The sequence below is a fragment of the Aquarana catesbeiana genome, linkage group LG12, assembly GCF_042186555.1.
Source record: "Aquarana catesbeiana isolate 2022-GZ linkage group LG12, ASM4218655v1, whole genome shotgun sequence".
In the NCBI taxonomy this organism is placed as follows: domain Eukaryota; kingdom Metazoa; phylum Chordata; class Amphibia; order Anura; family Ranidae; genus Aquarana; species Aquarana catesbeiana.
The window spans coordinates 182329780-182473958 of NC_133335.1; positions in this window are offsets into that span (position 1 = coordinate 182329780).

Sequence of the window (144179 nt, forward strand, 5' to 3'; positions counted from 1 at the left end):
CATTCGCCACGCTGCCTGCCACCAGATGAGGAATGCCATTCGCCACGCTGCCTGCCACCAGATGAGGAATGCCATTCGCCACGCTGCCTGCCACCAGATGAGGAATGCCATTCGCCACGCTGCCTGCCACCAGATGAGGAATGCCATTCGCCACGCTGCCTGCCACCAGATGAGGAATGCCATTCGCCACGCTGCCTGCCACCAGATGAGGAATGCCATTCGCCACGCTGCCTGCCACCAGATGAGGAATGCCATTCGCCACGCTGCCTGCCACCAGATGAGGAATGCCATTCGCCACGCTGCCTGCCACCAGATGAGGAATGCCATTCGCCACGCTGCCTGCCACCAGATGAGGAATGCCATTCGCCACGCTGCCTGCCACCAGATGAGGAATGCCATTCGCCACGCTGCCTGCCACCAGATGAGGAATGCCATTCGCCACGCTGCCTGCCACCAGATGAGGAATGCCATTCGCCACGCTGCCTGCCACCAGATGAGGAATGCCATTCGCCACGCTGCCTGCCACCAGATGAGGAATGCCATTCGCCACGCTGCCTGCCACCAGATGAGGAATGCCATTCGCCACGCTGCCTGCCACCAGATGAGGAATGCCATTCGCCACGCTGCCTGCCACCAGATGAGGAATGCCATTCGCCACGCTGCCTGCCACCAGATGAGGAATGCCATTCGCCACGCTGCCTGCCACCAGATGAGGAATGCCATTCGCCACGCTGCCTGCCACCAGATGAGGAATGCCATTCGCCACGCTGCCTGCCACCAGATGAGGAATGCCATTCGCCACGCTGCCTGCCACCAGATGAGGAATGCCATTCGCCACGCTGCCTGCCACCAGATGAGGAATGCCATTCGCCACGCTGCCTGCCACCAGATGAGGAATGCCATTCGCCACGCTGCCTGCCACCAGATGAGGAATGCCATTCGCCATGCTGCCTGCCACCAGATGAGGAATGCCATTCGCCATGCTGCCTGCCACCAGATGAGGAATGCCATTCGCCATGCTGCCTGCCACCAGATGAGGAAGGCCACTTGCCACTCTGCCTGCCACCAGATGAGGAAGGCCACTTGCCACGCTGCCTGCCACCAGATGAGGAATGCCACTTGCCATGCTGCCTGCCACCAGATGAGGAATGTCACTTGCCATGCTGCTTGCCACCTGATGAGGAATGCTACTTGCCACGTCACCTACCAGTGCTACCAGATGTGGATTGTCACTGCATTGGTGGCACTGGTTCATTTAGCACAGAGGCCTGTCATCTCTGCTCGCCAGCCTGATTCTCTCATCCACCCACCTGCCTCTCTGATCCACCGAGCTCTCTCGCCCGCCCACCTTGCAATGTCACGCCACCCGCTGCGGCCCGGCTGCAGAGACGCTACGGCCCGGGGTTGGAGACCCCTGCTGTAACCCTTTTTTTAATAGCTTTTTTAAAGTTCACATTTCAGTGACACTTCATGCAGTTCTGTTGGGCACAGTGCAGTACGATATGGTGCATTGCGTCGCACCACGCTGCATTTAGACTGCATACCATAGTTTTTTTCTTGCACATTGGTGTGAACTGCCATGATAGGGAACAAAGCTTTTTACCTCATCTATGTGTTGGGACTGCATTGTTGCAAGGCTGCCCAGCCCAATTCAATGTATATGGTGTGAACCAGCCCCAAGACATGTTACAAACTTGTAATGTTGCAGTCTGAACACTGTGGGAGACAGAGCATATAGTTTAGTAACATTGTGTATCTTTAACAATTGACACGTTCCTTTTTAATTGTTAGTAATACTGTTTTCACCATTTGTTCATCCTTCTATAATTTAATGTTGCTGATCTATTCTGGCTTCTTTCCAGCCACTTCCTGTCTACTCTAAGGGGGACGTGCTGAACTGGTATTGGCAGCAATAAACCATGCAAGAGACAGGGATTATCTAGAACAGTCCAAACAGGTTTATCTTTCATTTCCATTCAGCAAGGCACCAAACAAACAGCAGTGTGCATGAGAGCAGAGACTTTGATGCCACTTTAAAGTGATTGTAAAGTCTTTTTTTTTTTTTTTTTTTTAGATAAATATAACAAACAACATGTTATACTTACCTGCTCTGTAAAATGGTTTTGCACAGAGCAGCCTAGATCCTCTTCTCAGGTCCGCCGCCGGTGCTCCTGGCCCCTTCCTCCTCTTGAGTGCCCCCACAGCAAGCAGCTTGCTATGGGGGCACCCGAGCCGAGTCACAGCTCCGTGTGTCCATTCAAACACGGAGCCGTGGCCCGCCCCCCATTCTCTTCTCATTGGCTCACTGACTTTAACTGACAGCAGCAGGAGCCAATGGTGCAGCGCTGCTGTCTCAGCCAATGAGGAGGGGAGTCTAGGGCAGCCGAGACACTGCTGCAAGATGGAGCTCAAGTAAGTATTAGGGGGGCTGCTGCACGCAGAAGGTTTTTTATCTTAATGCATAGAATGCATTAAGAAAAAAAAAAAAAAAAAAAACATTCTGCCTTTACATCCACTTTAAACTTTCTGCCACTCAAGTCGCAAGAAAGTCACTTCAAAGTAGTGCAGGAACCTTTTCTAAGTTGCATAGATTGCTGGTGCCGGTGCTATTGAAATCAATGGACTGTGACTTGTCATGCGACTTTGGACACATAAAGACGCATGACAAGTCAAAATATAAAAAGGAAGTGCAGCGCTAGAAAACAGATAATAGTTGATATTGATTCATGACATACAATATAAATATATATCCCAAAAATGTACGTGGGTATGATTAATAGATATACAAGATTGACATGATTTGCAAATGTTCTTAAGTGACACACTTGTTGGAAATAGAGTCCCAAGGATATCCACTTAAAGTGTATATATCTAAAACAAACAGGTGTAGAAAAATAAGTCCATGAAACATCCGCTGAGGTATGTGTATCTCTAACACCAAAATGTGGAAAGGTAGTATAGTGTTGATAGGAGGTCCACCACCGTATGAAAAAGTGGGGGGCTTACCAGAACGATTGGACACAGGACTCAGTGGTGGGTGGGCTGTCCTCCAGGGTGTCCAGTGCAATGCAGGGCTGTGGACCCTGCTCTGTTCTTGATGCCATCAGTACAATAGACCAGTGGAGTGTGGGGGGTGCAGTCCAGAGAGGAGCAGAGGATCGGCTGAGTAAATCTTTTATTGTTCCTCTAGTCTAAACATAAATGACCAATTATCCCTTGCAGTGCAGGCACAGCCCCATTGCAAGAGATACTGTATATTTTGATTTGGCAGTTGGGATTTAACAAAAGGTGTTTGCACCATGTTTGCTCTTTGGAGCAGCATCTGCTTCATTTTTTAGGTTTACAAGAGTGGTGCAAACTTGTGCTTGTAGTTGCTATAGTTTGTGCTATAGTTTTTAGGTTTGATTTGCCAGAAATTCTGTGAATCTTGTTCAAAATTCACTGAACCTGAGCTTAGAGGCAAATCTCATTGAAGACTATTGGGGTTAAAACGTTCACTTAGGGGTGTACTCACTTTTGTTGCCAGTGGTTTAGACATTAAAAGTGGTTGTAAACCCTCTGAGACAACTTTAGCTCTTCATAGTGTAGATAACACAGGCAGCTGATTGCTGCCTGTGAAAGTGTACTCACTGCTGTAGTTTCCATGTAAATCGTCCTGTAATCAAAAATGATGTAATGCGCAGTAGGGTGTTTCATTAGCGGCACCTAAAGTGTGCCGTTTCTGTATTCCCTGCATGTCGGGACATTTCTATGGATGAGCTTCCCCTCAGAACGGCACAGTGGAGAAGTCTTGCGATGCTGCTCTGATTATCTCCTTCCTGATATGGCGCTATGGCACATGCGCGAGATTTCAACAGGGAAACAGAGTAAGGGCGGAAGTGAGAACAGATTCAGCAAACAGCACAAACAATGGCGCGGCCAATGCCCAGAAATGGAGATTACACTGTTATACAAGCTGTACACTCACTACTTTGTAGCAAAGTGTAATTTCTTCAGTGTTGTCACATGAAAAGATATAATAAAATATTTACAAAAATGTGAGGGGTGTACTTACTTTTGTGAGAGATATATATATAAATAAATGAGGAGAGGAGAGGAGAATACACACACACACAGCTCCAAAAAATTAAAGGAGCACTTTTTATTCAGAGTATAGCATCTAGTCAAATAAACTCCTGGGATATTGATCTGGTCAGTTAAGTAGCAGAAAGGGTTGTTAATCAGTTTCACCTGCTTTGGTGTTAATGAAATTAACAGGTGCACTAGTTGGGCAACAATGGGATGACCTCCAAAACAGGAATGGTTTTACAGGCGGAGGCCCTCCACCATTTTTTTTTTTTCGCCTACTCATCTTTTCTGACTGTTTTTCACTAGTTTTGCATTTGGCTAGAGTCAGTTTCACTACTGGTAGCATGAGGCGATACCTGAACCCTATAGGAGGTTGCACAGGCAGTCCAGCTCCACAAGGATGGCACATAATACGTGCCATTGCCAGAAGGTATTGCTGTGTCTCCCCTCACAGTCAAGAGCATGGAGCAGATTCGAGGAGACAGGCAGTTACTCTAGGAGAGCTGGACAGGTACATAGAAGGTCCTTAACCCATTAGCAGGACCGGTATCTGCTCCTTTGTGCAAGGAGGAACAGGATGAGCACTGCCAGAGCCCTACAAAATGACCTCCATCAGGCCACTGGTGTGAATGTCTCTGACCAAACAATCAGAAACAGACTTCATGAGGGTGGCCTGAGGGCCTGACGTCCTCTAGTGGATCCTTTGCTCACTGCCCGGCATTGTGGAGCTTCATTAGCATTTGCCATCGAACATCAGAATTGGCAGGTCCACCACTGGTGCCCTGTGCTTTTCACAGATGAAAGCAGGTTCACCCTGAGCACATGTAACAGACGTGAAAGGGTCTAGAGAAGGCTGTGGAGAACGTTCAGCTTGACCGGTTTGGTGGTGGGTCAGTGATGGTCTGGGAAGGCATATCCTTGGAGGGATGCACAGACCTCTACAGGCTAGACAATGGCACCCTGACTGCCATTAGGTATCAGGATGAAGTCCTTGGACCCACTGTCAGACCCTACACTGGTGTAGTGGGTCCTGGGTTCCTCTTAGTGCACGATAATGCCCAGCCTTATGTGGCGAGAGTATGCAGCCGGTTCATAGAGGATGAAGGAATTGATTCCATTAAATGGCCCCTACGCTCAGCTGATCCAAATCCAATAGAACACCTCTGTGACTATGTTTCGGGCCTTGCATTGCCGCCAGGTTGCACCTCAGTCTGTTCAATAGCTCAGTGATGGCCTGGTCCAGATCTGGGAGAAAATTCCCTAGAACACCATCCGTCTTCTCATTAGGAGCATGCCCCGACGTTGTCAGGCATACAAGCACATGGGGACATGCAAACTACAATCCAGAAACGCACAATAACGCATCAAAAATGCACCGTAACGCATCAATAACTCGTTAAAAATGTGCATTCAGAAACACATCCAGAGCAGATCTGGAGTGCATTTTTTTGTGATGTGAACCAGCCCTAACTGTGCTTAAAATTCTTTAACGACTTGACCACTGGGCACTTAAACCCCCTTCCTAACCAGACCAAATTTTCAGCTTTCGGTGCGCTCACATTTTGAATGACAAATTACTCAGTCATACAACACTGTACCCATATGAAATTTTTGTCCTTTTTTTCACACAAATAGAGCTTTCTTTTGGTGGTATGTAATCACCGTTGGGTTTTTTTATTTTTTGCACTATAAAAGAAAAAAGACTGAAAATTCTGTAAAAAAATGAATTTTTCTTTGTTTCCATTAGAAAATTTAGCAAATTAGTAATTTTTCTTTATAAATTTTGACCAAAAATTTATACTGCTCCATATCTTTGGTAAAAATAAGTACAAATTGGCGTATATTATTTGGTCTTTGTGAAAGTTATAGAGTCCACAAGCTATGGTGCCAATATCTGAAAATTGATCACACCTGAAGTACCGACGGCCTAATTTCTTGAGACCCCAACATGCCAGAAAAGTACAAATACCCCCCAAATGACTCCTTTTTGGAAAGAACACATTCCGAGGTATTTAGAAAGATGCATGGTGAGTTTTTTGAAGTTTTCATTTTTTCCCACAGTTCTTTGCAAAATCAAGATTTTTTTTTCTCCACAAAATTGTCATATTAGCAGGTTATTTCTCACACACAGCATATGCATACCACAAATTACACCCCAAAACACATTCTGCTATTACTCCCAAGTATTGGGATACCACATGTGTGAGACTTTTACACAGCGTGGCCACATACAGAGGCCCAACATGCAGGAAGCACCTTCAGGTGTTCTGGAGCACCCAGGCCAATTCTGACATTTCTCTCCTACATGTAAAAATCATAATTTATTTGCTAGAAAATTACATAGAACCCCAAAACATTATATATGTTTTTTTGGCAAAGACCCTAGAGAATACAATGGCGGTTGTTGCAACTTTTTATCTCGCACGGTATTTGCGCAGCAATTTTTTGAACGCGTTTTAAAAATAAAACAAAACAAAAACAAAAAAAAAACAGTTTTGTGCTTTAAAAAAAGAAACAAAAAAAAAACAGTAAAGTTAGCCCATTGTTTTTGCATAATGTTAAAGATGAAGTTACGCCGAGTAAATAGATACCTAACATGTCACCCTTCAAAATTGCAAACGCTCGTGGAATGGCGTTAAACTTTGCTACTTAAAAATCCCCATAGGCGACGCTTTAAAATGTTTTACTATTTACATGTTTTGAGTTACAGAGGAGTTCTAGGGCCAAAATTATTGCTTTCGCTCTAACGATCGCAGCGATACCTCACATGTGTGGTTTGAACACCGTTTTCATATGTGGGCGGGACTTAGTTATGCGTTCGCTTCTGCAAGCAAGCACATGGAGACAGGGGCGCTTAAATTTTTTTTTTTTTCTTATTGTTCATTTTACTTTATTTTAGTTCAACACTTTTTTCCAAAAAATAAATGTTTTAACCACTTCAGCCCCGGAAGGATTTACCCCCTTCCTGACCAGAGCACTTTTTACAATTTGGCACTGCGTCACTTTAACTGCTAATTATGCGGTCATGCAATGCTGTACCCAAACTAAATTTGCGTCCTTTTTTTCCCACAAATAGAGCTTTCTTTTGATGGTATTTGATCACCTCTGCCGTTTTTATTTTTTGCGCTATAAACAGAAAAAGACCGAAAATGTTGAAAAAAAAAAATATATATTTTCTACTTTTTGTTATAAAAAAAAAATCCAATAAACACAATTTTAGTCATACATTTAGGCCAAAATTTATTCGGCCACATGTCTTTGGTAAAAAAAAATGTCAATAAGCGTATATTTATTGGTTTGCGCAAAAGTTATAGTGTCTACAAACTAGGGTACATTTTCTGGAATTTACACAGCTTTTAGTTTATGACTGCCTATGTCATTTCTTGAGGTGCTAAAATGGCAGGGCAGTACAAACCCCCCCCCCCCCAATTTACCCCATTTTGGAAAGTAGACACCCCAAGGAAAATCGCTGAGAGGCATGTTGAGCCCATTGAATATTAATTTTTTTTGTCCCAAGTGATTGAATGATGACAAAAAAAAAAATAAATTTACAAAAAGTTGTTACTAAATGATATATTGCTCACACAGGCCATGGGCATATGTGGAATTGCACCGCAAAATACATTTAGCTGCTTCTCCTGAGTATGGGGATACCACATGTGACCCCATTTTGGAAAGTAGACACCCCAAGCTATTTGCTGAGAGGCATGTTGAGTCCATGGAATATTTTATATTTTGACACTAGTTGCGGGAAAGTGACAATTTTTTTTTTTTTTTGTACAAAGTTGTCACTAAATAACATATTGCTCAAACATGCAATGGGCATATGTGGAATTACACCCCAAAATACATTCTGCTGCTTCTCCTGAGTATGGGGATACCACATGTGTGGGACTTTTTGGGAGCCTAGCCGCGTACGGGGCCCCGAAAACCAAGCACCGCCTTCAGGATTTCTAAGGGCGTAAAGTTTTGATTTCACTCCTCACTACCTATCACAGTTTCGAAGGCCATAAAATGCCAAGATAGCACAAAAGCCCCCAAATGACCCCATTTTGGAAAGTAGACACCCCAAGCTATTTGCTGAGAGGCATGGTGAGTATTTTGAAGCTCACATTTGTTTTTGAAAATGAAGAAGAAAGACAAGAAAAAACATTTTTTTTTCTTTTTTCAATTTTCAAAACTTTGTGACAAAAAGCAAGGTCTGCAAAATACTCACCATACCTCTCAGCAAATAGCTTGGAGTGTCTACTTTCCAAAGTAGGGCCATTTGAGGGGGGGGGGGGGTTGTGCCACCTGGGCATTCCATGGCCTCCGAAACCGTGATAAGCAGTGAAGAGTGAAATCAAAAATTTACGCCCTTAGAAAGCCTGAAGGCGGTGCTTGGTTTTCGGGGTCCCGTACGCGGCTAGGCTCCCAAAAAGTCTCACACATGTGGTATCCCCGTACTCAGGAGAAGCAACAGAATGTATTTTTGGGTGTAATTTCACATATTCCCATGGCATGTTTGAGCAATATATCATTTAGTGACAACTTTGTGCAAAAAAAAAAAATTTGTCTTTTTCCCGCAACTTGTGTCACAATATAAAATATTCCATGGACTCTACATGCCTCTCAGCAAATAGCTTGGGGTGTCTACTTTCCAAAATGGGGTCATTTGGGGGGGGGGGGGTTGAACTGTCCTGGCATTTTATGCAAAACATTTATAAGCTTATGTCACACATCACCCACTCTTCTAACCACTTGAAGACAAAGCCCTTTCTGACACTTTTTGTTTACATGAAAAAATATTTTTTTTTGCAAGAAAATTACTTTGAACCCCCAAACATTATATATTTTTTTAAAGCAAATGCCCTACAGATTAAAATGGTGGGTGTTTCATTTTTTTTTTTTTTTCACACAGTATTTGCACAGCGATTTTTCAAACGCATTTTTTTGGGGAAAAAACACACTTTTTTTAAATTGAATGCACTAAAAACACACTATATTGCCCAAATGTTTGATGAGATAAAAAAGATGATCTTAGGCCGAGTACATGGATACCAAACATGACATGCTTTAAAATTGCACACAAACGTGCAGTGGCGACAAACTAAATACATTTTTAAAAGCCTTTACAGGTTACCACTTTAGATCTACAAAGGAGAGGTCTACTGCTAAAATTACTGCCCTCAATCTGACCTTCGCGGTGATACCTCACATGCATGGTGCAATTGCTGTTTACATTTGACGCCAGACCGACGCTTGCGTTCGCCTTTGCGCGAGAGCAGGGGGGGACAGGGGTGCTTTTTTTTTTCTTTATTATTTTTTTGCTTTTTTTCTTATTTTTAAACTGTTCCTTTCATTTATTTTTTTTTACTCATTTTTATCTCAGGGAATGTAAATATCCCCTATGATAGCAATAGGTAGTGACAGGTGCTCTTTTTTTGAAAAAACTGGGGTCTATTAGACCCTAGATCTCTCCTTTGCCCTCAAAGCATCGGACCACACCAAGATCGGTGTGATAAAATGCTTTCCCAATTTCCCAATGGCGCTGTTTACATCCGGCGAAATCTAAGTCATAAAATGCTCGTAGCTTCCAGTTTCTTAGGCCATAGAGATGTTTGGAGCCACTCAGGTCTCTGATCAGCTGGCTGAATCACCGGCTGCATTCTCAGGTTCCCTGTTGGGACAGGAGAGCCAGAGAAAAACATGGAAGACGATGGGGGGGGGGGATTCCCTCCCACTGCTTGTAAAAGCAGTCTAGAGGCTAATTAGCTGCTAGGATTGCTTTTACATGAAAGCCGACCGCTGGCTGAAAAGAATGATACCAAGATGATACCTAAACCTGCAGGCATCATTCTGGTATAACCACTCAAAGTCCAGCAACATACCAGTACGTTGCTGGTCCTTGTTGGGCATATATTGTACATTTTTTTTTCATGCAGCCCGTGCCATTCTGCCAACGTATATCGTCATGAGGTGGTCGGCAAGTGGTTAATCACTTTTATTCCTTGCAATAGTAATATGGCATGACAGGTCCTCTTTACAGTGAGATATGGGGTCAATAAGACCCCACCTCACCTCTAGGCTGGGAAGCCTGAAATAAAAAAAATAAAAAAACTATCCTGGCTTCGATCGCAGCGGTGAGTCGTTAGAAGCATTGGAGGACAGCGGGGGGGACGGACACACGTCCCCTCTCACCTCCCGTAAGAACGATCAAGCAGTGGAACAGCCGCTATTATCATTCTTATGGTGTAGGGAATCACCGTCTGAAAAAGCTGATATCTGAATGATGCCTGTAGCTGCAGGCATCATTCAGATATCCCCGCACAAAGTCAAGGACGTCATATGATGGCCGGCGGGCGGGAAGTGGTTAAAAACGCATTTTTTTTTTTTTTTTTTTTAAACACACAGTTGTCCATTTATACAATATTTCTAACACATAGCATGCACATACCAAAAATGACACCCCAAAATAGATTCTCCTACTCCTCCTGAGTACGGCGATACCACATGTGTGAGAAATCCACAGCCTGGCCACATACAGAGGGCGAGTACAGCAGAGCATGGCTGAGCATGGCACTACAGATCCAGCCCACAGCGCTGCTGCCATCCGATCTCTGTCCTTTCCTCCCACACTGTACCGATCGGTACACAGAGGGGAGACAGGAACATGACATGACGCCGGTTTGTTTACAAGTGATCGCTCCGTAATTTGACGGAGCGATCACGTGGTAAACGGTCACTATCAGCGGCTGTTTACCGTGATCCGCCGGGTCCAGAGGTCATGGATGTTCTCGGGTGCACGCCCCAGGGGGCGCGCGAGAGCGGGATTCCTGGGAGGACATCACTGTACGCCCTTCCAGAGTTATCCAACCGCCCTGCAGCCGTCATTCGGCTATGGGCAGGTTAACTGGTTAAGTATAGCAACTACATACACTATGTTACCAAAAGTATTGGGACGCCTGCCTTTACACGCAGTTGAACTTTAATGGCATCCCAGTCTTAGTCCATAAGGTTCAATATTGAGTTGGCCCACACTTTGCAGTTATAACAGCTTCAACTCTTTTGGGAAGGCTGTCCACAAGGTTTAGGAGTGTGTCTATGGGAATGTTTGACAATTCTTCCAGAAATGTATTTGTGACGTCAGGCACTGATGAGAAAGCCTGGCTCGCAGTCTCCTCTCTAATTCATCACAAAGGTGTTCTATCGGGTTGAGGTCAGGACCCTGTGCAGGCCAGTCAAGTTCCTCCACCCCAAACTCACTCATCCATGTCTTTATGGACCTTGCTTTGTGTGCTGGTCCAAATCATTTGGTGGGGGGGGGGGGGGGGGGGATTATGTTATGGGGTTGTTTTTTTTTCAGGGGTTGGGCTTGGCCTCTTAGTTCCAGTAAAGGAAACTAGTGCGTCAGCATACCAAGACATTTTGGACAGTTTCATGCTCCCAACTTTGTAGGAACACTTTGGGGATGTCCCCTTCCAATGTCCATAAAGACATAGATGAGTGAGCTTGGGGTGGAGGAACTTGACTGGCCTGCACAGAGTCCTGACCCCAACCTGGTAGAACACCTTTTGGATGAATTAGAGCGGGGGCTGCGAGCCAGGCCTTCTCGTCCACATCAGTTCCTGACCTCACAAATGCGCTTCTGGAAGAATTGTCAAACATTCCCATAGATGCACTCCTAAACCTTGTGGAAGGCCGTCCCAGAAGAGTTGTAGCTGTTATAGCTGCAAAGGGTGGGCCAACTCAATATTGAACCCTACAGACTAATGCCGTGTACACACGATCGGACATTGATCGGACATTCCGACTACAAAATCCATGGATTTTTTCCGACCGATGTTGGCTCAAACTTGTCTTGCATACACACGTTCACACAAAGTTGGTCGGAAATTCCGAACGTCAAGAACGTGGTGACGTACAACACGTATGACGAGCCGAGAAAAATGAAGTTCAATAGTCAGTGCTGCTCTTCTGCTTGATTCCGAGCATGCATGGCACTTTGTGCGTCGGAATTCTGTAAACACGACCGGAATTTACAACAACGGATTTTGTTGTCGGAAAATTTGAGAACCAGATCTCAAATTTTGTGCGACGGAAATTCCGATGGAAACTGTCCGATGGAGCCTACACACACGATCGGAATTTCCAACAAGCTCCGATCGCACATTTTACTTCAGAAAGTCCGACCGTGTGTACATGGCATAAGACTGGGACGCCATTAGGCTGCATTCACACCTGTGCATTTTCAGTTTGTAAAACTGCCTTAAAAAAAGTACATGATATTCTTGTTTGGGCAGATTACAGGCGGTTTTCTGCTTTTTACCTGTACAAAAAGGCGCAACTTTCTGCCTGAAAAATGAAACGCCTAGGTGTGAACAGAGCCTTAGGCTTAATAACCTTAGTTTCTGTGAATGCAGCCTAAAAGTTCATGTGTGTGTAAAGGCAGGTGTCCCAATACTTTTGGTAATACAGTGTGAGTCCAATTACATTATGATAAGCAAAACGAGATAAGATAGAAAGTAGCTGAAATATTCCAATTCCACAGAATGTTTTTGTCCTCTAATGTTAGTCACTTACAAGCGTTCCATTGCTAAAAAGTCATTAGATTGACATGGTATTGCATACTTTTAAGGCAATCATAAAAAACATTAACTCTAGGCAGATATAAAAGACAAAAATTATTGCAGCTCTGTAATCCTAATACATCATTACATTTATTTTCTAAATGCAAGCACTGTAAGTACCTGAATTTATACTGGCATCAGCCAGTTCCTGTACAGCAGAGCTTAAACTGAGAAAAGAAGAAGCAGCACAACACACCAACCAGTTCCTGTGCTGACAAAAAGCATGTGTATAGGAAGATTAAGTAGAGTGACAAAGAGATGAGCATATGACTGTGCTGCTTCTCCTTTCACCACGCAGTCACAGGTTGGGATGGGTCCAGGATGACCTGGGATCAGGTGACGTAGGTTAAATGAGGCTAGCCATCATCCAGTGGATATCTAGCTGTAGAAAAAAGTACTATGGGGGAAATCTTGGAACTGGAACTGAAATTTTCAGAAAAAGTGGGTTTTATTATTTTCTTATAACAGTGTATTTTAATTTTTATTTTTGGCTGGTGTTCTGCAAAAAGTCTTTATGTACTGTAATACCTTACCGTTATCGTGAAAAAACACATCTTCTTTCAGCCTTTTATTGTAATGAGTCTTTTCTAAGAGAAGCAGCACAGTGATGAGCTCTTATTTCTATGTATTGGCCTCCACTTCCTGTCAGCAGATTAACTTTTTTGGTTCCTTGCGCTGCTTCTTCCTCTCTCATTGAGCTCTGTTGTACAGGGAGGCTATTGGAGGCTGAAATAAAGTCAAATTCAGGTTGAGCGTAATGCCCCATAAAGTGGAACTATACTCACCTTGGCTGCAGTAATGTGGAGCCCTGGCGCACCCCTCCAGCTGCTGACATCTTTGAACGTCTGGCTTCTGGGTATTGGTTGCTGGACGCCTTTCATTGGCCGGGCCGATACAACGTCACTCTCGTGCATGCATGGGAGTTCAGTTGGCATCACCAAATGTATACAATGAGATACGTGTGCACAGCTCACTGTACTGGGGTGGATAGACAGGTAGGGTAACGTTAATGCAGAAGAGACAAAGCACATCTCTTCTGCATTAAAAATCCTGCCACTGCCTGCCAAAGTTTCACTTTAACTCCTGATGCGTGGATGCAGCTGTGGGCTCCTTTAGCTCTCCCAGCAGCTCAGAGAGACCTCTCCTAATGAGGCAGAGGTGGCTGAGCATGTGATCTGCATCCAGGTGTACAGTTCTCTACTGTTGGTCTTGGCATCCAGGAAGCCAGGCTGGAGCCCAATAGCACACACAGCTTCTACGGAAGATCTAGCCATTGCAGGGAGCACCGATCCAATTGCTACCAGAATACTGTAAGTCAAGTGGGCTGGCTCTGCATTTCCAGATGCCTGCCTGTTGTACCAAGACCTGGGACTCATCCAGCTGCTTGCCTGTGGTGCCAGCCCAGAGATCCCTTCAGCTGCTGACCTGTCTACCCAAACCTACGTTTGACTTTGCTGTGAGGAACGCTGTTGCAAAGGCTAAGCCTAGGTATTGATTTATGTAATTTGCCGTTTACTGAAATAGTAGTTATTTTCTAGTATCTGTGGCTCTAAAAAAGCAGAGCCTATGCTGTACTGCTACCTAGTGTCCTTATTGAGCAGCAGGAACATTGCCCTTAGGAGCTCCTATTTGTACATTTTCAAAATTGGCTTAACAATGTTCTTTATGTCCTGTCTCTTGCCATTTTGACCCTGTTTATATTGTTAACCCTACTCTGCACCTATTTATTAAAGTTCATCCTAAAACTACCCTTTGTCTGATCATTTGGCAATTTTCTATACTTGTTGGATTGGTACTTTTTAGGGTTGCCATCTGTTTGGGATTCACCCGGACAGTTCGGGTTTGGAATCATGCGTCCAGGTTTCAGACTGTCAGACCCGGACACATTATTCAGAGTGGACTAAGTCTCCCCCCTTTCTCTCTCCTGCCTCTAAGTTAATACGCTAAAAGGTAAATCAGGGTCTCAGAGCACTCATTACATCAGAGCTCCCCTTTACACCAGAAGCCACAGCGCTCCCCTTTACATCAGAGTCCTCTTCGTACACCAGAGCATCCCTTATGTTAGAGTCACCAGAGTTCTCCCTTACATCAGGGTCTGCAGAGTCCCCCCCTTACAGTGAAGGGGAACTCTGCGGACCCTGATGTAAGAGGGGAACTCTGCGGACCCTGATGTAAGAGGGGAACTCTGCGGACCCTGATGTAAGAGGGGAACTCTGCGGACCCTGATGTAAGAGGGGAACTCTGCGGACCCTGATGTAAGAGGGGAACTCTGCGGACCCTGATGTAAGAGGGGAACTCTGCGGACCCTGATGTAAGAGGGGAACTCTGCGGACCCTGATGTAAGAGGGGAACTCTGGTGATTAACTTCATATGATTAGAAATGTTATTTAATAGCAACATCTATGCATTGTTTATCTATGCATACTATGAAAAAAAATTGCTGTGCAACGCCGAAGTGTTCGGGTTTGACGTGAAGAAAAGGTGGCAACCCTAGTACTTATACTGCTTGCATTTAAATTAAAATTAATTGAGATATTTTATTTAACACAGAGCATGAATTTGTATCTTTTATATCTGCCAAAAGTTTAACTTTAAGCTTTACTTATAAATATGTAGACATTGTTGGGCACAACTAAAATGCAGTATTTTCTGAACTGAGGTCAACTGTGTGCGTACATCACTTAATGGGTAGTTGTGTAAGCATTACCTGTTTTATCACTATTCACAATCCTAAGCAAGGACTTTAAAGGATACATGTGCTTCCTCCATATTATTGTAAGAACTATTCCACTCTCTCCAGTGATAGCTTACAGACACTAGAGGGAGCAGCGATTTCAGTCATGAAGTACCTGTGTCCTTTTCTATGAGAATAATCCAATCTCTTTGGATGCAGAGTACCATCTACGTGACAGACCACAAGTGGTCCGCAAACCAGTTTCAAAACACTTGATGTAGATGACGAAGTTCCCCCAAAGTTGTTTAAAATGAGATTGTCACTCATCCTGTATTATGCACATAATGTGCATTGTTTCTAGTCCAGCCCAGGGTATCAATAAAAGCTGGTTTGTGACCTTTAACTTGTTACCTCATCATAAATAACACGATTTGGTTCAAGGTGAATGCCTTCTAAATGATATATTTCTTCTAGATTGTAAGCTCTAACGAGCAGGGCCCTCTGATCCCTCCTGTATTGATTTGCATTGTATGTGTTGTATGTGTTGTAAAGCGCTGCGTAAACTGTTGGCGCTATATAAATCCTGTATAATAATTATAATAATAATAAATATAAATTACGTAAATTATTTTGGGAAGGGAGAGCAAGCAAGCTGTCAATGTGTTGTGCTTTGTAAGCCGACAGAGGTAACCTGGGGTCTCAGACTTGTCATTAGTTCTCAGGCTAGTGATTAGTACCAGCTTAATAAGGCTGTGAATTTTGCATTCAGATGGTGTCTGTACACAGAAAGACTTCCTGTGCTCATACAATGGGACTTTGTGTAATAAAAGTACTCCGCTGAAAGCTGACCATTAACCATTTCTGTTGCGCTGGTCAACTCTTTGATTAAAGAACACAGGCAAAAAAATTACATTTAAGTTACTCAACAACAAGGTTCTAAAGCCACTTTTTACCAAAAGTCATTGTAAAATATACTGTATGCATGAAAAGACAGAATGCCATCAATGTGATTCAATGATTACAATAAAAAGCTATGTATCACAAATATAATTATACGGTATATAAGCAAGTATATATGAATTGTGCAAAGATAAAAACATGAGTGTATACAGACTCGAAAAGCAGTGGTTTTTGTTTTGTTTTTTTTTCCCCAGAGACAGATTGGAGGGGGAGCCAGGGGAGATGATGTAAAGCTTTGTGTAGTCCCATTTTGACACATCTATCATACGGAGTATAATGATTTTACTACATGTTGATCATTAGTATGGATTAACGGTACACTATTACCCAAATAAGATAAATACTGGTTTATATAGACTTTAGTATGTGTATAAACACAAAGCACACTTTACCGCAAAATAATGTATGGCCCAAAATGTTTTTTGTTTTTTTTTTTTTGCATAGTAAAAATAAGTTAGCTCTAACGATGCACGCCTTATGCTGCAGCAATTTTTATACACACTATATTGTCAATATTGTCAAAAGTATTGGGACGTCTGCGTTTACGCACATGAACTTTAATGGCATCCCAGTCTTAGTCCGTAGGGTTCAGTATTAAGTTGGCCCACCCTTTGCAGCTATAACAGCTTCAACTCTTCTGGGAAGGCTGTCCACGAGGTTTAGGAGTGTGTCTATGGGAATGTTTGACCATTCTTCCAGAAGTGCAGTTTCCGCTCTAATTCATCCCGAAGGTGTTCTATCGTGTTGAGGTCAGGACTCTGTGAATGCCAGTCAAGTTCCTCCACCCTAAACTCGCTTGTCTTTATGGACCTTGCTTTGTGCACTGGTTCAAACAATTTGATTATGGCATGGGGTTGTTTTTCCGGGGTTGGGCTTGGCCCCTTAGCTCCAGTGAAGAGAACTCTTAAGACGTCAGCATACCAAGACATTTTGGACAATTCCATGCTCCCACCTTTGTGGGAACAGTTTGGGAATGGCCCCTTCCTGTTCCAACAGGACTGCACAGCAGTGCACAAAGCAAGGTCCATAAAGACATAAATGAGCGAGTTTGGGGTAGAGGAACCTGACTGGCCTGCACAGAATCCTGTCCTCAACCCGATAGAACACCTTTGGGATAAATTAGAGCGGAGACTGGGAGCCAGGCTTTCTCGTCCAACATCAACGCTTGACCTCACAAATGCGCTTTGGAAGAATGGTCAAACATTCCCATAGACACACTCCTAAACCTTGTGGACAGCCTTCCCAGAAGAGCTGAAGCTGTTATAGCTGCAAAGGGTGGGCCAACTCAATATTGAACCCTACGGACTAAGATTGACATGCCATTAAAATTCATGTGCGTGTAAAGGCAGGTATCCCAATGCTATTTGACACTATAGTGTATCTCACTTTTACACAGGCAGCAGTCTCCTGTTGGCACAGAGTGTCCAATGCTGAGACTTGTAGCCCACGCTCCAGTACAGACATCGCGCAGGTGGGGGGGGATGGTCACTCACGCAGCACCTCATCTATTCATAAAAAGCCTTGCATTTTTTTTCAATGAATGCAAAAGACTGATTGGAGGAGGTTTTTTTGTATTTTTTTGTATTTTACTGCTAAAAGTTTATTTTAATAAACGTCGCCACGTTTAAGAAAGATTCACACTATGTGGAAGTTTTTTTCTTTTTTTCTGGTTTCACCTACAAAAATGGTGCTGGCTGCTGAGAAATAGGTTTTCGTCACCTGGAGATTTTTTGGTGGACCCCGGCTTCCAGTTGTGCCCTGTCAAGGACGCACCACTAGATGACGTCTGGGAAAACCCATCGAGCCAGAGGCGTGCCTTCCGGTGCCATCAGGGAACCCCTATCCAGGAACGACATACAGCTTTACAGCACCACACCGTTTGACGGTACAAAGCTCGTTTGACTCACCGCCAAGGGCCTGTGAGTCCACCTGATCTGGTAAGGGCATTATATATCTGTTCCCTTTTGGGCCAAAGTCACCACTCTAAGGGAAGAACCTCCCTCTGAACAGGGATACGTCCAACAGTCCCTGTTCACTACAGCTTTTTTGAACTCTTTATACCTAGAGTGACATCTAGTCACCCCATATCTAAGATGGTGGACTTCAAATATGCTTGCATTTATGTACTTATCACTCTGATGGACTTTTGATTACACATTTTTATTTTTACCCCCCCTCTCCTTTGGGAGGCATAATACCCGGTATACATCATTGTATTAGCCCTAACAACATTGTGTCTTTTGATTTTCCTTTTGTTTCTGTTTGATTAGAACCTGAAGTTGAACCTCCAGGCACCATCCTGATAGGCGCTCCCTATCTGCGAGGATACGGAACATCTATCTTCTAAACGCTCTCACTTACTTAGCATACAGATATAGATATATCTTTGCACTTATTTCTTATTATTGTTGAACCCACTTATGGGGAAGTGTGGGTGGGTAAAGTGATATCTCCCTCACCCTAACCCCTCCCCTTTTTTTTTTTTTTTTTTTTTTTTACACACCTGATATAGGTTAACACTACCTCTTACGAGGCATCATCACTAGCGCCACACTTTATATATATATATATTCTTTCACGTATACACAGGTCAAGTTGTTGTGTTGGCTGCCTTAATTTCTGAGAGTTGGCGCAAAAAAATTTTTTATATACAAGTTTCAATGATTGGAGGAGGTGCAGATGAACCTCACAACTCTCTCTTCTCCAATCACAGAGCACCTTGCATTTATTGAAAAAAAAAAAAAAAAAAAAATCTGTGAATATACTGTAGACCTAAACGTGATAGCACAAAGTACCTGCTTAGCTCCTTCTATTGACTTCACTTTATTTACATGGAATATACTCTTACTTCAGAGCTGCCATAGAATAACACAACTGGAGTAGGTCAGTTATAGATGTACAAGGAGACAGTTGAAGCATGAAGTAAATAAAGAACATTCTGATAACTGTTACAAAACATGTATAGAATTAAACTCTGAGTAAAGAAGCCATTCCCTAAATCCTGTGGTACACATCTAGTTCTGGGTCAATGCTGCTAAACCCTTTCACAAATTTTACTACCCTTGATTAAGGCTGGCTATACATGGTCGAATTCCGAACAAATTTTCTTTTCAAAATCAGAAATTTTGTGTGTTTTGTGATTCGATGGTGCCACCATTGATTTTTGAAATTCGACCAACCAAGCCTTCAATTTCACCTCACGTTGCTACAAAAAAGAATTTTCGTGTCTGGGAATCTTCTTTTCTTACGGGAATTTTCTTTTCTTGCACTCATGTGCATTCCTTTTTCAATTATATTTCTCACACGATTCTCCCATCATTGATTAGAAAATCGTTCGTTTTTCCAATAATCTCCAACGTGTCCGATCACTCAAATTCGATAGCCGCACGAAAATCGTCCATTGCTGTGTCCCACTAATGGTGCGAAATTCGAACTAAAATTCTTTGAAAAGATTTGAATTTGTTCGGAATTCAAACCATGTATGGCCTGCCTTAGTATGTGACACACAAGTCTGCTAAGGCCTCGTTTGCATGGCATTTACTCACAGCTGCAGCATGAATCCAGCATATTCCTGCGGCTGGATTCACAGGAGGATGTGAATAGTTCTGGCCCTTCAGCCTGCACAAAGCAATGACAGGCTGACAGTGGCTGCAGCTGTCCACGAATGTTCAGATGTAAATCACACATGCAGCGATTACTTGCATTTAAGCATAGATGATCATCCCTGCATGCAAACAGCTTAAATCTAGGGTCGATCATCTGTCCCTAACCACAGGTATTCGATGTGACCGTTGTCTGCCTGCCATTATTTTGTACAGGCCGAGCAGCCACAACTATCTGCATCCACCTGCGAATCCAGCCACAGGAATACGTTGGATTTTTGCCGCTTTTGAATAAGGCTAAAGCCTCATACACACGATCGGATTTTCCACAGACAAAACCTCAGACTTTTGTCAGAAGGCGTGTGCCTGGATTTTGTCTTGCATACAAACGGCAAGGAATTGTTGGCCAACAAACATGAACGTAGTGACGTACTACGTGGTTTTTCAGCTCTTTAGCGCCAACCTTTGGGCTCCTTCTGCTAATTTCGTGTTAGTAGAAGTAGAAGTTTGGTGAGTGTTGATTCGTGCTTTTCATTTTGCACTTTTAAGTTTGTTTCTGAACGGCCGTCCGTCAACCAGACATGTTGCGGAATCAGAGGAGATAACGTGTTATTTATTATTGGCCTTGGAGTTTTTGCTTTGACATTTTTTTGGTTGAATAATGATTTGATTTGGTATATTTTCTATATTTTTGGATGCATAGAATCCACTTTTTGGTTAAGTTATATTGGCAGATAGCATGTCTAATTTTATTTGTTGTCTTTTTTTAATGCACAATAAAAAAAATAGTGGAGAATAATACTTGGCTATGTGTTTTACTTGAAATGACAGTTTGGGAGTAGGCAGTTACATTAAAAAAATACAATGTAAAATTGACAAGGGACACCAACATAGTTGTATCTTTGATGTTAAAAACTACGGGATAATGGTGTTACGGTAACTTGCCCAAAAAAAAAAAAAAAAAAAAGCATAATAATATTATTCTTGCGATCACTAGAAAAAAAAAAGCCTTTGAGAAATACTCCATCAGTATCACCAGCAAAGCAGCTTCATTATTATCTCATTAAAGAAGAAGAGAATTGTGCGCTGCATTTCGAGATTTCATAATTTACCGCGTCACGAATGTTGATTCTCCATTACGAACGTTCGCTTCCGAGCATGCGTGTTTGTACTTTGGACTTTTGTCCGAAGGACTTGTGTACACATGCTCGGAAAATCCGACAAGACATTTGTCCGCAGAAAATTTTAAAACCTGCCATCAAACATTTGTCCATGGAAAATCCGTCAACAATTGTCCGATGGAACGTACAAACGGTCGGATTTTCCAACAGCCTGTCATCACACATTTCCCGTCGGAAAATCCGATCGTGTGTAGGCGGCTTTAATGGCAGTTTTCATGTGAGCTTATTCACACAGTGTTTTGGTTAGTGAAATGTCCCCTTTACATATATGTTTTTTCTCCCCTTTAAGTAGAAGGTTTGATTAGGGTATTCCTTTGCTCACTTCGCTGACAGTGAGCATTCTAACAGGTAGAGAGAGCAAAGTGAGAGGAAGAATGCCCTAATCCAGGGCTTGACAAACCCCAGGCGCCAGGTCGCCATGGTGACCAGAAGCCATACCCTGACACCTAGGCTGCCACCAGCTCACTCACTGCAACTCCCGATGCCCCAGACATGCAGTGCTATGATATTTAACATTGACCGCCATTCCTCCTCCCTTCTCCACACTCAGCGCAGCACTTGATGCTTGTCAGAGCCGCTGAGTGTGTGAAACTGACACGTAACAGAGAGGAGAGAGAGAGGATCTGTCAGAATTGAGCTTGATGTCGGGGTGGGCGGGACCCAGCAGCTATCAAACACCAGCCAATGGGATGGGATCTGGGCAGGCCGCTACGTGTATGTGGCCCCACCCCTTTTCTTAAGCAGCCCAATCATTGGCTGGTGTTTGATAGCTGCTGGGTCCCGCCCACCCCCCGACATTAAGATCAATTCTGACAGCTCCTCTTTCCTCTGTTACACTCGGCTCAGTGTGAAACCTGCCAGTGCCACCCAGTGCCACCTACCAGTGCCAACCAGTGCCACCGCCAACCAGTGTCACCTGCAAGTGCCACCAACCAGTGCCTGCCAGTGCCACCTGCTAACCAGTGCCACTGCCAATCAGTGCCACCTGCCGCCAATTAGTGCCACCTGCCAGTTCCAAACCAGTGCCACCTGCCAATGCCTGCCAGTGTCAACCAGTGCCACCTGTCAGTTCCAAACCAGTGCCACCTGCCAGTGCCATCTGCCAGTGCCAATCAGTGCCATCTGTCAGTTCCAAACCAGTGCCACCAACCAGTGCCACATGCCAACCATTGCCACCTGCCAGTGCCATCTGTCAGTTCCAACCAGTGCCTCCTGCCTAAGCTAACCAGTGCCATCTGTTGCCAGCCTTACTCTTTCTGGCCAGCCCATAACCCTGATGTAACAGCGTTACATTGGCGGTATTGACTGGGTGCTCCGTTGTGAGTTAGGTTAGGGGGCGAAAATTACTGGCCTTACCCCGGGAGCTGACAATCCATACCACTCAAAAAAAAAAAAAAAAAAAAAAAAAAAAAACACTGGCTCCTAACTTTTTTTAACTGGCTCCTAGATTCAAAGCAAATTTGTCAAGCCCTGCCCTAATCAATAGGTTTGTGTTTCCTCATCGTCCAATCAGCAAGCTGAGGTGCATTTTGACTATGGCTGTGTTGGTGCTCTAAATTTAGTCGAAAGTCTTTACCATCAGGCAGGGGCTTCTGGATCACAAGTCTGTCAGTTTGTTAAAATCTTTGCAATTTACATAGATCACCCAAAAGCAATGTACATAGATCACTTTTTCTCAACAAAAGTAGAGTAGAGCCTAGTACACTTGATTAGAAAATCAGATGCAAATTACTGCTTTCAAAGCAATCATATGATAATCTGATCGTTGGTACACAGCTTTTGAGCGACGATCACAACAGTTTGTTCGAAATTATCCAATGGGACAAAAACGAAAATGTTTCTCCTATGATGCCAGATCATACGATTTTTTAATTAATCAGTACAGTTTTTGTCTGAAAATACAATACAGATACAATGCAATATATTACATCGCTTCTGAATTTTTATTCTGTTGTACGAGAATTTTTGATATGAAGACTAGCATGCGAAATAAAAAAAAAAACAAAAAAAAACAGACGATCATTTGTCCAATAATCTTTGTGTGGACCAGGCTTTACGCTAAGCTTCAAGACCTGTTCACAGCAACCCATGCACACTGGTGTACGTGTGTAGGGGTGATGTGATGCTTTGTTTACATTTTTTTTTTACATCATCAATTGAAGTATCACAAAATGACAATTCATTCAACAATGTGGTGTGGTGAGCTAGTCCTCTCACTGACACCAAAGATATAGCATTGTTTACTCCCACTGGACAACAGGACATTTGTGGGCACACCACGTCACAACGTGTTGAATGAATTGTCATTTTGTACTTCAATTGATATAAAAAAAAAAAAAAAAAAAGTAAAAAAAAAGTAAACAAAGCATCACACGACCCCTACATATGTACACCAGTGTGCATGTACTGGGTAAAAACGCATACATACTGCATTTTTATGGAGTATTCCACAACGTACCTCTATATTGTGAGTAGAGCACATAGAACACTATTGTTTGCTATGTGCCCTTACGTTGAGCCTGTGTTGGTCTATGCAGATCAATGCAGCTCAGCAGACATGGTGTGACTGAGCTGTAAGATGTATTTAAAGCCCAACTCCAGCAAAAAAAAGTTTTCCCATGCATTGGGGCTGTGCCCACATTGCACGGGTCAACTGCTTATTTTTGTCTAGAGCAGGGGTCTTCCAAACATTCTAAACAAAGGGCCAGTGTACTGTCCTTCAGACTTTAGGGGAGCCAAACTAGCGCCATTGGGAGTAGAAAATGTTCCGTGTCCAGTGGGAGTAAACAACGCTATATCTTTGGTGTCGGTGGGAGGACTATTGTAGGTGTCAATGGAAAGAATTGTGCCCCTCTGATGGTGTCAGTTGAAGGAATTGTACACCATCAATGGAAGGGATTGTGCCCCATCATTGGTGTCAATGGAAGGACCGTGCACCATCATTGGTGTCAATGGAAGGAATTGTGCCCTATCCTTGGTGTCAATGAAAGGCATAGGGAGGAATGGGAGGAATTGTGCCCTTTTTATGGCGTCAGTGGGAGGAATAGTGCCCCATTGTTGGTGTCAGCAACAGGAATTATGCCCCATTGTTGGTGTCAGTGAATGGAATAGTGCCCCAAGGGCCCGATAAAGGCAGGCAAAAGGCTACATCCGGCCCCAGGACCACAGTTTGGAGACCACTGGTCTAGGGGATTGGAGAAAGCTTATACTCACCAGGCCCTCCATCCCACTTGCAAATAGTGCTCCCCAAAATCCAGCAGTGGAATGTTCCTGGAGCAGGAACCGGTCTTGTGCAAGTATATCTGTTCTCCAACCCCCTAGATAAAAACAAGCTGTTGACCCGTGCAATGTGAGCACAGCCCCACTGCATGGGAAAACTTTTTTTTTTTGGCCGGAGCTTTGGGCTTTAAAATGAAGGGCTCATTTGAATCTATGCGTGTGTAGAGGTGCCTTTTTTTTTTTAGCAATTAGGCAGGTGGTCATGCGTGAATGCGCGTTCACATGTGTTATGAAAAGCACTTTAGTATTTACAATGACTAGAATTAACAGCCATTTACCAAGTTTTGTTAATACCTGTTCCCAAAGCATCAAATCCTATGTAACATATGTTTTGATATGTTGCCATTGATATCTATGGGCCTACCAACGGTGTAAACAAAAAAAAAAAAAAAAAAAAAAAAAAAAAAAACAACTGACATGTGCTGGGATGGGAACAGACTATTTTTTATGGGGAAGTTGGACATTACATGCATTACAAAGCAAACTGAAAAAAGCAAATGGTAAATCCTTTTAAATACAGATCACAAGTAGTGTATAAAGCTATAAAATTAAAGAAGAAAATAGGGACATGTGCCAGCTATGCAACCACTTTATGCATAACACAGTGCACTGTAAAAAATAAATAAAAAAAACAAAATAAAAAGGGCACAATACTAGGCTTGAAATTTAAATTACATTTAGTAAACCAATAACATAGGTAAGAAGCATAAATTGGTGTATTTAGGCTTTGTTCACATTTCATTTACAGTAAATGTAGTTTTAATTATTCATGTTCAGCTTGTAACATATGTGCGGTAGTGCTCTACTGCAGTCTAAATCTGTTGCATGCAGCCGTTTTAATACTTTCTTCTTACAAAACGTTCTAGAAATACACAGAAAACCCAAGCTTCAGATTTTGTATGTAGTTCCTATAGTAGAGTAGAATAAACAAACCACATACTATTAGCTTATACGGGTATAAAGCCAAAGTATTAAGCATGCCACAATCCCAAAAAGTGACATGTATTTATGAAAAGCCTCTGAAATTAAACAGCCAATAGCCAATTTATGCCTTGTGAGAACACACGTGCATTAACGCACCGTACAAACATAAATGGGCCTTAACTGGTATTTATAAACATGCGGCACTAATAAGCAGTAAAAGGTCAAAGAAATGAGCAGATCAAGATCTGAAACACGTGCAGGCCAAAATTTTCAAGGACATTACTTCATTAGTTATAATAAAGAAACACACAAATGAAAGCAATATACAAGCATGTCAACCTTGCAACAATAATTAATAGCTTGCCAAAAATGTAGTGTTTTCATGTTAAATTATTCACAAATACCAGCATAGAATCCTCAATGGGAACAGCTTTATAACAAAATTAACATTTTAGATGGATTATATGCACTACACACAGTCATACATTAGTCATATTAGTTATATTAGCACAGTACCCAGTCTGTGGAAATATGGCCAATTCATCATCATCTTTCCAGCCTCTCCAGAAAGCTCTCCTCTTCTGATCTGTCCTCTTGCTGATTATCTTTAGTGACTTCCAGACCCTGCAATTTATAGATACTTGGGTCACACATCTTCCACTTCTCAAAAGCATACAAAAGAATGAATAAATTAAATTTACATGTGTTCTTCACACCTATTATCTAAGTAACTTGACCAGAAACCTTTCACCTTTTTCAGGTGCAGGTTCATTAGCATTAGAGGTGACGTGTCTGGTTTGTATTTAAATGGTCCTTTGTTGTCTGAGAGACACAGGTACTGTATATTTTGTAGATTGACACACATTGATTACCTGAGGCATTTATACAGTGCCTTGCAAAAGTATTCACCACCTTGGCATTTTTCGTGTTTTGTTGTCTCACAACCTGGAATTAACATGGATTGTTTGAGGATTTGCATCATTTAATTTACAGAACATGCCCACAACTTTGAAGATTTTTTTTTTTAATTGTGAAGCAAACAAATAGGACAAAATAACAGAAAAAGTCAATGTGCATAACTATTCACCCCCTTAAAGTCAATACTTTGTAGAGCCACATTTTGCGGCCATCACAGCTCCAAGTCGCTTTGGATAAGTCTCTATGAGCTTGCCACATCTTACCACTTGGATTTTTGCCCATTCCTCCTTAAAAAACTGCTCCAGCTCCTTCAAGTTGGATGGTTTGCGCTTGTGAACAGCAATCTTTAAGTCTGACCACAGATTTTCTATTGGATTGAGGTCTGGGCTTTGACTAGGCCATTCCAACACATTTACATGTTTCCCCTTAAACCACTCAAGTGTTGCTTTAGCAGTGTGTTTGGGGACATTGTCCTGCTAGAAGGGGAACCTCCGTCATAGCCTTAAAAACACACTAAGGCTGGTACAGGTTTTGCTCAAGAATATCCCTGTATTTAGCACCATCCATCTTTCCCTCAACTGTGACCAGTTTCCCAGTTCCGACTTCTGAAAAACATCCCCACAGCATGATGCTGCCACCACCATGTTTCACTGTGGGGATGGTGTTCTTTGGGTGATGTGATGTGTTGGGTTTGCGTCAAACATAGCGTTTTCTTTGATGGCCAAAAAATTTAAATTTTAGTCTCATCTCCATACATTTTGGGAGTCTCCCACATGCCTTTTCGCAAACTCAAAACATGCCATTTTGTTTTTTGCTGAAAGTAATGGCTTTCTTCTGGCCACTCTGCCATAAAGCCCAACTCTATGGAGCGTATGGCTTATTGTTGTCCTATGTACAGAGACTCCAGTCTCTGCTGTGGAACTCTGCAGCTCCTCCAGGGTTACCTTAGGTCTCTGTGCTGCCTCTCCGATTAATGCCCTCCTTGCCCGGTCCGTGAGTTTTGGTGTGCGGCCGTCTCTTGGCAGGTATGCTGTTGTGCCATGTTCTTTCCATTTGGTTATTATAGATTTGATGGTGCTCCTAGGGATCAAAGATTTGAATATTTTTTTTTATAACCTAACCCTGACTTGTTCTTCTCAACATTTCCCCTTGTTTGGAGAGTTCCTTGGCAGACTTCATGGCAGTGTTTGGTAGTGGTGCCTCTTGCTTGCGTGTTGCAGCCTCTGGGTCCTTTCAAAAAGGTGCGTGTATGTAATGACAGATCATGTGACACTTAGATTGCACACAGGTGGACATCATTTCACTAATTATGTGACTTCTGAAGGCAATTGGTTGCACCAGAGCTTTTTATGAGCTTCATAACAAAGGGGGTGAATACATACGCACATGCCAATTATCAGTTTTTTTATTTCTGAAAAATAGTTTTATGTATATATTTTTCTAATTTTACTTCACCAACTTATACTATTGTGTTCTGATCCATCACATAGAATTCAGATTAAAAAAAAAAACAAAACATTGAACTAAAGGCTGTAATGACTGATTTAGAGATCCTAACAGTTTAGAGATCCTAATGGTTTACTAGAATTTGCATAGGAAACAAGCTTTGTAATTCAGAAAGAGTGGCACATACACTCTCTGAATTACAAAATGCAGATGTGAGACACTCTAGCGTGTCTCACATCTGCATGGCAAATGTCGGTGTGTGCGACAAATTCATGTACATATCGGAAACATTGCTGCAAGGATGTGTCAATTACAATCTTCTAAAGAAGTGCTAGATTGCTAGAAAGTAGTAGAAACCCCTCCAAGCTGCTATGCCAGGACTGTGGGAGTTAGGTGCCAGGAAAAAAAAAAAAAAAAAAAAAAAAAACTGTCACGCTGAGAGCCCCTCTCCTCAATCATGTACATAGCCCAGAAGGATCATACAGCTCTTCACAACCATGAAAGAATGGGAATCCCGTCAGGATAGGAATATAGTAGTACTCACCACATATATTAAAGGGGGTGTGATGAAAAAACTATATATGAAAAAGGAAAAATAAAAAAACAAAAATGACCAAGGCACACCAAACAGAGTAAACTACAAAAAAGTTTATTAAGCTATGCAAAGCTGAACACAGAAAAAAAAAAAAAATAGTACACAACCACCCCTAAAAGACAGATATGGTGGGAATACCGGTAGGGGATCCCACCAATCTATCTGTACCCTCCCTGTAAACAGCACACAATCCCTCCTAGAAAAGCAAGGAAGCCTGCAAGTGGGGGAGGTTCCTCCCTACCCCAATAGATAGCACACCCCTATAGCACCTATGAAACCCCCTACTACCTGAAATGGCAGGCTGAACCATACAGTTCCTGAAGGGACAGCGTGATAATGCAAATGCACTAGATATTCACGCTGTTCACAACCATGCACATAGCCTAGGCCAGGAGGATCACACAGCTCTTCACAACCATGCACATAGCCCAGGCCAGGAGGATCACACAGCTCTTGACAACCATGCACATAGCCCAGGCCAGGAGGATCACACAGCTCTTGACAACCATGCACATAGCCCAGGCCAGGAGGATCACACAGCTCTTCACAACCATGCACATAGCCCAGGCCAGGAGGATCACACAGCTCTTCACAACCATGCACATAGCCCAGGCCAGGAGGATCACACAGCTCTTCACAACCATGCACATAGCCCAAACCAGGAGGATCACACAGCTCTCCACTGTTATGCGAGTGTGTGTGGAGGAAAAGCAGTACCTGGTTTACAGGTTAGGTACCTAGAGGTAGATTAGGTACACCCTAATATTTGGTTTCCTGTGTGATAAACTCTAGTCTTATTAATGTTCTGCAGTTAATACAAACTATAGCAGAGATTTCTACTCATGGAACCATTTGTAGCGGATTACAAGCATTAATAAACTACAACAAGACATGGTCGCTATTAGAACTCAGATACAAATTATATGAAATAAGTCTCATTTACTTCCCTTCCAGTTTCTATTTTTTTTTTTTTTACAGAACTCAGTTCCCAATGGGACAAAGTACATGTAATACTGTCCAATCTTCCTATGTGCCCTGTAACACTAGCTGCGGTGTCGAGCAGCGGAGGGGAGGGAAGCCTTGTCTGACATTGCAGCTAGCATTACAGGGTACCTAGGAAGATGGGATAAAATACTACTTGTACTTTGTCCCATTGGTAAAAGAGGTACTATCAAAAAAAAAAAAAAAAAAAAAAAAAAGAAGAGGTTATACTTTAGCTTTGATATGGCGGTATTTCCTACTTAATTTGTCACAGCCATAGAGAATTAGAGATATATTAGAAAACTTGATGCATTTGTTGCACTAGTTGGAATTACCTAAGGTAATGTCGAACTCCATTTATAAATTGGGGGCTAAAGTTTTGTATTCTGACATAATCTGGAATTGTATTAAAAAGCTTTATTAAATCGCCCCCAGTGTTCCTACATGTTGATATGCAGTAGAGAGAACTAATTTCAAAATGCCATTACAAGAGGATTTTTAAATATTATTTTGTAATTAATCTAACCTAATATGCACATACTATACATTTCACAGGTAGCATTACCACCTCGTTGGCTGTTCCTGTTTATCTTAGACATGTGTGGTTTGTTCCGAATTAAAATTCGGACGAATTTTCGTTTTTCGGAAATTCGGATGTATCCGAAAATAGACTAGAAAAGAATATAATAGAGTAAAACAAAACAAAATAGAAAATAAAAGAACAGAATAGACTAGAATATAAAAAAAATAGAATAAAAAAATAGAATAGAATAACATAGAAAGAATATAACCATCTTCTGAAAGTCAAATTTCAAATAGAATACATAAGAAAAGAATAGAATTAAAAAAAAGAATAGGATAGACTATAATAGAATAGAATTGAATTAAAAAAATTGAATAGAAAGAATATAACCATTTCCCAAAATTCAAATAAAATCAATCTGAATAGAAAAGAATATATTAGATTAAAATAGAATAGAAAATAACAGAATAGTATAGAAAAAAATATAACCATCTTCCGCAATTGGAATTTTAAATAGAATAAATTGGAATAGAAAATAAAAGAATATAAAATAGAATAGAACAAATAAAAAAAAAGAATGTAATTAAAAAAAACAATAGTATAGAATAGATTAGTATAGAAAGAATATAACCATTTCCCAAAATTCATATAGAATCAATTTGAATAGAATAGAAAGATAGTTATATTCATTCCATTCTGTTTTTTTCTATACTATTCTGTTATTTTCTTTTCTTTTCAAATTGGAATTGATTCTATTTGACATTTGGAAAATGGTTATATTCTATTCTAATCTATTCTATTGTTTTTTAAATTCTATTCTTTTCTATTCTATTTGAATTTCAGAAGATGGTTATAATCTATTTTTTTATTCTATTCCTTTCTATTCTATTCTATCCTGTTTTGTTCTGTTTTATTCTATTCTTTTATTTTTTGTTATATTCTTTTCTATTCAGTGTGTTCCTATCATATTCCATTTTTTTCTATTCCATTTTATTCTCTTTGGAAATTGGAAAACTATTCAAATTTGAGTCGAAAACTTTTCAAATCGATCCGAAAACGAATAAACGAAACGTATTCCGAAAACGAATGAAACAAATGTAACTAAAACGAATTTATGTAAATAACAAATCGAAGCGAAACACATTTTTTCGCTTTGCACACGTCTAGTTTAACTCTGTACTCACATTGGTGCAAAAGTGAAGAGTCCCATGAATATGCAACCACTTGTTGGTTCTCATTTGGTGTTCCAGAGTTAGCTCCATCAGGATTACTTCCTCTTTAACACCACCTATAGGAAGACATTTTAGAGCTTTATTACTTGGGAAGGTACCAAAGTAGAAGAATTGGAATTAGTTATATGGTTCGATGCTGCTAATACATTTGTGAAACTATTTCAGGAATATATTTATTACACAACAGAGTGTAAAGGTATTTATTTTTCAATGTTTATTTTTTATTTTATTTTTTTTTAAATGTCTATAAAAATGGTAAGTTTAGGCTTAAAGAGGAACTGCATTCTGTTCACATAATTTCCACTATGCATATTATTTTATTTTATATATACTGCGATTCTGTACTTGCCAAACATGCTGCAGAAATCTCACGATACTAAGCTAAGCAGGGCAATAACTTCTCCGCAGGATGTGGAAACCCTGCAAGAAGATCTGAACACAGTAATGGGGTGGGGGGCAACTACATGGCAAATGAGGTTTAATGTAAAAAAAAAAAAAAATGTAAAATAATGCATTTGGGTGGCAAAAATATGAACGCAATCTATTAGAGCTGCACGATTCTGGCTAAAATGAGAATCACGATTTTTTTGCTTAGAGGATAGATCACGATTCTCGCGGCGTAACATCATCTTTCACATTAAAACAAAAAAAATTGCGCTAACTTTACTGTTTCTTTTTTTTTATTTATTGAAGTGTATTTTTTCCCAAAAAATTGCATTTGAAAGACTGCTGGGCAAATACAGTGCGACATAAAATATTGCAGCAATTGCCATTTTATTCCATATTATAAAATATTATAATAAATATATTATATATATATATATATATATATATATATATATATATATATATATATATATATATATTTTATCTCTAATGTTTGGGGGTTCCAAGTAATTTTTTTTAGCAAAAAATATTGATTTTAACTTAAGAAAGAAGTGTCAGAAAAAGATTTAGACTTTAAGTGGTTAAACTTCCTGCATTTACACGTTGTTTAAAGCTTGGCAGATTGCCCAGGTTATTTGTTTACACAGAGAAGTTTATCCCTTTGATCTAAGAAGGAAGTTAGATACAATGTTTCAAGTTCTAAACTTGGCAGAATGCCTGGATGTTTTCTTTTGACAGCTGAGTGAGCAGATAATCTCTCCACTTGTTTATATGAAAGAATCATCAAACTCAGCAGGAGAGATCGTCAGGGGAGGTGAATCGAGATCACGATTTTTTAACGATTAATTGTGCAGCTCTACAATCTATACACTGGAGGGAGAACCTCTGGGGGAATCTAAGATGGAAAAGGACCTGGGGGTCCTAGTAGATGATAGGCTCAGCAATGGCATGCAATGCCAAGCTGCTGCTAACAAAGCAAACTGAATATTGGCATTAAAAAGGGGATCAACTCCAGAGATAAAACGATAATTCTCCCACTCTACAAGACTCTGGTCTGGCCGCACCTGGAGTATACTGTCCAGTTCTGGGCACCAGTCCTCAGAAAGGATGTACTGGAAATGAAGCCAGTACAAAGAAGGGCAACAAAAATAATAAAAGGGTCTGGAGGATATTAGTTATGAGGAAAGGTTACGAGTAGGGATGAGCCCAACACCCCCTTGGTTTGGTTTGCAGCAGAACATGCGAACAGGCAAAACATTTGTTTGAACATTTGTTTAACACTGTTAAAGTCTCTATGGGACACGAACGTGAAAAATCAAAAGTGCTCATTTTAAAGGTTTATATGCAAGTTATTGCCATAAAAAGTGTTTGGGGACCCGGGTCCTGCCCCAGGGGACATGTATCAATGCAAAATTAAAGTTTTAAAAACTGACGTTTTTTTGGCAGCGGTGATTTTAATAATGCTTAAAGTGAAACAATAAAAATGAAATATTCCTTTTAAATATCGTGCCTGGGGGTGTCCTTAGTATGCCTGTAAAGTAGCACATCTTTCCTATGTTTATAACAGTGCCACAGCAAAATGACGTTTCTAAAGGAAAATATGTCATTCAAAACTGCTCGCGGCTGTTTTGTCGGATCCTTTCAATATAGATAAAAATACCAATTATACCAAAAAAAAAAAAAAAAAATTGCGTGGATCCCCCCCCCCCCCCAAAAAAAAAACCATACCAGGCCCTTCAGGTCTGGCATGGATATTAAGGGGAACCCTGCACCCAAATAAAAAAAAAAAAAAAGGCGTGGGGGTCCCCCAGGCACTATATACTCTGAACAGACGTATATATACTATACGGCCTGCCCTATATACTCTGCAGAAAGTTGGGCCTTAGGTGTTGGTGGTACCAGAATACTGTAAGACCTCGCAGTTACTCTTGTTGGGAACAGGCCCTGCTATGAAATATTATATCAAGAATTGTAATTACATGCCCTTGTTAAACACGGCCAGAAGCAGCAAAAAAGGACAAGCGTGCCCCACGGCCACCTGCAGAGGATGCACCATGTCCACGACCAGCACTGTAGACACAGAGGCTGCTTGCCCTCTTTTAGTGGCCTGTGAGCGTCTGCCTCTCCTTGGTGGCCTTCTGAACATGTGTATATTTTGTTTTACAACACCGCACTACACTGTATTAGATACTGTGTACACCGCCTGAAGTGTATTAGAAAGTGTACAATGGCTGCACTGTATTGTATATTGTGTACACCACCAGAAGTGTAGTAGAAACTGTACACACTGTATTAGATACTGTGTACACCGCCTGCACTGTATTAGCAACTGTACACCATGGAATGCACTGTAGATATAGGCTACACTGAATGCAGAGTGTATATGTCTCAAATACACTGCCACTAACTGAATGAATAAGCTTATTGCTTAATCTAACTCAAGCTATCTCTCTGTCCACGCCAACGACACTACACACGGCTGCTCTGTAAGCAGCTTTTTATAGTGTGGGGCGTGGACTTAGTCCCCCTGACACCCTGCCTTTGGCCAATTATGGTTCTCTCAGCAGAGCGCGCTGCGATTGGCCAAAGCATACAGGTCAGGTGCATGCTTTGGCCAATCATCATACAGCAATGCACTGCGATCTTGCAGTGCATTATAGGGCATTTTGCGGCACTCAAATTTTCCGCAAACGCCCCATATGTTCGGTTCGTTTTGCAACAAATGAACAACCGATGTTCGAGTCGAACTTACGTTCGACTCGAACCATGGGCTCATCCCTAGTTACGAGCACTGAACTTATTCTCTCTGGAAAAGAGACGCTTGAGAGGGGATATGATTTCAATGTGCAAACACCGTACTGGTGACCCCACAATAGGGATAAAACTTTTCTGCAAAAGGGAATTTAATAAGACATGTGGCCATTCGCTAAAATTCGAAGAAAAGCTGTTTAACCTTAAACTGCGTAGAGGGTTCTTTACTGTAAGAGCGGTAAGGATGTGGAATTCTCTTCCACAGGAAGTGGTTTCAGCAGGGAGCATCTATATTTTCCAAAAACTATTAGATAAGCACCTGAATGACCACAACATACAGGGATATACAATGTATGACTGACATAATCACACACATAGGTTGGACTTAAGCCTAGGCTAATGACAAGACAAGAAACAGGAAGTGGGCTGTATAAAAGGTATTTACTGGTAGAAAAATGTTTTTACTATCCAAAGTTAAAACAACAAGGGCAGAAGATTTAATAGATGGAAAGATGAAAAAAATGGCTGAAGATCCGCTTTAAAAGGGGTTGTAAAGGCAGAAGTTCTTTTTATCTTGATGCATTCTATGCATTAAGATAAAAACCTTCTGTGTGTAGCAGTCGCCCCAGCACCCCCCAATACTTAACCTGAACCCCTTCTTTATCCAGCGATGTCCACGATTCCCTGGGCTGTCCAGGACTCTCCTCCTGAGTGGCTGAGGCACAGCCGAGGCACCATTGGCTCCCGTGGCTGTCAAAGTCAGTTAGCCAATCAGGGGAGAGAGGGGGCGGAGCTGAATGGCAGCTGCGTGTCTGAATGGACACAGCTGCAGCTTGCCTCGGGTGCCCCCAAGCTGCTGGTCTATGGAAGCACTCGTCAGGAGGGAGGGGCCAGGAGCAGCGAAGAGGGACCCGAGAGGAGGAGGATCCAGACTGCTCTGTGCAAAACCAACTGCACAGAGGAGGTAAGCATAACATTGGAGTCGGCTAAAACATTTTTTTATTATTGCAGGTGAACAGTCAAAAAAGCCAATGCGTTTCACCAATTAGACCTTAATCATGGCTGATTCCCAGGTGCAGGAAGAAGCTGGTATTTGATGCATAGGGGCTAAAAGCACAGCATGCACAAAGCCTTAGACCTCTTTCACACTGGAGCGCTTTGCAGGTGCTACAGCGCTAAAAATATCGCCTACAAAGCGTCCTGAAACAGCCACCGCTGTGTCTCCACTGGAGTGGTGCGCTGTCAGGACGGTAAAAAAAAGTCCTGCTAGCAGCATCTTTGGAGCGGTGAAGAAGCGGTGTGTATACCGCTCCTCCACCGCCCCTGCCCATTGAAAATCAATGGGGCAGCGCGGCTATACCGCCGCTGCAGCAGCGCTTTGCGGTGGTTTTAACCCTTTCTCGGCTGCTAGCAGGGGGGTAAAACCGCCCCTGCTAGCGGCCGAATACCACCGCTAAAACGACGGTAAAATGGCACTAAAAATAGCGCCGTTTTACTGCCGACGCCGCCCTAGCGTGAAAGGGGCCTTAAGATTGCCTTGCGACCTCCAGCGTAAGGGGTCATGCTGAGTGAATCTAGTTCAATGATCACCAACATAAGGAGACACATTTAAAGTGGAAGTAAACCTATCGATTTAACAGTTTCAAAAAACAGTTACATTCCCGCCACGTGCAACTGTCACACTGGTTGTGCTCTTAATCAAACTGTCAATCCATCCAATGCTTGGTGTCATAACTGATCACATGTGCAGCATCATGGCAGTTGCAGATTAAACAGAGGCCAAGATGGCAGCTTCCTGGGCTGAAAACAATAGTAGGTTTTACTTCTACTTTAAAGTGATTGTAAACCCGCATTTTTTTAAAATTTTAAATAACAAACATATCATACTTACCTCCACTGTGCAGCTAGTTTTGCGCAGTGTCCCCGATCATCCTCTTCTGGGGTCCCTCGGCGGCGCTGGTAGCTCCTCCCCCGCATCAGATAACCCCCTAGGAGAAGCGCTCTCCCGGGGGTTACTTTGCGGTCATGCTCCCGAGCCCAGCATTCGGCGTCCATAGACACGAACGCCGGACTTGGCCCCGCCCCCGCATCATTGGATTTGATTGACAGCCGCGGGAGCCAATGGCTGCACTGCTATCAATCTATCCAATCAAGAGCCAGGACAGCGCGTCCCTGCCGAGGGAAATACGGGGCTCAGGTAAGTAAAACGGGGGGGGGGGGGGGGGGGGGCGGTCACTGCCAGGTGTTTTTTCACCTTTCAGCTGGCCATAGATGGGAGGTTTTTTTTTTTTTTTTTTTTTTTTTTTTGGTTCAGTCAGAGAGCTGAATGAAGAGAAAACAAAACGGATCCCTCTATCCACACAAGAGAGGTGGATGGAGGAATTCCCCTCCTCCGGGACTTTGTATTTTGACAGCAGGACTCTGATAGGCTGTGTCTTCTGATCGACAAACGTTGAAGAACATCCCCATGCAACAGAAGTTAGTCTAACGATTGACTTCTCTTGAACAGGGATGGCCATACATAGGTCGAAATTTGTCCGGTTCTCACTGAACTGGTGAATTCCGATCCATCCATGGCCAGCTTTACTCCTGACCGCTGCACTCTGTAATTACATTGTCCTGGCAGTATGGGATATGTTGTACATTACATAGTCCTGACTACTGCACTGTATGCTCTACATAATCCTATTCCATATATAATAATCCTAGAATCGATGAGTATACATTTTTTTTCTTCCCCCCCCCCCCCCCCTTCTACTGTTGGGACATAAAACTTTTTGAAAGAATTTACTATGCCTTGTTCTCACAAAGGTTGAGAACCACTGATCTAGGGCATCCAACATGTTTGCTGAGATCTAGGCGTTATTGTAGGGGATTTTTTATTTAATTTTTTATCTATAAAATTTGAATTATTAAAAAAGGTTTCCCTCCATGATCCAGCATTACAATGCACCTCTGCAGCAACAGATCACTTAGAAGACCCTTTTCACTATTTGAAGTGCATTTCCTGAAGTGCTTTAATGATCAACGTTAAGGGCTTATGAACGCTGCAGCTAAAAAAAAAAAAAAAAAAAAAAAAAAAAAAAAAAGGAGAAGCTGCTTTTACAGGCATTTGAGCTTTTATTTTTCAGCTTGAAGAAGCTTGTACTTTTTTGGGCTCTTTTGCACGTTTTTTTTTTATTAAGCTTGTTTGAGTTTTTTTGGGCATAAGCGTTTTTTTCACAACTTCTCCCCCCATTTTTCCTTTTTTTTTTTTTTTTGTGTGTGTGTGTTTTCAAGCTTTTTTGCTCGAAAGCTCCTCTCAAAAATGCGAGTTAGATTTTTTTCTGCCTGTAATAGCATATGCCTGTAAACTCCTGAAAAAGCCATAGTGTGCATGGACACATTGGCTAACATGGCAGTTTTCAGGCAGAAAAAATTAGTTTAAAAGCCTGTAGGAGCAGCTTCTTTGAGATTTATTGAGATGCATTGTGCATGAGCCCCAATGCCCTATACACACGGGCGGACTTTTCGGCAACAAAGGTCTGACAGTCTTCCGACGGACTTTCGAATTAACGGACTTGCCTACACACGATCAAACCAAAGTCCGACGGATTCGTACATGACGACGTACAACCGGACTAAAATAAGGAAGTTCATAGCCAGTAGCCAATAGGTGCCCTAGCATCGGTTTTCGTCCGGACTAGCATACAGACGAGCAGATTTCTTGATAGGAACTGGGTCCGGCGGAGTTCCGACGTAAAGATTTGAAACATTTTTCAAATCTAAAGTCCGTCAGATTTTCGACAGAAACAGTCCGCTGAAGGTCCGATGAAGCCCACACACGGTCGGATTGTCCGGCGGATTCGGTCTGTCGGACCAGTCCGGTCGAAAAGTCAGTTCGTGTGTACAGGGCATGAGGTTCCCATTATACAGTATTCAGTTGTGTCCATTTACACCTGAGTGGTGTGTCGCTCGAAGCTCAAAAAAAGTACATGAGCTTCTTTGGTGCAGAGCCACGCATTTTTAGTCTCTACAGACTTCAATGGAGATTCCTGGAAAAATGCCTAAAAACATGCGCAGCACAACATGCATTTTTGGGGAAATTTCTTGCCTCTCCAGCTAGTAACTAGCTTTTTATTTATGGGTTTATTTTTCTCCTAAAAAGCAAACATGCTCAAGCCTGAAAATGCTGCCACCACCCCCCCCCAAAAAAAAGGGTACAAACATGCATAGAAAGACGCTCCAAAAACGCTCAAGCGTGAACAATTATGATTTATCGCTCACTCTTATCAATAAGCAATAGCTCACTCACTGTTGCAGGGATTTGTTGCTGCAAGAGTCAGACAAGCTCAGGAGCTGATCATTTCCACACCTAGCTTTAGTGCTGGGCTGTGGCTGTCAATGACAGTCTGTGGTTCCAGCCCTCAAACCTGCTGGAGCTGCTGGGGCTCAGCACTGGCAAGCCACATTTCAGGCACCACCATTGTAGCCACAAGCCAGTTAATAATCCCCACAGAAAAGAATCAACCTTTTACCTGTCACAACTTTCTGAATCAAAACTTGCTTACTGTATGTGACATGGCTGTTAGAATAGCACATATGCCAGTACTAGCTTTGCTTGAATAAAGAGCAATGTTTCTAAGAGGTCCTGTCATATGTCCAATCATGTTCCACTCATGTTCAATGCCAGTGCCGATCATGTCTAATACATACCTCCCAACTTTTTGAGATGGGAATGAGGGACACCTATCAGCAAAAGTATGCAGGCATAAGACACACCCTTTGCCACGCCCCTATTAAAAAGGAGAATTGTTCAAAAGATCAAGATTGGTTAAAACCACAAGTGTTATTTTTACCACTACTATTCCTTCATATTGGCTTTTGGAATTTACAAATGCAGCTATTTAGAAATCAGATGAAAGGTTTAGCACTGGGAAACACTTTTTGATAGATAAAAAGTGCATTTTTTTATACAGCTATATAGATCAGACCAAAATAAGGGTCAAATGAGAAGGAATGAGGGACAGAGGGAGATTGCTCTAAATCAGGGACAGTCCCTCCAAATCAGGGACAATTAGAAGATCTGTCCAATCTAATCTATTAAATAGTTTTAACGAGCCAGGAAATGTCCATGTACCAATAGGTTCAGAGTACTGAAGACAGCAATTTTATATATAAGCTGCAGCGTAGTAATATATCTTATAAAGCTTCTGAATGTTCTGTATTACAGACCGAGTATTGCCTTTGATGCTGTGTGTTCTGATTCCCGCCTTGGGCAAAGAGTTCCCTACAGATTACACTATGTCCTTTTAGCTATGTATAGGCAGGATTTCTGAAATTCTTGAGGTTTTAAGAGGATTTTACTAATTCCTCTGATTCTTCTAGCATTTGAGAACTTTGTATCTGACATAAAAATAAAACCTTGCTCTGCACATGCAATCTGCGCAAGCATGTTACAGCTTGTTTGATGCATAAAATTTGTAGTTACGTGTTATTTTTGGACACTTAAAGTAGGACAATATGCTTTAAAATTAACCACTGTTAAACACCGACAAGAATGGATTTAAAGTGTACGTCAGGACAAAAAAATAAATAAATGCGATACGTGCACATTTTCCCATGTTTTATCTTATTAAAAAAGGACCTGCAGAAAAATACCTGTTGCTCTGCCAGGAATGCACCCAGCTCCTAATGTCCTATTTGGGCTGACAACACACAGAAATTCAGCCCTGGTGCCAGCCCTGCCAATATGTCTTTTGCTAAACTGCTCACCCACTCCCACTCCTCTCCCATCTCCAAAACATAGACATTAATAATTTTCTAGTCCCAAAATAAGACTCTTTGGGATAACCTAAATCCTTGGGTATGCACAAGAAAGAAGACGGTTCTACATTTCAGATAAGATCAACAGATATTTAACTTATTGGAAAAATATATAAAAAAAAAAACACAGACCAAAAAGTAGCAAATAAGAGAAGTTCACTGTTATCCTTTTACATAAACCGGTTTTAAGCAGCAGTTGTTAGAAAAGTTATCGCAGTGATAGATGGCTTGTGGCGGCCAAGTGTTCACTTTTTGATCATTCAAATGTCAGCTCTTCATTTTGGCTACTGCCTGCCTGGGGGTACCCACCTCAGGCTGGGAAGAACCTCGGGCCTTCCCCGCAAAAGACAGGAAGTCTGAAAGAACCTGAAGAAGAAGAAGGTCAGCACGAAGACACCACCATCATCCTTCCTCTCCCAACCCCCTGGCCATCCGCACCCGGCTGTGGATTGCAGAGTTTCTCCTGCAGCCCCTGGTCTCACAAGGCCTTCCACATCCGTGGGAGAATCTGACAGTTTGTGGGAAGCGGGCATTCGCCCTTCCCAATGCAAGGGCCCCCTTTACTCTACCCAGGCATTTCCCCTGGCCGGCCCACCTGGGTTTTCTCTGGTGCCCCTAACAACTTGGCATGTGCCTTTTTTTTTCTTGGGCCACATGTAGACACTCCTGGTGGCTACCTAGTTGATCCTGCCAGTAATATATGCTTGTCTAATGCCGCGTACACACGAGTGGACTTGCGAACGGGTTAAACTCCGTCTGCATTTCCGACGGAAAGATTAAGAACATGTTCTATATCTGAGTCCATCGGAAATGCCGACAGAAAAAGTCCGATCGGGCATGCACACGGTTGTAATGTCCAACCAAAGGCTCCCATCGGACTTTTTCTGTCGTGAAGTTCGGCCGTGTGTACGCGGCATTAAAGATTAGGTCATGCACGTGTAAATAAACATTGTTGGTACAGTGAAACTGCAAGTGGCTCATTAAATCAGTTAAAGTTCATTTGATTGCTCCATCTGGTACATGCTGATGAGCGCTGACCCCCAGGGATGCATGCATTTATCAGACCAAAACTAATCCGAGGGCCAGGGCCCCGGCTTCTCCCCAGGCGCTTTCTTTCTAGTGACGTTAGATAACCTCATTGCACGCCCCTGTGATGGCAACGATACATTCAGATATCTGCTTTATCAATGGTACTTTCTGCGCCTACCATGATGGTGACCACGGGTAATGGGGAATCACAGTTTGATTCCAGAGAGGGAGCATGAAAAATGGCTACCACATGCAGGGATGGCAGCAGGCACGCAAATGACCCACTCCTGACTCAGGGAGGTAGTGACAAAAAACAACAATACATACTATTTGAGGCCCGGTCATTGGAACAAGTACACTTTAAATGCTTAAGGCTGGGTTCACACTGCGGCATGGAGTGGCTCACAGCAGGGGTCCGGTGCGTCCCTGTTCACCGTTTCAGGTCCGAATTCAGTCTGAATTATGGCCTAAATTTGGACCTGAAATGGACCAGAAGATGCACAGGACTCACTCCATAGAGAGCCGGTCACAATCTCCTTGAATGCAGATAAACGCCACATTTGGCATGTAATTTTTTTTTTTTGGGGGGGGGGGTAGTGGGTGCTTAATTTTAAGTGGGACTTTGTGTCTCACTTCCTGCTTCTGAGTACAGGCTGCCTAGGCGACTCCTCCTCTCCCCCTAGGCGGTTTTTACCTCTCGGCAATCTTCTGGGACACACCACAGGTCCCAGAAGATTGCCTGTCCACTCGGAGAAGAGCGCACCGCGACTCGTGCATGTGTAGTGCACGCCCGGCTATGAAGCCACAAGCTGTCATGGCTGGGTGCCCCCCACAGTTTCAATGGAGGCACCGCGGAGAGAAAGGGGAAGAGGAGCGAGGCTCCTTGCGACTGCATCACTGGACCGTGGAACAGGCAAGTAGCTGTTTATTAAAAGTCAGCAGCTAAACTTTTTGTAGTTGCTGACTTTTAACAAACAAAAAAAAAAAAAAAAAAAAAAAGCCTGGAAATCTGCTTTAACAAGGATGTATTGGAAGGCAAGTCTGGTGCCGCACCCATGATGTTAAAATGTTTTTTGTGGGGAGCTCCTGCAATGCCCTGTCATGGAATCCTGTAGCCCAGGCTTAAGTATGAACTCCCAGCCTGGTGATCCCTGTAGGGATCGGTTGAGCAAAAAGCTTCTAAGAAAAAGTTATTTACAGGTTTGCCTGTTTGACTGGACTGCACCGCAGCCTGGTGAAAGTCAAGCAAAGGAGGTAGCAAGGAGAAGAATTTTTTTTTTTTTTTTTAAATAACAAACATGTTCTATTTACCTGCTCTGTGCAGTGGTTTTGCACAGAGTAGCCCAGATTTTCCTCTTTTCGGGTCCCTCGCCGGCACTACCGGCCTCTTCCTCCTGCTAAATGCCCAAATAGCAAGCAGCTTGCTATGGGGCACCCGAGCCTAGCCACTGCTCTGTGTGTCCATTCAGACATGGAGCTCGGCCCCACCCCCTCCCCCTGTCCTCATTGGCTCACTGACTTTGATTGACAGCAGCAGGAGCCAATGGCACCCACTGCTGTCTCAGCCAATGAGGAGGGAGCGTCTCGGACAGCCAAGACTCTCGTGCAAAATTGCTGGATGGAGATGGGGCTCAGGTAAGTATTAGGGGGGCTGAAGGGGACTGCTGCACACAGAAGGTTTTTAATCTTGATGCATAGAAAGCATTAAAATAAAAAAAAACCTTCTGCCCTTAGAACCATTTTAACGTAGAGATTGACCTTCTGAAAAGAGAGAGTGTCATGCACAGTGGAAGCTTCTGGGCAGTTTCTTAAGAAATGGGTTTGCCGAACAGGATTTTCTGGAGACAATTGTAAACCGGCTGCATAAAGCCAGCGAATGTGGCAGCATGGAGAAAGAGTCAACCACCCAGTTCACCGTTTGCAGCAGGGATGGTGGAAACCCCCACAGTGAGAGGGCGAGGAGAGGCAGTCAGCAGCACACCATCTGCAGCAGGAATGGTGGGAACCCCTTGGATGGTGAGAGAGCCAGGGCTGTTGGCCAGCAGTGTGCCACTTGTAACAGGAGTGGTGGAAAACCCAATGGTGAGAGAGCCAGGAGAGTCAGCCAGCAACGTGTTGCCTGCAGCAGGAGTGGTGGAAACCCGCGGCAATGAGATATTTGAGGGAGGTAAGCCCTGAACAGGGATATTTCCAAGGACAACCTCTGCAGCCGGAGAAACCTAGTTAGCCTGCAAAACAGGAAGTAGTCGGAAACCAGGAGCTTGCTGAAGTTGGTTGTCTGTTGTTTGTTGAGTCGGTAAAACTTCTGACAGGGATATCAGCTATGCAGGCAGGCCAGGGCTGAGCATGGGTGGATTGTAAAATGGGCCAGCTTCAGGTTTTGTGCCCAGATTTAGAGTATATAAAGGCAGCTGGAGCAGCTCCCCAGGGGTGAAGCAGGTGGTGGCGACAAATCTTGAATCCATCAAAGTAATAAAGTGAGCCCTTTTCCCTTTGGAATAACACTCACCAAACCACATTGCCCCCATTCTCATGGGGGTTTTATCTTCCTCGGAGTCTGAGGACGATTCCTCCAACAAGATGGAGGAGGGGTTTAATATGTAAAAGGCAGAGTGTACCATTTTGATCACTAGTGATGGCAGTATCCTCTACAATTCATCTTGCAACCATTAATGTTGCAAGTATTCAGTCTACGGTGGCACACTAGATAGCCTTCAAGTTTCATCTCTTCATGACCATCAACATGAGTCATATTTAATCACAGACATGTTATACTGATCAGACCACATACAGCAATTGTCAGTACATACACAAATTATCTACTGCAGACAACAAATATACCCCCAAATTTACTTTATAGCCTGTGGGTATACAACTTTATCATCACTTTCTAGGTTGTACACACACACACACACACACACACACACACACACACACACACACTACAATCAGATTGTAAGTTTTTCTTGGATCCACCACCATTGGAATGGGTTGTTTGGGTTTTACCCCATAATAATTAAATACTTATGGCTGGGCTCTTTGTTCAGCAATTTGGATAGTCAGATTACACAGTGTATAGCTCTAATCAGCTTTTTGGATATATTTTACTACATTTGTATACATTTATTCTCACTAGGTACAAAAATCTTAACCAGAAAGTATTATTTTATAATAAGTAGAATTAATCTTAGTATTATCATCGCTATAATTTTTTAATTGTTTTACGATTGTACAATGTATGGTTGAATTTATATACATTTTACTCATGTTTTCATACATTTATTCCTTCCTTTTAGGTTAGAGTGTTTGTAAACCCCCCCCCCCCCCCAAAAAAAAAAAAAAAAAAAAAAAAAAAAAAAAAAAGGTATATATATTCTCATTCATTATACACACACACACATATATATAAAATGTATGTGTAGCGGTACCCCCATGAGGGCTGCTGATTGACTCTATACCCCACTGGCTACCCCGACGCTGCAGATCCTCTCCTCCCTCTGACACCTTGGGTTCCATTCCGCAATATGATGTTAACAATGAGAAACTCACACAATGTCACCGAACCACTCAGAAAGTTTACTAGAGTAAATAATGGAACACAATGAACAGTATGAATAAACACAAGTGATAATTGACAATTGGTATCACTTAATTCAACGATGCAAAACTTATAATCTTATAGTCACTTCTGGGAGTATATGTGAACAGGTGTACAGAGGGATAAGTACTCAATATCTTTGAAACGAATATTAAATACCTTCCCACTGAGGCCTCAACACACAAACCAAATTGCAATATAATATTCCTTACATTCAAAAACACAGTATAAAGTCTAACATGTACTCAATGGCTCCCCTAGACTATAATTCAGAGTTCAAATTATAAGTAGAGCAGAAATGCTTGATAAAAGAGTAAGATGGTGAAAGTTCTTTTAACTCCGGATAACTTCAGCTAGCTTGATGCTTAAACTGCAGTATTTGTAATCTACAAAGCGTGTGAGTGCAATACAGTACTGACCTTACAGCGCAGGGAAAAAAAAAAAACCAAGACCCCAAAGTTCAGCTGCATGACGCCTGTGAAGAAGTAGATTCACCTCCGTAGAACTACAAGTCTCACCAGCAGTCAGTAGAAAGAACTCACTCAGCAATACTGTACTCTACTGAAATGGGCAGGTGCCCTCTCACCACAATTGACTCCAAATGGTTTGTGAGGCTCCATCCGGAATCCCCCCTGGTGTCTCCGTCTGGTGAATATGGCGCCTCCACACCGCTCTTCAACTCCCGACGGACTGAAGTGCAGGGGCTTCAAGTTACTCTGAAGCGCAGGCCAGTCTGCTTAGATGGCAAGGCTGTACTCTGAAATCCCTCAGAGTCAGGCGATCCGGCTCTCCGCTGTATAGGCCGCAGTCTTTCACTCCTGGTCACACACACAGACCTCCTGCCGGCAGGTGTTGAATGGCGTCCCGAGAGGCTGAAAACAGGCCGTGCTGGTCCTTTTATTACTGCTCCCAGCACACAGTGCTGCACGCTTTGCATTGTCTGCATTGTAGTTCAGGGCTGATCCAGCTAACAAGTCACTTCCTCCTCCAAACTACATCTCCCACAATGCTTTGCTGCATTCCTTCTCAGGAATATGAAGAAAATCCTAACAGAACCCAGCAGGTACTAGAGGGAGCCAAACTAATTTAAAATAACAACTGTAATACCTATAGTAGCAAACCCTTGGCTAGAGAAAATACACACACACACACACACACACACACACACACACACACACACACACCCTTAACCCTTTCACTGCCAGAGCCTTTTTTGCGTTTTCTGAAGCCATGTTTAAAAAAAATAATTTTAGGCCTGAAGACTACACAAAACCCCCAAATATTATATATTTTCTGAAAGCAGACACCCTAGAGAATAAAATAATGGCAGTTTTTTTTATGTCACACGATATTATCGCAAAGGTCTAGGAAACGTAATATTTCAGTAAAAAACAAACTAATGAGAATTTTAGGGCAAACAAACGTTTAGAATTACCCAAATTTATGTGCGCCCTATAATTTTTATAGGCAACGCTTCAAAAGTCCCCTATTAGGTATCAGTTTAGTGTTACGGAGGAGGTCTTAGAATTATTGCTCTCACTCCGGCATACGCGGCGATATGTAACATGTATATCGCAATTGTCGTTTTCATGCGTCGGCAACCCGACGCATGCGTTTACGTGCGTATGTATATGTGGGGGTCCTCAAAAGATTTTTGGGGGAGGATTTTATGTGCTTGGGTGTAACTATTTTTTTGCAAAAAAAGAAAAAAAAAACTTTTTTTTTTTTTAACATAGGTTGAAAAAAGACACAAGTCCATCAAAAAATAAATAAATAAATAAAAAAAATACAATCCCATATACACAATCCTTCACCCACAGTTGATCTAGAGGAAGGCAAAAAAAACCCCAGCAAAGCATGATCCAATTTGCTACAGCAGGGGAAAAAAAATTCCATTGAGAGGCAATCGGATTGCCCTTCTCAATGCTGACAAAAAATTCTGACGAAGGTCCTTTTTATACATCTGTCAGCTATGGCTGACAGGTTGCTGTCTGCAGCGCAGTATTGAACAAAGCACCTTTAGTGCTGTTCTCTGCATCTGAGAGGCCATGGAGAAGTGCAGGGCTAACCAGGCAAACGTTTTGATCAGGTGAACCATGAGTAGCTCTGGCTCCTTCTGGGGAGGTATAGTATGTCAGGTAGGTTTATCAATTGGCTTAAGGTTCTGTATAAGGAAGCAGAGAGCTTCCCTCTTGGTAATAGCTGGGTGGGCCATTCCTTTGCTGTAGGCTCGAGTGTCATGCAGGGGTGTCATGCACTTCTGAGCCCTCTTCAAAAGAAGGAATCTACCATAAAGACATATAGAAGTCTGCTTCCTGATCTTTTGGGGGGGAATAGACTGAATCTGATCAAGAGGGAAGTCGCATACATACAGAGAATGTTAGGCGGGTTGGACATGGTCAATCTGGTAGTGTTCTACACTAAAATTCAATCTTTAGTCCCTCTTTGTGGGAGAGCCTTCTCTGTGGAATGTTCATGCAAGGAGTGGTTCATACTGTTGCCGAGTGGGTGAGAGGAAGGGGCAGGGCAGGTGATCTGAGGAGATCGCATTTGTACCCGCCAGCCTATGTCCCACAAACATTGAAGGTGCTGAGGTAGTGGCGGATAACTGCTCTGGAGGTTGGATCAACTGGTCAGTGGCAGCTGTACCAGATGGTTCTGACATCAGACTTTTTAAAGCCACTGGCCTCAAAGAACTGCCCTCAGAGGGTCTGCGAGGGGGGACTAGCCCTCCTGAATTTCCCTAGAATTCCGAGCAAGTTTTGAGATCTTGCATGGAGGTTGAGGGGGCATTGGAGACCTTGGACCACTTTCTGGTCCTGTGCCCTTTCAATGTGAAATGAGGGGCCAGTGGTTTTTGCAGAGAGGCCCCCCCACAGCTGCATGTGGAATGGGAGAAGGTGCTGCAGGGGATATGGAATTGCAAAGGGGGCTTTTTGGAAAATGTTGCTGAAGGCGAATTTACATTTTAATTTAGGACTCATTCACAATAGCTTGCACAGTAAGAAGCAATACATATAGTTATCTATGACTTAATATTTTCTGCATTGAATCTGTTTGCTATAGTTGGCTCTGCTGCCATATTTAAACAGTCTAGATTGAGTATGGATTTCTTAACCTTGATAATAATAAAAAATACAGTTGCTCAATGACCACATTCACAGACAGAAAGTCATCCAACCACATTTTCCATCCCACCCAAATATCTAAACTGGTCAAAACTGAACAAAGAAGTTACATATTCCCTATTAAAGTGTAAATTAATCTCAAATTAGTTTTATAATGTCCTGACTTGGCCGATACTTATGTACAGACACTTTAGGAACTCCTGAGGTTTTCATTGAGTATCAGACACATTTGCACGTCTATGGACTTCATGACATAGTGAAATTTAAAGAATCTGTACTGTATATCATTTGTAGGGGTGTAGACAGATTCTTTTGTTTAGTTATATAGTATGTGTATGAATAAATGAAACTCTTTTTGTTGTTGCTTTGTTTCACCTTCTGAAGGCTTATTAATACTAGCAGTGGGGGAGGGGGCAGTAAAACCCTGTGGTTGAGCAACATTTTTACGTAGTGTTTTTTTTTTTTTTTTAACAAACATGTCATACTTACCTTCACTGTACAGTTCGTTTTGCACAGAGTGGCTTCGGGCCGCCTCTTCTGGGGGTCCCTCAGCGGCGCCTCCTCCCCGCATGGAGTGTCCACATTGGAGAAGCGCTCTCCTTGGTGGACACGCGTGCAGGCATGCTCCAGAGTCCAGCATCTGTGTCCATTCACACAGATTGCAGGACTTGACCCCGTCCCATGGCGCCACGTCAGTGGATTTGATAGACAGCAGTGGGAGCCAATGGCTGCGCTGCAATCAATCTATCCAATCAGGACACGAGAGACCAGCTAGTGCTGGTGTGCTCGTTCCCGGCCGGACAAAGATCGGGGTCAGGTAAGTAAAACGGGGGCTCGGGGGGGCTGCAGCACCACTGAAGGTTTTTCACTTTAATGCATAGAATGCATTAAGGTGAAAAGCCATGAAGGGTTTACAACCCCTTTAAGCTAACCATACACTATACAATCTGATTGTACAATCTCATTTAGATTTACTAAAACTATGTAACAGCAGTTTAGACCTAAACAAGTGTTGGCTGGTGGGGCTTTTTTCTGGGGGGGTGGCAGACAACCAGCACTACCCCCCCTCCGGGCGGCGCGGCACTGATGCAACCAAACCCCCCCCCCCCTCCTCACCAGCCCTGTGGTACTGTAAGCCAGCAACCCCCTCCTGTGTGCTCCAGGCAGCGGCAGCAGCAGCGGTGGGTCCGGCTCCAGCGTGTTTCATCTTAAGTCGCTATGGTCACACAATTGGGTGGGATCAGGGCAGTGGCGTAGCGTAGGTTGTCAGCACCCGGGGCAAGGCAAGTAATTTGCGCCCCCCCCAACCTGCGGACTTTTAGCTATCCCTGAGTCCCTTCAAATACAATAGTACTGACCTACCTGATTCCTATACTGACCACTACACTACATTGTCCACTACACTGACCACTATATTACACTGACCACTATACTGACCACAATACTATACTGACCACTACACTGACCACCATACTACACTACACTACACTGTCCACTATACTACACTACACTTGACCACCATACTACACTGTCCACTATACTGACCACCATACTACACTGACCACTATACTACATTATACTGACCATCATACTACACTGTCCACCATACTACACTGACCACCATACTACATTACACTGTCCACTATACTACACTACACTTGACCACCATACTACACTGTCCACTATACTACACTATACTGACCACCATACTACACTGTCCACTATACTGACCACCATACTACACTGTCCACTATACTGACCACCATACTACACTGTCCACCATACTACACTATACTGACCACTATACTACACTGTCCACCATACTACACTGACCACTACACTACACTGACCACCACACTACACTACACTGTCCACCATACTACACTGTCCACCATACTACACTGTCCACCATACTACACTGTCCACCATACTACACTGTCCACTACACTAACCACTACACTGACCACTATACTACACTGTCCACTATACTACACTGTCCACTATACTACACTGTCCACTATACTACACTGTCCACTATACTACACTGTCCACCATACTACACTGTCCACCATACTACACTGTCCACCATACTACACTACACTGACCACTATACTACACTGACCACCATACTATACTGTCCACTACACTAACCACTACACTGTCCACTATACTACACTATACTGACCACCATACTACACTGACCACTACACTAACCACTACACTACACTGACCACCATACTACACTGTCCACTACACTGTCCACCATACTACACTACACTACACTGACCACCATACTACACTGTCCACTATACTACACTGACCACTATACTACACTGACCACTATACTACACTGACCACCATACTACACTGACCACCATACTACACTGTCCACTATACTACACTGTCCACTATACTACACTGTCCACTACACTGTCCACTATACTAACCACTATACTAACCACTATACTACACTGACCACCATACTACACTGTCCACTATACTACACTGACCACCATACTACACTGACCACCATACTACACTGACCACCATACTACACTGACCACTACACTACACTATACTGACCACCATACTACACTGTCCACTACACTACACTGACCTCCATACTAAACTACACTATACTGACCACTATGCTAACCACTATACTATACTACACTAACCACTATACTCAGGCCCAGATTAAGAGCATCATGGGCCTGGTGCTAAGGATGTTGGTGGGCCTTTTTATGAAAATAAATAAAATGAAAATGCAAACAATTTTTTGTGAAATTTAAATTAAAGAGAGAGAGGGGGGAGAGAGAGAGAGGGGGGAGAGAGAGAGAGAGAGAGAGAGAGAGAGAGAGAGAGAAAAAGGGGAATAGAGAGAGGGTGAAAGAGAGAGAGGGTGGTAGGGGGTGAAGGGGGTGAGAGAGAGAACAGGGTGAAAGAGAGGGGATGAGAGAGAGAGGGGGGGTGGGAGTGAGTGGGTGAGTCTGTGGGGGGCACAGCATAGTACATTACACAGGAGGGGGGGTTATAGCACAGTACATCACATGGTTGGCACAACACATTACATGGTGGATACATGGATACAGCACATTTAATGGCGAGCACAGCACATTACATGGTGGGTACAGCGCATTACATGGTGGGCACTGCATGGCACAGCACATGACGTGGTGGGCACAGCGCATTACATGGTGGGCACTGAATGGCACATAACATTACATGGTGGGCACAACACATTACATGGTGGGCACTGCATGGCATAGCACGTTTCATGGTGGGAAATGCAACTGCACATTACATGTTAGGAACTGCACATGACATGGTGGGCACTGCAAGGCACATCATGACATAGTGGGCACTGCACATCACATGAAGGGCAATGCAATGCACAGCACATGACATTGTTCAGCACAGCGCATTACATGGTGGGCACTGCAACGTACAGCAAATGACATACTGGACACAGCACATTACATGGGGGGCACTGCAAGGCACATGACATGGTGGGCACAGCACATTACATAGTGGGCACAGCACATTACATAGTGGGCACAGCACATTACATAGGGGCACTGCAATGCACATGACAGGACATGGTGGGCACAGCACATTACATGGGGGGCACTGCAATGCACATGACATGGTGGGCACAGCACATTACATAGGGACACTGCAATGCACATGACAGGACATGGTGGGCACAGCACATTACATGGGGGCACTGCAAGGCACATGACATGACATGGTGGGCACAGCACATTACATGGGGGGCACTGCAAGACACATGACATGGTGGGCACTGGGCACAAGAGAGCACATTACATGGGGGAAGCAGCAGTCTGTCCCCTAGCACAATAATTACACAACATCCCCCTAACAAATGTACTGACCTTATCATAACAGCATGGGAGATGTCCTTCCTCCCGGGCTCCTGCTGGATAGGACATCAGCGCCCCTCCCCCGGACACCTCCATACTATACTACACTACATTGTCCTGCCTACAGTCTCTCTCTCTCTCGCCCCCCTCCCTCCCCCTCCCAGTAACATGACTCTCACACACTTACCTTCTTATCCTGGCTGCATCGATCCGGATAAGGAGGAGAACACAGCGGTGGCTCACTTTCTTCTCTCCCCTGCGCTCTGCTTGCTGCCATGTTCAGTATCCAGCGCCCTGTGATTGGGTGTATGGGGGTCATGTGCGGAGGCGGGGCGCCTCACATGACCCCCATACACCCAATCACAGGGCGCCGGACACTTAACATGGCGGCCGGAGCCCGGGGACACAAAATTAGAAATTAGGAGGAGGCAGCCAGTGACACACACTGGCGCCCCCCTAAATATCGCGCCCGGGGCCACGGCACCCCCTGCACCCCCCACGCTACGCCACTGGATCAGGGTGCACTCTCTGCCCCTCGAGCCCACCCTATTTTGAAGCCTATTAGAGCCTCTGGCTCTAATCAGGTGCTTAAAAAAAAACAAAACACCCCCACCAGCAGGAATTTATGTGCCCGGCATCCTGAAAGGGCCAGGCACATGGATAGGAAGGGCGGCGGAGTTGTTGGGGGGGGGGGGCTTCGCCTGTGTGCCCACAATGCACGGGCCACCCCTGACCTAAACAATCCTTTTCAATTAGTATAAATCAGGCAGGACCTTGTGCAACATAGATGGCGGTAGATCTAAATTAAACCGTACAATAAGATTATATAGTATATGGTCACCTTTACAAAAACTTCCAAGGCTGTGATTCCAAATCCTGACCTTAGATTTTTTTCCTTCCTGAATTATATTTTGCTGAATAGTTACTAAAAAGTAACCTTTTGAAGAGTTTTGATGATTAGTGTTATTGCTTTGCTATCTTTGTGAAAGTTCATTATTAAAGTAAACCTAAATTCAAGGAAAATGTAATGAATTGCAGTTTACCAGTCTGTAGCTCTGTAGATGTGGTGACTGCATTTTTTTGGGTGGAGTGGGGGGGGGGGGGGGCGCGTGATTTGCACTTAGTGATCCTACCAATAACACACTTCCTGTCCTCCATTCATTGTACTGTATCTATGGAGTGCAGAGTTATCACCCTAGGGCAGGAAGTGGGGTAGGACTAAAGAACACCTATCCCCTCACCCCCATTTCTTTAACACAGGGGGAGGTGCTCTGTAGTTCACAGAAGTGAACTTGGTCAGGCTGAGAACACTGCTTGAGATGTCAGAATTCAGTGGAAGCAGAGTGGAAGTGGAAGTTACAAGTTCACTGGATTTCAGGCAGGATCAGAAGGTTTTTATCTGTGTTTACATGTTTTTTTAAAGAGACAAAACATGAGGATGTGTGCGTGCAAAGTATTGAACCCTGTTTTCTAGCGTGAGCCAGCCATACATAGATCAAAATTCGGCCAGTTCAGCAGGAACCAGCTGAATTTCAATCCAGGTATGGGCAGGATAGTTGTTAGTCAATCAATCGACTTGTGTACAACTAGTGTATCGGAAAATTTCTCTCAGGCAGTGCCGTTGGCTAGAGCCGATCAGCGTATTCTGATAGTGGAGAGGTCTCCCCGCTGTCAGAATACAATAGCTCAGTGGGAGGTATTGAATATGTGGATGGGGGAATCAAGTCATTTTCTTTCATTTAAATCGCTGGCTGAAAGAAAAAAAAAAAAAAAAAATGGCTCATGTACGGTGAACCCTTAAGCCTAGTACACACTGATAGTTTTAATTTTTTTTCAGTTAAACCCAGTGAGGTTGAAAAACCTGACAGCTCGAAGCTGCTGTACTAACAATCCGATGTTAGTACAGCCCCCTGCGCTGTTCTATTGTGTTCTGACAGGCGGATGGCCCCCCTCCTGCCAAAGCACTCCAGTCAGTGCTTTGAAAGTGCTGACCGGGAGGCGGTCGACAGACCTTTTTTGGGCATGCTCGAATGGCCGGCTTTCGTCAGACCAGCTGCATTACCATAGCTCCTAACTGTCCCTGATTTTGAGCGGCAAAGTCCCTCTGTCACTCTTTCCTCCGATTTGGTCTGATCTATATAGTATTAATAAAAAAAAAAATCACTTTTTATGCCTCAAAAAGTGTTTCCCAGTGCTAAACCTTTCATTCACCTTCTAAATTGCTGCATTTGTAAATTTCAAAGCCAGAAAAAAAAAAAAAAAAAAAAAAAAAAAAAAAAAAAGGAAGAGGCAGTTGTGGGTTTAAAGTGGTTGTAAACCCTTTACAACACACTTTTTGCTACAGGCAAGCCTATAAAAAGGCTTACCTGTAGCTAAGCTGGATATCTCCTAAACCTGCACGGTTTAGGAGATATCCCCTGTATTTGCATGTGCCGACGTCATCGGCACATGCGCACTGAAGCAATGGCACGTATGTGCCGTTGTGTGTGCTATTATCTGCGGCTCCCGTGCGCATGCGCGACGTCATTGCGGCTCCGGAGCCCGGAATACCCATAAGTAACACCCGGCTCCCGCGAACATGCACGGGAGTGACGTCATTGCGGCTCCGGAGCCCGGAAGTAACTCCGGGAGCGATGTCGGCTGCCGAAGCGGACCTCTGCGGGGGCTTCAATCTCAGGTAAGTAATTCATAATGAGCTAGTATGCTATGCTTGCAGGGGGTGTGCCCTATGTCTTAATACTTTTGCTAATAGGTGTTGCCATCCCAAAAAGTTGGAAGGTATGCAGTATACAGGGACCGGCTGACACTTGGCCTGTGTGTATGGGGCTTTATGTATTAAAGTGGATGTAAACCCAAAATTTTTTTTTTTTTTTTTTATGTCACAATGTAGAGTATAAGATTTCCTATCATTTGAGCCCAGTCTTGTCACAAAGAGTTAATCCAGTTCTGAGCAATCCTCTTTTATTGTTCAGTGAGATAAAACTTGACAAACTGACAAAAACTTTGTCAAATCCTCCCCCTTGCTGTGAGTGACAGGTGATTTACATATCTTGTGCACTAGCCTAAAGCTGGCCATACACTATACAATTTTCCTGTTCAACTTTCCTTTAGATTTACCAAAGCCATATAATATGAGGTCAAACCTAAACCCTTTAATTTGTATGCAATCAGACAGGCCCTTGCACTACATAGTTGAAGGTAAATCTAAAGGAAATTGAATCAGAAAATTGTATAGTGTATGGCCAGCCTAAGACATGCATTATTTTTTAATTCCCTCCCCCACTCCTTTCTTCAGCAGCTCTGCAAGGATTGGCTGTTCCACACCTCAGCATGATTTGGCATGCTGAAGTCATGTGGTTACTTTCCTGTCTTTTCACTGGATGTTAGAGATCATAGCAGAAGTTCAGTGTAAGAAATACACAGGAGAAAATGCATATTGACAAGGAGTGCAGAGGTGGGCGGGGAGTCTACTGACATCATGACTCCACCCACCGAGCTCCAGACAACAGACCCGCCCACAGAATCTGCAGTTTTTCGGGTCTCATAACAGACAGAGGGGAGACATTTGACAGGTAAAGATACATGCAGGAGGCATGTATATCCTTATAGATAACCCCTATGGCAGTAGTTTAGAAAGGATGACATTGGGTTTACATCCACTTTAATTGTAATGGCTTAGGTGGGGTTAGAAGAGGCAGCCCAAAGCCTCAAGAATTATAAATTGTGATAACCGTTTAGTGAATTTGTTTATCCCTTCTGGCCACCTCTGGACTTTTTTGAATGAATTCATTAAGGTAACAGTTGGGGGGGCAGGGAATCTAGAAAGGAAGTCTCTTTATAGTTTAGGAAACATTAAACCATTTCTCATTTCATTTTTTTGGTTGAGTTTACAGTTGAACATTAGTTTTGCATATAAAGCAGACAGCATGATGCCTAGGGTTGCCATCTCATCCCTTTAAACCCGAACACACATGAATTACACAAGTTCTGAGGCTAATTTAATGCAGATAAGGCAACTAGTGAGTTTAATTACCACCTTAATCAGCCACAGAACCTGTGTAATTAATATGTGTTCGGGTTTAAAGGGATGAGGTGCAATGGCTTCCCTGGGGGGGGGGGGGGGGGTGGGACATTATGCTGTGCCCCCCAATTAAAAATTTTTTTTTTTTTTTTTAACAAGAAGGCAATGTCTAAGAGGGAGAGCGTCCCCAGTCAGCTCCTGCGGGTGATTCCTCCCCCCTCCCTCTGCTTGCTGACAATGCATAATGTGAGCGCTCACACAACCATGGCCGCCCGATCTGCTCCTTACCCTGCATCCTCATTGGCAGGGAGAAGAGCGAGTTGCAGGAAGGACTCCACCAGGACTCTCAGTTACTGAAAAAACAGACTGATTTCTCCCATCCTTAGGACAGGAGAACCAGCCTGTAAATTCCAAGAGATGCCAGACCAGCGCAGTCAATAGCAGAGGCAGGACAGCAAGAGGAGGCTGGGGAACCCCACAGTGGCAGAACACCAGGGCCCGGAGGCAAGACAACCTTTGCAATCCTGATAGTTCTCCCACTGCTTGGGACCCTTGTATTTTCTTGGTATGCTGGTGACATATATCTCTTGTTTTCTGCCACCCTGGGGGGGGGCGGCGCCCCAATACAGTAGGAAGGGAGCTCACTGCAGAACATGTGAAAGGGCCGTTGTGGGATCGTAGTAAAGGGCCCGAGGAGATAGAGATTATATATATATTTGCATTTTATAGTTGCCCCCCTACTTTTGTCCCCGTCCCCTCCTAAATATGAAAGCTGGAGACGCCACTGATGAGGTGGCAACTCTAATGATGCCTCCAATAGCACACTCTAACATTTCTTACTAAAACAGTCACATGACACAAGGGGCAGAGCTTGTACAGATGGGCATCATTAGTCAGCTGTGTCTAGAGCAGCACCATGTCTAAATACGGCCCTGGGTACACTCTGCTACGATGAAGAAGAAAAACCTGCAGGGTTTTACTTCCTTTCTTTTACCCTGCAAAGTAAAAGCACAATGTGCTAGTATGTATTGCATACTAGCACATTATACGACACTTACCTGCAAACGAAGCCCACGCCATCCCCGCTGCAGGCGGCATCCATCTTTGCCCCTCTTCCTTCTGTGGCCACGGACTCCGAGTCTGACTGGCCGGAGGCGCGGGAGTCGCCAGTCATGGCACTCGATTATGAGCTTACATGATGGAAACAGAGATGCGCTTGATAACATACGATCGTATTTTAAGTATCAATCGAAATCGACTTTCCCATGTGTGGCATATCAGTGGAATAGGTTTTTGTCTATAGATCATTCCTATCAGAAGAGATCGATCATAAAAGATCATCTATCAATGGGTGTACAACCACCATTAAGCCCGGGTTCACACCTATGCGAATTAGATGCAGCTTACACCGCATCTAATTCGCAGGACATTTTAAAATACATTCATATGAATGCATCTGGTTCACATATGTGCGTTGCATTCGCACTGCGCATTGCACAAAAAACGTGTGCGTTTTTTGGGCATTGCGGTGCGAACTACAAGCCTATTATCTCCTATGGGAACGCATCTGATTCGCAGATGCATTGCGTTCTGAACAAGGATTTTCTCTTTCTCCTCACTACACCTCCCCCTCTCCCCCCCCCCCCCCCCCTCCCCCTCTCCCTGCTCTCTAATCCTGAGCAAAAACGCAATGAATCCGTTGAACAGGAGATTGTTATCTCCCCAGTGAAACCTGAGCTTCAATTCGCACCGCACATGTGTGAAACCAGGCTAAGGCTTTTCAAGCGTCTCCTATGGACAATTTTCAGTACCGTCGTTTTTCACAGGGACACACAATTTTGGGGCTTGATGTATTCGGTATATATTTACTTGCTATAATCTCATCTTTTGAATTTCACCAAAAATTGGGGATTACATTAGATTTGTGCTCACTAAAATTAAATTAAGTGTATTATCTATTGAAAAAAAATAGATTTAATAAATAGCAGTGTAAATATTGTGTGATGTAATAAAAAAACTGCAACTACAACAATTTTATTTCCCAAGGCCTCTACTTTCAGCAAATAAATAGGGAGTGATTCAAGAAGACATATACAACAAATTTCTGATGGTATTATATAGTCGGAAACCTTGTGCCAAATTCAGGAAAGCCCTGCAAAATTGTAAATGTTAGTACTGACATGTTACTGACATGTTGTCTTGAGTAAGCCGCCTCTGCCGCAGCACTCTGGATCCCGCACTGCCATGTTTTCTTCTGATGTCATTGTGACTGTCTCTTCCTGGCCCATGATGTGCCATGATGAATGCGCAGTGTGGTAGGGAAATTGCCCAGGGCATGCGAAGTGCAGTGGAGATTGCCCAAAGCCTCCTGGGATGTGCAACGTCACAATACCAGGAGGCTTCAGGCAGGGAAGGGAAGCTTTATTCTTACATGGGAGAGAAAAGTCTAAAGTGTGGGGCCAGGGACCATGAAAAAGGTACTTTCCTATTTGAAAAAAAATATTATCTGGCGTGGGAAAATTATATAAAGTCCTTAAAGGGTAACTCCACTTCCATGACAAAACCATATTGCAAAAAAAAAAAAATAAAAAAAATAAATTAATAATAATAATAATAATAATATAGCATATACAATTATGACACAAGCCATAATGTAATATAGCATTATTAAAAGCTATTTTTCTGTAAAATGCAATGCAATATGGCAACCTGGAGACGTTCTGTACACAGATGGTATTATGGAATGTTCCTGCTTGGCTCACTTATTTTCCCAGAAGTCTGCACTAAGGTCCCGTTCACATATCACGTAGCAGGAATGAGCATGATTTTCAATGAGCGATTTGTGCACTTATTTGCATGTCGCATAGGGCCAGCCCCTTCACCTGAATGGACTGCCCTTTGCATGTTTGTCGCCCAAAAAGAAGCTCCTGCTCCTTTTTGGGCAACAAACTTTGCATAATTTTTAAAGGATAATGGCACCAACATGTGTGTCATGCGCTGTGCAGTGATTGCTATGCAATTTGGAATTGCGGGCAGAATCACAGTGATTCGACTCCAAATCGCGAAGTGTGAATGGAGTCTAAGATACAAATCTAATTTTTTTGTATCCTCTGCAACAAACATTTCAGTTTTGGTGACATACTCCCAAAGAGTTCATCACATTTAAAGGGATTCAGACCCTGCCACTATCCTCAGACCCCTGCAAGTGCAGCAGTTGATCAGTAATGAAAAGTCACTCACATTCACATTTTGGAAACGCACTGCAACCGTACTTTTGTACCATGTGATCCGGTGCAGGCAAACACACTTCATTTGCAACCTGCATTTGAGGTGTCGTTAACACCAAAGCCTGCTGCAGATTACAACTGCAGTGCGTTTTGAATGTGGTGAGGAAAACGCACGCGGAACTTGGGTTTCCCGCACCGCGTTCTAGTGTGACCATAACCTGAGTCGTCTCAAGGGTGCAACAAAATTTTCTCCACCATGGAAAAGGAAGTAATAGGTCTTGTATGATTCCATTTTAATTATCACCATTACAATGGTATTTCTTCATTAGTCACAACAATGGCGACTGACAGTAGAAGTGTCAAACAAAAACTACATGAATTTATCGCATCACTAACAATGAAAATGTTGCACAATTGGCACAAGGCTTCCCACTACATGCGTCACAAATGCCTTATAGAATCGCACCAAGTTTATAATAAATATCTGACACTCTTTTATGAATTCCACGGATAATGTTTTTGAGTTTTATGAGAAAAAAAAAAAAAAAAAAAAAATGTGCAGTTTAGTATGTGTACACACACAAAAAAAAAAAAAAAAAAAAGTGAAGAGTGAAGGCAGCAAAAAAGTGAATTGTGTATAGAATAAATAAAGTTGTTTACGTGAGTAACAAGCATTGTATTCATTATTGCACTGGCTTGCCACACACAACATGGCTGCTTTCTCTTACCCTCTGAAATGACATCACACGTTGCAGGCTCATATTATTGGCTGCCATGTACTTGCTCTCTATTGGCCAAGGATAGCAAACAAGACCCCCCCCTGCGCTGGTGATTGGCTGTCACACACACCCTAGCAACAGCAAATGGTCTGGGAAATGAAAAGCGAAAGAATGTTTGTGAATGTGTTGTTTATAGTTTCAGTGTGCATAGAAGCTTTCGTGTTTCGATTTCCTCAACAACGTCGTTTTTTGTTTTAGCTTCCCTTTCTGTGACAATGGCCAAACTAACATGATCAGGGTTGTAGAAGTGTTTTTCTTGAGGCTCATTTAATGAAATGTGCAGATTTGACTCATTGTACCTTTGTTCATTCAGGGCTCATTCACACTATGCGGTTTCCTTCAACGCCAATCACCGCAAAGGCACATAGAGGTTGATTTATAAAAAAACTGGAGAGTGCAAAATCTGGTGCAGTTGTGCATGGTAGCCAATCAGCTTCTAACTTCAGCTTGTTCCATGACACTTTGACAATAAAACATGCAAGCCGATTGGTTTCTATGCACAGATGCACCTGATTTTGCACGCTCCAGTTTTAGTAAATCACATTGTTCACACTGCAATGGAGCCCCTGGGTGCTGAGCAGAGCAGTGTGGAACCATGCATACTTTTTTTGCAATGAACCCCAAGACCCCTTTCACACTGAGGCGCTTTGCAGGCTCTATAGCAGGGATATGCAATTAGCGGACCTCCAGCTGTTGCAGAACTACAAGTCCCATGAGTCATAGCAAGAATGACAGCTACAAGCATGACACCCAGAGGCAGAGGCATGATGGGACTTGTAGTTTTGCAACAGCTGGAGGTCGGCTAATTGCATATCCATGCGCTATAGCGTAAAAATAGCACCTTTAAAGCGCCCTGAAAAGGCGGCTCCATTCACTCCAGTGTGAAAGCCCGAGGGTGCGCTGGCAGGACGTCAGTAAAAGTCCTGCCAGCATCTCCTTTGGAGCGGTGAACTCACCGCTCCTAAAGCGCCCCTACCCATTGAAATCAATGGACAGCACCGCCGGCAAAGCACCGCTGTAGCAGCACTTTGCGGATGGTTTTAACCCTTTTTCAGCCGCTAGCGGGGGTTAAAAGCGCCCCGCTAGCGGCCGAATAGCTCCGCTAAAACGGCAGGAAAGCGCTGCTAAAAATGGGCCTGGGGCGGCTCAGTGTGAAAGGGCTCTGACTCTGTGTAATGTCCGTTCCTACTCCTAGAGATAAACCAAAGGTCATTTTGACATTTCAATAAAAGGTGGAAGAAAAAAACTGCAGACAGTGTGATTATTATTATACAGGATTTAGTGATGCGCATAAACAAACATTACGCTTGACCTCAGCTGCCCACACCATGCGGGCCAAAGTGAATGAGCCCCTGGGGAGTCTACTTGAGTGGATCTGTGGTGGATCACCTTCAAGAAGGCAGTAAAAGAAGTTTAGCAGGTGATACTGCCGATTCCTGGTAGCAGTTTTTTTAATTTTATTTTTTGAACTTCTAGTGACCAGTATGAGTGCAATAACACCAAATTTAACACACCTGCTCCCCATTCACACCTGAGACCTTGTAACACTAACGAGTCACATGACACCGGGGAAGGAAAATGGCTAATTGGGCCCAACTTTTCACTTAGGGGTGTACTCACTTTTGTTGCCAGCGGTTTAGACATTTTTTTTTTTTTTTTTTTAATTTATTTTTATTCAAATTTTCCTTATAAGATACAAAGACATAAAGACATATACAAATTGGTTGTCTAGCTTGTACAGGTAATATCGCAAGTACATCAGGTAAAAAAAAAAAAAAAAAAATGAAAGGGAAAGAAAAAGAGAGGAATACATCCATGCAATACAATTTTAACATGTAAGTGAAAAGGGGATTTTTGGAATTTTTGGGCCGCCCCCCCACTGCCCATAAAGGCCTATACCTATTAACTAGGAATTACATTTAATCGTCGATTCTTGGTATCGTAACTGAAGCTAGTCCAACATTAGTAAGCAATGTTCATTTCCTCCAGCCACCCACTCCAAACCTTATTAAATTTCAATTGGCAGCCTCTATTAAGATAGGTATCTTTATATAGTGGAAGATTATCGTTAACCAAACGTTTCCACTGGACATTTGTGGGGGGATAGGGCTTCTTCCATTGAAATGTTATGGTTTTCCTAGCGTAAAATAGAAGCAAGCCAATCATCGTGCGTTTAGCTACAGCAGGAACTAATTTTTTTATAAGGCCCAACATACAAATCTCCATAGACAGTGGTAGATTAGTGGATGCAATTTTATTGATTAGGCCTAGTACCTCCCCCCAGAATTGTTGTATCTTTGGACAATGCCAAAAGATATGGGAAAAATCTCCGGGGGTGTAGCTACATCTCCAACACTTAGGGGAGTGGGCAGGATTTATCAAATGAAGTCTGTGGGGAGTGAAATACGCCCGGTGGACTATTTTAAATTGGACTAACTTGTCACGTATAGAGACTAGCGAACTAAAAGGGAAGTCCCAAACACCATCCCAATCTTCGCCACTCAAAGCTGGAATGTCACGCTGCCAACGGGACAAAAGGCCGTCCAACGGAGGCAAGGACTCATAGATTAAATGCTGATATATGTGAGATATAGGTTTTTTTGTACAACCGGATCTAAGAGTAGTCTCCAGTTTAGACTGTATTAATATACAGGACGAACGTGGGAATTGGGCTTCGAAAGCATGCGAAAGTTGAAGATAACGGAACTGATAGTGCTGCGGAAGATTATACTGGGAGGAAAGCTGACAAAAAGAAAGCAGTGAGGTGCAAGACACCACTTGTGAGATTAATTTTATACCATATCTAGTCCATATCTGGGGGTCAATAGATTTGTAAAAATGTGGTAAATTGGGGTTTAGCCATAGGGGTGTATTAGGGGAAATTCCCATCTGGCTGTGTTTTTCAATAGCCAAGCCCATTTTCCAGGCCCGTAAAGTAGTAAGCATAGACGGAGTTAATAAGTGTGGGGCACATGGGCCTCTGTAAATTAGGTATTGAAGAGATTCCCAGGAGCCTGCCACAGTGGCCTCCAAAGCGGAGGCCACATTGGTTTTATCAGGATTTAGCCACCAGACCACTGTCACCAGCTGTGTCGCCAAAAAGTACTTATAGCAATCTGGAAAGGCCATACCACCCTGCGATAGTGGCCTCATTAATGTAGTTAACTTATATCTCGGTGGTAAGGAGCCCCAGAGAAACTCTGAAAAGCGTTGGTTTAGTTTAGTAAAGAAGGATTTAGGAATCCACTGCGGGGAATGGCGGAATAAATATATGAATTTGGGGATGACCTTCATTTTAAGCAAGTTGACCCTTCCCCATACCGATAGGGGGAGATTATTCCATGCCTTGAGTTTAGCTTTCATATCCCCCACTACCGGATCCAAGTTTAATTTAAGAAAATCTGAGGCTTGTGCAGAGACACAAACCCCAAGATATTTAAAGGAGTCAACCCACTTTAATGGGCTATCTGGAGAGGATGTCAATTTGGCTGCTTGATCTATTGGAAATAGAGTAGATTTTGGCCAGTTTACCCGGAGGCCCGTTACCATGGAGAAAGTGTTGAGGAGTGACAGAGCACCCTGAAGTGATGGACCCGCGTCCCCCAAAAATAAAACCATGTCGTCAGCATACAGGGCTACTCTCTCCTCCAGCATGCCTATCCTAAGCCCCTTAATATGAGGCGATGTACGGAGAGCCTCTGCAACTGGCTCTATAGCTAGAGCAAATAGAGCCGGAGAAAGAGGGCAGCCCTGTCTAGTTCCCCGAAACAGTTGAAATGGAGTTGAGAGTCTGGAGCCCAAACGAATCGATGAGATGGGACACCTATAGATCACCTGCAACCATGATATAAACCGTAGTGGAAAACCCATTCGACGTAGAGTCTCCCACAAAAAGGGCCACTCCACAGTGTCGAATGCCTTTTCTATATCTAGTAGGGCAATAGCTCTGGTACCGGAGTTATTGTGTTGGGCATGAATATTGGTAAAGAGTCTCCTAAGATTAACGTCGGTTGACCTTTTAGGCATAAATCCTGTTTGATCAGAGTCAATAACCGAAGGTAATAATGGATATAGACGGGTAGCCAGCAGTTTGGTTAAGATTTTCAGGTCATTATTCAATAGGGCTATTGGCCTATATGAGGCACATAGCTCTGGGTCCTTAAGGTCCTTATGGATCAAAGTAAGATAGGCCTGGTGCATTGAAAGGGGCAGATCACCCTTGGATAGGCAGAGGGTGTATAATTGGGCCAGGATGGGTGCCAAAAATGCTGCATGTGCCCTATAAAATTCTATAGGAAGACCATCCGGCCCTGGCGCCTTGCCCAAAGGGAAGGACCGTATAATTTTTAAAACCTCTAAGGCCGAAATAGGGCGTACCAACGATTCTCGTTCCTCATTCGACAGCCAGCCAAGTGCTAGTGGATCTAAAAGGTTTTGCAACATCTCTGGCTGGAAGTCGGGGGGAAGAGCAGAGGTATAAAGAGTTTGGTAAAAGGCTTTAAACATTTGTAAGATTTCTACCTGAGAGGTCACCTTATCCCCAGTTGAAGACCGCAGGCCCGAAACCACTGTGGATGGATATTCATGCTGTGCCAACATGGCCAGGAAACGACCATTCTTGTCCCCCTGTTCAAATAGTTGCTGTCTACCTTTATGCATATCCAATCTTGTAACTTCCGTTAAATGTAAATTTAGTGAACTGCGGGCGGCATTTAATGCGTCAAAATGAGCTGCTGTAGGATCTGTACTATAGATTAATGTTTGATCCTCTACCATCTGTTGTAACCTGTAAGTTTCCCGGCCCTGCTGTTTCTTGACACTAGCGATAATAGAGATATATTGCCCTCTTGTATAGGCCTTGAAGGTGTCCCAGACCGTCTGTGGGGTCGAGGAGCCTTCATTAAGTTCCCAAAACTCAACTAGTCTGGGTGGGATAGTGTCAGCCACCTCAGGGTGGGAAATCCACTGTGCCCCCAGCCTCCACAGGGCCGCATCTCGGCGTGCAGGCGAGCGAAGCTCGATTACCAGTGGGCTATGATCGGACAACCCACTGGGTAGGTATTTAGCCCCTATTACATCCGTCAACAGGATTGAATTAGAGAAGGCTAGGTCAATCCGTGAGGCAGTCCTATGTGAGGCCGAAAAGCATGAGTATGCCCTAATAGCCGGGTGTTTCCATCTCCATATCTCCTGTAGCCCCATTGCCTGTGCCCATATAGATAGTTCAGAGCTATAGTTTTTTGATGGGACTGGTCTGTCCAAATCTGGGGAGATAGTAGAGTTGAAATCCCCCATCACCAGCAATTTCGCTGGATAAAAAGGAGCTGCTTTTTCCAAAACCTTATATAATAAATCATGTGTAAAAGGTGGAGGAATATAAACATTTATGATTATATATCGCTGAGACCAGTGTGAAAACACCACCATTGCAAACTTGCCCTGGGGGTCCGTGCACACGTCCTCAATAACACAGGGGAATTTCTTGTGTATTAGGATTGAGACCCCTCTAGCATAAGAGGAGTAAGTCGCATGGATGGCCCTCTGAATCCAGGGTTTTTTTAGAGTTAAAACCTTGCTGCCTGTGAGGTGGGTTTCCTGTAGGAGAATAAAATGTGGAGAGTGGGTTTTTAGATATCTCATCAACAGTGCCCGTTTAAATTTAGAATTAAGACCTCTCACATTCCATGAAAGGACCGAAAAGGTTTCAGCTAAGGAAGTGGCCATATAGGTTTAGGAAGCCATGGCCAAGTAAAATGACTAGGGGAACACCATTTGGGGTAACTCACAAGCAGCAAGATTTTTACAATATACCATGTACCAGCAATGTTAATTTTTAAGGCAATTTTTGAAACAAGCTTATACAAACCATGACAAAGACCAACATAAAACAACAAAAAAATATATATACCCAAGCACGAAGTGCTTATCCGACTAAGTCCCATCTCCTCTCAAAAAAACAAAAAAAGGAGGAGGAGAGTTGGGATTAGTTTTCTCCCAAAAAAAAAAAAAAAAGAACACACACGCAAGCTGCAACTGTATTGCAACTATATTGCAGATATACCCCTAAAAGGGGATATCGTACTACTACTACTACTATTTGTTCAGGCACCCTATGGCCGAACAAATATATAAAAAAGGAAAAAAGGAAAAACCTATCCAATACCTATCCAAAAAAAAAAAAAAAGGGGACGGGATGGGGAGAAAAGGGCAGGAGGGGGAAGAAAAAAAAAAAAAAAGAAGAGAAAAAAGGAGACAAAAAAGGAAGCAACAGAGAGTAATTGAGGTGCGGTTTAGACATTAATGGTTGTGTGTTGAGTTATTTTGAGGGGACAGTAAATTCACACTGTTATACAAGCTGTACACTCACTACTTTACATTGTAGAAAAGTGTCATCACATGAAGGTATAATAAAAAAATATTTACAAAAATGTGAGGGGTGTACTCACTTTTGTGCGAAAATATTATATATATTATTATATATTATACACACACATACTCTCTCTCTCATTTAGTGTATTATGGCCACTATAAAAGAGATTGCACAGATTGTAAAGGTGTATGGCCGGCTTTACTGAGCATTTAACCCTTGCAGTGAGGGGGTCTCATACATAGGTCATTTTGATTCCAGCCAGGAGTGTGCTTTACGTTAAATTTATACGTTTTATGAATAAAATCTATAACTTTTTTTCTCTTTAACTTATTTCTCAATGCCTCCACTCCTTTTTTTCTGTTCAGTTCCAGCACACATCTAAAGTATAACTAAAGGCAAAACCTTTTTTTATAGTTTTAAATAGGGCGGAGAGAGATTAGAACATCTATCAGATTCTATTTGTCCTGTTTCATCATCAAAAGTGAAAGTAAAATAATTTCCCAAATTTTCAGTTGTCTCCAGAAAAGTAATAGGAGGGTAAATCTAACAATGGGGACACTAGTTCTGGTGACCTGGGGGATTCCCTTAATTTGCAGGGATTTCTTCTCACTTCCCATTTTGGCAATGGGACAGGAAGTGATGGGAAATCTCTCCAATAGGACACAGATAGCCAAAAAAAAAAAATATTCTGACAGGGGTTATAATCCTCCCTTAAGCCTCGTACACACGGTCTGATTGTTGGACAACTGAGCGTCTGATTTTTGTCAAGAGGGTGTGTGCAGGAATTTGTCTAGCATACTATCTATAAAGCATTCTAACATACTATAAAGAGGAAGTTCATTTCTCAAGCGCCACCCTTTGGGCCCCTTCTGCTAATTTCGTGTTAGTAGAAATTTGGTGAGCGTTGATTCGCAATTTTCAGATCATACAAAACAAATGACTTTTAAAATACGTTTGGCATAACCACATGCAAAGCAGCTTCATTGTTATCCCATTAAAGAAGATGAGAATTTTGACATTTCATCAATTGCCGCGTCACGAATGTTAATTCTAGATTACAAGCAGTAGTTTACAAGACTGAACTCTTCCTAGATGCGTGTTTGTACTTTCGACTTTTGTGTGACGGATTTCTGTACTGACCATCCGAAAATCAGACAAAACTTGTATAGCCTGCACAGCCAGCTTTTGTCTGATGTAAAAGTCAAATCGGCTGTCGAATGCACTGTACGAACGATCCGAAAATCCACAGAGAGCTCGTCCTCAGGCTTTTCCCTTCTGATTTTCGTACCGTGTGTACGAGGCCTACCTCTATCCAAAATGAAAGAAAAAAAGTTTTGCCTATAGTTCTACCTTAATGTGACAAATTTCAACTGGAGATTCGCAGAGCAGTCACTGGATATAGTCACCAGTTTGAAAGTGGGGTAAATGGGTACAATCAAAAGACAGAGTAATCTAAAGAAATGGACAATAACTCAAGCATAAAGAGGAGAGCAACAAAGGGTTAACAAGATCTGTGGGGCGGCCTGCTAGGAAACAGCCTTAGGCTCCATTCACACTAGCGCTTTTTTTGATGCATTTTGCAGAAATGCATGGGAATTTTTTAACATGGGTTCCTATGGAACATGTTCACATCAGTGCCTTTTTGTACCTCTGCATTTTTGGAAAGGGTCAGGGACTTTTTTTCATGCAAAATGCAGCGTTTTGTATGTGTAATGGAAATTTGTAAGTTCTGTATATAATTGTATTGTATATGTATTGCACACTGCCCTCGCTGTGCACACGGCACTAATAATGTTTTCAGTAAATGTTTACATTCTTTCGAGTCCTGATTAGAATAAGCCTGCCTATGTAACGCCCCTTGTTACGATAAACGTACAATTGTAATATTAATGTGATACCTACGTAATCATGTGCATAAAAACCTTTAATTGCGTCATAATAAAGCAGAACAGTAATTTGGAAAGATGCTGAGCGTATCTTTTGTGTCTGTTCCCTACTGCAGTAGTTATTATTAATTTGGAACCACTAATCAACATGAGGATAGGAGTTGCCTATCATCAATTTAACCGAGTCACATGTAATAGAATTCAATGGACCAGCATCAAAAACGCAAGTGCACAGTTTTTGGCGTTTTTTTTTAAAACTGTAAAAAAAAAAAAAAAAAAAAAAAAAAAAAAAAAAAAACGCCGTAAAAACGCTACAAAAACGCTGCTCAAAAACATGGCAAGCATGACAAGAGTCCAGTGCATTTCTGTTCACCGGTTCAGGTGCAATTCAGGCTTGAAATTTTGCTTGAATTCACACCTGAACCAGACCCAAAACACACAGGACCCTTTTGGAAATCGTATGTGAACCTGCCTTAATCCTCCAAAAGCAGCACAACATCAAACACTATAAATAATTCCTGCAGCGCTCACACACAAAATCTTTTCTACAAAAATGAACATAATGTAATAAATGGCATGTATAATAATAAAACAAGACACTCACCCTATATCACCAGCTGCATGTTGCTTCTGAGCTGTATTGCTTCAATGATGCTAATGCAGTGCAAGCATGTGTGTGTGCCTAATGACAGGTACAATAGGTGCAGGCCTGCTCCTCCCTCCCCAATTGATCCACAACAGCAAAAAGGTTTGCCTTTAGTAACACTTAAATTACAACTGCACTCAAAACACATTCCAATGCACTTAGGCCTGACTCACACCTATGCAGGTTGCAGTTTGCATATTCCAGGTGCATTTTGCGTTTTTCAATACACATATTTGATGCATTGAAGTCTATGGAACCAAAAACAATCCCTGGCCCTCCATAAAATGCACAGATGTGAACTACATCCATAGGAAACCATGTTAAATGGACTGTAGTGTGTTTCTGCAAAGCTGAAAACGCACTAAAAAATGCATGTGTGAACCAGTCCTTTTTAGAGCATGATTTTGCACCTGTCTTGTGACATCATCCTCGGGTGCACTTCTGCACACTCTATTGGCACAGCAATGTGTAGCCCCCCCCCCTTTCCCTACTATCAACTTGCTGATGACATTTTTAAAGAAAACCATTTTATTTTTCATTATGCTGTACATACCTTTTTTTAGATCACTGGGTCACTGTGCTTCTTTATGCAATGCAGGGAGATCATGGCTGGTGGGCAGGGATGACAACGTGGTGTACATTGCTTCCTGAAAGCATCACAGCAGCCTAACTCAGGACTAGTGATGGGCTTGGGCGTGTTCGAAACCTCACGTGCCCGAACCCGCTAGGTAGCCGACACTGCACAGCGCTAATCAGAGGCAATGAGACATTTCCCGATCTGTGCAGCTGCAGACCAGGAATAGTCTTACTGCCTGTGATTAGCGCTGTGCAGTAATGGCTTCCTGGCGGGATCGGGCGGTGGGGTTTCAAACATGCCCAAACCCATCACTACTACTACCCTTTCAAAAGCCCACAGCTCTGATTCAAGCAGGGTGGGGGAAGAGGTATTCAAATCTTAAATTAATGGCTGAATGTCAGTATGAGGCTTGGTTCACACTGCTGCGAACTGAAGCAACTTCAGGGAATGCCTGGGCAATCTTCCTGTAATGTCGGATCCAAATCACATCAATTAAGATGAGGATCTGACTTGGAGGCGACTTCTATTAAAGTCTATGGATAGAAGTTGCCTTGAAGTAGTACAGGAACCTTTTCTAAAGTCAGAGCGACTTCAGTAGTGCTAATTAAGACAGCTCTAAGCATGGCATTTCACATGTCATACGAATTGGGGGCTCACAAGTCGGATCCCAAGTTGCAGTAGTGTGAACCAAGCCTCATCCCAGATAGCAAGCAATTGAGCTGCAAGTTTGAAAATGACTTGCTAAGCTATTATTAGACTTACCAGGTTTCACAAGTTTGTTGCACAATTGCAGCAAGTCCACATTGCATGACTCCAGATCAACTTTCTTTGCAAACATTCTGCAAGTCTACTGCAAGTTCTGGTTCATTTATGTCGTGCAATAGTCATCCCACCACAGGGGGTCACTGTGGCTGACTTTTCATCTTTTCTCCCTGCTGTAGACTTGCAGAGCTTTTGCTGTAGACTCATCACTGCAACTTTGCTCTTGCTAGAGATTTGCCATGCAAATTTGCTACAAATTGGAAAAGTGTCAACTAGAACTTGTGCTTCAACTGCTCTGCAAGTGTACAACTTGCCAGTGAAAATATTCAGCAAGTTAACAAGACTTAAGCCCCGTGCACATGATCATAAAATCGTATGGAAAATACAATTTTCAAAGCGATCGTTTGATAATCGGATCGTTAGTACCGAGCTTTTGTGAGCCAATCAGGACAGTTCATCCGATATTATTCTATCGGACATGCACGAAAAATTTTTTCGTACGATGCCAGATCGTACAATTTTCGTTTTTTTCGTTTAATCAGTACAGCTATCGTTCGAAAATGCAATACAAATGCATTACAACACATGACATCACATTTTTTTTTCTGTCATGTGGGAATTTTCGTGACTTTAGTAAACTCATCAGATTCGATCTGAGATTAGCATGCAATAAAAAACGGACGATCATTCATCCGATAATCTCATCGTGTGTATGGAGTATTACAATTCAACAATGCCACAAATTTATTGCAAGTTATCCTCGCTATCTGGGATTCTTGGCAGACTGTACTTGCATGCAGACCACCCTAGGTAATGCCCATATTCGATGCTGTGCCTCCATGAGTGTTCCTTTCTAGAATATGAAAACGTTGTTTCATCTAGTTTAAACTATGTTGCAAGTTCTGCAGAATTAGAAATGCCTATGTCAGCTAGAGATATTCCCAACTATATTTTTATGGTGAAGAGCATGCCTTGGCGTCTAAAACTAGAGCTCATACTTCTTACTCATGCACAGTCAGCACATTGGGAAAGGGATGAGAGAAAGACACCATGAAATAAATGTATGTGTAGCAAAGTCTCTGGGCCCCTGAAGCCCAATAGTGACCTCCAGAGTTAAGGACAGCTGACATCCTTCAGTGTAGAGTGGATTACCAGGCATGCTGGGCGCCAGTCACTTTTTGAATGCAAAAGAGATTTATTGTAAATCTAGGTAAATGTAATGTTAATTGGCAGACTCCAAGACTTCTATAGGTAGACAGCTATACAGGTGAAGGCCTCCAGCTGGACACAACTTCTGTATAAGGACGCTGTCACCTATGGCAACAATCTTATAGCTGTTACTAACAGTAAAGGTATTAAACTATCTGCACCACGAACTGCTCTCTTTACCCCACACTCACTCACTGTGGGTCTTCACTCAATGAGCTCCCAGTCTCTCTCACTAGACTTCAGATCCACTAGCCACTGCATCCCCTGAGCTTGCTGTAGCACTCAGTATCTTCCTCAAGCATCACCCCCACTTCACTGCTTGGTCCCTGGCTTGGCACTCACAGATACTCCTCAAGCTTCACCCCTGCGGACACGTTAGGTCCCTGGCTTGGCACTCCACAAGCGTCACCTCTGCTGTCTCGCTGGGTCCCTGACTTGGCACTTGCTGATGCTTTCCCACTTCTTTACCGTCCGCGGTTGGCGAGAAGTTTGCTCTGGTACTGGCCTCAGCTCACTCACTGTGGTCTCCGGTAGCAAGGTGGATGATCCCTTTGTGGCGACAGCTTCCCCTCTACCTAGCAGCCAGATGTCCCCAGGATTGGCCTTAGGTTTCTGGCCTAGCAGGCCGGGGCAATACGACACACGTCCACCCAGACACCAGTCCAGGTGGCACAGAACCCCGATCACCTGACTCCACCCAAATAAATAGGTTCTCCCAGCAGGCCAAGGGACCCAAGAAGATCCCTGCCCATTGGCTGAGACACCCCACTTCTAATCTATCCTTGCAGTGCCTTTGTCTTATCTAGTGACAGAAGAGAGAAGTGCAGCAATTCTAGAATTAGGGCAAAATCACTTGACCTCCTAACAATTGCCCAAGGCAACTGTCACTTGGCAAATAAATTTAATAGCAACCCTGCCTAAACATCAGGGTGTTACATATGTCTACAGCATGTGTGTGTTGGCAAACTGGTTTATGTATGGTAAACTGGCAAACTGGTTTATGTATGGTAAAGGGGTTGTAAAGGCAGAAGGTTTTATATCTTAATGCGTTCTACGCATTAAAATAAAAAGCAGCCCCCTCAGCCCCCTAATACTTACCTGAGACCCATCTCTATCCAACGATGTCCACGAGTGTACGGTCGTCTGAGACTCACCCTCCTCTCCTGGCTGAGACACAGCAGCGGCGCCATTGGCTCCCGCTGCTGTCAATCAAAGTCGGCTATGCAATGTGGAGATAGAGTGGGCGGGGCCGGGTCACGGCTCCGTGTCTGAATGCAAACAGGGAGCTATGGCTCGGCTTGGGTGCCCCCATAGCAAGCTGCTTGCTGTGGGGGCGCTCAACTAGAGGGAGGGGCCAGGATTAGGAAGAGGGACCCGAGAAGAGGAGGATCCGGACTGCTCTGTTTAAGTCCACTGCAACAGAGCTGGTAAGTATGACATGTTTGTTATTTTTATAGAAAAAAAAAAAATAAGACTTTACAATCACTTTAACCACATGTCCACCAGTGCCGTTTATAAACGCCTTCCTGGCTGCTATTGCAGTTTAAAAAGTGCTCTTGGTCCTACCTGTTACCTCAATATTATCAATCCATATTAGTAATAGCATACCTCCCAACTTTCTGACATGGCAATGAGGGACACCTATTAGCAAAAGTATGTAGGGATAGGACACACCCCCCTTAAAGGAGATTTGTACTACTACTATTCCTTTATACTGGCTTTTGAGGCCTACAAATGCAGCATTGTAGAATTTGGATGAAAGGTTTAGCACTGGGAAACACTTTTTGATAGATAAGTAGTGCATTTTATATACAACTATATAGATCAGACCAAAATGAGGGACAAATGAGGAGGAAAGAGGGACAGAGGGACTTTGTTCTGAATAAGGGACAGTCCCTCGAAATCAGGGAAAGTTGGGAGCTATGCAATAGTACAGGTACCTCCAAAGAAGCAATGTGGCTTTGAAGAGACATGTAGGAAGGGTGCAGGAACTCTCAGGTCTCATGCATACTGACCAGAGGCATAACTAGAATCTTCAGGGTCCCAGTGTAAGAAACCATGAATGGCCCCCCTGACCCCCTTCCATCCAAGCCCCAGGCTTCCCATTTTAGGAGGGCATCCATGGACCCTGCTTCCGCATTCCCGCTGGGGCGTGCATCCACCATACTCTGATTGCTGTGTCCTTCAGACACACACGATAAAGGGCTAAAAACAGACAGACTTGTCAGTTATCGGCAGTCCTTTCCTCCCACGCTGTATCTGTGTGAGAAAAGGAGAGCCGTTAACCGGCAAGACTGTCAGTACATTGTTCACACTGATAATCAGGGCACTGATCATTAGTGCCCTGATTATCAGTGCAGAACCATCCGTGCACATCAGTGCAGCCTATCTGTTCAGCCTATCAGTTCCACCTATCAGTGTTCATCAATGCTGCCTATCAGTGCCCATCAATACCGCCTATTAGTGCCACCTATCAATGCTCATCAATGCCTTCTATCAGTGCTCATCAAAGCCGCCTATCAGTGCCCATCAATTCGGCCTATCAGTGCTCATCAATGCTACCTACTAGTGCCCATTAGTTCCACCTATCAGTGCTCATCAATGCTACCTACTAGTGCCCATTAGTTCCACCTATCAGTGCTCATCAATGCCGTCTATCAGTACCCATCAGTGCAGCCTATCAGTGCTCATCAGTGCCGCCTACGTCGAATCTTTTCTCCCCTACGTCGAATCTTTTCTCCCCTACGTCAAATCTTTTCTCCCCTACGTCGAATCTTTTCTCTCTATGTAGAATAATCTTGGACTAATAGAGTTAGGCACATTCGACCACAGGTTTGATGGACACAGATTGTTATCGTCATCATCATGTCAAATCTCCTATCTATATCGAACTGTTGTAGCAACGAAAACGAAAATAAAGCATTTGTTTATGTCGGATCTTTCGTTTTCCGGGTTCTGCACCTTCGTTATCGTTTGTTAAATAATAACGAAAATACCTGAAATTCGGACAAAAGTGCATTCGGACAAAAACAAATGCACATGTCTAGTTCTGGCACGGTTCTTTTCGTGTGCAATGCGTCAACTGATCATCATTGCAATTTTGTCTGGCTCATGACAATAAAGAAATTTCTACAGCATCTTTAGGATCCAAGTGTGCGATCAATCTTTTCTTCTCTTCTTGATATTGCCCACGGTGATGAGCCAGGATTAGCACCTTGGACTGGGTGTGTCCATTTTTTGCCTGAAGTGGTGTGTGCACCCTTTTTTTGTTTCCCAATGTGCATCAATGCTGCCTATCAGTGCTGCCTGTACCACCTATCAGTGCTCATCAATGTTGCTTATCGGTGTCCTTCAGTGCATCCTAACAGTGCCTCCTCAGCAGGACTCTGAGCTGGGAGCATCTCTCTCATACAACTCAGAGCCTGCACGGTCAGTTCCTTTCTCCCACCCCTCTCCTCCTGTGTGCACCCAGGAAGTGTGAAGCCTGGCAGCTAATGATCAAATTAATTTGCTTAGCTTCACACTTCCATCGATGCACACATAGGTGGAGAGGGGTGGGAAGAGAAGGAGCAGACTCTCTCTTCTCCCATCTGTGTGAGGGAGGGTGAAACTGTCAGAGCAGGCTCTGAGCTGTATGAGAGAGACGCTGAGTCAGACTCCTGCGGCAAGCAACCCCACCGGGGCCCCCCGACAGTGGTGGAACCTCAGGACCCCGTCACAAGTGCAACCTTTGTGACCCTGGCAATTCTGCCACTGATACTGACACTCCTGCGTCCTCCTTTTCTAAACACAGGAGAAGTCATCTACGAAGTACAAACAACTTTTATGCTTCCAATATCACCTTTTCCTGCTTTAGCCAAATTTAGAAGCGTTTAGTCACATTGACACATGTTGTTTACATACATTTAGACATGTTTAGAAATCCTAAATGAATTCTGGATGCACATAATTCTATTTTCTCCAAATGCAGCTAGACTGATCACACCTAAACACAGTATGAATGGCACCTTTGAGAAATCATTTCATGTATTTATATGCATTTAGCATTGACAGGCTGTGCATTTCACACCTAGGACTTCAGTGATGTCCTACCTGAATGAATACAGTGTCACGTGGCTGTCGGGTGCTGATTTTGTTATAGCTGTACTGTTACAGTCTGTAACACACAGAACAACCATAAGGTAAAAAGGAGCTCCAGGCTCCTTCAAAAAAAAAATTTAAAGTAAGCAGCTACAAATACTGCAGCTGCTGACTTTTAATATTAGGACACTTACCTGTCCAGGGATCCAGCAATGTCCTTACCTGAGCCGATTGTTCAATCAGCTTCGGGTGCAGGCACGGACATCTCAGCTGTGGGCACCCAGCTATGAAATCTGGCTGGGTGCCCACTGCGCATGCGTGAGCCACGTGGCGCTCTGTGCATGGTCTGATAGTCTTCTGGGACCTGTGATATGCCACAGAAGACTGCGGGAAAGGAAAGGGGGGGGGGGACTGTCAAAACCAGGTACCCGCTCGCCCCCCAAAAAGTTCCAAATGTGGCAGTGGAGGGGGGGGGGGGGGAGGGTGCAAACAAGCAGAGCTTCCCCTTTTGGGTAGAGCTCCGCTTTAACAAATTCAGCACCCAACAACCATGTGACACTGTGACAGAGCCATAGAGCACCTGCTGTGCCATGATCATCAAAATGATGAGGATTATAAACACACAGCAGGGAGTCTGGGAGATAGACTCAAGTGGTTCTATTGCATTGCAGGTCAGTGACCAAACCTGAACCTGTAGCTCTCCCACAACTTGTGTCTATCTGCCCCATGTTGGCACTATATTCACTGTAGCATTTGTGTTTTGCCGTTCCTGGGCTTTTTGGTTCCAGCCTACCTGATATAAAAAGGAGGGAAGGCTGGGTTCGGGGGGTCTGAGGGACACACTGAGCAGAACATGCCATCATTTCTGTGGAGGAGGACTGCTGCGCGTTGCAGTCTGCCAGAGGCACTGGGGACCCAGAGATTAACCAGACTTGGAAAGCGCCAACAACTGACCTTTTAAATGTATGCCTAGGCAGCCAGCTAGGAGTAGATAGAGTTTTTCTTTTGCTAATGTTCACTATGGACTGTAATGCTGAAGGATTTTTTAGTAAAGTTGCATTAATTGTTCAGAGCCTGGCCTGAAGTTATTTAAAGGGGGGGAATGTGGTACTGGTGTATTCAAAGATTCAATTTAGTAAAGGATGTATGGGGTATGAAGCTAAATCAGTAAAGGTCTGCTCCGCAAGACAAGTGGGAAGAGTAACGCATTTGTTATGTAACCATGGTCTAGTGCAAGGTACATTGCAGCCAGTTGTGAAGAGTGGTACCTGGTATAGGTGACAGGTCCTCTGGTAGGGAGGGGGTTGATGTTCTGGCTCCCTCCCCAGTGGTCAGTTTGTAGTAGCAACTAGAACCAAACCCGCATCATGGAGATCCATGGCCTGGTCACACAGTACGGGAAAAAAGGAGTTTAAAAAGTGCATGCATGAGGACTGCTCTATGTGCATGGTGGGACCCCATTCTGTCACTTGGAGTGAGGTTGCTGAGGTTTGCTGGACTGGTGCAGAGGAAACGGGATCTGTGGTGTCCCTCCTAAATGTAACATACCTAAGGAAAGTGTGTGCAGTGACACAGAGCAGCACTTTTACAGACGACTCTGTGAGATTAAAACTGAGCTTCAGCCAAAAGGAGAAGTTCTGCTTAGAGGGCTCCTTTAAGGCTTCCTTCCCCTCCTCTTTAGTGAATGGCACTTTTTTGGGGGGAGGGGGAGCCGGTACCTGGTTTTGAAGTCCCCCCCCCCTCCCTCCAATTTTCTGGCACACCTCACAGGTCCCAGAAGACTGCGGGACCATTCACAATGGGAAGTGCAGCTCACGCATGCTCAGTGGGCACTCGGCCGTGAAGCCCTAGGCTGTCACAGCCTGGTGTCCACAGTTGAGGTATCGGCACCGGGGACAGAAGACTGAAAGAACGGCTCAGGTGAGCGTATCAGGGCCGGGACAAGGGGTAGGCAGGATGGGGCCTCTGCCCTGGGCACTGTTGTATCATGTGTAGTGAAGGGGCACCACAAGGAGATTAAGGGGAGGGGATTTGTGTTAGGAAGGGTGATTTCAAGGGGGCTTGAGGTAAGAATTGTTATAGGAGGGGAAATTATTTGGTGAGGTGTGCTAGGATTTGTGATTTGGGGGGATTTGTGTTGAGGGGAGGGATGGGGGAAGAGGATTTGTGCTTGGTGAAGGAATTTGGGGGGTTCATGCTAGTGAAGGTAATATGGTGGGGGGAGGGGATTTGTGCTAGAAAGGGACATTTTTTTTGGAAGGGGGATTTGTGGTAGTCGGGATGTTTTGGGGGCATCTGTGCTAGGAGAGGAAATTTGGAGGGGTGGGGCGTTGTGCTAGGATTGAGGATTGGGGGAAGGAAGTTTGTGCTGGGAGGGGGGATTTGGAGTGGGGGGATTCGTGGTAACAGGGGAACTTTGAGGGGTAGAGGATTTGTGCTAGGAGAGGGCATTTGGGTGTTTTGTGCTAGTAAAGGTAATATGGTAGGGGGAGGGGATTTGTACTAGGAATGTTTGGGGGCATACAGTATGTGCTAAGAGGGGGAATTTGAGTGTGTGGGTGGGTGGGGGGGGGGTGGTGGTGCTAGGATGGAGAATTCGGGGAGGGGGGATTTGGAGTGGGGGGGGGAATTTGTGCTCAGAGTGGAAATTTGAGGGGTAGAGGATTTGTGGTAGAAATGGTGATTTGGGGGGATTTGTGCTAGAAAAGGTAATATGTTAGGGGAAGGGGATTTTTGCTAGGAGAGGATTTTTTTTTGGGAGGGGGATTTGTGGTAGTAGGGATGTTTGAGTGGAATCTGTGCTAGGAGTGGACATTTGGGGGGGGGGGATTTGGAGTGGGGGAGAGGCGATGTGTACCTGGAGGGAAAATTTGAGGGGTAGAGGACTTGTGCTAGGAGGGGAATTTTTTGGGGGGGGGGATTTGTGCTAGTAGGGATGTTTGGGGGGGCATCTGTGCTAACAAAGGGGGGGTTGCTAGGATGGAGAATTGGGGGAGACTGTTTTGTGCTGGGAGGGGGGATTTGGAGTGGGGGAAGAGGATGTGTACCTGGAGGGGAAAATTGAGGGGTAGAGGGTTTGTGCTAGGAGGGGGTTTTGTGATAGAATAGGTACTATGGTAGGGGGGAGGGAATTTGTGCTAGGAGGGGAATTTTTTTTGGGAGGGGGATTTGTGCTAGTAGGGATGTTTGGGGGGGGTCATCTGTGCTAACGGGGGGAGGGAGGTTTGCAAGGATGGAGAATTGGGGGAGATGGGTTTGTGCTGGGAGGGAGGATTTAGAGTGGGGGGAAGAGGATGTGTACCTGGAGGAGAAAATTGAGGGGTAGAGGATTTGTGCTAGGAGGGAGGAGGGAGGATTTTGAGGGGGGGTTGTGCTAGAAAAGGTGATATGGTAGGGGTGAATTAATTAGTGCTAGGAGGGGATTTATTTTTGGGAGGGTGATTTGTGCTAGTAGACATATTTGGGGGGGCATCTGTGCTAACGTGGGGGGGGGTTGGAGGATAGGTTTGCTAGGATGGAGAATTGGGGGAGAGGGGTTTGTGCTGGGAGGGGGAAATGAAGCGTAGATGATTTGTGCAAGGAAAGGGTTTTCTTTGGGGGGGATTGAATTGTGCTGGAAGCAAAACCGGAATGAGAGGATTTGAGATGGGGGGGGATTTGTGCTGGGAGGGGGGAGTTTCAGTAGGGGGGTGGATTTATGCTTAGGGGTAAGCATGCAGATTAGTGCTCAGTTTTCTGTGAGGGGGAGGGGATTTTTGCTGACACATAATGCTCATGCATCTTGGGGGGGAACACAATTTGGCATGTTTGCCCTGGGCTCTAGATGGCCTTGTCCTGGCACTGGAGCACATCCCTGGATCCTGCGACAGGTGAGTGTCTGTTTATTAAAAGTCAGCAGCTGACATGGATTACTGGAACCAAGTCCTGTGGTCTGATGAGACCAAGATAAACAAAGACAAGTGTGTCTTGCCTACAGTCAAGCATGGTGGTGGGAGTGTCATGGTCTGGGGCTGCATGAGTGAGGGAACCATGAATGTCAACATGTACTGTGACATACTGAAGCAGAGCATGATCCCCTCCCTTCAGAGACTGGGCCGCAGGGCAGTATTCCAACATGATAACGACCCCAAACACACCTTCAAGATGACCACTGTCTTGCTGAAGAAGCTGAGGGTAAAGGTGATGGACTGGCCAAGCATGTCTCCAGACCTAAACCCTATTGAGCATCTGTGGGACATCCTCAAATGGGAGGTGGAGGAGCGCAAGGTCTCTAACATCCACCAGCTTCATGATGTCATCATGGAGGAGTGGAAGAGGACTCCAGTGGCAACCTGTGAAGCTCTGGTGAACTCCATACCCAAGAGGGTTAAGGCAGTGCTGGAAAATAATGGTGGCCCCATAAAATAAAATAAAATAAAAAATATAAATAAAAAACACTTTGGGCCAAATTTGGACATTTTCACTTAGAGGTGTACTCACTTTTGTTGCCAGCAGTTTAGACATTAATGGCTGTGTGTTGCGTTATTTTGAGGAGACAGCAAATTTACACTGTTATACAAGCTGTACATTCACTACTTTACGTTGTAGCAAAATGTCATTTGTTTAGTGTTGTCACATGAAATGATACAATGAAATATTCACAAAAATGTGAGGGGTGTACTCACTTTTGTGAGATACTGTATGCTCTTTTTTTTAACTGCGGTGGTGAAATTCCCTACTACAGCACTGTAGTCACTGATTTATGTTTGCTAAAAGCAAACCCTGTTGCTGTCAGAATAAACAGATCAGTGCTGCAGCTGAATGGCGTACCTGCAAAGCACACAATGATTAACAATAAAACACAGTAACAATAAAACATTAACTCAATAAAACAACTTTTTTGTTATTGCAATCTGTGCCAAAAAAAGAGCAAAAACTATATGGCGAGGCATAGGGGGCGATCTGCCCTCTGTCCACCCAGCCCCTATGCTCCGGCATATATGCTCTTTTTTTTTAACTGGAGTGGTGAAATCACCTCCTACAACGCTGGAGTAAAAAACAGTAACAATAAAACAATACAATATAGTAGTATAGTATAAAGTACAGTAAAACATTAGAATGGCATACCTGCAAAGCAAACCATGGTTAACAATAAAGCACAGTAACAATAAAACATTACAGTATAGTAAAAAATACAGCAGGTCTAGACCAAAAATCATTGGCCTGGACCTGTAGATGGATCGGTGCGGTCGCAGTGCTACCCGGAAGCGCCGATCACATACTAGGTACATAATCTGATGCAGAGTGGTCACCCCGCCGCAGTAAATACACGGTGGGTGGTCCGCAGCTGATTAACCTTGCAGAGATCACAGTACTTCTCCTGACAATTCTTTGGCACACCAAGTCGTTTTTTTTTTTTTTATTACTTTATTTATCATTTTTCATAACAATACATTTCCCACAGGGGATTTTTCATAATACAAATCCGCAATGGTATAATAAAAAATAAAATGATTATCCCCCGCACCCTCCTGTCTCCCGCCCCCCCCACCCCCTACCCACCCCACCCTGCAGGACATTGCTCACAGAGGGCACCTTCCTTCCTGGTCTCTCAGCTATGCAAACTATCTGCCTACTTATACCAGACTAATAATCTCCCTTAGATAGCTCCAAGTCCTTTTAAACTTTATCCATACTGCCCATTTCCCAGAATGGTCCCCCTCCGGTTGGGCTCCCCCTATGTCCATACACTCGACATTGTATACTTCATTTAGACCAAAAAGCCAATCTCGAATGTAAGGGCTTGAGGCAGTCAGCCAATTTGACGCAATCTGTCGCTTGGCTAAATCTAATATTATGGGAACTAGAGAGGCTTTATAGCTCTTTATTGGTTCCGAGGTCCCATGGAAAAGACAGACCCAAGGGTACTCCGCTATTTCCCCCCCCCCCCCCCCCGTGATACCCTTTATCAATCCCAAGATTTTTTTCCAGTATATTTTGATGATGGGACACTCCCACCATATATGGGCCATTGTTCCTAAAGTTGAACACCCCCTCCAGCAAGTACTTGACTTCGTTTTATCCATTTTGCTTACCATGTCTGGGGTGGCATACCACTTTGTGAGGCATTTGTAGTGAATTTCCATTCTCCTGTTGTCTACCGCAATATAGTGAACCCACCTCACAATTTTGTCTATCATAGTTTTATTACATTGTGACCCCAAGTCCTGCTCCCACCTTTTAATGTATCGAGGTACCTCCAGCTCCTGCTTTGTTCCCAAGATCCTATATATTTGAGTTATAACACCCCCTGATTGCTCTTTCGTACATAGCTGTTCAAACGGTCTAAGCTCCTCCATACTCCTAAGAGGTTTCGGTAACCTCTCGATGAAGTGGGAGAGCTGGAGATACCTCCACCCATTCATAACCCATAACTCAGATTCCCTACTTAAATCCGAAAGTGTGTGCATACGCCCCCTATTTATGAAATCTTTTAATTGAATAGAATCTGCTTTCAGCCAATTCCCTCCCACCTCCCTCCTCCCAGGTTCAAAAAATAAGTTGTTTTTCATGTGTATCAGTGGTGAATTGTATGACCATTTATGCTGAGTGTGTACCATATCCCAGTATTTAAAAGTGTTATACGTTAACATAGATGTGTTCATGCTAAGTGCTCTGAATTTTGGGGGGTTCCAAAGTGAAAGTCCTAAATTAGTATTACTCAATGCATGCTCGATATGGACCCAACGCTTATCAGATCCTTTTTTACACCATTCCGTGACCCTTGATAGTACTACAGAAATGTAGTACCTATTAAAATCTGGTAGAGCTATTCCGCCTATTTTTTTCCCTCTACTCAAAATTGCGTAGGAGATTTGTGATTTTTTGCCACCCCAGACAGCTTCACTTATTAAATTCCTAAGAGCTTTTAAATAATACCTTGGTAATGGAATAGGCAACATCTGAAATTTATATAAGAGTCTAGGCGTAAGACTCATTTTGACCGCATTCACTCGCCCAAACCAAGAGAGGGGCCTAGTACGAAGTCTTCTCACTTCTTGCCTAATCTCATCTAACAATGGGGTAAAGTTTTTTTGAAATAATTTTTTGAAAGTATTAGCTAATTTATTCCCCAAGTACTTAATTTCCCCTTTCCATGGAAAGGGAAAAACTGCGTCTAGATGCTATTCTTCTTGCTTACCCATATTAATATTTAAGCTTTCGGACTTCCTAGGGTTTATTTGAAATTTGAGACGTCTCCATAATTTCTAATGATCCGGAGCACATTAGGGAGGGTTATTCTGGGGTTTGTAATGAAGAACAGAATGTCATCGGCGAATGCCGCTAGTTTATGTTCATCTGTTCCCACCATTACACCCCTGCAATCTGGACTGTTACGAATAGTGGACAGTAGAGGTTCGAGGGACAAGACGAACAGGAGTGGGGACAGAGGGCAGCCCTGCCTCGTTCCATTGAACATCCTGAAAGGTTTTGAGTTGGCCCCGTTGACTCTTACCACCGCTGCAGGGCTGCTGTAAAGAACCCTGACCCAGGAAATAAACCTCGGGCCAAGCCCCAAGGCTTCCAGAGTGTTTGTCATGAACCCCCAGTCTACCCTGTCGAACGCTTTTTCTGCGTCAACTGACAGGAATAGAGCTGGGGGTCCACCGTGTTTGCAGAGTTCCAACAGCAGCGCCGCCCGCACCCCGTTATCCCTACATTGTCTGCCGGGAACAAAACCCGCCTGGTCCAGATGCACTGATGCTTTCATTTTCCCTTTCAGTCTATTCGCTAACACTTTTGCATATAACTTGACATCTGCATTCAGCAGTGAGATTGGTCTATAACTTGAACACAACCTAGCATCTTTCCCTTCTTTCCGAATCAAGGTGATCGTGGCAGTCAATGCCTCGGCCACCATTCCGCATCCAGGACCGAGTTCGTTCCAGTACCGGCACAACCTAGGGACAAGGATATGTTTCATTTTCTCCAAATAAATGGAGGTAAAACCGTCCAGGCCTGGACTTTTTCCCTTCGGGGAGTCCCTCAGGGCGGCTAGTATTTCTTCTTCCTCAATGGGTTTATCTAGGAGGTCCCTATCCTCAGAAGGAAGCCTCACTAATCCCGCTCCTTTTAAGAATTCCTTGCCCCTATCTAGTCGTGCACTGTCCCCTGCCCCTCGTTGCCCTATCGAGTAAAGGTCACCAAAGAACTTTTTGAACTCGTCTGCTATAGCAACGCTAGTCACTATCGCTTCCCCTCCTTTATTTAGTACTTTATCAATAAAGTTCCTACTTCTTTTTTTCCTTATCAGTCTAGCTAACTGTTTGCCAGACTTATTAGCCCAATAGTAGTTATCCTTTGCCATAACAATTGTAGCTCTCTTAGCCTCCTGCTCCATCGTGTCCCTTAACTCCTCCCTCTTAGCGACTAATAAGTGGAAACAGTCCTGGTCCTGACCCTTTGCTTTTTTATGTGCTTGCTCCAAGGAAAAAATTTCCTCTATCAGCTTTCCTCTTTCTTCTCTTTTCTTTTTTTTCAAACCTGCTCCTATTGAAATAAAGATCCCTCTGATGAAAGCTTTGTGTGTTTCCCATAATATGGACGATGACACATCCCCTGTGTCATTAGATGTGAAGAAAAATTCCACCTCATCCTGGATTCGCTCTACCACCTTAGGATCCCTTAACAGGTCTTCGTTCAATTTCCACGAGAAGGGCCGCCCCTCCACTTCTGGGATCTTCACCCTCATAGTGACCGGGGAGTGATCAGAGAGGAACATTATTTCTATTCTTGTTTCTTTGACCCGTTCCAGTAAACTATGGTCCACTAAAAAATAATCTAATCTGGAGTAGGTCCCGTGCACAGGGGAGAAGAAGGTGAAATCCCTCTCTCTGGGGTGTTGTAATCTCCACACATCCATTAACTGGCAACCATGCAGCTTCCGCCTGATTGCCCCCAATGACACCTTCCCTATCCCCTGGGCACGGGACGTACCATCCGGATCGGGGTCAAAGCAAAAGTTTAAGTCCCCTCCCAGCACTACCTCCCCCTCCCTAAAATCCGTAAACTTCTTCAATACCTGTCCCAAGAAAATCGTGGGGTTTCTATTCGGACAATAGACATTCGCTAGTGTAATCACCCTTGATCCGATGTTACCTTTTAAAAAGATATAACGGCCCTCAGGGTCTATCTCTCTATCCCTTAATGAGAAATTCAAGGTCTTTGAAAGCCCTATGGCAACCCCCTTCGACCCTCTATCAGGAGAGTCGCCATAGGTGTGTCTCTTGTAAGAAAACTACATCGCCCCGCAGGCGATCCAGTTCCCTTAATATTCTATGTCTTTTTCTGGGCGAATTTAACCCTTTCACATTGTAGGAGATAAATCTAATCTCTGGCATATCTATAAACCAGCCGGATTACTGTAATTCGTGCTCTTCCTAAGCAGGTCCTGCAGTGAGCCCCTCCACCGCCTGGGGATGCCCAGACTATTACAAAAGTCCTGAGTCTCTTCCAAGTATCTCATCCTGCATGATCTTCCGTCCTTTATAACTATCAGGGATGTTGGGAACCCCCAGCTGTATTTAAGATTTGATCTCCTAAGTTGATCTAGGATTGGTCTCATCTGTCTTCTGCGCGCCAGGGTTCCCGCTGATAAGTCTGTAAATATCTGCAGATCTTTATTTTCAAATCTTATTGGGGGGCCCCCTTTAAGTTCTTCCAGATTCTTTCTTTATCCTCATACCGATGAAATTTGACGATAACATCTCTTGGGATTTCTTGCTTTATATGGGGGGGCCTTCTTATTCTGTGTACCCTATCAATCCGTAAGACTTCTTCTTCTCGCCTACCCAGAATAGGATTGAAAATCTTCTTCATCTTTTCCCCCAGATCCTCATCTTGTTGTTCCGGGATAAATCTAATGCGTAGATTTTGTCGCCGGCTTTGGTTCTCTTGTTCTTCCAATCTGAATGACAGTGTACGATTTTCATCCCGCATTTTGCTAACCTGATCTTTTAAGTCAGATATTTCTTTAGCTTGAGACCCTGAGACCTTTTCTACCTCCTCCACCCAGCGGAGAAGGTGTCCCATGTCTGCTCGGACATTTGAAATTTCAGCTTTAATCACATTTTCTAATTTCATGCACATTTCACTCAGGTCTGTTTTACTTGGTACCAGAGCCATTATTCTTTGTTCATCTGCGGCACTCCACGCGGACGCTCCCTCGAAGTCCAGCTCTTCACGGGTTCTGTCCCCCTGTCCCCCCTTTTGTTTCTGTTGTTCTTTCTTCTTATGCTTTGTTCCTGATTGTTTCGCCTCCATTCCCGGGCTCTTTGCACTTACTTCTTTTAAATATTTTTGAATAGAGCTGGTATTTAGGCTCTCCCTCGTATTCTGGGGTTCGGTTTTTCGCGAGGAGCGGCCTCTCATGCTTTCCCTTCCTGCCGGCAGTTTACCCTCTGCTATGATTGGGTGGGATAGGCGAAATCACGGTCAGTGCCTCCAAGAGCTTCTCTCTTTTGCAGTCCACTTTCCACCCCAAGCCGTGTAACCGAGAGAAGAGCTGCTCACACAAATACTGTGTATCAAAAAACACACAATTTCCTACTTCAGCCTCGACAGTCTATGCTAGGTATGATTGGGGGGTCTTTTGCCCCCGTACCCCTTGTAAATCCCCTGTCTTTAGCTGTAAGACCAGATGCAGTTGGTTCAAGAAAACGCCCTGCTTGCCTACATAAGCAAATCAGATGGATAAGGCGTGTAATTGAGACAGTTCATGTAGCCCCTCAGGGCGCTTCGGGGCACAGGCACAGCCTCGCAGAGCTTACTGATTTGTTGATATTATTCAGCCCCGGGCCAGACAATGGTATTGCTGACCCTATTTGTTTGTCCGTATCAAGTAAACTGACCATTCATTCACAACATTATGCAGGGAGGAGGGGGACAGTGGTAACCTTTAACTTCAGCCAGTATAACAACTATCGGTGTCCATGGATAAACCTGAAGGCAATATCTTCCTATTATCCTGTCTCCCAGCAACAGCCCCAATCTAATGTCCGCAGTTCATGCTGAGAGTTGTTAACCAACTAAGATAACATCAACAAGTCTTTTCATACCTTGCTTCCTCTGACACTGTGTTGTGGATACTAGCTGGTGTTTGCTGTTTGTAGATGCTCACCGCCACTCGATTACAGGCTGGATCAGCTGCAGCTCCACATCTACGGACCCCGGACCGGGACCGCTTTGCTCTCCTCTATCTCGGCTGACAGGTATGGCAAGGGGGGACAAGACAGGGGGATAAGCTAGACCCGAGCACGGCCAAGTGCTTGCTCCGGTCCGGGCCTCTCGCGGTCTCTCACCCCACGAGGAATCATCTGGGACGGGCTGTCTCTACACCTCCACTGAAGCCGGCGCTAGGCTCCTTCCCCGTGCGGACGTCACACACCCATCCCGTCCCCACACCAAGTCGTTTGATCAGTATACAAGAGAAAAAATTAACCCATTTGGGTTGTGCATACAAATTTTTCCCAATTTAGAACACATAAGTGAAGAATGTAAAAAAGAATGGGAAATAAACTTGCAGCAATGTTCACAAGAAATGATGGCCATCAGGGGCATCGTTAGGGGGTGGCTATTGGGGCTATAGCCCCGAATCTGGGGGCCATAGCCCCGAGTCTTCTACCGCAGGGGTCCCTGCCTAACCACCTGGCCGCGAGTGCGGTGGACGGGCTGCATGACAGAGCCGAGCAGGCAGGTGAAAGAAGCGAGCGAGCAGGGATTACATCATCTCTCTCCGCCCACCCGCCCCGCATCACTACACTTCCGCCTTGTGAAGTGACTATGTATACGGCGGGAGACAGGCAGCGCTGTGCTGTATTATTCCCCGGCTAGCAGGAAGCAGGTGGGGCTAGGAGCTCCACTGCTGCTCTGACCCCGCCCAATGTAAATCGCACGTTCGGAACTTGGGAGGCCGCAGGATATGAGCTGAGATCGGAGCGGGAGGGAGCGGCAATGGTGGTGAGAGCCAGAGGCTTTGGAGCTGGGATCCGAGTGGGAGAGAGCAGGTGCCCACTGTGCTGAAAGCCAGCGGATGGTGAGCCCAGCTGGGCAGGACCAGGTAGGTCCTTCTCCCCAAATACTCTGCCTGTGAGTGTGGACTAAATCCTGATCTGGCTGTGGCTGAACTGTTCACCAATTAGAGCACTAGCATGCACCACCACCACTGGTACTGGCACATCTTCCACACAGACATGGTGAAATGCACCACTGCTTGTTGGGCTTCCTTTAGGCCTAGTTCCCATCTATAGGGGTTTGCGGCCTGTTTTTGCGCTGGGATGGCAGCACATTTATTTAATCAGGCTGTCATGCCTGAATTTCCTGCAGAGAAAAGGTGCATGCACCACCCCCCCAACCCCCCCCCGCCAGCAAAAAGGTTGGTGACCGCTGCTATGGGCTCTAGCCCCAGATCTTTTGCATACCTAGCAACACCTCTGATGGCCTTCCTTACCAGGGAGTACAACAAACAGATTGGGTTGTTGGGCATGGAGATTAGTAGTCTGGAGTTGGCATTGGTTCCTTTCAAACATCAAGCTTTATATTCCAAACTACACACAAAACTAAAAGAAAATCTGTCAGCATTCAACAAAAATATTTTACAAAAAAAAGAGGCCAAGTTCTCTTGGAGGGGAGGGTATACAAATGGAACACTAACAACATACATTTGAAAAGACAGCATCAATCTAGAGATAAGCAATTACATAGTAAATCCAATAATTTCTTTCAAACAAATTCAGAGACACTGAGACACAGGTATTGTCAAGAGGACTACATTTTTGTCCCCAACAGAATTTTGATCTTTTTGAGGTCGTCAATGATTTACAACTCTTCGCACGTAAATTAATGTTAAAATGTACACATGCCAAAAGCAACATAGATATAGACACCACTGATTTGTCCCAATACAGTATGAGGGAATATAAAACTTTACGCGATATGACTCTTCTTTTTCAAGAAAGCAATACAAATGACTCGATAGATCAGTTAGATCTGTATAAGTTGTTTGAAGATATCAACAAATCCACACAAAATCCGGTTATCCTGTTCAAAAAACCTTCCACTAAATTTCCATCATTGAATACAAATCCCAGCGTAGCTACATTTTTGAAACAAACATTAAAAGACATTTGTAAGTTGCCATGCAAGAAAAATACTCCTCAAAATCTGTCTTCAGACAAATACAGAGCTTTGGAATCCCTGCATAAAAATGAATAGAGCATAATAAAGCCATCAGACAAAGGTGGGAATGTTGTCCACATGGACAATCAAGCCTACAAGTCAATGTGTCTAGGCAACAGAGATTGGTATAGATTCATCCCGGTCAGGCCCATAGATAAATTTAATTTTAAATTTTACAACATTGTAGATCAAGCGTATGAGAGTGGCACAATTAGCAAGGACAAATTTGTTAGGACCAAGCATCCTAGGGTACCCACCTTCTATAGGTTATCCAAAAAACACAAAAATCCAGTAAGCCCAACTGGGCGACCAATAGTCTGCATCAATGGAGGCATTTCCGAAAATTTAAGTTGAGTAATTGATGCATATCTACAACCCTACATCCTGACCTTGCCTTCATTCATCAAAGATACAATTTTTTTGCAGAAGATTGATGAACTAACCATCTCTGAAGATTCCATTCTTGTTACAATTGATGTGGAGGCCCTCTATAGCTCCATTCCCCACACCAGGGGCTTGGCAGCTATACAGAGGATCTTCCAACAGGGCTCTCGACATGACAAGGCCCTTAATGAATTAATTCTCAGAGGATTTGGAATATATCCTCAGTCACAATTTTTTCACATTTAATGGTTCCCACTACCTCCAGATACAGGGTGTAGCGATGGGGACTTGGTGTGCCCCATCCTACACCAACCTGTACCTGGAGAAGTGGGAACGATCCCTTCTCAGTGGCGAGGATCTTGTAGAGTACACAAGCCATGTTTCTACATGGCTCCAGGACATCAACGACATCTTGGAGTTTTTTCAACAGATCAATACCAATAATCACAACTTAAAATTCGCCATGGTCCATGACAAAAAAACTATTACATTCCTAGATGTTCATGTAAATCGCAACTTGGAGGGAAAACTATGCAGCACTCTATTTCTCAAGAGCACTGCTGACAACACAGTGCTGCATGCGGAGAGTTTCCATTCAACCCCTCTAAAAAATTCCATTCCATATTTACAATATTGTTCCAATGACGTTCTGTTTAAAGAAGAGGCTGGTAAACTACAAAATAGACTGTTAGAGAGAGGGTACAGTCGTTCCTGTTTATGTAAAGCCTACAGCAAAACAATTCAATAACCACATCATCAACTTTTGTTCAAACACAAATCTAAAAGTAATTCTGATTTTGACCTAACAAGAATAATTATGCGTTTTTCCAAACAGCATACGCAAATCAAGGAAATTATTCAAACACACTGGACTATACTTACTGATGGCCATACAATTTGTGTCTGAAACTCCATCAATTACTGAGCTACCTCTAATAAAGATAGGTTAGTTCAGAGTGAGTGGACACTGTTCCTACCGTTCCCTCATCAGAAAGAAGAAATCCTTTTCTCTCCCCAATGGTGAGACTTTTGGGTCAACACACTTTGCCAAATGTCAAACATGTGGCATAGTCTATCTCAGGGATATGCAATTAGCGAACCTCCAGCTGTTGCAAAACTACAAGTCCCATCATGCCTCTGCCTCTGGGTGTCATGCTTGTGACTGTCAGAGTCTTGCTATGCCTCATGGGATTTGTAGTTCTGCAACAGCTGGAGGCCCGCTAATTGCATATCCCTGGTCTATCTAATAGAATGCGAGTGCGGTGCCTTCTACATAGGAAAAACAAAACAGGAATTTTGGCGTTGCATTTATAAACACATGTACAGCATACAAATTGGGAACCGCTATCTCCCAATTAGCAGGCATGTGGCGCTGAAGCACGACTACAGAGTGCCCAAAGTTACTTTAACCACCCTGGATCAGATACACATTCCGGATCGAGGCAGTGATTGGAACAAAATTTTGCTCCAACATGAGCAAAGATGGATCTTTAGACTACAGGCCACTACTTTTGCAGGCCATAATGAGTCCATTTCATACGTTCCCTTTTTAAAAGGGTTTATGTCAGGAAAAACCCATTGGTCCAACATAATGTTTACCAACATAATAATGGTAAAAAATTGATTGCAAAATCATAGAAAAGAGTGAAGAATATTTAATATGCATACAGCTCCTATAAGAGAAATCCCTGATATGTTTTGGGAAATATAACTGAAATGTAAGATTGTACACACTAATTAAAAAATGTCTTGTAATAAAGTTCATGTTATGTTGTTTCAGTGATCGAGTTGATCTGTGGTCCCTCCTGCGCCTTCTATGGTGGTTTCTGGTTTTTCCATTGGCTTACTGGCACAGTGGGGAGACGTGGATTTTGTACCGCGCTTTATCCTCGTGGTATGCTCGAACCATGCTGTAATTCCATTCTCGGCCTTTGGGGGGAGCACTCCTGTGCCTTGATCCCCTATGGATGCTCAATGGCGCGCAATGTGATGACGTCACGTGCTTGCGACAGAGGTGATGGCAGAGGCCGGAGCTTAGGCCTTCTGGGACGCGGCGGCCGCAATTCTGGCGGACAGGGCATCCGGATTGGGGGGGGGGCAGACAGCACCTGTGGCTAATTCACCAGCTCCCAGCTCTCCTAGAGTATAGGAGGGACTATTTAAGTGCCAAGACCCCTGTGGATCACAAGATGGTCCCATGGGGGTCTGCCAACACAGATGTGTGAGATGCATTGGCGGTCAAATGTAAGTACAGATTTCAGAAATGCCGAACGAACTTGTTTTTTTTATTTTCTTTTTTTCTTGCCATTACATGGCCAGGCAGTTTTGCAATTATTATAAATAATATATACATTGAGCCATCAGAGCATCTCATATGACGCTTTGGTTGTTCTGTTTTTATTCATTATTACGGTAATTTTTTTTCTTTTTTTTAGATTTAACATAGATATGGTCTCATCTAAAACTTTTTGAGCACCACCACCTTAGTTGCACATTGTAGTTTTACATAAAAACAAAATAAACTGGCGCTCAGAGGCAGTGAAGCAATTAAAATAAAAAAATATAATTAAAAAGTCATAAAAAAGTCATATGCTGGAACAATACCGGTGTAGCATGAGAGGTGTTAATCGACATTGACAGGTGCTGGGAAGCAGTCCATAGTTCAGGGAAAAAACCATAAGGAATAAACAGTATGTGGAAGACAACGGATATGAAATTTATCTTGTGGGACACTGTATCCAAAGTTCACGAAGGGCAGCTCTTCTCTGGAGTGAAGTCAGCTCAGATCCATCAAAGAAAAAAACAAAAGGAGAGGAGCGCCGCTAAGTAGGTTGATTTATTAACAATTGACAAATTGTTAATAATCTGACGGGAAGCCAGGACGGAACACAGTCTGTCTGCGCAGAGGAGCAGAGCAGCAACCCAGGAAGCGGCTGGCGATGTATAGTGGTGGGGAAGAACACAACGCGTTTCCGAGCTTGCGCAAGGTCCGTACGGCACATGCGCGCTCCTTTTTCAAGTGCGCAGACAGACTGTGTTCCATCCTAGCTTCCCGTCAGATTGTGGCATAGGCTTGGGGCGTCCCTGGGAATCGATGATTGTCCTCTTACCTTCCCACTTTGGAATGTACCCTCTTGCTGCACATACCGTATTTACATGTAAGTGGATACTTTTATTTGTCAATTGTTAATAAATCAACCTACTTAGCGGCGCTCCTCTCCTTTTGTTTTTTCCACATTGCAGTTTTGTGCCACCATATATTCAACCGCCGGTCACTTACAAGTCACTTCACCTGCCAAGGTAATTGAGATTATTTTTGTTTGCACATTTCAGTTTTCATCTTTTCATTTTCCCTTGTTTTTTCAGTGTTTTTTTTATTGTGGTTTCTATAGCCAGTTACCTTAGTCACTAATACTTCAGATTTATGTTTTTTTATGTAATCTTTCACATATGTATCCATTAATACTTTGATTCCAAACTTACTGCTAGCACACAGGTACCGCCCACATATACTTATTTTACTATCTATTATTTTTATCATGTTGGGTTCTCCCCTCGTATTAAACACACACACACTAAAAATTCATTTCTTCACCAATATACATGATTTTTTTCACATTATTTTCACATATACAATTTTATATATATATATATATATATATATATATATATATATATATATATATATATATATATATATATATATGTAGCGCTGGTAGATTTGCGATCAACCATATGTTAGGTAAATTTAGTAACTTGTTTGTTAAATAGGTTAGGTTTGCCTCTGTTCCAGCTTGGCTGACGTTGTGTGTGTTTCCGTGCTGACCAGTGGGTGTCGCTGTTATCACTGGTCAGTGTTGGAAATGCAACGTGTCAAAGCGTATGGATGCTCTTCTGTCCCGGAGGCAACTCGGTGGAGGTGGTCCTCTGAGATGCATTCTGAGCAAGGGTATTTATGGGACAGACGCCATATTGTGGGGTTCGTTTTTACGGCCACCTGCTGGCCCTCCTGGCCGACAGGTATGCATTAGAGAAGCAATCTCGTGGTCCTCCGTTCCGGAGGCCCACGTCGCTGCGGCGCAGGGGTGGGCCCAGAAGCTTGTCTGGGGCCTACCACAGCAGCCGAGGAATGGTCCTGAGCTGTCTATCCAGAGGAAGGAAGCTGGACAACCGAGGAGATCCCAGGGGAGGACCTGTCATGGAAGGATCACGCAGCGTGCTGGTCTGGAGAGGGGCCTGGTGACTCGGTTGGAGGACGTATCCTAAAAGTAACTATACAGCATAGTGTTGCCGGGTTGGCTTAAAGGTTCTAGCACTGTGATTGACGTTCATTGCAGAAAAAAACCAATACATCCCGTGGCAGAGGATCGTACCGGTTTATCCCAAACAAGTCTGTGGCAGAGACTTTTGTTAATGCTACGTACTGGCTGCTAGGCAAGTGAGAGAGGCCTATCCAGGCGAGCAAAGAGTGTGTCCCACGAGGGGAGCACATTCTATTATAATATCCAAAATTCTACCAGGACATTTGTCAAGAACCTTACAAGAAGATATTTGAGTTTTCTCTGCAGTTTCCCTTCTGCCTCTTTCCTGCTATTTCCTTAGTAAATTGTTCAATAAAGCATTGAAAACGTACTCAAGTGTTGGTGCGTGTATCGTCCAGAGGTAAACTCAACGGAACCCCTAGACCCGGTGCCGGTAAAACAGAGGGAAGGAGAGTGAAGGTAACAAACCCGCTTAAACCAGCAGCTCCACCGAGAGTTAGTGCTACATGTGGGGGCGTCATCCGGGATTTGTTGACCGTCAATTCTCGCAACCCAGAGAAGTGTTTTACTGGGAGTTTATGGACTGTGAAAAAAATTCTTCAGGAAGAGAAAAGGTTAAACTGCAGGACTTTATTTCTGAATGCGTAGACGGCGGGCGCCAGTGAAGGCACGGGAGCTACGTGACCAGAAGAACAAGTGGGAGGAGCCTACCCTATTTGTTACCGCGTGGGACGCGTGTATGTGTTTGGCGCCAGAGGAGAGGAAAGGCCTCGTGATCGTGCTGAGAAGATCAGAGTGTGGCCATGTCTTTTCCGGCGATGCAGCCAATCATGGGACCGAGAATGTTCCCTACAAGCACCGTGATGAATACTGTGCTATCTGGAACTCTGCTTACAGATATTGGAGTTCGTTTGAAGCCGCAGGGGAGGTTTGTCCTGTATACCTCAGGAGATATTGAGGGACTGAGTATGATCTGCCACCGATGTGAAGGATTGGCCGTGCATCTCCGTCCGTTTGGCTAATGCCTGCAATGTGGAGAGTACCTGTTTGTGGTGGAGCAACCTACCACGTCTCCCCGTGCTTATCGGATGGATTGGGCAACAGGTATCGCCACAGTAGAAGCTGCTACCGCTACGGAGAGAGAACGACAGGCCACCACTTTGCCTGTTGTTTCTGATAATGTTTCGGAAAGAGACACTGCTGCTGTCGTCTCGTCAGGGGACATTACTTTGATTTCTGCATCCACTACACCTACTCCTGTTGTACCGACTCAAAGGATGGTGGGATATGTGAAGGCTTCCCGCGGCCGTGGGCGAGGCCTACCCCAGAGGTTACCTGAACCGGAGCTACCAGAGTCCACGTCAGAAACGGGTAAGCCACTGATGGGGAATGTATCTGGGACTGTGAGTAAATATCTGCCAGCGGAAGAGTTGGGAGACTCGGAATTGGAATCCATGTCGGATCTTTCTGGGGATGATGACCTATTTGAGACTATGTCACAAGAGCTGTTATGGTCACAAAGTGAAGATGTTTCTGCTATGACTCTCCCTGAATGGACAGCCCTGAGTTCTGGGAAGACGTCACCCTGTGTGGAGCCACACAGTACTGTTACTGGGACTTTGCCAAAAGTTGCTAGTTCACTACAGACACCGGCTGGGTCTATGGTAAGCAAATCACTGGATTCCTGTGTACCGCCTGGTATGGGAAGAGACAGATCTTTGCACGTTTGCAGAGGATGTTAAACAAGCGTGTAGCTGCCGAGTATGGTTTGGAGTTCCCCTATGTGCCCCAGGACATAATGCAGGTGATTGAAACTAATCGCGAACTTTGGTACAGTGAAGCTGTTTGGGACTATTTGTCTGTGCCTAAGCCTTTCCGAAAGACTGGATGTTTTGTTAAGATGGATAAACGGTTTAGTGGATGTTTCATGCACTGGAATTTCGGTCGGCACATCTATGCTGACAAAGTGGTCATCTGCAGGCCCGGAAAAGATGACGTTGTCTATTTAATTACCACGGTGGATAAAATGGGAAAATCACTGACATTGCCAGATCCCTGGTATTATTGGTGATTCTGGACAAAAGAACTTTGCAAGTAGTTAGCTAGTTAGTGTCAGTGTAAAGAAATCTGCGTGGTCAAGATTTACATATTGTGCTCAGTGTTTTAAATCCAAGGACTTCTTTTTGCTAGCCAGATTTTTTTTCTTTATTTGAAGAGATCATAGTACAGGGATGGACTCCTTAAGTTTATTCCGATATGGATAAAAGGAAGAGAGGCTAATTTTCTCTAAAAATGAGGCTTTGCTCCTAATATTGTACAGTATATATGTGTGTGTTTAATACGTTTTCCTTTTCAGGAATTATTGGATCTCCTATCAAGCTGGGAGGCTTTTCAGCTAGATAGATAGTAAGGTTATGTACAATCATAGGATGGTTTTGTTTGCGGATGTAAACATAATGTTTTATAGATGTAAGTCTTATAATATCTTTCCACTGTCTTTTCCTCTGTCTTTGTCTATCCAAGTTATAGGAAACTCAAATACATTCTCCCAGGCTTGGCAGTTACTGTTTATGAACAGACGTTGGGGATGTTGCAGAGTGCGATTGCTAGGTGCAGCGGAGTCAATTCAGATCAGAGGTTGTGGAGTAACAGGAACTGACTTCTTTATTGGAACATAACTGGCAAGAAGTACACAGATATCACCTCACATGGAAAGAAGAACACAGACAGGAAAAAGAAACCAACAAGTACAACACTATACACAGGAAATACAACATATCATAGAAAACTGCACAGCACAGCATACCACTGAGCATTAGCGACATCTAGTGTCCTGTTTGAGAACTGCAGTTAATAGGCTAAGCGGAAATCTGTTGTATCTCCAACACCCTTTCTCAACAGTTAAGGCTTAGTCTGTTAAACCTATCTTCTTTGTAAGCCTTGAATGTCTTTCAGCGGTCAGGGGCTTTGTAAGGATATCTGCTGTCATATCCTCGGTTGGGCAATAAAGTAACTCAAGAAGACCTTGCTCTTGAAGATCCCTAAGAAAGTAAAACTTCACATCAATGTGCTTGGTTCTTGAATTAAAGCGGAAGTAAACCCATCCATAAAACAGCTACCTTTCCGGCACGTGCCAGAAATGTAACACTCCCATTGGTTGGGCTCTCAACCAAACTGTCAAACCATCCAATGGCCGGTGTCATAACTGATCACATGTGCAGCATCATGGCAGTTCTAGACTAAACAGAGGCCAAGATGGCGGCTTCCTTGGCTGAAAACGATAGGAGGGTTTACTTCCACTTTAACTCCTTCCATGTGCGCAAGTACAAGGCATCCTTGATTGTCCTCATAGATTTCTGTTGGTCCCAACTGTGGTTGACCCAAGTCTGTTAATAACTGTCTTAGCCATATAACTTCTTGGCTTGCCTGCGCTGCAGCGACATATTCTGCTTCAGTAGACGACAGTGTAACAGAGAGTTGCTTTCTACTAGTCCAACTGATGGCACCACCTGACAGAAAGAATAAGTAGCCACTGGTAGATTTTCTGTCACTGGTGTCTCCTGCCCAGTCAGCATCCACATATCCTGTTAGGGTGATTTCATCACTTGCTGGTAACTTTAACTTGTAGTGCGAAGTCCCTTTCAGAAAGCGAATGATTCGCTTTACAGCATTGCAGTCCTTTTTACTTTCTGCATAGGATTCCAACAGTTACTGCAATGTCCGGCCTTGTAGCAGTAGTAAGGTACAGCAATTTCCCTATTGCTTTTCTGTATTGAGTATTAGTAGGTAATGGGTTATCTTGACAATTCATCTCCTTTAGGTAGTTGGTTTCCATGGGAGACTTTACCGGTTTGGCGTCTTCCATTCCAAATATTTCAATTATTTCTTGTATTTTGTGTCTTTGGTTCAGAAGAAAGCTGCCATCTTCCTCTCTCTCGATCTGAATACCGAGGTAATTCTTTATGTTGCCAAGATCTTTGGTGTCAAAGTGCTGATTTAGTTTTTTCAGTATTTCTGCTTCATCCCAGTCTTGCTCAAAACAAATCAGGATATCATCCACATAAATGAGCATATAGACACATCGATTTGCCAACTTCTTTGTGTATAAGCAGGGGTCTGCTTTACTCCTTAGAAAGTTTTGATGTGTAAGCACTTCATTTATTTTTATATTCCAAGCCCTAGCTGCTTGCTTTAGACCATATATACTCCTGTGAAGTTTGCATACTAGGTCTGACCTTTGTTCATCTTTGAATCCTGGCGGCTGTTCCATGTAAATATCTTCTGTTAAATCGCCATGTAGAAACGCGGTTTTCACATCAAAATGTTTCACTTGCATTTTCCTTATGGCGGATATTGTCAGTAAAATCCGTATTGTAGTGTGCTTGACTACTGGTGCAAACGTCTCATCATAGTCCTCTCCGTATTTTTGAGAATAGCCCTTGGCTACTAGTCTTGCTTTGTACCGTTCAATTGTGCCATCTGCATTGTATTTCACTTTAAAAGTCCATTTACAGCCTATGGCTTTCCTTCCGGGTGGTAGTTCTGTAAGAGTCCATGTTTTGGTGTCATGCATGGATTTCATCTCTTCCTCAGCAGCCTTTATCCATTTACTTGCTTCTTGTTCTGGAAGTTGAGATATGTCTTCCCAGCTCGCAGGTTCACTGATATTGGCAGTACTTGCTTTGAATGAGAGACGTATAGGTGGTTTACCTTTATTTTCTCTTGTTGAACGTCTCATTTTTGTGTCGGAGTCTTCTTGTTTCTGCTCTTCAGTGCTGGCTGAGTCTGCACTTACTTCAACTGTTTGTTCGGAAGTTACAGAGATGGGCTGGTCAATGTCAGTTTGTTCGTCTATTCTCGTTTCTACTGTTGTCATTACATTGTCTTTTAAATCTTCAACAAAAGTTATGCTGTTGCTAATGGTAACCTTGTTGTTTTTGGGATTTAGGATTCTGTAACCCTTAACATTGTCACTGTATCCAACGAAGATACTTTCAAACGCTCTGTTCTGGAGTTTGGTGCGTTTTTCTTCAGGTATGTAGATGAATGCTTTGCATCCAAAAACTCTTAGGTGTTTTACACTTGGCTTCTCATTGTGCCATAGTTCATATGGGGTTTTCTCCACTGTTCTGGAAAGAAGTCTGTTCTGCAAATATGTAGCCGTCATGGCTGCCTCACCCCAGTATTTTTGTGGTAGTCCAGAGTCTGTCAGCATACATCTGATCATTTTAGTCAGAGTTCTATTCTTTCTTTCAGCTACTCCATTTTGTTCTGGTGTGTACAGGACTGACTTTTGATGTTCTATTCTATTCTGTTTTAGGTACTCTTGTATCTTACTTCCTGTGAATTCACCTCCATTATCGCTCCGAAGTATGAGAGGCTTCCTCTGAAACTTGTTACTAGTCTTTGTTATATAGTCTTTTAATTTGTCGAAAACGTCACTCTTGTGTTGCATTAGGTAGGTGACTGTGTGTCTTGAATAGTCGTCTATGAAAGTCACTATGTACCTGTTGCCTACAGGTGTGGGTGGGTTTAGAGGACCACACATGTCACTGTGAACTAAGTCAAGTGGTCTTGAAGCTCTCTTCTGACTGACTTTGGGAAGTGTTGCTCTTGTTGCTTTGGATATAATGCAACATTCACACTTAACAGTAACTGGACAAGGGGATACAGTTAGATCCCTTGTCAGATTCCTCCTTTGTAGTTCTTGTATGCATTCTGGGTGTCTGTGACCTAGACGTCTGTGCCATATATGTATACAGTCATTGTGCTTGTGTGTACATAGTCTCACCTTTTCCTTCACTGTGTCGAGGTGATATAGATGATCATCCAGCTTGGCACTTGCTATTGTCTGTTTGCCGTTTAGAATCGAACACTTGTCACCTTGGAATTTTACAGTGAGTCCTGTGGCTGTTAGACGCTTCACAGATAAGAGTCCTCCTTCTAGATTAGGAACATAAAGCACATCTTTCACTGGTATGGCTAAATTGTGTCCCGCATCATCCGGACATACAAGGGTTCCATGCCCATATCCTTCTGCATGTATTTTGCTTCCATCTGCGAGATAAATAGTTTCTTTGTTGTTCAGATCAAGTTCTGTGAAGAAACTTTTATCACTCGTCATGTGACTGGTTGCCCCGGAATCGATGCACCAGCCTTGGCATTTGTTGTTGCCTGTCATTTTAAATGTGGCATTCCAGTTTCCTTCCCATGGATCATTGATTATGGTTTTGACCTTTTGTTTAGCATAAGAGGGACGCTGTCTCATTTGCTCTGCTTTCCATATAGTACAGTCTTTCTTTATGTGTCCCTGTTTGTGGCATCTGAAACACACTCTGGTCTCTTTTCTGTGTAACTTTGCATCTGTAACTTTAAGAGCGGTTCTGGTGTCGGTTTCTGTGGAGTCATGCACTAATTCCTTTCTTCTCTGATACTCATCTATGAGCCTGGTTTTTACAAATGCTAGCGTCAGATCTGTCTCAGGTCGTGTCTCCAGTGCATTGATTAGTGCAGTATATGTATCGGGCAAACTGCATAACAACATGGCTGCAGTGTGACTGTCTGTTATATTCTCCCCGATTGATCTAAGTTGCGCAATCACTTCCAGCATTGCATTTATATGCTCCTGCATGTCCTGTTCTCTGCCAAGTCTCATTTTGTAAAGTTTCCGCAGCAAAAACAGCTTGCTGTTTAAACTGGATCTTTCATGCAGTCTTTTCAGTACGTCTCACATGCCTTTCGCTGTGTCCTCATGACGTATATGAATGAGCTAATCATCCTCCACTAGTAAGCTTATGGTGGCCCGTGCCTGTCTGTTTTTCTTGTCCCAGTCCTGATTATTATCTTGTGGCCTCTCTGTGGTGGTAACCTCCCACAAGTCATCTCTGGATAATAGCATTTCCACTTTGAACTTCCATAACTGATAATTGTCATTGTTCAGCTTGGCCACTGAGAGTTTAAGCTCTGAGTTTCCGGACATTTTTTCCCTCCTTTATATACAAACAGTCTTACTTGTCTGTAGGAGATGTCACTGGAAACCTTCCTTATGTCGATCTCCGCATCAGCCACACTGTCTTCTGTTCAAGGCTTTGTTCTGCCTGGGCCGCACCTGGTTGTATGACTTTATCCGGACACTGGGCCCATAACCTGTTGCAGAGTGCGATTGCTAGGTGCAGCGGAGTCAATTCAGATCAGACGTTGTGGAGTAACAGGAACTGACTTCTTTATTGGAACATAACTGGCAAGAAGTACACAGATATCACCTCACATGGTAAGAAGAACACAGACAGGAAAAAGAAACCAACAAGTACTATACACAGGAAATACAACATATCATAGAAAAACTGCACAGCACAGCATACCACTGAGCATTAGCGACATCTAGTGTCCTGTTTGAGAACTGCAGTTAATAGGCTAAGCTGAAATCTGTTGTATCTCCAACAGGGGACAACGTCTACTGTAGTGGGGGGAGTATGTAGCGCTGGTAGATTTGTGATCTACCATATGTTAGGTAAATTTAGTAACTTGTTCGTTAAATAGGTTAGGTTTGCCTCTGTTCCAGCTTGGCTGACGTTGTGTGTGTTTCCATGCTGACCGGTGGGTGTCGCTGTTATCACTGTTCAGTGTTGGAAATGCAGCGTGTCGAAGCATATGGATGCTCTTCTGTCCCGGAGACAACTCGGTGGAGGTGGTCCTCCCAGATGCATTCTGGGCGAGGGTATTTATGGGACAGACGCCATATTGTGGGGTTTGTTTTTACAGCCACCTGTTGGCCCTGCTGGCCGACAGCTATGCGTTAGAGAAGCAATCTCGTGGTCCTCCGTTCCGGAGGCCCACGTCGCTGCGGCCCAGGGGTGGGCCCAGATGCTTGTCTGGTGCCTACCACAGCAGCCGAGGAATGGTCCTGAGCTGTCTATCCAGAGGGAGGAAGCTGGACAACCGAGGAGATACCAGGGGAGGACCCGTCATGGAAGGATCACGCAGCGTGCTGGTCTGGAGAGGGGCCTGGTGACTCGGTTGGAGGACGTATCCTCAAAGTAACTATACAGCATAGTGTTGCTGGGTTGGCTTAAAGGTTCAAGCACTGTGACTGACGTTCATTGCAAAAAAAAAAATACATCCTGTGGCAGAGGATCGTACCAGTTTATCCCAAACAAGTCTGTGGCAGAGACTTTTGTTCGTGCTACGTACTGGCTGCTAGGCAAGTGAGAGAGGCCTATCCAGGCGAGCAAAGAGTGTGTCCCACGAGGGGAGCGCATTCTATTATAATATCCAAATTCTACCAGGACATTTGTCAAGAACCTTACAAGAAGATATTTGTGTTTCTTCTGCAGTTTCCCTTCTGCCTCTTTCCTGCTATTTCCTTAGTAACTTGTTTGTTAAATAGGTTAGGTTTGCCTCTGTTCCAGCTTGGCTGACGTTGTGTGTGTTTCCGTGCTGACCAGTGGGTGTCGCTGTTATCACTGGTCAGTGTTGGAAATGCAACGTGTCAAAGCGTATGGATGCTCTTCTGTCCCGGAGGCAACTCGGTGGAGGTGGTCCTCTGAGATGCATTCTGAGCAAGGGTATTTATGGGACAGACGCCATATTGTGGGGTTCGTTTTTACAGCCACCTGCTGGCCCTCCTGGCCGACAGGTATGCATTAGAGAAGCAATCTCGTGGTCCTCCGTTCCGGAGGCCCACGTCGCTGCGGCGCAGGGGTGGGCCCAGAAGCTTGTCTGGGGCCTACCACAGCAGCCGAGGAATGGTCCTGAGCTGTCTATCCAGAGGAAGGAAGCTGGACAACCGAGGAGATCCCAGGGGAGGACCTGTCATGGAAGGATCACGCAGCGTGCTGGTCTGGAGAGGGGCCTGGTGACTCGGTTGGAGGACGTATCCTAAAAGTAACTATACAGCATAGTGTTGCCGGGTTGGCTTAAAGGTTCAAGCACTTTGATTGACGTTCATTGCAGAAAAAAACCAATACATCCCGTGGCAGAGGATCGTACCGGTTTATCCCAAACAAGTCTGTGGCAGAGACTTTTGTTAATGCTACGTACTGGCTGCTAGGCAAGTGAGAGAGGCCTATCCAGGCGAGCAAAGAGTGTGTCCCACGAGGGGAGCACATTCTATTATAATATCCAAAATTCTACTAGGACATTTGTCAAGAACCTTACAAGAAGATATTTGAGTTTTCTCTGCAGTTTCCCTTCTGCCTCTTTCCTGCTATTTCCTTAGTAAATTGTTCAATAAAGCATTGAAAACGTACTCAAGTGTTGGTGCGTGTATTGTCCAGAGGTAAACTCAACGGAACCCCTAGACCCGGTGGCGGTAAAACAGAGGGAAGGAGAGTGAAGGTAACAAGACCGCTTAACCACTTCAGCCCCGGAAGGATTTACCCCCTTCCTGACCAGAGCACTTTTTCCAATTTGGCACTGCGTCGCTTTAACTGCTAATTGCGCGGTCATGCAATGCTGTACCCAAACGAAATTTGCGTCCTTTTCTTCCCACAAATAGAGCTTTCTTTTGATGGTATTTGATCACCTCTGCCGTTTTTATTTTTTGCGCTATACACGGAAAAAGACCGAAAATTTTGAAAAAAAATGATATTTTCTACTTTTTGTTCTAAAAAAAATCCAATAAACTCAATTTTAGTCATACATTTAGGCCAAAATGTATTTGGCCACATGTCTTTGGTAAAAAAAATGTCAATAAGTGTATATTTATTGGTTTGCGCAAAAGTTATAGCGCCTACAAACTAGGGTACATTTTCTGGAATTTACACAGCCTTTAATTTATGACTGCCTATGTCGTTTCTTGAGGTGCTAAAATGGCAGGGCAGTACAAAACCCCCCCAAGTGACCCCATTTTGGAAAGTAGACACCCCAAGGAAATTGCTGAGAGGCATGTTGAGCCCATTGAATATTCATTTTTTTTGTCCCAAGTGATTGAATAATGACAAAAAAAAAAAAAAAATTACAAAAAGTTGTCACTAAATGATATATTGCTCACACAGGCCATGGGCATATGTGGAATTGCACCCCAAAATACATTTAGCTGCTTCTCCTGAGTATGGGGATACCACATGTGTGGGACTTTTTGGGACCCTAGCCGCATACGGGGCCCCGAAAACCAATCACTGCCTTCAGGATTTCTAAGGGCGTACATTTTTGATTTTACTCCTCACTACCTATCACAGTTTTGAAGGCCATAAAATGCCCAGATGGCACAAACCCCCCCCAAATGACCCCATTTTGGAAAGTAGACACCCCAAGCTATTTGCTGAGAGGCATGTTGAGTCCATGGAATATTTTATATTTTGACACAAGTTGCATGAAAGTGACAATTTATTTATTTATTTTTATTTTTTTGCACAAAGTTGTCACTAAATGATATATTGCTCACACAGGTCATGGGCATATGTGGAATTGCACCCCAAAATACATTCTGCTGCTTCTCTTGAGTACGGGGATACCACATGTGTGGGACTTTTTAGGAGCCTAGCCGCGTACGGGCCGCCGAAAACCAATCACCGCCTACAGGATTTCTAAGGGTGTACATTTTTGATTTCACTCTTCACTGCCTATCACAGTTTCGGAGGTCATGGAATGCCCAGGTGGCACAAACCCCCCCCAAATGACCCCATTTTGGAAAGTAGACACCCCAAGCTATTTGCTGAGAGGCATGGTGAGTATTTTGCAGCTCTCATTTGTTTTTGAAAATGAAGAAAGACAAAAAAAAAAATTTTTTTTTTCTTTTTTTTAATTTTCAAAACTTTGTGACAAAAAGTGAGGTCTGCAAAATACTCACTATACTGCTCAGCAAATAGCTTTGGGTGTCTACTTTCCAAAATGCGGTCATTTGGGGGGGGGGGTTTGTGCCACCTGGGCATTCCATGGCCTCCGAGACTGTGATAGGCAGTGAAGAGTGAAATCAAAAATTTACGCCCTTAGAAAGCCTGAAGGCGGTGCTTGGTTTTCGGGGTCCCATACGCGGCTAGGCTCCCAAAAAGTCTCACACATATGGTATCCCCGTACTCAGGAGAAGCAACAGAATGTATTTTGGGGTGTAATTTCACATATTCCCATGGCATGTTTGAGCAATATATCATTTAGTGACAACTTTGTGCAACAAAAAAAAAATTTGTCTCTTTCCCGCAACTTGTGTCACAATATAAAATATTCCATGGACTCGACATGCCTCTCAGCAAATAGCTTGGGGTGTCTACTTTCCAAAATGGGGTCATTTGGGGGGGGTTTGAACTGTCCTGGCATTTTATGCACAACATTTAGAAGCTTATGTCACACATCACCCACTTTTCTAACCACTTAAAGACAAAGCCCTTTCTGACACTTTTTGATTACATGAAAAAATTATTTTTTTTTGCAAGAAAATTACTTTGAACCCCCACACATTATATATTTTTTTAAAGCAAATGCCCTACAGATTAAAATGGTGGGTGTTTCATTTTTTTTTTTCACACAGTATTTGCGCAGCGATTTTTCAAACGCATTTTTTTGGGAAAAAACACACTTTTTTACATTTTAATGCACTAAAACACACTATATTGCCCAAATGTTTGATGAAATAAAAAAGATGATCTTAGGCCGAGTACATGGATACCAAACATGACATGCTTTACAATTGCGCACAAACATGCAGTGGCAACAAAATAAATACATTTTTAAAAGCCTTTAAAAGCCTTTACAGGTTACCACTTTAGATTTACAGAGGAGGTCTACTGCTAAAATTACTGCCCTCGATCTGACCGTCGCGGTGATACCTCACATGCATGGTGCAATTGCTGTTTACATTTGACGTCAGACCGACGCTTGCGTTCGCCTTAGCGCGAGAGCAGGGGGGACAGGGGTGCTTTTTTTTTTTTTTTTTTTCTTTATTTTTTTTTGCTTTTTTATCTTATTTTAAAACTGTTCCTTTCATTTTTTTTTAATCATTTTTATTGTTATCTCAGGGAATGTAAATATCCCCTATGATAGCAATAGGTAGTGACAGGTACTCTTTTTTGAAAAAAATGGGGTCTATTAGACCCTAGATTTCTCCTCTGCCCTCAAAGCATCTGACCACACCAAGATCGGTGTGATAAAATGCTTCCCCAATTTCCCAATGGCGCTATTTACATCCGGCGAAATCTAAGTCATAAAATGCTCGTAGCTTCCGGTTTCTTAGGCCATAGAGATGTTTGGAGCCACTCTGGTCTCTGATCAGCTCTATGGTCAGCTGGCTGAATCACCGGCTGCATTCTCAGGTTCCCTGTTGAGACAGGAGAGCCAGAGAAAAACACGGAAGACGGTGGGGGGGGGGCATTCTCTCCCACTGCTTGTAAAAGCAGTCTAGAGGCTAATTAGCCGCTAGGATTGCTTTTACATGAAAGCCGACCGCTGGCTGAAAAGAATGATACCAAGATGATACCTAAACCTGCAAGCATCATTCTGGTATAACCACTCAAAGTCGTGAATGGTGTACCTGAAGACAAAAAAATGGTTAACAATAAAGCACAGTAAACGGTAAAGTATAAAAAATTGCATACCTGAAAAGCAAACATGATAAAACATAATAACAATAAAACATTGCAGAATAGAATACAGTAAAAAAGAGCAGAACAATAGAGAGAATAGAGAGAGAGAGAATAGAGAGAGAACAATAAAACGACAACTATTATTTTTTATTTTATATTTTTGTTTGTGTTTTTTTTTTTTTTTTTACACTTTTTTTGTAACTGTAACTTTTATAACTGTAACCAGTTCCAGGTTCGGGTCTCTCAAAATGCGATGGCATCTTGGGAGACCCTGTGAAAGTGTGTCCTAGTCTGTGCAATGCTGTACCCTACGCTAATACTGAACTAGTGAATGGTAGCGTTCAAAACATTCACCAATGCAAAGACCAGGATTGACAGGAGGGACAATAATAGCGGGTGTCACGCCTATATCCGCGTTTGCTGCAGACACAACATCTTTTTTGGGGGGTTCGTTGGGTAGGGGTACTCGGGAGGACATAAAAATGCCTCTCATGCAGCCGACTGCATTTGGTTGGGGATGTGAATGGGGGAAGTACGGGCGCTGCAGAAGTGGTGGGTTCCCAATTAGTAGGATTGGCGAATACAGCAGGAAGGGCATTATGGGCACGACGGGCCTGTGTTTGTCTTTTTGGTGGCAGCGGGACACTATTTGTGCTTGCCACCTCACCAGCTTGAACTGCACTTATGGGACTCGCCACGTCACCAAGTGTTACTGCAGTGCTGGTTTGACTACGACCGGGGTGTACTAGGCCGCTGGTGCTTGCCAGTTCACCAAAACGCTACAAAAAAAACTGTTAGCGATCGCAGGGATCAGGCCTGACTCTGCGAATGCTGCAGTTATGCGTTTAGTGTTTTGTAAGTGACAGTGATCGATCGATACTGCACTTGGGTGGGCTGGGCTGGGCCGGGCGGAGGGGCAAAACGCAGGTGCTAGCAGGTATCTGGACTGATCCCACTAACACTGCGTTTTTGGGAACCCTAAACTGCTGGGGACGCCAGTATAGATCTGATCGGATCAGATATTGATCCGATCAGATACTATACCACTAAGGGAGGATACGGTGCGTGCATGGGTGTTAGCGCGACCGGCGCTAACCTGACGCTGCCTGGGGCTGGTGCTTGCCAGTTCACCAAAACGCTACCAAAAAAACTGTTAGCGATCGCAGGGATCAGGCCTGACTCTGCGAACGCTGCAGTTATGCGTTTAGTGTTTTGTAAGTGACAGTGATCGATCGATACTGCACTTGGGTGGGCTGGGCTGGGCCGGGCGGAGGGGCAAAACGCTGGTGCTAGCAGGTATCTGGGCTGATCCCGCTAACACTGCGTTTTTGGGAACCCTAAACTGCTGGGGACGCTAGTATAGATCTGAACGGATCAGATATTGATCCGATCAGATACTATACCACTAAGGGAGGATACGGTGCGTGCGTGGGTGTTAGCGCGACCGGCGCTAACCTGACGCTGCCTGGGGCTGGTGCTTGCCAGTTCACCAAAACGCTACCAAAAAAACTGTTAGCGATCGCAGGGATCAGGCCTGACTCTGCGAATGCTGCAGTTATGCGTTTAGTGTTTTGTAAGTGACAGTGATCGATCGATACTGCACTTGGGTGGGCTGGGCTGGGCCGGGCGGAGGGGCAAAACGCTGGTGCTAGCAGGTATCTGGGCTGATCCCGCTAACACTGCGTTTTTGGGAACCCTAAACTGCTGGGGACGCTAGTATAGATCTGAACGGATCAGATATTGATGCGATCAGATACTATACCACTAAGGGAGGCGTATGCTGCGTGCGTGGGTGTTAGCGGTACTGGCGCTAATCTGACGCTGCCTGGGGCGACGCATATCACCGCCGGGCGATCAGGGGGCTAAACCTTTATTCGGTAATAAACGGCGGGTGCCCTGACACTAAAAAAAATAAACGAACTAACCAGCGTCACCCGTAACGGTTATACGGTGATCAGTGGTGAAAGGGTTAACAAGGGGGCAATCAAGGGGTTAAAACATTTATTAGATAGTATATGGGGGTCCATGTCGCTATAAAACGCTGACGGCGAACCTAAATATTTACGTGCCTAACTAGCGTCACCAGCGACACTAATACAGCGATCAGAAAAATGATCGCTTAGCGACACTGGTGACAGGGGGTGATCAAGGGGTTAAAACTTTATTAGGGGGGGTTAGGGGGGTATCCTAGACCTAAAGGGGGCCTAACACTCACTGCCCTAACACTGTAACTGTCACAAACTGACACCAATACAGTAATCAGAAAAAAAGAAAAAAAAAAAAAAAAAAACCTGCTTGGTGTCAGTTTGTGACAGGGGGGGGGGGTGATTGGGGGGGGATCGGGGGGCGATCGGGGGGGGGATCGGGGTGTTTTGTGTGCCTGGCATGTTCTACTGTGTGTGTGTGTGTTGGTGCACTCACATACCTGTCTTCTCTCCTCGGGCCGGAACGGAAATTACCGAGCCGAGGAGAGATGACATAATTTCCTCTGCCTCTGTGTACAATACAGAGGCAGGGAAATGATCCCATTGGCTGGGAGCGATCGCGAGGGGGGGGCCACGAATGGATGGCCTCCCCCTCACCACCGATCGCCGGGGGAGATTTGCCGACCGCCGCAGGCACCGGGGGGGGTCCGATTGGACCCCCCACCCGCGGGCAGGCAAGGACGTACCTGTAAGTCCTTTTGCCTGCCCGTGCCGCTCTGTCGACGTACATCGTCGTGCGGCGGTCGGCAAGTGGTTAAACCAGCAGCTCCACCGAGAATTAGTGCTACATATAGTTGTTTTTATTGGAATTTTAAATAAGACACATATACAAGACAAATAGTGTGTCAAGATATGCATATATATATATATTGTATGAATATTTTTTACAATTAAAATCAATTAATATGAACAATACTATAAATATTCCCCTTTTTCTTTTTTACTAGTATGTTTTTTTCTGTCATTCTGTCAGTACTACCATATTACGACTATCTATTATTTACTCATTTATTGTTATTTTTTTGGGAACTGCACCGCAGGTGCTTTCTGCCTTCTTCTTTTCTGAAGGTACCAAGAGTGTGGCTTCCTGTAAGCTTTTTGGAGCTGGATTCCGCCTTAGGGAGATGGGGACAGCTCATGGAGTCCTCTAGATCATTAATCTTTTTAAAAATATACCATTATTACGTATGTAGATGCTTGTATAGTATGATATTAGAATTCTGAGGGTTTTTTTATATATCTTTCTAGAATAAAAATCCCCCTGAAGAAAATCACGACTACATAGGTCGAAACGCGCTGGAATACTAATATGGCTGGCATTCTGTGTTCTGTCTGTATGACAGAGAGCTAAACCTCTCTGCTCCATAAACGTCAGATACCATATTTCTTTGATCTTAAATGTATTAGAACAAACCAGGTGAAACTACAAATTGATAAAATAAACATCAATCAGTACAATTTTACATGTAATGAAGAAACAATGGTGTATAACACAGAATGAGATAAGAAGAACTCACTTTTTAAGCTCACTGAAGGGTGATGGTGAGACATTGGAGAAACAGCCTTCCTGCAGATTTTTAAAATGGTGTCTGACTCACTTCCTCTAGAGAATCTCCTAGAATGCACAGGTTCCTAACAACTTTATTAACACATTCTAAGAAATTACAGTATGTAACTAATACAAACAGCTAAAGCTATACGAGAAAGGGAACAGTAGGTGGCGTCTGCACTCTGCATAACTAGCTTGGTGTAAATAAAAAAAAACAACATGTTATTTAAGCACATAAACCCAGTAACTGAATAAAGGCCCGGCAGAACACTCCCCATCTGATGTCATGTGACGTCACTAATAGTCTTCTGCAGAAAGCAACAGAACAAGTTCGGCCACTGGTCTTATGCCCCGTACACACGGTCGGATTTTCCGACGGAAAATGTGCGATCGGAGCATGTTGTCGGAAACTCCGACCGTGTGTGGGCTCCATCGGACTTTTTCCATCGGATTTTCCGACACACAAAGTTTGAGAGCAGGCTATAAAATTTTCCGACAACAAAATCAGTTGTCGGAATTTCCGATCGTGTGTACACAAATCCGACGCACAAAGTGCCACGCATGCTCAGAATAAATAAAGAGATGAAAGCTATTGGCTACTGCCCCGTTTATAGTCCCGACGTGCGTGTTTTACGTCACCGCGTTCAGAATGATCAGATTTTCCGACAACTTTGTGTGACCATGTGTATGCAAAACAAGTTTGAGCCAACATCCGTCTGAAAAAATCCTAGGATTTTGTTGTCGGAATGTCCGATCAATGTCCGACCGTGTGTACGGGGCATTAGGAATATTTTGGCCTCATTCCACTGAAAGATCTCGGGTTCAACTTTACGGACATGCTTGACCTCACTTGGCAGTGCTCTGGTGACCAGACCTAAAGGCCACTCATTCCTTTGTGTTTGGCAATCTCTCATGAGCACATCACCAGGTTTAAGATTAGGTTTTTCAATGTGCCACTTTCTCATTGGTGGAAGAGTGAAGATATATTGTTTCTTCCACTGATTCCAGAAGGTATTGGCAAGAGTTTGTACTTGTCTCCACTGATGTTTGAAAAGTTCCTTTTCACAAAACTCTCCACCTGGAGCGCCAACAAGGCCAGTTTTTTGAGTGAGTAACATAGTAGGTGTGAGAATCACTGGATCTTCAGAGTCATTTGAAATTGATGTCAAAGGTCTGGCATTAATGATGGTTGTGACCTCTGCCATAAAGGTAACTAGGCATTCATGGGTAAGCCTTGCAGTTTCTTCTTGCAAAAAGATGGAGTCCAGAATTCTGCGGGCTATGCCTATCATCCTTTCCCAAACACCTCCCATGTGAGAAGAGTGAGGAGGGTTGAAAGTCCATGTGCAGCCTCGCTTACTCAAGTATCTTTCTACACTGAGGGTGTCCAAGTTGGAAGGAATTTGCTGCTCCTACAAAGTTAGAACCTCTGTCAGAGCGAATGAGTTTCACTGGGCCTCTAATTGCAATGAAGCGTCTAAGAGCATTAATGAAACTTGAAGTGTCCATTGATTTAATCACTTCAATATGGACAGCTTGGATAGACATGCAGGTGAATATGACTGCCCAGCGTTTACTGTTTGAATGTCACCCTTTAGTGTACCAGGTGGTGACAGACAAAGGACCAAAAACATCAAGTCCAACATTAATGAAAGACGGATCCAAGCTAAGTCTGTCAAATGGTAAATTGGCCATCTTTTGTGTTTGTAACATTCCACAAAGTTTACAGCAGATAACACACTTGAAAAGGAACCTGCTCACACAACTCTTTGCTCCAACTATCCACAGTCCAGCAGCTCGTAAAGCTCCTTCAATAAACAGTCGGCCCTGGTGTTTTGTTTGGTCATGGTAGTGTTGAATGAGTAAGTAGGCAATATGATGGTGACCTGGAATCACTAAAGGATGTTTCTCTGAAAACTCTAGATTGCCTTCTTTTAAACGTCCACCTACTCTCAACAGGCAATTTACATCAAGGATTGGATCAAGCTTCTTTAAAACACTGTCTTTAGGAACAGGTTTCTGGTTGGCAATGCAGTTAATTTCTTTGGCAAAGACTTCTCTATGTACAGCAGAGATTATCCTGTTTTTAGATTGTTCTAGGTCAGCTACTGTGTAGACCTTTTTACAGTGGTGCCAACCTCTGCAGTTGTCATGAGTTAGTGGATCACTTTTGTAGGACTGATTTATGTGGATTAGGCAGGTGATAGCTCGAACAAATGATTTCCAGGTGGAGAACCTGCTAAAACGGTGGGTTTTAAACTGGTTGAGAAAGGTTATGGTAACTGAGGTAGAAACCTGAGGGTGGATTGCCTGATCCTTGTCTACATCTATTAAATCAAATGTGGCAAAGTCATTAGTGTTGCAGTCTGGACTGTGTAAAAAGGTGGGACCTGTGAACCATGAAGTATTTTCGAGGTGACTAACTGCAACAGATCTGGTTGCCAAGTCTGCAGAATTGTAGTCTGTAAGCACAATATTTCATTGTTCTGGCTCCTTAGGGTGATAAACTCCAAATATAGGTAAGTACCAGCATTCTTCTAAGTCTTTGAGGTTTGGGGCTATCTCTGCATGACCATTCTTGAATATTTTCTCCATGAAGGAAAAGAAGTGTTCTTTCATCTCTGGCTTTTTTAGAAGATTCTGTCTTAGGGAAGTGAAGCGTTTATATACTTGCTCCCTGTTAGGCAAATGTTGTCTTTGTGGCCTGAAGATAAGAGGTGCAACCCAGCTATTAAACTCATCTTTCTCTATGCTCTTTTCCATCACTTCCAAGAAGAGCTTATCTTCCATGGACATTGCTACCTGAATGTCTTCCTTTGCTCTCTTGAACACTGTGCATCCTAAGTTATCTTGGTCACCGTCATAGGTATTGCTATCACAGAGGGAACTTATGAAAGGACGAGGTACAGGGTTGCTGTGTGGTAGCTCCTTTATGAGGATGTGATTTTGACAGGGCTGGAAAAAGGAAGGACGACCATTCCAGTGTACTAGTGAGCAAGTTATTGACAGATGTCGGTTTGTGTGCGCCGCCCAGGCAAACATCACCTATAATGACCCACCCAAGATCCAGTTTTTGGGAATATGGGCGTTATGAGGACTATTGATCTGCTTTCATGCTTTGTGAGCTTGCAAGATATCTCTCCCTAGGAGCAAGATTATCTGAGCCTGATCATCTAGTTCTGGTATGAGATGTGCTAGGTGACTCAGGTGAGTCTGGTGAACGGCTGCATCTGGTGTGGGTATTTCAGATCTGTTGTCTGGGATCTGATTGCACTCTATTATGATCGGTAAGGGTAGACATGTCTTACCATCCATGGATTCTATTTGTAGGCCATTGGCCCTTCTCCCCATTGTCTCCACTGTACCTGCACAGGTCCTAAGGGAGTAAGGACTGCTGAGGCCCTTAGTGTTTAGAATGTCAAAAAACACAGATATAGCTAGTGACCTATTACTCTGATCATCCAAGATGGCATAGAGCTTGACTGCTTTGTCTCTGCGTTCTTTTAGGTAAACTCTTACTAGACAGATTTTGGAACAGGATCTGCCACCTGTAATTGCTTTGCAGACTTCAGTGCACTGTGAAGTGATTGCTATTGCATCTGTACTAGAGTCCTTGGCCTATGGGCAGGCGGGAGGGTTCTTGGACCTGGTCCTGGGTGTAGAGCTGTATTGTGATCTGTGTTGCCACACTCTGTACACTTAACACTGACCTTACAGTCCTTGGCGAAGTGTGTTGATGAAGAACAGCACTTGTAACAGATGTTGTTCTATTTGAAGAAGGCCTTGCGATCCTGCATGGTCTTTGCTCTGAAGGTTCTGCATTTCAGAAGGGCATGTGGCATTTTATGCAGAGGGCAGAACTTAGCAGGGTTACTGTCTTGATCCTCTGGCTGAGACTCTGCAGATCTGTTGGAAGAAATGTTAGTTTTGTGCACTGCTACTGGAGCCCTGTGTTGCTTAGGACCAGAGGAAGTGACATAAGACACTGGAAAAATGAAGCTGGGATCATCTTTTGTTCCTGCTTGTATGTCTACAGAGTCCACAAACTCTCTAAATGGTGGAAAAGGTACATTGTGTTTTCATTTGTAGTTACAGCCATGAGTGATCCATCTTTCTTGCAACTCATAAGGAAGTTTTTGTGCTAAGGAGTTAATACCTCTAGCTGAGTCAAGAAAAGAAAGGCCAGGTAAGTCTCCTTCTGCTTTAGCAACTTGTAACTCCATACACAGGTCACTGAATTCTCGGAGTCTCTGGTAACCCCTGCTAGGTATTTTTGGGAAGTCCTCTATCCTTTTAAATAGTGTACTCTCTATAGCCTCAGGTGAGCCATAACATATATCAAGTCTGGTGGTTTATATTAATATCTCTTATTATCTTGGCATGCTCAGCAGAATCATTGCCAAGCCACTTTACAAGAAGATCTATCTGTTCCCTGCAGGATAGATCTAGACTTTTGATTGTACTCTGGAAAGAAGATTGCCATGCTCTGTAATGCTGGGGCGATCATTGAATTTGACAAGTCCTTGGGTAATTAACTAACATTTTGCAAGGAACTCGGCAAGGTCTACAGTAACCTCATTAGCATTGGGGTAGGCTGCTGGTGCATCGTGGTGTGGTGTATAGGCATACCTGGTAGAAGTTTCTTTTTTAGGTGGGCTGGGGTCATACTTGCATAAGGTTGGTGGCTTGTACCAGCTTGTTTCATATTCCCTTGAAGTAAAAGCAGGTGTTTGATGCTTGTATGAAGACTGAGTACCTTGCTGAGTAGAAAGTTTGGTTGGAGCTGGATAACCTTTATCTCGGTCAAACTTTTCTTGCTTGTAGCACAGGGATTCAAGGTCGGCCTCCTGCTGCTTTGCTTGTTGTGACTCACTGACATCATATTTGATTTCTTGTTGTGGAGAACTGCTTGGGTTAGAGTGCTGGTAGACATAATCTGAAGTGCGCTGCATGGGATCTTGGTGGTCCTCCTCTGTACCCAGTATGCTGCTACCTGCTCTTGACTCACTGTAGGCAGCTACTTCTAATGCTTCTACTTCTGCAATGATGGCAGCAGTGTTTCGGTCCACTGCCAGCCTCTCCATGTTAGCTCCTAGGATAGCCTGCTGCATTTTCAGAGATGCCTCTTGCTGAGCTAGTTCAGCCTCCAGACGTACTTTTTGTTGTTCTCTCTCTTACTCCATGCGTATTCTCTCTTGCTCCATGCATATTCTCTCTTGCTCTCTCTTGTGCATTTTCAGAGATGCCTCTTGCTGAGCTAGTTCAGCCTCCAGACGTACTTTTTGTTGTTCTCTCTCTTACTCCATGCGTATTCTCTCTTGCTCCATGCATATTCTCTCTTGCTCTCTCTTTTGCTCCATGTGTACTCTCTCTTGCTCCATGCGTACTCTCTCTTGCTCTCTCTCTTGATCCTGCCTCACCTTTTCTGCATCAAGGTGAGCATTTTCTCTTCTCATCTGCAACTCTAGGTCTGCAAATGCGGCCCTGGCCCTCGCTGCTTCAGCTTTAGAACGGGCGATTGCTGCTGCATTTGTGACAGATGACTTGGATGAGCTTGCTCGTGATCATGCTTTGTAAGAAGATGTTTGACTGTGAGACATGGCTGCAGTGGAGAAGCTGTCCTGCTGTGTAGAGACCGCTGTAGTGCCGAGTGCGGGGATGTTGCGTGTCAGGGCACGTCTCTGTGTAGCCTGGCTGCTTGCTTCACCTGCTGAAGGCCTGTTTCATCTAAGGCATCTGGCTGTATGAACACTGTGTAGCCCCAGGCTGTACAGTCTTCTGAAGTCAGCTTACCGTCACCTCAGAGGTCAGCAAAAATGTCACTGTTCTGTCTGTAGGACAGAGAGCTAAAACTTCCTGCTCCATAAAATTCAGATACCATATTTCTTTAATCTTAAATGTATTAGAACGAGCCAGGTGAAACTACAAATTGATAAAATAAGCAACAATCAGTACAATTTTACATATAATAAAGAAAAAATGCTCTATAACACAGAATGAGATAACAAGAACTCACTTTTTAAGCTCACTGAGGGGTGATGATAAAAGATTGGAGAAACAGCCTTGCTGCAGAAGTGAGACTACAAATTGATAAAATAAACATCAATCAGTACAATTTTACATATAATAAAGAAAAAATGCTCTATAACACAGAATGAGATAACAAGAACTCACTTTTTAAGCTCGCTGAGGGGTGATGATGAGAGATTGGAGACACAGTCTTGCTGCAGATTCTTAAAATGGTGGCTGACTCACTTCCTCAAGAGAATCTCCCACAATGCACAAGTTCCTTACAACTTTATTTACACATTCTAAGAAATTACAATATGTAACTAATACAAACAGCTAAAGCTATACCAGAAAGGAAACAGTAGGTGGCACCTGCACTCTGCATAACTAGCTTGGTATAAATCAAGAAAACCAACATGTTATTTAAGCACATAAACACAGTAACTGAATAAAGGCACGGTGGTCAGAATATTCTGTAATGTAATGTTTTGCTCCACTGTGTTAATATCGCTATGTATGATGGAACATGTCCTTTAAGGTGTAACCAGAGCTAATATTTTAACAAATCCATGAAATTTAATTCCATTTTGGTATAATAAAGGACTTTAATTATAAATCACTATTTTTGACTAAATCAGTTTGCTGCTAAAAAAAAACCTTGGAGGAACCATTCCACATTTCATTTCTCCTGACAATTCCTTCCTTTAGTCCGGCCAAACAAGGAGTGAATTTCTTTCCTGCTACCACGTTTTGCAGGGAAAAAAATTAGCTTGGTTCCCCCATCAACACAGTGTTGATGCGGGAATCTCTCCTGCCAGGCCATTGCAGTTCTGCATATAAACCAACTAGCTTCCAGGTTTCATTGTCAAAGCTTAATTGAACAAGCTGAAGTTAAAATCTATTTGGCTACCATGCACAGCTGCACCAGATTTTGCACTCTCCAGTTTTAGTAAATCAACCTCACAGATTATATGCTAGTGGCTAGCGGCTACTGTAGCGGCTATAGTAGCCGCTAGAAATAATTGCAGGTATAACACAGCATGCTGGTTGCATCCAAGTTGATTGATTGATCAACTTGGCACATTCAGCCTGTCCATACATGGTTTGAATCTCCATGTATGGCCTGCCTTACTTTGAAGGAGGGCAGAGCCATCTTTGTTCAGGCTTCATTCAGGGTCAGCATCTACTTCCTGGACTGGGATGCTGGCATAGAGATGGTATAATCGTGAAAATCTTTGTGCCTGTACATTGTACAGTTCTTGGATCATACAAATGTCATAAGCTCCTGTTGCAGCATCTCACCCTATGAGGTGCTGGAAAGTTACAATGTTGCAGTCAAATCACTGGGGGAGAGGAAATTGCTGAAGAACCTTTCTCCTGTCCGCAGCAAGCTGATGGTCTCATTGTAGCCTAGGCAAAGTCACTTGACTAAATGTAGAGCTTTTTTGAAAAATGATATAGTTACTACATAAAGTGACATGTCTGAAATTGGGAGTTATAGTTCATAGCTTTATAGTCATCAGTCTACAATTAATTTTCACCCCTGATAATGCTATAATACAGTGCCCTGTTGTTGTGTGATAATTGTGTCATTGATATAATCAAGCATGCTTTGATATTTGGCTGCTGCTCAATGTTTTCAGTCATGTGATCAGCGTTGTATACAGGTTTCTCTTTGCACGATTTTGTCTTGTAAGTAGATATAGATATATCCATTCCTGTAACATGTGTCAGCTTTTCTGGCATCCTAAATAAATCTTCCTAACCACAATGCTTTTCTGTTGTGGTAGGAAAGCACCACTTACAATCTTCTGTCGTACAAATGAGAGACTCTGGAGAGTAAATGACATTACAAAGTACAAGTTACATGGAGTTCTTAGTCAGACTGTCACGTGAAGCATCATGGTGCTGATTCTATTTTGTTACATGTATAAAGCTAACATGGTTCTTATGTGTAAAAACTGGGGGTAGGGAGAGGGTAGCGGTAGGTTAATACCCAAAAAGCCAATGAGGCTCCTGTGGCTTTTTGTTTTTCAGGCCAATTTTGTGGCCTGGATTGGAGAGATGAAAAGAGATGCCTGGATTGGACAGTGCAGAGAGAGAAAAGAAGTGGTTTTGGCAAAATGTTGGGTGGTTGGGTGGATCTAAGAGTTAATGAGATTATTTCTGTTACGTGTTGGGAGGTATTGGTTTCTTCACAGCTTGAAAAATATCTTCACTGTTCATTCTTCTGTTTTTGAACATGAGATCCTTCAGATATTTTGCTGACTTCTTTCAGTGGCTGTCAGGATCACTTAGTGCTCCTGCTCCTCATTCCAGTATCCGGGTGTTGGCTGTTACATTCTCCCTGTCTGTGTTAACCTGCAAGGTGATTGATGGTCAGTCATCTGTTATAAGCAAACCAAACACTCTATCCCTTGCTTGTGATAGAGACAGAGTTACCTGCATTGTTCCTGATCAAGCCTCCCATTTGTCTGCCCTGCTTTGCTGTTGGACTTTCCTGTGTATGACCCAGATCGAATATTGGACTATTCCTTGAACTCAGCCTGATTTTTACCTAGACTGTCATTGGATTGGTTATTGGACTATTCCCTGAACTCCCTGGTGTGGTGGTAGGCCTGCTTTCCCTAAGGGAAAGGGGGCTGCTTTAGGTGAAGCACACAGTACCTAGCTTTAGTGGCTGACCACCTGCATTGGGGTAGATGTGACATTTGTGACATTATCTCAAGCCTTTAACACAATAGATTTTTGTAAAGATGGACGCTACACTGGCTCGCTTATTTGCTGAGGAAATTTGCAAACTGACAGTCCAGGAACTGTCTTTGCGTGTAAACGCACCTCCAGCAGTAACGCAGGAGCCAGAGCCCAAAGTTAACCCGCCTGACCGTTTTTCTGGTGACCCCCATATGTTTTCCAACTTTAAATAAAATTTAAATTGTTGTATGCTATATTTTAAGCTTAAATCACACTCCTCTCGTTCTGAAGCACAGCGGGTCAGCCTGATTATTACATGATTGCAGGGGGATCCCCAGTCTTGGGCCTTTAGTCTCCCCGCAGATGACCCAGTCAGAGGGTCAGATGAAGCCTTTTTAAAAACCTTAGGTTTACTGTATGATGATCCTGACTGTGCCCATTCAGCTGTTAACCTTAGGTCATTACATCAGGATAAAGCATCGCTGAACAATACTGTTTTGATTTCCGCCGCTGGGCACCTGACTCAGGGTGGAATGACCCAGCTCTAAGAAGCCAGATCAGGTTAAGCTTATCAGACTCCATAAAAGACTCCTTAGTTCACTACCCTGAACCGAAGTCATTGAATGAAGCCATGCAAGTAGCCATCCATATTGACAGGCGTTTACGGGAAAGGTGTACAGAGAGGTTTGTTTCTTTGCCTCCCAGTACTCTGCCCAGCTCTTCTTCTTTTCCTAAGCCCTCTCAACCTCCCCAGGAGGATGAGCCCATGCAAGTTGGTGCTACCCATTTATCCCCTGGGGAAAAGGCTAGAAGGAGATCTCAGGGTCTCTGCTTATATTGTGGCAACCACTGCCACTTTGTCGCTAGCAGTCCTAAACTAAGAAACGCCAAGTCTAGTGTGGGTGGGGTCTGCTTCTATAGACCATACTGTGTCTGTTTCCCTCAGAGATGGCTTATATGTTCCTGCACAAATTAGTTCTGCCAAGTTTTCTCACCATCTCTCTGCTTTCATTGATTCTGGGGCTGCTAGCAATTTCATTGATAAGGACCTAGCACATAGTCTATAGATTCCAGTGACTAAGGTGCACAGACCCACCTCAGTCTTAGCCTTTGATAATTCTCCCTTGTCCATGGGTCTGGTGACCTTGTGTACGGTACCTATTACCCTGACCATTGGGGAATTTCACAGGGAGACAATCAACTTCTACCTGATGTCCTCTCCTGCTTATCCCCTTATCTTGGGGTATCCCTGGCTTAAACTTCACAACCCACACAGAGTTTGAACACTGCTGATTGGCATTCTCAGTTCCTTGGCTATCGTTTTATATCCCTTTCCTGTTTTATACAGTTCAACTACCTTTCCACAGATCCTTTGACAATTCTTTTGCTTTCCCCATGATTCAGAATCCAGAAACATCAGTGCAGCACTGGATGAAAGATGCAAGGGTATGTCAGGAGTCCAGAAACTCATTGACCTTTTATACACACACACTTATTACAAGAAAACAGATCACAGGTGAGGATGGTTACCTTTAATAGCCATTCAAACCCCTTTGTGTCAACTTGTGTGCATGTTATCAGCCCAAAATCACCAGGGCATGTAAACTTTTAATCAGGGTCATTTGTGTAATTTGTGTTGTCATTATGATTTAAAAAGCGTAAACACGGTTGAATGATAATAAATCGCTTCAGCCAAACACTAACCATGAGTGAAAGAAAAGTTTTTGTGTTATTATTCATATTCTTTGAAAAATGGCCAAGAAAACATATATTCTGCCAGGGTATGTAAACTTATGAGCACAACTTTCACCATTAGCACAGTACCGTAATGCGCTATGAGTACAGGAAAAGTTCCATGACTTTTTAAAAAAGTTTTGGCTTTGAATTACAGTACTTTAGTAGATCAGACTTGGAATCTAAACAGTAATTTTTGTAACCAAAATATTTTAAAGTAGTAATAAACCTGTAATAACGCTTACCTATAGATACAGTGAAAATCTCGTAAAACTTGCATCATTTAGGAAATACTCAAAGTTGAAGCAGCCAGTGACGTCATCAGCGCATGCGCACTGTGTTCTGCATTGACAGCACAATGAATGTGCCATCAATTCAGAGTGTGACATCATCTCCTCCCGACCATTCAACTGGCTGGAGAGCATGAACCCTGAAGGAAGACAGGGTGAAGATGGAAGAACCAAAAGCGATGACAGAGCTCTGCTGGAGGGCTTCGTCTTATAGCACATTTTGACATTAGCCTACAGGGGGGCCATTTTTTTTTTCAACAACAGAATTTACTACCACTTTAATGACCTTCCTACCTAGGCAGAGGGCTATTGAAGATTAGTTGCTCAAATCTTTATTAAAGTTATTTTAAAAAGGTCTTGGAAAGAAAATGAAACATTTATAAACTGTCATTCCTTTTAACCCTTCTGGCGGTACTCCCGAGTGTGGCTTGGGGTGAATTTCCATTACCAAAAGCAGTAACCACGAGTCACACTCGGGATCCATGTACAGCGTACTTACCTTGTCCCCGGGATCCTGCGATGTCCCCCCGCTGTGTACTCCACCGCATCATCCGCCCGATGTATTACTGTTCAAGGCTCGGCAGAGCCCAGCGGCAAATTCAAAAAGTGAAAAATACAGAACACATACAGTATACTGTAATCTGTAAGATTACATTACTGTATCAAATCATTTCACATCCCTTTTGTCCCTAGTGGTTTGTCCAGTGCCCTGTCTGCAGTTTTATATTATATATACCGTTTTTTCTGCCTGGAAACTTGAGATTGTCCATAGCAATCAAAAAGCATCACTTTACGTCAAAAGAAGTTTTAGACCAGCTAGAAAACAGCGATAGTAAATTAGAATCAGTTGCAAAATTGAGCAATAGTGATTAGTGGGAAAATTTGCCTACAATATTAAACACTAAATTTCCATGCAAAACAATGTATCACTTTGAGATTAAAAAAATCTGACATAATCATATCGCCAGGCATAGGAGTCGTTAAGGGGTGGCTATTGGGGCTGAAGCCCCGAATGTGGGGTCAATAGCCCCGAGTGTCTAAGCGGGTCCAGCTTTTTGTGTAAAGAGAAAGGGAGAAAGGATGGACAGCAGCGGCGGCATCTGCATTTTACCTTCTGTGTGATCCGGCCATTGCGGCATCCGCCCACCACACTGTTACCAGCTGAGTGATATGCCGCCTGAGGAAAGCAGCAGGAGATCAGGAGAATGGCGGCATTGCGCGATTTCTCCTTGTATGGAGTCAGCACGGCGACGCTCCCTTCTTCCTCCAGAGTCATGCTGTGTTTATGCCTAAGGGCAGCAGCCATCAGGAGAATGGAATAACGGCGGTGGTGGCTGGACAGAAGGGAAGATTAAAGGTATTAAGGTGCTTCTGGTGTCTCCATTTCCCCCTTCTCTCTCTCTCTCTCTCTCTCTCTCTCTCTCTCTCTCTCCCCCTCTCTCTCCCCTCCTCTCTCTCCCCCTCTCTCTCTCCCCTCCTCTCTCTCTCTCTCTCTCCCTCCTTCTCTCTCTCTCCTTCTCCCCCCACCAAATAACTAATATTCAGTTCAATTACTATTAACTAAACTCTCTAATAGATGTAGAAATACAGTGGGTGCTGATTTTTTTGCTTTTCATGGGCACAGTGGCTTCATTTGATGGGGCACAGTGGCTGCAATTGAGGGCACAGTGGCTGCATTTGATGGGGCTTTTATTTTATTTTTTTCTACGGTGCCTGCAGTGCAATGCACCCAGTTGTATTTTCCCAGGGTGGGGAAATACAACCATGTTTTACATTGTACGTCCCTTTACACCATGTGCCCTCTAAAAGGGGATGGGCATTATTTATTACATTTGTGTGATATTGTTAATATATTTTATATATATCATCATAATCTCTTGACTGGGCTGTACAACATATGCAGATGTAGAAGACCATTGTTTACATATGTTTATTCATAGATCTCTTATCTTAAGTATTATTTTGGCAATTTTATTAAAAAAAAAAACGAAGCACATGACTCTTGCTTTATTTTCTTCCTGCATATCAAATTTATATATGGTAAAGGTGGCCAACAGTTGGGTTTCTATATTCCTCAGTCACATACATATGTGGGTACTAGGGATGAGCTTCGAGTTCGAGTCGAACACATGTTCGACTCGAACATTGGCTGTTCGCAAGTTCGCTGAACAGCGAACAATTTGGGGTGTTCGCGGCAAATTCGAATGCCGCGGAACACCCTTTAAAAGTCTATGGGAGAAATCAAAAGTGCTAATTTTAAAGGCTTATATGCAAGTTATTGTCATAAAAAGTGTTTGGGGACCTGGGTCCTGCCCCAGGGGACATGGATCAATGCAAAAAAAAAAATTTAAAACGGCTGTTTTTTCAGGAGCAGTGATTTTAATAATGCTTAAAGTCAAACAATAAAAGTGTAATATTCCTTTAAATTTCGTAGCTGGGGGGTGTCTATAGTATGCCTGTAAATGGGCGCATGTTTCCTGTGTTTAGAACAGTCTGACAGCAAAATGACATTTGAAAGGAAAAAAGCCATTTAAAACTACTCGCGGCTATTGCATTGCCGGTCCGACAATACACATAGAAGTTCATTGATAAAAATGGCATGGGAATTCCCCACAGGGGAACCCCGAACCATAATTTAAAAAAAAATGACGTGGGGGTCCCCCTAAATTCCATACCAGGCCCTTCAGGTCTGGTATGGATATTAAGGGGAACCCCAGCCAAATTAAAAAAAAAAAAATGACGTGGGGGTCCCCCTAAATTTCATACCAGACCCTTCAGGTCTGGTATGAATTTTAAGGGGAACACCACGCCAAAAAAAAAAATGGCGTGGGGTCCCCCCAAAAATCCATACCAGACCCTTATCCGAGCACGCAACCTGGCAGGCCGCAGGAAAAGAGGGGGGGACGAGAGAGCGCCCCCCCTCCTGAACCGTACCAGGCCACATGCCCTCAACATTGGGAGGGTGCTTTGGGGTAGCCCCCCAAAACACCTTGTCCCCATGTTGATGAGGACAAGGGCCTCATCCCCACAACCCTGGCCGGTGGTTGTGGGGGTCTGCGGGTGGGGGGCTTATCGGAATCTGGAAGCCCCCTTTAACAAGGGGACCCCCAGATCCCGGCCCCCCCTGTGTGAAAAGGTAAGGGCCTACCATTTCAATAAAAAACTGTCAAAAATGTTAAAAATGACAAGAGACAGTTTTTGACAATTCCTTTATTTAAATGCTTCTTCTTTCTTCTATCTTCCTTCATCTTCTTCTTCTTCTTCTGGTTTTTCTGGCTCTTCTGGATCTTCCTCCGGCGTTCTGGTCCAGCATCTCCTCCGCGGCGTCTTCTATCTTCTTCTCCTCGGGCCGCTCCGCACCCATGGCATGGGGGAGGCTCCCGTTCTTCTCTTCATCCTCTTCTCTTCTTCTTTTCTTCTCTTCTTCTCTTCTTCTCTTCTTCATTTTCTTCTCTGGGCCGCTCCGCATCCATGCTGGCATGGAGGGAGGCTCCCGCTGTGTGACGGCGTCTCCTCTTCTGGCGGTTCTTAAATAACCGGATGCGGAGCGGCCCAGAGAAGAAAATGAAGAGGAGAAGAAGAGAAGAAGAGAAGAGGATGAAGAGAAGAGCGGGAGCCTCCCCCCATGCCATGGGTGCGGAGCGGCCCGAGGAAAAGAAGATAGTAGACGCCGCGGAGGAGATGCTGGACGAGAATGCCGGAGGAAGAACCAGAAGAAGAAGAAGAAGATGAAGGAAGATAGAAGAAAGAAGAAGCATTTAAATAAAGGAATTGTCAAAAACTGTCTCTTGTCATTTTTAACATTTTTGACAGTTTTTTAGTGAAATGGTAGGGGTACCTTTACCATTTCACACGGGGGGGGCCGGGATCTGGGGGTCCCCTTGTTAAAGAGGGCTTCCAGATTCCGATAAGCCCCCCGCCCGCAGACTCCCACAACCACCGGCCAGGGTTGTGGGGATGAGGCCCTTGTCCTCATCAACATGGGGACAAGGTGTTTTGGGGGCTACCCCAAAGCACCCTCCCAATGTTGAGGGCATGTGGCCTGGTACGGTTCAGGAGGGGGGGCGCTCTCTCGTCCCCCCCTCTTTTCCTGCGGCCTGCCAGGTTGCGTGCTCGGATAAGGGTCTGGTATGGATTTTTGGGGGGACCCCACGCCGTTTTTTTTTTTTTTGGCGCAGGGTTCCCCTTAAAATCCATACCAGACCTGAAGGGCCTGGTATGGAATTTAGGGGGACCCCCACGTCATTTTTTTTTTAAATTTTGGCCGGGGTTCCCCTTAATATCCATACCAGACCTGAAGGGCCTGGTAGTGGAATTTAGGGGGACCCCCACGTCATTTTTTAAATTTTAGTTCGGGGTTCCCCTGTGGGGAATTCCCATGCCGTTTTTATCAATGAACTTCTATGTGTATTGTCGGACCGGCAATGCAATAGCCGCAAGTAGTTTTAAATGGCTTTTTTCCTTTCAAATGTCATTTTGCTGTCAGACTGTTCTAAACACGGGAAACATGCGCCCCTTTACAAGCATACTATAGACACCCCCCAGCTACGAAATTTAAAGGGATATTACACTTTTAATGTTTGACTTTAAGCATTATTAAAATCACTGCTCCTGAAAAAACGACCATTTTTAAAACTTTTTTTTTTGCATTGATCCATGTCCCCTGGGGCAGGACCCAGGTCCCCAAACACTTTTTATGACAATAACTTGCATATAAGCCTTTAAAATTAGCCCTTTTGATTTTTCATGTTCGTGTCCCATAGACTTTAACGGTGTTCGCGTGTTCGAACGAACTTTTTTCCTGTTCGCATGTTCTGGTGCGAACCGAACAGGGGGGTGTTCAGCTCATCCCTAGTGGGTACATATCTCATTAGTAGAAATTAAAAAATCTGATATATGATATCCCATGGTTTATTTATATTTATTATAAATAAACCGTGGGATCCACACTCAGATACGTAACAATAGTATATATATATATATATATATATATATATATATATATATATATTATATACATGTGTATGTATAGCCCCAGCCCAAGCGTATGACTTTCTTTACTTCACTGCTATGGGCTCTAGCCCCAGATCTTTTGTAGACCTAGCAATGCCCCTACCACCAGGGAGGTTAATCTATATTTTTATTCAATAATTCAAATTAGACCATGTTACTTTCAGAATTTGTTAATATACCAAATGTTTCCAATTCATTAGTTAGGTTAGAGATTGAAATTGAAGGGTTGGCTAAACAAAACAACATGCCATCTGCATAAGCTGAATGTAAATATTTTATCATCAAAGATTATCAGATTGTGGATTTAGAACACAAAGGGATTATACAATTGCAGTAATTTCTTAGTCATATTCAAGTAAAATGTTTTGCAGTATTCTATAAAGAGACCATCAGGGCCTGGGGATTTTCCGTTAAGGAAGAAGAAAGGGGCGCAGTTCTTTCTTGGTAAATTGTTATGCTCTTCAATTTTTATAATCATTAGAAATCTTAGTCATCTTAATGCTCTTTAAACATTCGGTGATCCACATTTTCCTTCTTTTGAGATCTTTTTTTTCCCCCTGATCTCAAATTGTATTTTTTCTGATAAAATGTATAAAATGTTTATATAAAATCTGGCCTGTGATGGATTTGATCTTATTTGAGTATATTGTGCTCACATGTGTACATGATAGCATGCTATTTCCCACCAGGTGATTTGTGCCATCTTTACTCCCCCTTCTCTATAAAGTATTGTGATTTGGTTAGGATATGGTCCATGGATAAAGGGGAGTGAAGATGGCACAAGTCACCTGGTGGCTAATGGCACAACACACTGAGTTTTTTTCTTTTTAGAGACAAACATGATGATGAATCACAAAGATTAGTAGATAAGGGGTTGATTTACTAAAGGCGCACTTTGCAAAGTGCAGTTGCTCCAGAGCTTAGTAAATGAGTTAAAGCTTCACTTTGCAAAGAATACCCAATCACATGCAAGGAAAATTGAAATAACTGCATTTTTCTTTGTACATGATTGGATGATGGAAGTCAGCAGAGCTTCTGCTTATTTACTAAGCTTTGGAGCAACTTCACTTTGCAAAGTGCACAGTCTATTTGTCTTTAGTAAATCAACCCCATGGAGTTGTTGTGGAGAAAAAAACTTTATTGGACCCAGTCGTTTTTCATAGGTCAGAATATCCAGTAGGGGTTTGGGACACTGAACACGTAAGGATATTGGACCTGCTAAATGACATGGGACTGTAGTTGAGACCCTTGGTTTAGATAGCGCTTGGTGATTAGGAAAAAATTCTGCCATATGAATGGGACTACCTTGCATAGCTTTCAACTGTCCCTCATTGATGTATAGACTTCTATTATAAATATATTATTAAACTACCAAATATGTTATACTAATTTATACCTTTTATCCAAACTCTAAATTATTTGTTAATTTGAAAAATCAGTTTAAAGAAAAATTAGCAGTGAAAAAAAAAAATTTGTAAATTTACCGGAAATGTTCCTGTATGTATTCTTTTTGGCCCCTTGTAAGTGAGGGTGTGGAAGGGGTGTGTCCATTGCAAGAGCTGATTTCCTCTTGTATGCAATGCATGGCAACGCACCATACAATCATAAAACCATACACGTGGTAATGTGTATAGCTGTATGGTGCATATGATAGCTGTCACAGTTCAGCTGCGGAGCTGATCTGTGTCTCACCTTTACTGCTGTAGGCCGGCTGGCACCTGTTGTTCCACTAGCTTGTGTTCAGCTCTGTGCACTCTGCAGCTATGGGTGTCGCCAGCCACACCTGTTGCCCAATATATGATTCCTTCCTGCTACGTCCTGTCCAGCCCCTCATGTGCTTCCCTATTTAAATCCCTTTCAAACCAGCTACTGGTTGCTTGAGCAACATTTGTTTCTGGGCTCCCTTTGTGTAACCTGCCTTAAACCTGACCTCTCGTGAACTGATCTCTTGTGTACCGTCTCAGCTTGTTCTGATTACGTAGTCTGCAGCCTGCCCTGACCTTGGCTCGCTATCCGGCTCTCCTTTGCTTCATCCATCCATCCTTGTCTGACAGCGTCTTCTGGTACTTCCCTAGCGAGCAGGGTGAACCCGGGGGTCGTGACCTGGGGTCAGCAGGCAGCTAAGCCCAAACCCTCGTCGGGGGGTCCCTGGCAGAATACCATCTGGCCCTTAGACTCCACACCCTGGGGGATCCCGTGTCACCTGCTCGCCTGTGGGCTCACTGTAAGTAGTACCGTGACAGTTTGCTCAAGCCATGATCACCTCTGAGAATCGGCCACTGACCGAGGATCAAATGCAACATCTAGTTCAGAGACTTAACTCCCAGCAAGGAAATCAAGAGCAAATAATGCTGGTTCTTCAGGATCTTGTCTCCCGTCTGGATCGTCTGCAACTCGCTGCAACTTCAGCTCCTCCCGTTCTTGCTTCTGCTTCAGCTGCTCCCGTGTTACCTGCTACACCTGGCAATCCCTGCCTGCATTTGCCCTCGCCACCTCGTTTTTCTGGTGACCCTAAGGCTTGTCGGGGCTTTATTAATCAGTGTTCCATACACTTTGAACTTTCCAGCCACCATTTTCCAACTGATCGCATCAAAGTCGCATATATCATCTCTCTCCTGTCCGGTGATGCTCTAGCTTGGGCCTCCCCACTCTGGGAATCACACAATTCTATCACCTCCAACCTCCAGCTCTTTTTGCATGCATTCCGGAAAACTGTTGATGAGCCTGGCAGAGTGTCTTCGGCTGCTGGGATCCTTTTTCGTCTTCGTCAGTTCAATTCCGTACGCTGGCCGCTGAACTCAAATGGAATAATGAGACCCTTACTGCTACTTTCTGGCAAGGCCTATCTGAGCGTGTCAAGGATGAACTCGCTGGACGCACCATTCCTACCACATTGGATGACTTAATTGCATTAAGCATTGAAATAGACATTCGCTTCCAGGAGCAGGCCCTGGAGAAATCCAGAACCAGTCATCCCCCTGTTGGCCGTCCAGCACAGGTAGTCCAAAGACCTGTGGAATCCTCTCCGTCTTCAACCTCTTACACGTTGGAAGAACCTATGCAGCTTGGGCAAACTTGCCTTACTCCTGAGGAACTTGCCCGGCACATGGGATTGGGTTTGTGCCTTTACTGTGGTGATAAAGGACATCTTTTGAACTCTTGTCCAGTCCGTCCGGGAAACTCCAGGGTTTAGCTCACTTAGAGGGAGGTGATCTAGACCGATCCGTTAATTTTCGCTTTCCTTGTTTCACCCTTCCCGTGGCTGTCCACTGGGCTCAAAATGCCTATCAACTCTCTGCATATGTAGACTCTGGTGCTGCCGGGAATTTCACTGAACAATCTTTAGCTTCTGAGTTGGGTATTGCCTTTGTTGCCTTGGCTATATCCTTCTCCATGGCTCCTTCTTGCCTATGAGTCCCATCCGGTTTAAAACCCCTCCTACTGAGTTACGCATTGGGGTTTTGCATGGTGAGGAGATCGCTTTCCTAATTCTGCCTAAATCCTCCAGTCTCATCATTCTGGTTGCAGAAACACTCCCCGCATCTTGACTGGAATTCTGGACAAGTATTGGCTTGGGGTTCTCCATTTCAGCAACAATGTATTTCCAAGGTGCTACCTCCTCCTTCCATTCCTCTGGCTGAGACCTCCACAACTCCCATGTTGCCTGCTCAATATCAGTCCTTCCGAAATATTTTCTGCAAAAAGTTCGCTGATCGCCTTCCCACTCACAGAGACTTTGACTGCACCATTGATCTATTACCTGGGACCTCTCCTCCCTGATATACAAGCCATGTCTGAATACATTCCGGAAAACCTGCAAAAGGGTTTCATCAGGAAATCTAACTCACTTGCCGGAGCCAGGTTCTTCTTTGTAGCAAAAAAAGATGGTTTATTCCGTCCTTGCATTGACTACAGGGGTCTTAACACCATCACCGTGAAGAACCGATACCCTCTTCCTCTTAATTTCAGAACTCTTTGACAGACTGCGAGGTTCTCATGTTTTTACTAAACTGGATCTTAGAGGGGCCTACAATTTAATAAGAATCTGGGAAGGAGAAGAATGGATGACCGCCTTTAACACCAGGGACGGACATTATGAGTATCTTGTGATGCCCTTTGGCTTATGCAATGCCCCAGCGGTCTTCCAAAATTTGGTTAATGAGATCTTCCGCGACCTTCTGTATGTCTGTGTTATTGTATATCTGCATGACATTCTTATTTTCTCACCAGACTTACCCATCGTCTTCATGTGAAAGCTGTGCTACAGCGTCTACGGGACAATTGTCTATATGCTAAATTGGAGAAATGTCTATTTGAACAAACACAAGTTCCATTTCTGGGCTACATAATCTCATCTCAGGGTCTCCTCATGGACCCAGCCAAACTGGTCTTAAAGCCACCCAACACTTTTTGGGCTTCACCAATTACTATCATCAATTAATTCCTAACTTCTCCACCTTGGTGGCCCCTATTACATCTCTCACCCGCAAGGGCGTCAATGCTCCCCTTTGGTCCCCTGAAGCCATTGATGCTTTCCTCAAACTCAAGGCAGCCTTCCTCTCCGCCCCAATTCTCCTACGTCCGGACATTACTAAACCCTTTTCTTTGGAGGTAGATGCCTCCTCAGTAGGGGTCGGTGCCGTCCTGCTCCAAGCTCAGAAGGGCAAGTCTCAGCTTTGCGGATTCTTTTCCAAGAAGTTTTCTGATGCGGAGAAGAACTACACCATTGGAGACCGTGAGCTACACGCTATTAAACTAGCTCTTCAAGAATGGTGACTTCTAGAACCTTCTAGAGGGTTCTCCCCATTGTATTACCATCTATACTGATCATAAAAATCTGCAGTATTTACAACCCGCGAAACGATTGAATCCACGTCAAGCTTGCTGGGCCCTCTTTTTTGCCTGCTTCAATTTTAACATTACTTTTCGTCCAGGTGCCAAAAACCTTTGAGCCGATGCCTTGTCCAGTCCGTTTGATGTCAATGATTCTGAGAATCGCCTAGATCCTGGTCCCATCATCCCTCCGCATCGTATTCTAGCCACTACTTAGCTCCAGTCTACGCAGCCTCCTCCAGGTAAAACTTTTGTAGTTCTCGCACTTCGTCCCAAACTCCTTGCTTGGGCACATGACTCCAAGTTCTCTGGACATCCTGGCATACCTTGTACTTGTGATCTCCTTCAGCGTCATTATTGTTGGCCTTCTCTACGTAAGGATGTCAAGAAATACGTTCAAGCTTCTACGGTTTGTGTACTATCCACATCTTCCACGTCTGCTCCTGCTGTGTTGCTGTTGCCTTTACCAGTGCCTGATATACCTTGGCATTGTATTTCCATGGATTTTATCTCAGATCTGCCTCCCTCAATAGGTTCTACAGTCATCTGGGTAGTGGTGGATCGGTTCTCCAAAATGTGTCACTTGATTCCTCTCCCAGGTCTACCTTCTGCTCCCAGTCTTGCCACAACTTTCATTAAGGAGATTTTTCGTCTCTTTGGGATACCTTCTCATATCGTCTCTGACAGAGGAGTTCAATTTACTGCTTGGTTTTGGAGAGCCTTGGCCAGCTCCTTTGGGATTACATTGAATTTTTCATCTGCCTTTCATTCCCAGTCCAATGGGAAAACGGAACGTGACCTTTTGCCCTGGGCAGAGTTTGCCTTAAACCATCATTCCAGTTCTGGAAAATCTCCCTTCTTCACTGTTTACGGGCAGCATCCATCTGTTCCCTTTCCTGTTCCCATTTCTCCTCCTGTACCAGCAGCAGCTGAGGCTCAAAGGTCCTTCAACTCAATCTGGAAAGAAGTCTGGGAATTTTCATCTAGCTGCCTCCAGGCATAAAATGGCAGCAGATCGTCATCGCCGTCCGACTCCTAAGTTCCTGCCTGGCGATAGAGTTTGTCTCTCTACCAAGCACATCCGACTCCGGGTGCCCTCAATTAAATTTGCCCCTCGCTTCATTGGTCCATTTCCCATTCTCCGTCAGATCAATCCAGTTGATTTCAAGCTCCGTCTGCCCTCTCATCTCAGGATACCCAACGCCTTCCATGTCTCCCTGCTCAGGCCACTGGTCCTCAATTGCTTTTCTCGCTCTTCTTCTCACCCCGCTCCTGTGGCTGATACCTCGGATCAGTATGAGATTAAAGAAATATTGGACTCCAAGTACTCCCAGGGGAGGCTACTCTATCTCATTGATTGGAAGGGCTAAGGTCCGGAGGAGAGGTCTTGGGTTCCTGCCACCGATGTCTCAGCCCCACGTTTGGTGACCAGATTCCATTTGAAATTCCCCTCCAAGCCAGCCCCCAGATGTGTAGGGGGACCTCGTAAGAAGGGGGTTTACTGTCACAGATCAGCTGCGGAGCTGATCTGTGTCTCACCTTTACTGCTGTAGGTCGGCTGTCACCTGTTGTTCCACTAGCTTGTGTTCAGCTCTGTGCACTCTGCAGCTATGGGTGCTTCCCTAGCGAACAGGGTGAACCCGGAGGTCATGACCTGGGGTCAGCACGCAGCTAAGCCCAAATCCTCGTGAGGGGTTCCCTGGCAGAATACCGGCTGGCCCTTAGACTCCACGCCCTGGGAGATTCCATGTCACCTGCTCGCCTGTGGGCTCACTGTAAGTAGTACCATGACAATAGCGTTTTTAACTATTCTCTAGTAATAAGTTCTGAATGTAGAATCTTTTTGTCCTAAAGCTAGCAACTAATATGAGTTTATACGTATGTGCATTCCTTCATTAAAGATCTAAACCCTAACTTAATGACATTTAATTTGCTTAGGTACCGTGTATCATACACATTTGCCATTTGTTTTAATAAAAAACATTTTTTTTTCATCCTTTTTTGATTCTCAGAGCTACTGGACTTTTTCAGGTGTCTTTGCTGCGACTTCCAGTCTACTTACATGCTCTCTGGTGATGCCTGCATGACATTTTCATGTTAGGATTTTTTGATGATAACAGTGGACTAGACATGAATGCTGCAAATTTTCATTTCATTGGATACATTCCTAATTGAACCGCTTCATTTTCGGAATTAGTTTTGCATCTTTGTTTCATTTCATTCGGAATAGCTGGTTGTTAAGTAGTGGGCAGCCTTCCCCTTCTTAACAACCATGACTCATCTGCTGTCAGTGGGATTCTCTGCTGACAGCAGAATGTAAACAAACAAGTGTGGGTAGTAATAAATAAACAAAAAATAAACAGCTTAGGAGTCCCCCTTTCAGTGGGACCCCACATCGAAATTTAAATAACCAGACCCTTATCTGAGCATGCAGCCCATCAGCCCAGGCGGCGGGGGGGGCTAGCGAAGTGGAAAATATCACCACTTCACATTCGGCTTTTTTTGTTGTAGTGAAGATAAATGGAATGTTGCACATACTTCTTATTGATTTCAGTATGGTTTGCATATTTCATTAAATGTTAGAAGAATACACTTGGACTTGATTTGATGTAGTATCCTGATTTTATGTATTTAAAATTTTGATACACATTAAGAAACACATATTAGGTGAAGAGGTGTAGCGCTGCACACATTTTTTGAATATTTCTAGTTTACTAACTGTGTGTGATATACAGACAGTGCTGGCTTGCTTCACATCAGGTATGTTGGTTAATTTTTTTTGTTGCGCTGACATATTTTTAGTATAAATTTTGGGAGATATATATATATATATATATATATATATATATATATACACACAGTATCTCACAAAAGTGAGTACACCCCTCATATTTTTGTAAATATTTTATTATATTTTTTCATGTGACAACACTGAAGAAATGACGCTTTGCTACAATGTAAAGTAGTGAGTATTATAATGAAGAAATAACCATATCTCATAAGTTTAAGATGTGGATATATGGCTGCAAAGTCAGTTAGGCCTCGAGAAAGAGGTGAACTAAAGGTCACCATGACTTCATTTATTTCCCAACTTTCAATGTATAACCCACACTAAATAATACAAATGAACTAATTGCGAAGCAGAAACCAAAAGACATTGAAACTCGGAGGTCGCAAGAAGTAATTCCTCTTAAAAGTAGTTATCTTGAAAGCCACAGCAGCCATTCTAAAACCTCTGGTAACCAACAATTCAGACCAGTAGCTATTTTGGAACAGGTAATTATGCTATGTTGATTTTTACCTTATATATATTTGTGTTATCTTAAATATTTACTTATTGATTATTATACAGTTGGATAACTATTTCTCTCGAATCCGTAACCGCCTGGTAGATTTTTCTCTAAAGATTAAATTTTCAATATTTTTCTTTGCCATAGTTTCCATCTTATTGACATAACAAACATCTAATTTTATTTCACATTGTTAACCACTTACTTACCTGCAGTATAGTAACGGATGAAATTGTGAAAAACAGACATTCTGTCTTATTGTCATTTTTACAAGGTTATTAATTCTACAGGGAAGTTTACCATTGCTGTGTCATTTCAAAGGTACTACACTCCCATTTTTAGCGGGTGTTTCAATTGATATTCAAGTTTTTATGTAGCACAATTATTATTTAAATTTTATGTAACATTTGTTTTGTCAACCAATCTATTTATAACTATTTTGTATGGTTATATGTTTGGGAAGTTTATCATTGCTGTGTCATTTCAAAGGTACAACACTCCCATTAGCGTGAATATCTGGTGAATAAATAAAAAATACATATCTGGTGAATAAATCTCCTATTTTTGGTCTGTGTTTATATTTGATTGACCCTGTATCTTAAAAATATTATCGTTTAAAAATTACTCAATCATAAATACCGTGCAGGAAAATTATCCTCATAAGCACAACATATTAAATTGAGGCACTGCTGAGAACACTAGTATTTTGTAAAGGATCAATCATAGTTCATGTGGTGACATAAATAATATTTTTCATAAAATTATTATTTATTAATTTTTGGAAAAACATATATATATTTTGCCAAAAATGTCTGGTCAAAGTGGATCTGCTGCTAGTGATTATCAAGAGTCAGCCCCTAGTGGTGGTATTAATACTCAATCAAAATTGGTACAAGTACAGGACATGTTGAAAATTGTTTCTAAAATTGAAATTGTGGATCATGTCAGAAAAAGATTGTCTATTTAAGCTGATTTTAGAAGCATACATTAAAGACCTTAAAAGCCACGCTAGTCATTTAGTAAAAGACACGTGGAACGTGGAAGGTCAAATCTATGATCTCACAGACAGCATCTCTAAGACAAAGGACTAAAAAAGGTGTGATTACATACTTTTGGAACTATGGCCTGTCCTGCTGTATCTTTGTAATGAGTTTAAACTTCAAAATACCCAACAGGGGAAGGATATCTTTGGGTCCCAGCCCCATTTAAAAGAAAGGCAATGTGAGCTCACTAGAAAAAAGGAGGCCACTGATAAGCCAAATCATTATCGTGAGTTTAGAATGAAAATGCAAGATGAACTAGAACTGTTACAAAAGAACATTAAAATTAACAAGGATACAAATCACTGATTAATTGAAAAGTGTAAACAATTAAAAGAAGAGCTGGAGAGTTATAGGCAAGGAAAAGGGTCCCCTGACGAAAGTTGCAGAGTAATAGGCAGTGGAAAATTAGAAGGGGAAATAAATCAACTTAGGTCAGGACAGGAATTCCTAATTAACCGCTTGCCGCCCGCTGTCCGTCATATGATGGGCAGGCGGCGCGGCTCTCGTTCTGGGTGGACGCTGTATGACGTCCGTCCATTTATACAGGGAATGCGCGCGATTGTGTGCGCGCATCCCTGTACCTTTGGTGGCGGCGTGTCACGGAGACACCTCTCGCCACCGAGGGGGTGAACAGCCAGTGGGCATGGCTGTTTACCACGTGATCGATCACAGATGGTACCGCCCCACTTTGCATGGCGCATGCTCGCGAGCGCGCTTCACGTGCACGTCGGTGGCAACGTATTCCCGGGAGCACTGCTCATCACCGACGCTGGTAAACAGCCATTGGCTGGGGCTGTTTACCACGTGATCAGCTGTGATCCTTTCACAGCCGATCACTAAATGTAAATACAGAGCGGTAACGAGATGTTACCGTGTTCTCCTCCTCACACACCGTGTGTGAGAAAAAGATTGCGATAACATCTCATTACCGCTTACAGTGTACACCAATCACACTGATTGCCCCCCTCCAATAAAAAGGACCTGTCACCACCCATCAAAGTACCTTTCACAGTTCATCTGAGTACCCGAGTACCTGTCACAGTCCATCTGAGTACCCAAGAACCTGTCACAGTCCATCTGAGTACCCGAGTACATGTCACAGTCCATCTGAGTACCCGAGTACCTGTCACAGTCCATCTGAGTACCTGTCACAGTCCATATGAGTACCCGAGTACTTGTCACAGTCCATATGAGTACCTGAGTACCTGTCACAGTCCATATGAGTACTTGAGTACCTGTCACAGTTCATATGAGTACCGAGTACCTGAATACCTGTCACCGCCCTTCAGAGTGCCCAAATACCAGTCACCAGCCCATCAGAGTACACGAGTACCTATCTGTAGCCCATCAGAGTACCCGAGTACCCGAGTACCTGTCACCAGCCCATCAGAGTACCCGAGTACCTGTCACCAGCCCATCAGAGTACCCGAGTACCTGTCACCAGCCCATCAGAGTAACCGAGTACCTGTCACCAGCCCATCAGAGTACCCGCGTACCTGTCTGCAGCTCATCAAGTTACCCGAGTACCTGTCTCCAGCCCATCAGAATACCCGGGTACCTATCTGCAGCTCATCAGAGTACCTGAGTACCTATCTGCAGCCCATGCCTCATAGAATATATGTTGGGGGGTTTGCTTTCCAAAATGGGGTAATTTTGTGGGTAATTCCACTGTCCTGGTGCTCAAGGACCTTCAAAAGTGTGATAGGTAGGAACAAAATGAGATGTTTAATTTATGCTCCTAGAACGCCTGAAGGTACTACTTCAATGTTGGGCCTTTGTAGGTGGCCAGTCTGTGTAAAAGTCTCACACATGTGGTATCGTCATACTCGGGAAGAGTAGCAGAATGCATTTTGGGGTGTAATATTTGCTATATACATGCTATGTGTTAGAAATATCTTATAAATTGACAACTTTGTGTAAAAAAATGCATTTTTCATTTTTTGTCCACATTTTCCCAAAACTTCTGGAAAAAAATGAAGAAAAAGACTCAATATGCCTCATAGATTATATGTTGGGGTGTTTGTTTTCCAAAATGGGGTCATTTTGTGGGCAATTCTATTGTCCTGGTGCTCCAGGGCCTTCAAAAATGTAATAGGTGGTTGAGAAATGAGATGTGTCATTTATGCTCGTAGGTGCTACTTCAATGTTGGGCCTTTGTATGTGGCCATGTTGTGTAAAAGTCTCACACATGTGGTATCGCCATACTCGGGAAGAGTAGTAGAATGTATTTTGGGGTGTAAATTGTTGTATGCATATGCTGTGTGTGAGAAATAATCTGATAAAATGACAATTTTGTAAAAAAAAAAAAATCTTCATTTTGCAAAGAATTGTGGGAAAAAATTACAACTTAAAAAAACTCACCATGCTACTTACTTAATACCTAGGAATGTCTACTTTCTAAAAAGGGGTCATTTGGGGGGTATTTGTACTTTTCTGACTTGTAAGTGTCGGTTCACACAGGGGCGGCACGACTTGCAGGTCGCCTCATCGAGGCGACCTGCACACGATGAGGCGCCCTGCACACGACTTCAACGGTGACTTGCAAAATGACTTCTGTATAGAAGTCAATGCAAGTCACCTGAAGTCGCCCCAAAAATACTACAGGAACCTTTTTCTAACTTGCGTCGCTCCTATTAGAACGGTTCCGTAGTACAGAACGGGACGCGACTTGTCAGGTGGCTAGGTCGCCTGACAAGTCGCCCCTGTGTGGACTGCCACTTAGTGTCTCAAGAAATGAGATTCATCTGATGTACTGAAGGCCTGATCAGATGTGGTCAGTTTTCAGTGATTGGCACCATAGTTTGTAGACTATAACTTTCACAAAGACCAAATAATATACACTAATTTGGGTTATTTTACCAAAGATACGTAGCAGTATAAATTTTGGCCAAAATTTATGAAGAAAAATGACTACTTAGCAAAATTTTATGAGAGAAACAAAGAAAAAGGCATTTTTTTCACAAAATTTACGGCCCTTTTTTTATTTATAGCACAAAAAATAAAAAACCCACTAGTAAGTAAATACCACCAAAAGAAAGCTCTATTTGTGTGAAAAAAAGGACACAAATTTCATATGGGTACAGTGTTGCATGACTGAGTAATTGTCACTCAAAGTGTGAGAGCGCTAAAAGCTGAAAATTGGTCTGGGCAGGAAGGGGGTGTAAGTGCACTGTATTGAGGTGATTAAGCAATTAGGAGAATTGAAAGAACAATTGAAGTGCATGCCCCAGGGTAGTGCTCAGATGCCTAACCCTGAAAGTGAAGAGTCTGACAATAATCCCAGATCTGACTCTCAATCTGAAGTTTGGAAGTTAGACAATGGAGAGGAAACAAAAAAAAAATACATGTCCTACCCAAGCCATCTATAGCGCACAGGGGGGTTAAAAATTGAACCCCCACATAAAGGTAGGTATAATCAGTTTTCTTCAGGTTCAGAGAGAAAGACAGGCAGCCACAAACAGGACGCCGCAAAAATAATACAATTTTTGAATACTGCCATCCTGGTCTTTATGAAGAAGGGATCTATGTATAATATTGACCACATCAAGACCTATGAAAATACCCTCTCAGTTTTGGGCCTGGATGATGACCAGTCTAGGATTAGTTTCTTGCTGTGGGTATTTGAAACCAAATACCGTAGATTCTGTGAATCTTTAAAAGGTCTGTATGGTACTTCATGGCAAGAAATTAAACACCACTGTCATCTAGAATTCGGTCCGTACAAAAATGTTACCACGGCTAGAGCAGCTATACACAATCTGAGATGTACCAGTCATCAAAGCCCAACTGAATTTCTGGCTGTGCTAAAAAGTCCTTAGCACTTAGCAAAAAAGGAGCCAGATTACAATCACCCTGAGTTTGAATTCATATTCTTTGAGGCCCTATCTACCTACATAAAAATGAGTTTAGCGAAGGACTACAAAGGGGGGTGTTCACTGGAGTAGAGAATAACAATTTGTACTCTGTCCAACAGACTGGTGAATACAAAGATAGGCCGGAACCTATAACTAAATTTGTGGCTGAAACTCATATATCTCCTCAATCATTACATTTTGAAACCAAGAAAAAGACATACGCTGATATAGTCAGAGGAGATATGCCACATGGGTTCCTCAGCGGTAGACCAGATACTCCACCAATCAGAAGGGGGGAGCAGAGACCCCCCTTTTGAGGGGGAGCACAAAGACCACCTCAGTAGTATTCTCCAAGGGACCCGGACCCGAGGTTAAGAAGAAACGTTAGGAACTATCCCCAAAGTGCCAGATTTAACCCTGAGGGTGGAAACCCTCACTATAACTTGTATAATTTTCCCCAGGGACCTACACAGGTAAATAGGGATCCCCCACATGTTAGGACACCCCAAAACCCTGGGAAGATAGGGAACAACTAAGGCCCAGACCATCACTCCAGAACCAAGACAGTGATTCTGACAAGGATATGTCTGCTCAGAAGTCCCAAGAAATTACAGAAACCAGGTCCCACAACCCAATTCTGATCAGCCTGTAAGCAATGCAGAAATCAAAATAGATTGAATTATGGATATGTTACACAGTTTCATTGCTGCACGGAACCTAAATAACATTTCTTTAGGTGCAAATCCTGTTGCCAGCCAAGGGCCACAGAGCCTTTGAAGTGCACATGGTGAAATAAATCAGAGGAATGCATTGAATAAAGGTATAGGGGACAGAGGTTCTAATACCAGTTTTTTCCCCAGGTCACATGAGGATCCTGAAACCCCTACCGGGGATCTTGGTTGTTAGATATTAATTATTCTCCTATTTTTCAGTGGTCACTTCATTCCTTTGAACATAAGCAGATCGCTCAAAGCACCCCAATTCAAAGAAGTCGCCGAAGATGGTAATTCCATAGAAAGACCGAATGCTAAAGGCACTAATGATGTTAGGAGGCCTAAATGGTCTGATATTCTGGTAAAAGATGAGGAGTAATCTGCATAAGGTAGTTTGAGTGCCTCAAATGAGTTGTATTGACACCCCAAAGGGGGAGATCTTATTTGTTTTATTCTTCCCAAGTAGAAGGTTGACTATAATGTCAAATATTTTATTACTGACAGTAAGTATGTCACATGTAAATGTGAGATGGTCTGATGATTTTATTGTTACAGAATCACAACATTTAAGCTCTAAAATGATTATAAAGAATGTAATTCAGTTGTTAGTGTCTGGTGTCCATAGCTATAAATAAATGTCCTCATGTTAATGAGCCCTGGAGCTCTATCTCCCATAGCAACAGTTTCATACATTGTCTTGCCATCCAGAGTATTAGGATAAAGGACTGATCACACAATGGACTGAAGGGGGGCTCTAAAGAAACCCAGGATACTAGTTTGATACTGAGCTCTCAAACGCAGATCATGTTAGTGAAAAACATATATGTCTTTTCTCATGAAATCCATTTTCCTTTACAGGACTAAGATGTCCATGAGCCAGTCAGCAGAACCGAGAATCCAACATGTGTGAGACATCCAGAAGGGACCATGTGGGGGATCCAGGGATACCACTGATGGCCAGTTTACATGGACAAACCCATCAGGACGGTCAAGACCAAAGGTGACCGGAGTGATCAATTTCCCACCAACCAAAAGGACGACGGCCCTGAGATGCACACATCGATTGCAAACCCATCTTTCTACCAAGGAAATATCCACAGTCTGAAACCATCGTCACAAACTAGACTTACAAGGCCCGAATGAAGCCATATTTCTTCAAGATTCTGCCTCAGTAATTGTCTCAAATGACTACAGCATTTGACCCATTCACCAGGGGGGTTCTGTTGTAATTATGATGAAGAAATAACCATATCTCATAAGTTTAAGATGTGGATATATGGTTGCAAAGTCAGTTAAGCCTCGAGACAGTACAAAGGGTAAAGGACAAAGTCAGAAGGTGGGCATCGGTAACCACCCCGTGCACCAACCAGCGCCGACCAATGCCAATCAACATGAACCATGACACATGATTAACAAAACATAATTAGTCAAACAGCAAAATTATGCATTGTTTTCTTTGCTGGTTGTCATCTCCTGCAGACATATATTCGGATATATCCCACTCCTGCAGGGTTCAGTATATCTAAATGCATTGTGGTGCTTCTATAGTGTTGTATTATAGATTCTTTTTTTACCTTATCAATATAGTTTATTCTCTTATATTTCCTTCCTTTTTACTATGTATTTTTTTTCTTACTGGCGTTTTTTCTTCCTTCACACCTACAGTGTCACATATGGTCAAACTACAACTTTTCATTGCTATTTGGTCTTTTTTTTTGGCGCCTCTGTACCCACATTTTTTTCTTAGCAGAGTATATGTAAGTATTGGTTGAGGCTATGTTAGCCCACAATATTGGACTGTGTTATGTCCAATTATATACATTATTCCTTTTTCATTTTCCTCTCAACTCTAATCTATCCTGGTCCCTGTATGCAGCCTGTGGCCACATGAGTGGTACCCCCCCCTTGCCGTGCCTGTTGGGTTGCCCAGTTGCATGCCCTTTTGTGGGGGCCCCTTGGTAAGTTGGGTGGGACTTATGGGGTGGGACAGACTATGGGCCATGACATTTGTAATATATACGGTTTATTTGTATATAATTTTCATGATATTCTATATTGTGTTACATTATTTCCATTTTTCCAATAATGTATAATTAATTCATGTGTTTATTATTACTAGAGCCCCTGTTGAACACTGATGATCATATATAAATCCCTGAAGAAGCCACTGTTTGGCGAAACATGTAGGGACTTGACATGCATCAGTGAGCATTTCAAACATATGGATACTTTGGCCAGTATTACTGTCTGTATATTACTCTGCCTACATTTTATGCACGTTATGTCTGTTTTTTGTATATCTTTATAATAAAATTTATATTTTTTAAGTAAAATATTGCAAATTTCTATATAGGCACCATTATAATCCCTATTCTATTCCCCTCCTTTGTACTTTATTAACACAAGGGATAAGGTGCCGGATTACATGAGGTCACTCAACCCACACCCCATATAACTTTAGGAAGACATTTCAATTCTGTCTACCCAGTGATATTTTAAAATACATATGATTATAATGGAAAAACGGTGTTAATACGGGCCCTTTATCACACCACTCAGCGCCAGGACACGATGCAGCCTCAACCGCAAACAACAATTAGAACAAATGAATACAGTATAATCGTCCAATTTGTTATGTACAAAGAGGCACGGAAAGAGATATAGAATAAAAAAGCAGCTGTTTAAAATTTAAACATCAAACATAATAAAAGTGGTATAGCATAATCAAACATACAGACCATAATATCCCACCAAACAGCGCTAATGTTGAACAAAATTAGACATGCATGTGGCCAGCAACACATGGAAAAAGAAGTCCTTTTTTGAAAAGCGGTGATAAATCCAGAGTGTAGTTCAAACAGTGTCAACCAGGTGTTTGTATTGCTGATTCTCAGTGTGCACCTTCCACCAGTCAAACAGATCCCACCATGTGATGACACACTCCCCTCAGGGGGTTAAACTCACCAGAACTGGATAGTATTAAAGCCTTCAAGAACAAAACCGGCCAAGCCATACACTGCAACCACCACTTCGAAGGATTATTATCATGCAATCAACTAAGCAAATCAGAAGGCGTTTACTTCACCGCAGTAGACAAGCCAGCGGCTCAGCTGTCCAGGAGCCGCTACTTCCTGGTTCTCGGTGGAACGCAAACGTCACTTCCAGCGTCGTGTAAGCCACGCCCTGACGCGTTTCGTCATATCCTGACTTCGACAGAGGGCGCCATCTGTCGAAGTCAGGATATGACGAAACGCGTCAGTTGTTTGTATGAATGACAGCAGAGCGCAAATTAATTATAAAGCATACCACTGTGCTTTATAAATGTGCAGTACCTGGCTGTGGCTGTTTTACTGCTCTCTTAAAAGTGATCCAGCCTGAATCACCTTTCAGAGAGTGCCGCTTGTGTAAAGAAGTCCTTAGTTAAATCTAACACATAATCATATTCATGAGCAGGGGTGTGGCAGGTGTGCCTGGGTACACCCTAATCATCCCCTTGCGGCATAGATTCTCCCTGCTGCCCAGGCCCGTGTCATTTACCGAGCACTTCCTTTTCTGAATAAGCACAGTGAGTGATTGATACAGATCACTCACTGTGTTCATTCATAACTGAAGCCTAGTTTACTAGGCTTCAGTTTGTGAATGAACAGGAAGCCGCTCAGCACAGAGCACCTCTCATTCATTCACTGTCCCTTGCAGCTGATGCTGCAGAGAAAAGGGCTGGGGAATCTCTGTCCTCAGTCTCTTTCCCTGTTGCAAAAGTGACACATCAGGGGTCTAAACCCCTGATATTTCACCAGAGCCCCCAGTGGGGTTTCTAAAAGAATTGTAAAAAAAAAAACACTTTAAAAAAATTATAAAAACAATAAATAAATAAAATACTGATACTGCCCACTGCCCAACTAACACCAATCTCTTCCGTACTGACACCATCCACCGCCCTACTGACGCCGACCACATTTTAATACATTTTAAAATGTTTGTTTACATCTATAATTGTGTGTGTGTGTATATGTATGTGTGTGTATATATATATATATATATATATATATATATATATATATATATATATATATATATATATACATATAAAGTATCTCACAGAAGTGAGTACATCCCTGACATTTTTGTAAATATTTTATTCTATCTTTTCATGTGACAACACTGAAGAAATGACACTTTGCTACAATGTAAAGTAGTGAGTGTACAGCTTGTATAACAGTGTAAATTTGCTGTCCCCTCAAAATAACTCAACACACAGCCATTAACCACTTCGCGCCCGCGCTATAGTCGAAAGACGGCTGTAGTGGGGACGCTATCTGCCGGGCGACCGTCCCTGGATGTCTGTTGTTTACTTCCGCGATGCACGCTCCCACGGGCGCGCATTGGGGAAGTTCTGTGCTGGCCCTGTCCCTCGGAAACAGCCAGTCACAGATCGCTGAAAACGGCCAATCATAGCGGCCGTTTTCAGCGCGATCGGCGGTGCCAATGAGAGACAATCTCATATGTAAACATATGAGATCATCTCTCATCGCCGGTGTTCTGCGGCTCTGCCTCCTCACACAGAGACAGGCGGTAAGTAAAAAAAAAAAAACGAAAAAAAGTGTCCCCGCTGCCATCTGTCCCTGCCATCTGTCCCCACTGTCATGTCCCTGCCATCTATCCCCAGTGCCATCTGTCCCCACTGTCATGTCCCTGCCATCTGTCCCCACTGCCATCTGTCATCAGTGCCACATAGTGCCATCTGTCATCAGTGCCATCTGTCCCCACTGCCATCTGTCATCAGTGCCACATAGTGCCATCTGTAATCAGTGCCACATAGTGCCATCTGTCATCAGTGCCACCTGTCAGTGTCACGTGCCACGTCTGTCATCAGTGCCACGTATCAGTGCCATCTGTCATCAGTGCCACGTATCAGTGCCATCTGTCATCAGTGCCACATATTAGTGCCATCTGTCATCAGTGCCACGTATTAGTGCCATCTGTCATCAGTGCCACATCAGTGTCAGTGCCACATCAGTGCCATCTGTCATCAGTGCCACGTCAGTGCCACGTATCAGTGCCATCTGTCATCAGTGCCACGTCAGTGTCACATGTCATTGTCCTGGTGCTCTAGGGCCTTCAAAAGTGTAATAGGTAGTCAACAAGTTAGATGTGTAATTTATGCTCCTAGAACACGTGTTGGTGCTCCCTGCATGTTGGGCCTCTCTATGTGGCCACGCTGTGAAAAAGTCCCACACATGTGGTATTGTAATACTCAGGAGGAGTAGCAGAATGTATTTTGGGGTGTCATTTGTGGTATACACTTGCCATGTGAGAGAAATTACCTATTACAATGACAATTTTGTGGGGGAAAAAAAAAATCTTCATTTTGCAAAGAATTGTGGGAAAAAATGACAACATCTAAAAACTCACCATTCATCTTGCTAAATACCTTGGAATGTCTACTTTCAAAAAAAGGGTCATTTTGGGGGTATTTGTACTTTCCTGACTTGTTCAGGTCGCAAGAAATGAGATAGGCCGTCAGTACATCAGGTGTGATTAATTTTTTATGATTTGCACCATAACTTGTGGACTCTCTAACTTTCACACGGACCAAATAATATCCACTAATTTGGGTTATTTTTACCAAAGATATGTAGCATTATAAATTGTGGCCAAAATTTAT